At 44.9% G+C, this 144179-nt stretch overlaps 2 protein-coding genes and 1 long non-coding RNA gene across 6 annotated transcripts; 1 reads left to right on the top strand and 2 right to left on the bottom strand.

Annotated features, from left to right (window-relative positions):
• Window positions 1-31583: 31583 nt before the first annotated feature.
• On the bottom strand, window positions 31584-32772 carry LOC133759284 (zygote arrest protein 1-like). Its single transcript, XM_062190212.1, is given in 3 exon segments — window positions 31584-31795; window positions 31798-31938; window positions 31941-32772. Coding segments are annotated over 3 exon segments (1185 nt in total).
• Window positions 32773-33607: 835 nt separating this feature from the next.
• LOC133760426 (uncharacterized) lies at window positions 33608-48070 on the bottom strand. The gene is made up of 3 exons (XR_009865980.1): window positions 44093-48070; window positions 39462-39539; window positions 33608-34203 (listed from the first exon to the last, which is right to left on the bottom strand). It is a non-coding gene; the product is annotated as an uncharacterized LOC133760426 (long non-coding RNA).
• A 782-nt stretch (window positions 48071-48852) lies between these two features.
• PAXIP1 (PAX interacting protein 1) lies at window positions 48853-119767 on the top strand. 4 transcript variants are annotated; one of them, XM_062192907.1, is made up of 21 exons: window positions 48853-48968; window positions 53300-53434; window positions 58024-58067; window positions 60220-60283; window positions 67682-67795; window positions 76862-77497; window positions 87514-88210; window positions 88711-88805; window positions 92161-92256; window positions 93854-93991; window positions 94654-94775; window positions 95191-95375; window positions 96839-96882; window positions 100635-100705; window positions 103384-103486; window positions 106849-107017; window positions 114624-114724; window positions 116451-116585; window positions 116675-116750; window positions 116847-116911; window positions 119306-119767. In XM_062192907.1, exons 1-21 carry the CDS (start codon window positions 48888-48890, stop codon window positions 119315-119317), a joined length of 3183 nt encoding a protein of 1060 aa, XP_062048891.1. In that variant the 5' UTR covers window positions 48853-48887; the 3' UTR covers window positions 119318-119767. The 4 variants fall into 4 exon arrangements, with proteins under 4 accessions (XP_062048891.1, XP_062048890.1, XP_062048893.1 ...); XM_062192906.1 differs by having other exon boundaries at window positions 87514-88213; window positions 88702-88805; XM_062192908.1 differs by lacking the exons at window positions 48853-48968; window positions 53300-53434; window positions 58024-58067; window positions 60220-60283 and adding an exon at window positions 64878-64960 and having other exon boundaries at window positions 87514-88213; window positions 88702-88805.
• Window positions 119768-144179: the final 24412 nt, after the last annotated feature.

The following is a 144179-nucleotide window of genomic DNA, read 5'->3' as shown; positions in this document are numbered from 1 at the left end:
CTGAGCCTGACCATTCCACATGGAGCAGCTGGTGCCCCCTGGAGCATCAGGAGGTGCTCTCTGTTCCAGATGCAGATGGTGAGTCCCCCACTGTGAGGTGATACAACCCCCTCTGCTGGCCAAGGAGACCACACTGTCCTTGCCCTCATCACTCCCACCTGAATGAGAGGGCTCCTGGACATGGGAGGGTCTGAGACATTCTCATCATCTGTTCTTTTTCAACCAGTCTGTAGCACAGGTGTGGTGGGCCCATCCAGCCTTGCTGTCTTCCCATTCCTCGTGTGGCTTTGTCACTCAGGTTCCAGTGCTCAGTCATTGCCAGAAGAATGTGACAGATGCACACCAACCTAAGCAGCACATCTCATGCTTGTCTCTGCCATGCGTTCACAATGAAGCAGACCCCTCTGCCCCCTGCAGTGTTGATCACAGGAGTCATTCCCCGTCCCTGTCATGTGTCATTGTTTCCTGTCAGAGCCAGCAGCATGCTCGACTCCATTGCAGTCAAGATGCTCCCGCTGTTTCCTTGAACCCAACCCCGTTGTCTGTCCCTTCAAAGTTGGCATCATTTCACCTACCACACGTACAGAATGTTCTGCCATTCCTGTAGTAGTGTGTCCCCAGGCTGCAAGTCTGAGACCTGTGCTTAGAGATTCCATGAGTAGCCAAGTTTTCTCTTGTGCTGCACACATTCACTCTGATCCCCAGAACTGAAAATTCACCTGTTCCACCTTTTATCTTATCCTCAATGTACAAAATATGGTAAACCACAAACTACCAAGATAGCTTGATTGAGAACCATGGGGACTGCACCTCCTCTCATAGAAAGGAATCACACTAGAAACCAAGCGTCTCCAGAGAATATTACTTTACATTTGATTTTATCTTATGTAAGGCAGAATTACCCAGCGCTGTGGCTCAATAGGCTAATCCTCCACCTTGCAGTGCCAGCACACTGGGTTCTTCTCCCGGTCGGGGTGCCGGATTCTGTCCCAGTTGCCCCTCTTCCAGGCCAGCTCTCTGCTGTGACCCGGGAGTGCAGAGGAGAATGGCCCAAGTCCTTGGTCCCTGCACCCCATGGGAGACCAGGATAAGCACCTGGCTCCTGGTATCAGATCAGCGCAATGTGCCGGTCGCAGTGTGCCAGCCACGGCGGACATTGGAGGGTGAACCAACGGCACAAGGAAGACCTTTCTCCCTGTCTCTCTCTCTCTCTCTCTCACTGTCCACTCTGCCTGTCAAAAAAAGAAAGAAAGAAAAGAAAGGCAGAATTAGGGAGAAAAACAGGGAGAGAGAGAGAGGTAACTCTTGCATACTCTGGTCTGCTCCCCACATGGCCACGGTCATTGAGATGGTGATCCAACTGTGAACAGGGAGATTGGACCCCTTGCCCAGGATGGCTCACCAGAACATCTCCTGATGTCGACTTAGTCCTCCTGGAGGATTTATATCACAGTATCCTGTTCTCACACGAGAACAATCTGTCCCCTTGGTAGTAGTGGCCATTGGATACCCATATCTGACCCAAAACCTGCTTAACCTGGTCAATCTCTCTGAATTTGTTTGCAGAAAATCTATATCACGAAGTGCAGGTACAAGAGCAAGATGTCACCTACACTTCCAGGTAACTGGGAAGCCCAGTAGACAGTGTAGCATGGACTACTAGGGAATCAAAATGCTGGAGAAACTGGTGACTAGAGCCATTTGGAACATGCAGCCAATGATGAAATGGCTCTGTACATAACGTTCCCTTTTTATTGTTTCCCTCTATATTCCCCCTTTGAGAATCCCTGACATATTTTTTTTATTTATTAAACTTTTATTTAATGAATATAAATTTCCAAAGTATAGCTTATGGGTTACAATGGCTTCCCCCCTCCCATAACTTCCCTCCTGCCCGCAACCCTCCCCTTTCCCGCTCCCTTTCCCCTTCCATTCATGTAAAGATTCATTTTCAATTCTCTTTGTATACAGAAGATCAGTTTAGTATATATTAGGTAAAGATTTCAACATTTTGCCCATATAGCAACATCAAGTGAAAAAACTACCATTGGATTACTAATTATAGCATTAAATAGCAATGTACAGCACATTAAAGACAGAGATCCTACATAATTTTTTTTTCAAATTAATTAATTTTCTATGCCATTTCCATTTTAACACCAGGTTGTTTTTTTTTTCATTTCCAATTCTCTTTATATACAGAAGATCACTTCAGTATATAATTAGCAAAGACCTCATCAGTCTGCGCCCACACAGAAATGCAAAGTATAAAAATACTGTTTCAGTGCCAGTCATAGCATCACTTGGCTTTAGACGACACATTAGGGACAGATCCCACATGGGGTGTAAGTACACAGTGACTCCTGTTGCTGACTTAACAATTTGACACTCCTGTTCATGGCGTCAGTAATCTCCCTAGGCTCTAGTCATGAGTTGCCAGGGCTATGGAAGCCTTTAGAGTTCGCTGACTTTGATCTTATTCCGACTTTAGATGTACAATGTAATACTTTATCCTTTTTAGTATTTGTTGTTATTGTTGTTGTTCTAGTACTATTGGTTGAACTCAGTAATTAACACACAATTATTCTTAGGTGTTTAAATTTTAACTGAAAAGTGATCCCTGTTAAATCTAAGAGTGGAAAAAGAGAGGGAGGAGATGAACAATTTGGAACATGCTCAATCGGACTGGCCGCAAATGGTGGAGTTAGAAATGTGCCAGGGGATTCCAACACAATTCCATCAAGATGGCATGTACCAATGCCATCGCACTAGTCCAAGTGATCAATTTCAGCTCACAATTGATAGCTCTGATAGGTCTAAGAGTCAAAGAGATCACACAAACAAGACAAGTATCTGCTAATACTAACTGATAGAATCAAAAAGGGAGAGAAAGATCCAACATGGGAAGTGGGATACACAGCAGACTCATAGGATGGCAGATGTCCTAAACAACACTCTGGCCTCAGAATCAGACCTCAAGGCATTCAGATCTGGCTGAAGAGCCCATGAGAGTATAGCAGGCATGGAAAGCCAAGATATCATGGAAAAAAAAAAAAAAGACCTAAATGAATGATCTCTGTGAGTGAGATCCCAGTGGAAAGAACGGGGCCATCAAAGAAGGAGGTACCCTTCTCCGAAGGGAGGAGAGAACCTCCACTTTGACTATGACCCTATCGGAATAAGATCAAAGTCAGAGAATCCCTCACATATTTTAACCTGTAGTCTGATGACAAAGTCACTTCTGTACCTGTGTGTGTGTCTTCAGTGTCTCTGCCCTCCCATCTCAGCAGGGAGCTCCCAGAGGAGCAAGAGCAGGAAGACCCAGACAACCCGCTGGATGAGTGCTACCTCACTCCCTCGATTTCTCTGGTCGTTTCTGAGCCTGACCATTCCACGTGGAGCAGCTGGTGCCCCCTGGAGCATCAGGAGGTGCTCTCTGTTCCAGATGCAGATGGTGAGTCCCCCACTGTGAGGTGATACAACCCCCTCTGCTGGCCAAGGAGCCCGCACTGTCCTTGCCCTCATCACTCCCACCTGAATGAGAGGGCTCCTGGACATGGGAGGGTCTGAGACATTCTCATCATCTGTTCTTTTTCAACCAGTCTGTAGCACAGGTGTGGTGGGCCCATCCAGCCTTGCTGTCTTCCCATTCCTCGTGTGGCTTTGTCACTGAGGTTCCAGTGCTCAGTCATTGCCAGAAGAATGTGACAGATGCACACCAACCTAAGCAGCACATCTCATGCTTGTCTCTGCCATGCGTTCACAATGAAGCAGACCCCTCTGCCCCCTGCAGTGTTGATCACAGGAGTCATTCCCCGTCCCTGTCATGTGACATGGTTTCCTGTCAGAGCCAGCAGCATGCTCGACTCCATTGCAGTCAAGATGCTCCCCCTGTTTCCTTGAACCCAACCCCGTTGTCTGTCCCTTCAAAGTTGGCATCATTTCACCTACCACACGTACAGAATGTTCTGCCATTCCTGTAGTAGTGTGTCCCCAGGCTGCACGTCTGAGACCTGTGCTTAGAGATTCCATGAGTAGCCAAGTTTTCTCTTGTGCTGCACACATTCACTCTGATCCCCAGAACTGAAAACTCACCTGTTCCACCTTTTATCTTATCCTCAATGTACAAAATATGGTAAACCACAAACTACCAAGATAGCTTGATTGAGAACCATGGGGACTGCACCTCCTCTCATAGAAAGGAATCACACTAGAAACCAAGCGTCTCCAGAGAATATTACTTTACATTTGATTTTATCTTATGAAAGGCAGAATTAGAGAGAGAAACAGGAAGAGAGAGAGAGAGATAGAGAGAGAGAGGCAACTCTTGCATACTCTGGTCTGCTCCCCACATGGCCACAATGGCATCGGTGGACAGGCCCAGGGAGCTACAGGAGTTTCCTCCAGGTCTCCTAAGTGGGTGCAGGGCCCAAGTACTGGACCATCTTATACTGCATTCCCAGGTGCATTAGAGGGATCTGGATCAGAAGTAGAGCAGCCAGGACTTGAACCGGTGTTGATATGGGATCCTAGGGTTAAAGGCAGCAGCTTTACCTGCTACGCCGCAGCACCCACACTTGGGAAAATTGATGTTTCATTTGTGTAGGGAATCAGGTCAGCGATTATTGGTGTGATGACTGGAGGAATAGGGAGGTTTACCTCATGTGTCAAGAAAAAACTACCTTGTTCTCTCAGAAATGACCTCAGCCCTCTTGACAATTCCTATCTGAGGAGTCGACAGAGACACTGAGGATACTGGTGTGCAGTGCTAGCGCTGGACAACATTGTACAGGCTTTGAGGGGATCATCCTAGATGACTGTGCCTATTTGAATTCATTTGCAGAAAAGGAAAATGACAATGATGAAGTGCAAGAGGAAGCACAAGCCCTGCCGCACACCAGGTGAGTCTTAGGAACCCTGGACATCGAGCTTAGTGCTGACACGGGCAGACTCCAGGTCCAGAGAAGAAGGGCAGTGCCACTGTGCATCTCCCTTCCATTGAGCCAACCCTGCGGTACCCCATCAGCACTGCTCTCTGCCATCCTTAGGGTACTAGGCTGGGTTTCCACTTCTCCCTACCTTTTCCATGTAGTGACCTGCAGCAGGCTGACTCCACGAAGGAGCCTCTCCAGGGATTCCTTGCCATCATTGCCTCTCTTGCGTGCAGTGAAGGGCAAGGTGCTGCTCACAGGTCTCCTCTTCTCATGAGCTTCGCTGCACCCCATGAATCACGTGAAACCACCTGACAAAAACTAGTGCCTCAGCACTGAGATTAAGACTGAACGGCTAAAGCCGTGATAGTCTCCAGTATCCCAAAGGTGAATTCACTGACTCTGCATGTAATTTACATAAATCTGTTGAAGCCAGTTTTTGTTTTCCAAATACTCATGGGTACTAGTGGACCAGCTGAGAGTCATTTCTCCAGCCTGACTTCCTAATGACCTCATCACAGAGCAAATCCTCTGTTTCTCTCTGCTTCTGTCTCCATGCCTTTTCAATATCTCCGCTGCTCACCTATCACCTCAACCTAATAATATTTCTCCAAGAAGATGAGAGCTCTGTTTGCCTGTTTACTTTACATTGACTTCAAGTAGTACAAATAAGCATACAGAAGTCTACATCACACATAGATTTAATAACATTTAATATTTGGCTGTAGTTGATTCGTGTGTAAATATTATATATCTACACATACATACTATTCTCAGAGAAGGCAGTGGGGTTTCTCTTTTACCTTGCTTTCTGTTTGCCATGTGCTTCATATGAACACTTCATTTTTCCTCACATGAAATATACCCTGTGTTAACGTTCAGTTCATCTACACCTGCTGGTTCAGCAAGGAGCCTCCTCAAATGGAAGACATTGCATCTTGTCTGCACCATTATTAGCCAGTCTTCCCCAGATAGGGACAAAATTGTGGGTGGCCCCTTGCTTGGCTCAGCCTCTTCTGGAAGGCCTCCTCTTAGGAACAGCTTGGAAAGGGGCTTTCTGTTCCCTTTATGTTTCTCACCCACCTTTCCCTCCCTCCAGTCTCATCAGGGAGATTCCAGAGATTGAAGATCAAGATGTCTCACAAGACCCTCACGGTACCTGTTTGACTCCTGCACTTCTTCCAGAAGCTTCTGACTGGTCCCATTCTAGGCCCACCTGGTCCTCACTGGAGAAACAGCCTGTCTGCTCTGCTCTTGTTGTAGACAGTGAGTGCTCCATTGTGAACGGGAACACTCCACTGGATGTGGCTCTTGGGTGGAGTTTTTTCATAGTCATCCAACAGGGGAACCCCTTGGCTGTCACCAGGCCCACTTTCAAGGTGCAGCTATTGACGTCAAGACAGGGAAGGAGAGGATGGGAAGGCATGATGGCAAATGCCAAGCCACCACCATCTCTCTTGGAGAGGCTTCTTTAACAAGTCACTGTGATGTTCTTAATTTTAACAACAGTTGCAATTGTAAACAGCATCCTCCAAACTTCTCAGGCTTAAAGCTTTGGCAGTCTGTACAATGTTTCCTTAGTTATCTGACACTAGGTATCCTTGGTTGGTAGACTGTTTTCTCTCAAGCAGCTTGGTGCTAAGCACAGCAGTCCAGTCCCACACCCTGAGTCCATGGTGTGGTTTTCAACTTCTGCTCATATGTGGTCTGTAGTTTTAATCCAGTGTCTAAACTCGGCATTTTTTTCTCATGTAAAGCCTCCATAACATCTGCATCAGGACAGGAATCTATTCAGTATCTGAGTGAGGCTGAGGGGTCCCTCACGTCATCACAGGCAGAGTGCCTCTTGTCGAGTAGGAGCCTTGGAGTACGGCTTCATGGGGGGGAGGGTGCAGAGAAAAAGTCCAATTTCCTTGAATCTGAGCTTCGATGAGGTTTTACACTTTCTCTCAGGAGGAATCTATAGGGTTTGAGACACCTTCACTCATCAAATCATTCTGTAGGAAAATCATTGAGGTTCTCAGATAGAACGCCAGCTCAGGAGTGCCCCATGGCCTGAAAGTTCCTGGCCTCTCACCTCAGGCTATTTGCACTCAGGGTCCCAGTGAGGCATGCCCATCTCCATTTCTGTTGAAAATGGTTGCTGTTTCACAGAACAGAGTTCCCTGGTTGAACATTTCTAGGCTCAGTGGGGCCTGGGATGTCTGACTGCAAGCATACAGGAGCTGCTGATGCTCATAAAGCCAGAGTAGTGTGGTTGGCAGTTTGTGTACAGAATGATCACTTTTGAGAGTAGGGAAACCTTCATCTCTGTCCCTGGTGACTGCTCTGTCCTTGTACTCCTACCCCCACTGAGGATGAGTGAAGTCATTGTCATGTGTCAGACCTACAGACTTGTGGTTGTAGACTCAAAATCCTGAATTGAGCTGTAAGCAGGAGTTAGAATTCATTCATGTTTTTTGTTGTTGAACAGAGTTCTGACCATTTCACAGCAAGCTCAGCAGCATGTGCCCAGGTGGGGTTTGCTCCCTCCTGGTTGGAACATTGGAGGATCACTATTGCCACTTGCTTTCTTTTTATTCAATCCCAAACCTCAGCTCTGCCCTTTGACATCCATGCTTGTCCAGGCCACAGCATCCATATAGGCATCTCTGTCATTCATGTTCTCAATGGTGTTTCCATTTGAAGATGAATTGACTAGGGAAGAGTTCATCTAGAAATACATGCTCTTGAATTGCTTGTATTGTTCCCATAGACAAGAGGAAGATCATTCATGAGCCACTCTTAGAATAGCCAAGATTCTGTGTGGCATCAAACAGGTTTCAGTTCCAGGGCATGCAGACTCTATGCATAGCTCTCTCCCACTGTTCTACCTCCTCTCCACAGTCAGCAACCTGGGTCCTTTAATGAAAGCAGCCTGACAACTGCACTTTGCCTCCTAGGAAGTTCTTGGACTGTGAGCTTAGAATCCCTGAGGACCATTGCAGGCTGTTTCTAAGGGTTCTGGACAGAGGTTATTGAGATGGTGATCCAACTGTGAACAGGGAGATTGGACCCCTTGCCCAGGATGGCTCACCAAGCCCATCTCCTGATGTCGACTCAGTCCTCCTGGAGGAGTTCCCTCAGTCTCCTGTTCTCACAAGAGAACAATCTGTCCCCTTGGTAGCAATGGCCATTGGATACCCATATCTGACTCAAAACCTGCTTAACCTGGTCAATCTCTCTGATTATCTTTACAGAAAATCAATATAATGAAGTGGATTTGCAAGAGCAAAATGTCACGTACACTTTCAGGTAACTCGGAAACAGAGCATACAGGACTACTAGGGAAGTAGTAGCCAGTCTTCCACAGATAGGGACAAAGGTGTGGGTGGCCCATTACTTAGCCTAGCCATTCCTGGAAGCCTCCTCTTAGGAACAGGTTGCAAAGGGGCTTTCTGTTCCCTTTATATTTCTCACCCACCTTTCCCTCCCTCCAGTCTCATCAGGGAGATTCCAGAGATTGAAGATCAAGATGTCTCACAAGACTCTCATGGTACGTGTTTGACTCCTGCACTTCTGGAAGCTTCTGACTGGTCCCATTCTAGGAGCACCTGGTCCTCACTGGAGAAACAGCATGTCTGCTCTGCTCTTGTTGTAGACAGTGAGTGCTCCATGTGAACAGGAACACTCCACTGGTCTCCCAGGTGGCCTCTGTAGTCTTGGGTTGCTGCACCTGTGTTGGGTGAGACAGACCACTGTGCACTCAGGCCCTGGGGACTTATCTTGGTCTGCATGTGGCTCTTGGATGGAGTTTGTTCATAGTCATCCTTGGGATAACCCCTTGACTGTCACCAGGCCCACTTTCAAGGTGCAGCTATTGATGTCAAGACAGGGAAGGAGAGGATGGGAAGGCATGATGGCAAATGCCAAGCCACCACCATCTCTCTTGGAGAGGCTTCTTTAACAAGTCACTGTGATGTTAATTTTAACAACAGTTGCAATTGTAAACAGCATCCTCCAAACTTCTCAGGCTTAAAGCTCTGGCAGTCTGTACAATGTTTCCTTAGTTATCTGATACTAGGTATCCTTGGTCGGCAGCTTTTCTGTTTTCTCTGAAGCAGCTTGGTGCTAAGCACAGCAGCCCAGTCCCGCACCCTGTGTCCATGGTGTGGTTTTCATCTTCTGCTTAACAGCACTGATTTGTGCTCATATGTGGTCTGTAGTTTTAATCCAGTGTCTAATCTCGGCATTTTATTCTCATGTAAAGCCTCCATAACCTTGCACCAGGACAGGAATCTATTCAGTATTTGAGTGAGGCTGAGGGGTCCCTCACATCATCACAGGCAGAGTGCCTCTTGTTGAGTAGGAGCTCTGGAGTATGGCTTCACAGATGGGGAGAAAAAAGTCCAATTTCCTTGAATCTGAGCTTCAATGAGGTTTTACACTTTCTCTCAGGAGGAATCTTTAGGGTTTGAGGCACCTTCACTCATCAAATCATTCTGTAGGAAAATCAAGAAATCCTGATGCCCTTCCCTGTTTCTCAATGTTCTGCAGTAGAATTGGCAATGACAGTTGTCCCCCCAGTGCTATAGATCAGCAGGCACCTGTTCTTGGTGAGACCATGCGCTTTTCCTCAGTACAGAGGCACAGAGATGTGCAGAGTCATCCCAGGTCACAGCGATTCACACACAGCTATGAGGCCACTCTCACGGGCATCTGTGCTGTGCTAGACCCTGTGCCGTCCTGATCCATGCAAGCCTCACTGGACCTCTCCTGGTGGAGATTCTGTCCCCGCCTTGGGGAGAGGATCCTGAGGCTCAACAAGGTCACTCTCCCAGGTCACCCCACCTTGTGTGCATTGCAATCATAGACCACTCCTTTGCCTGCCCCTGTCTGTAGTCTCAGTCCACTTGTTTTCAGCAGACATGCCAGCAATGTGGCTGGTATTGGTATTCATACTTAAAACTTTTCTTCTGTAACAAATTGTGTTGAGAGAATTTCAGATATCAGTAGAAAAGTTCTGGCCTGCAAACAAGAACTTCTAAAGGCTCTGCACAACATCTCCCACTAGGAAGACGTTGGTGTGCTTCGTCCCTGAGCAGGGTCAGCACTTCATTGAGGTTCTCAGCTAGAACTCCAGCTCAGGAGTGCACCATGGCCTGAAAGTTCCTGGTCTCTCACTACAGGCTTTTTGCATTCAGGGTCCCAGTGAGGCCTTGAACTTGTCTTTGCCACAGACCTGTGGTTGTGTGGCTTTGTCTCAGAAACACCCAGTGCCAGGGCTGGGGGTTGAGGATGTTGGCAAGTGCACAGACACTGTCTCAGGAGGGAGATGTGTGTGCTAGTGAAAGCAATGCCTTGCCCCCCACCTGGGCTTTCTTCCTGACTTTTGTGTTTCACCTTAGCTTGTCTCTCCATTCTTCAGGTGCCTGGAATTGGTTCCCACTTCAACTGATCAGAAAAATGATGGTCACATAATATATATTATTATCTGTATGACATGCACTGAAGGCATATATCCTATGAATAGATGTGCTTGGTGTCTGTTCAGCAAAGCATGTGCATATATGAAATGCATGTGTTCTTGTGCTAGATTTGTCCATTCCAGCTGTTAGTGGTCCCCTGCCCTTGTCTCTCATTACAATGCCCTCCAGGTTTGATGATCCTGCTCCATCCTCCCCAAACCTTCAACTGATATCCAGTGTGGTTTCTGGCCTTAAAAGCTTAAGAGCTGTGTGTTTTATTAGTCCAACTTTGTTGAATATTGTCATCATCTGAGCCATGTTTATTACTTTTGCCTAGTGATAAGTTATTAGTGAATATGTATAAAATCAACCCAAATGAAAACATTTTAATGTCCATGCAGATTTCATCTTCCACCTCGGACATGACTGTCCGGGGAGCTTTCCTTACTTGTTGTCCCTCTGGTGCAGGCCTGACTGCCAGAGAGAGAGCATGAATACCAATCCTGATGGCCTTGGTTCTATTTCAGAACTGAGTTTGGTTGCTGCCCCTGAGAGGAAGACCTGTTCCCAGCTGGAGGGAGGTCCTCACAAAGATCCCATCACCAGCACCTGTGAGAGTCAGAGCATCAGCCCCAGCGATGTCCCAAGTTCCCCAAAAGAAAATGTTATCAAAGGAAAACGGAAGCCCAGGAAATGGGAACTGGCCTGCCAATTCCCTGGCCTGGAGAAGAAGGGCAAACCACAGCCCACAGAGAGGAAAATCGCATGCCAATTCCCTGGACTGGAGAAGAAGGGCAAACCACAGACCAACATGTGGGCACTGACATTCAGATTCCTGGGCCTTCCTGCCTAGGATGCAGAGGTAATCCTGTGTGTGTGTGTCTTAGATGTACTTACTCCTTCGTACACTGGGCACCAGATTATAGCTCATTTCTGTTTGTTCAGATAGGATAGAACTGTAACCTCTCTGTTTGGATCAATAATTTAAAATAGAAGATACTGTAAGAAATCCTTGTCATATAGAAACCTGACCCACAAAATAGGATACCTCCCCTCATAATCAAGTTAAAATGTTTAACGTTGAACTTCTCTCCCTAAAACATGCTGTTCACCATCCACTCACTTGATGGCAGGTCCTCTATTGGGTTGAGAAATATACATTGAACAATCACATTTTATCTGATGTTATTCCTAGGCCAATTTCCAATGCAGATTCTTAGGTCTCATTCTCCCATGTTTGTCCATCACTCTAACCTGTATACAAACTTGGTTTTCTCAAAAAGAAAACTTCTTAGCGAAAAGTGATAAAAGAATGCGGAAATCTAGGATGACTAACAAGGTGCCTTTTTTCAAAAATTCAGTTTCCCTTGAGTTGTGGGAGTCTGGCTATTGGGCACACTGCAGAATGGCCCTAGGTGTATCTGGATGTGGAATCATCTTCAGAGAAACCTGGTGTCTGTTCTATTGACTGGAGATGTGCTGTGGTTAGACTCCCAGCTCTCTTTGCTTACTGTAGAAAACGTATCCATTTGCTAAGGCAACAGAGAGCAGGAGGAAGTGGGGTGACATCACCCATTTCTGGTTAGGAAAGGTCAAGGGCCCTGGTTCCCCAGCACTGCAGAGCTGGGCTGGAGTTCAGGGCAGGACTCTGCTCATTTGGCGGCCACTTCCCTCTCACCAGCCCAGGGCTCCCCCTTCAGCCAGTCTCCCCACTGGAATTGAGTTTGCCTGGCCTCTGCCCCACTATGGCCCAGATGCAGGCTCAGCTCTCACCTGCACCTGACCCAGCTCTCCTTTGATTTTTCTTCTCTCCCTCTTTCAGATCCCAAATACAGTTGGAAGGACAGAACAGTATTGCTGATTGTAACATCCCCACCTCTTCAAAACATCTAACACAGGAGCTCCGCCTCAACAGCAACCAGAACACCAAGAACACAATTTCAACCCCATGAACTGCCCTTGGCTATTTGTATCCACTAGGCTGCTTCCCTGAGAGCGGGCACAGTCTTCCACCTGCAATCCGAGTAAACACCTAAGGAGACCCAGGCCTGACTCCACAGCTGCTCTAGAGAGAACACCACCTGGCTCCTCTCCAACTGCCTCCTGTAGAGATCTGAGGTCAGGAGGAGCTGGAAGCAAACAGCATAGGACCCTGGGCACACACTGCCTTTGGATGGGGCGAGCTCGGTGTGGGCAGTGTCAGAGACACAGCGCCCTGCGCACAAGGCTGCCTGTGAGCAGAGGAGAGGATCGGACTCTGCAGGACGTGGACCCTGACCCAGACACCTGGCCCTCTCCTTCACACAGCCAGCGTTCCGCATAGAGGACAGCAGGAGGAGGAGACTTTGGGGCTCAAAAGGACAGGAAGGGTCTCTTTCCTCCTTTTGAACCCCAACCATCTCCCCCTTCTGCTGTCTCCCATGATGGGAACGCTGACTGTGTGAAGGCGGCAGGCCAGGTGTCCGGCTCGGGGTCTGCATCCTGAGGATCTCTGATGCTTTCCTCAATTTTACACTCAGCCTCACTCTTTGGCCAAGCACCCGATGCAGGCAGTGCTGTGTGCTCCCTCCCACATCCCCGCAGGAGGCAGAGAACATCTTGTGTGCCCATCAGGTCCCCTGACCCAGGCATCGGTCAGTGGGTGAAAGCTGTCTGTTGATCTGTACATCCTAAAGATGCGCTCCTTCCTCTGTATTCCTAACACCTGTGGAGAGGGTGACCCCTCAGAGCCTGAGCAAAAAGGGAGTGAGCAGTGGCCCTGGCGGAGGTCTGGTCATCAACCCAGGAGGTGGCCGTGGACGGGCGTGATAACAGCAAGTTCATGGTGATGAATGCAGCAGTGTGGCCGGGAGGGGCCAGGTGGGCGAGGTGGACTGAGCCTGCATCAAGGAACCAGACACCTCTCTGAACACTCCTGATACAGGACCTTGGCCAAGGCATCCAGAGCCCCAGTAAACAGAAGGCCGTGTTCCTGCCAGCCCAAGGCAGCTGCAGGACGAGGAGGGGCCATATGCCTGCCCCCTGTCATGGAAAACCAAGTCCTCGCAGACTCTGGATGCCCACTGCTTAGTAGGTGCTCCTGGTCAAAGAACAAACCGAGCCAATGGCACCGCTGCCCTGTGGTGGACCTGTTTCTCACAGCTACCATTCTTACTTCCACTGTCTGTCATGCCTGTGATAAAGACAATTGTTTTCCTTTCATGAAAATTGGGATCCTTGGGAGGGAGTTATGTTTCCACCTGAGTGTGGCCTCCTCTCAGTGTAACAGGGATTTCAGAATTTTTGATTCAGATCCCAATATGTATTTCCTGTTTTAGTTAAGTTTTTAAAATGAAAAATTCCAAAAAAAAATTTAAAATTTAAAAAGTAAAAAAAAAAAATTAAGTAAAAATAGAAAAGAAAAATGGTACTGCATTGTTTTGTTGAAAAGGAAAAAGATGAAAAAATTAAAAATTTAAAAACTGTTAAAAATTTTTTAAAAATTAGAAAAAATGTCATATAAGTGTTTTTGAAAGTAAAATGCTGAAAAAATTAAAATGCAAATTTTAAAAACCTTAAAAACAATAAAAAACAAAAAATAAGAAAATACTAATAGGAAAATTAAAATGCCACTTCATTTTAGTTACTTTTTAAATAGGAAAATGTTAGAAATATATATATATATATACACAAATTAAAATTTTTTTAAAAATTTAAGCTCAGCAAATAAAAGTAAAATTCCATTTCAGTTCAGTGTTTTTGTACATACAAAAATGCTAAAAAATGTTAAATTTAAAAATGATTATACTTTACAAATGACAAAAGAGAAAAACAATTATTCAGAGCAAGTGTAAAATGTCATTCCTATTCACTGTTTCATTTAATGGAGAAAATGCCAAATAATTAAAATTTAACAACTTTGCAAAAATTTAAAACTTAAAACAAAAAAACAATACTAAGGAAACAACGTACAATGCCATTTCAGTTACTTATCTTTCTAAATAAGAAAATGCTAAAAAGAAATGAAAAAATTTCAAAACAAAAAGAAATTACTAAGAAGAAAAAAATAAATGCCGCTTTAGTAAAATGCCATAATGCAACCAAAAATATGTAAAAAGTTTTTTTTTGCTTTGTTTGACAACTCGAATTGGTTCTCAACAACTGACCAGTGATGATGACAAGTTATTCAGTACCTCCAGAACAAACCGCCTGGTAATTTATGCCAAGAGACAAATCAGCAGTCATCTAGGTTTTACCTTGGATACCACTTTCACCAGCCCTGACTTAGGTGAAACTCTCTGCAGAAATTCTACAAACTCTTTGCTGATTTTGATACCTGCTTTTACTTTTGTTCTGTATAAAAATCATACACTTTGGATAATAAAATCTCAGAGTTGAAATAAAAATCTTTGGAGAGTGCTGCTTGGAAGATGTATAAATATCCTGTTTGAAAATGGCCTTCCTTTAACAATTTTACCATGCATAAACCATTCCTGCCTGTGTCAGTTATTATATTCAAGTTTAACACTAGATTTCTAATAGAATTCTCCCTGAGGACTGTGGATCCGGGCATTCTGTAGTTCAAAAGCATTCTCACCCCAATGTGGAATGTTATTCCAAATATCCCGTTAGCCCAGACCATTGAATTTTTTTCTCTATCACTTGGATTTTTTTAAATTTCAGTGTAATAATACATTGTATCTAATATTGGGTGTGCTGATTTTTTACCCTTGTATCTATCTATCTATCTTTCTTTCTTTCTATCTATCTCTCTATTTATTTATTTATATATGAAGTTGACTGCTTTTCCAAGCTATAGCAGAGAGCAGTATCAGAAGAGGAACAGTCGGGTCTTTTTTTTTTTTTTTTTTTTTTTTTTTGACAGGCAGAGTGGACAGTGAAAGAGAGAGAGACAGAGAGAAAGGTCTTTGTTTGCCATTGGTTCACCCTCCAATGGCCACCGTGGCCGGCACAATGCGGCCAGCGCACTGCAGTTGGCGCGTTGCGATGATCCGAAGCCAGGAACCAGGTGCTTCTCCTGGTCTCCCATGTGGGTGCAGGGCCGCGGTGCCGGCTCAATAGCCGAGTCTTGAACCAGAGTCCAAATGGGATGCAGGCACTGCAGCCGGAGGATTAGCCCATATACCACAGTGCCAGAACCTGGTTTTCCAATTTTTAAAGAGATTTATTTATTTATCTGCAAGCAAATAGGAGAGAGGGGGAGAGCTAGATAGAATGAAATTCACACACAGAGATGTTCCATCTGATTCACCTCTCAAATGCCTGTGGCAGCCACAGCTAAACCAAGCTGAAGTAAGGAATCCAACAACTTGAGCCATCTGCTGCCTCCCATTACTACAGGAAATATGGCTTAGAAGCATCTGGGTCTTGAACCAGGCACTCTGACATGGATGCCGCTGTCATACTGATGGCTTTACCCACGGTCCCATGATGTCAGCACCTGCCTTCTTTAAAAAAAAAAAAAAGTTTATTGAAAAGCAGCATTGCAGTGAAGAGGCAGAGGATGAACAGTGGGAGAAAAGGGAGAGGGAGGTGGTGGTGCTGGGGGGGGGGAGAAAAATACCTTCCACCTACTGGTTCACTCCCCAAACACCTGCAAATTCAGGGAAAACCCCCTGGCTGCCTTGAATATTTCCATTCCTGCACTTTGGACTCAAGGCCAGAATCAAAGTGTCCCTCCTGGAAGGCCAGCCATCTGCCAGCAGGTCTTGGGACTTCCTAGCCTACATGACCACATGACACAGTGCCTTATCCCATGATGCCCTTGGGAGCCATGGGACCACAAGTGCAGATTCCATTCTCAGTGATTTTGAAAAATGAAAAAGAATGCATCTGTACTGTCCATGTGCCATCGTTTTCCTCTTGAAATACTCTACACGCAGAATACCATTTACATTGTGGTCTCTTAGGTATTATAAGATATCTAGGGACAACTGAAAACATATGGGAGAATATTTGGTCCAATGCAAATGCTACCATATTTATGCACAGGACTTTAGCAACGGTGACTTTAGTGCCTGCAAGTGATCCCAGACCCCATCTGACACAGAGCTCCATGGACAACTGTCCGTATTCCATAAGTCCTTGCAGGGTCTCACCTGACACAGATCATCGTCCTGAGACTTGAGGTGCAGGTCTAATGAATTCCTGCAAGGACGGAAGCAGCTTGGCCCTGGGGAACAGGTCCCCACTGGAGGCGTTTTCAGATGCACACTGAGGATGGATGGGAATGGGGATTCTGGTGAGGTCTGCAGTGGAGATGAGGAATAGATGTGATTGAAGACTAGAAAAAAGGTGAGGGGCTGGCGCCATGGATCAGTTGGGTCATCCTCCACCTGCAGTGCCGGCATCCCATAGGGGTGCCAGGTTCTAGTCCCAGTTGCTCCTCTTCCAGTCCAGCTCTCTGCTGTGGCCCAGGAAGGCAGTGGAAGGATGGCCCAAGTGCTTGGTCCCCTGTACCCACAAGGGAGACCAGGAGGAAGCACTTGGCCCTGGCTTTCTCCAGCTGTAGTGGCCATTTGGGGGGTGAACCAACAGAAGAAAGACCTTTCTCTCTGTCTCTCTCTGTCTCACTGTCTAACTCTATCTGTCAAATTAAAAAAAAAAAAGATAAGCCTTGTTTGTAAGAGGCTGGGAACTTGGTTTCTGTCACGTTTTCTAGAAGGTATAACTTGCCAGGAATGAAACTGGACATTAAATGGAGGTAAATTCTCAGCAATGCATTGAAGGTGAGTCTGGCTTTCTGGCATTTTTAAAAAAGAATTATTTATTTATTTGAATGGCATAGATACAAAATAGGAGAGACTTTCATTTTGTTACTCCCCAATGGCTAGGGCAGGGTCAGGCCAAAGCCAGGAGCCAGCAGCTTCTTCCAGGTGGGTGCAGGTGTCCAAGCATGTGGGCCAACTTCTGCTGATTTCCCAAGATGTTAGCAGGAAGATGGATCAGAAGTGGAGCAGCTGGGACCTGAACTGGTGCCCATATGGGATGCCGACACTGCAGGTGAGGACTTAGGCTTCTACGTCACAGCACCAGCCACTGGCTTTCTGACTATTTATACTAATGTCGAAAAAGAGAAATTAATTTCTGGGAATTCTTAACAAAAAGGAACTAGAATTTGAAGATTTGGAAAACTGGGTCTATCCACATTACAACAGATGAAATGCGCACCACATGAATGCAAGACACCAATACTGGCGGGAATTTGTTCTGGGGATACAGAGCATGGGGGAACTCTCTCTAATTCCTACTGCTCAGTTTATCCTCTAATAGATTGCTGTTCTATGAATAAGTGTTACATTTTACAAAGAATGTGACAGGCTCAAATAAATGGTGGCATTCTGTGATGGTGTGGTTAATACAAATTATTGAAGTGACCAACATGAGTCACAACCATTGGTGATTCTCTATGCCTGTGCATTCAGCCTGTATCTTGGAGATCATCTTAGAATCGAGACAGCAGAGCAGTTAGGTCAAGGTCAAGGTCTAGGTCTCTGTCCCTGATGGAAGCTGTGAAAATCATGTGGCTGTGGCCCTTTGGACCTAGCAGCTCTCCACACCTGCACATTTCAGCCGAGGTGATTCTTTATGCATGGCATGAGGAGAAATCAGCACTGAGAGGCAGAGACTCCACCAGATGACCTTAAACACAGGAGTTAGCAGTGTCCCTGGGATGGAGAACAAGAGCCTGAGGTGCTGAGGTTTTCCAAGCTTCCAGGAAGACAGGAAAGGGCCACTCCTCCTGGGCGCTTAGGTCCTGGTGCACCTGAGTCCGAAAGTGATGCTTCCTTGGTTTTCTTTGTTCCTGCTGCGGCCAGGTGGCCTGGGTGCCTGCATCCCCCTAGGTGGTATCCCTCCAGTCACCACAAGGAGGGGCTGTGATCCTTCCACATGGCACTGGCTGGCCAAGCCAAGTGTTCCCTTTGGTTTGGCTGTTGCCAGGCATTTTCACTTTCTGGAACTGGAGCTTGCCTATTTTGGTGAGCCCAGGTAAGGAGCTGTCTTGGATTACCCAATCCAGCCCAGGCCTGAGGTCTGTCTGAGGAACCTCAGCCACTCAGCCTGCAAGTCCAGCACTGTGGATTCTGTCATCTCCCTCAGGCTCCCCAGCAAAGACCCAAGGCACTCCTCTTCCTCTCAGAATGCAGCAGCCCCTTCCTGTCAAGGGGGTGGGGGGTAGGAGGAGACTGAGGGGAGGGAGGAGCTGCATCCAAGGAGACAGGAGGAGGTGGTGGAGGTGACGTGCTGGGGAGCTGAGCAGAGTGGAATGAGTGAGGTGATGGCTGTGTGGTGGCAGAGTGGTTCATGCAGCACCTGCGAGGCAGGCATCCCATATGGGGCCTCATAAGAGCAAGAGTTCAAGTTCAGTTGGGGACACTTCCATTCCAGCTGCCAGGGAAAGCAGTGGAGAGTGACCCAAGTGGTTGGACCCCTGTCACTGACATGGACCATCTGGGTGGAGTTCCAGGCTCCTGGCCATTTAGGGATTGAACCAGCAGAGGGAAGGTCAGTCTCTCTCCCTCTCTCTAACTCTGCCTCTCAAATAGATAAATGTTTTTTCTTTCATCTTTTTAGCGGCTGGAGGAAGAAATCCGGGAAGACCAGGAGCATTGAGGGGGGAGGCGGTGGAGGAGGGGAATTCCTGAATCACAAAAGTTTCGCATCTCTCAGAGCCCCCAGGGCAGAGGGAAGGGAGCCCTATGCAGGGTGGGGCAGGAACTTTATCTGTGGGTGGGAACCTGGCGACCCAGGCCAGAGGCCGAAAGCTCTTCTCTGTCCCTGAGCCCGAGCTCATTCTCCTGGGCGGAAGACTGAGGGGGCGGAGCAACAGGGACTCCGGGGTGCCTCCTCCGGATATGGATTAAGGGTCCTAGGCGACCTGCCTGTCACTGGAAGGGCCTGATAGGAGTCCCCAGGAAGAGCAGGGCCCACGGAGGCGCGGTGTCCTCTGCTGAGCCGACGTGCCCGAGCTGGTGTCCAGGGGTCCGGGGAGCACCTGCGGCGTGTACGCTCTCAGGAGCCCCAGTCCACGGAGTCTGAACTCAGCCATCTCCTCTTCGTGCTGCCTTGCAGAGCGGTTCCTCCCGCGGCTGAGCTCTGCGTATTTCCAAGGAGCCCACCGCAGACAGAGGGAACCTCTGAGGCGTCCCTCTCCCGGAGCACGTGGCGCAAGGGGCTCGGTGTCCCCTCTCCTGTCCCACGTCCCGGTTTAGGGACAGGAAGGCTCTGGGCCCAGAAGGAAGCTCTGTGGGCCACTCCAGTCACCTTGTCACTCCTGCCCCGCTGCAGCCGGGACCTCACAGCAGTGACCCCTGTCGATTTCCACCCCCACCCCACCCCCACCCCCCATCCAGGAGTCCGGATCCACAAAGCTGGTACTGAGAGCGGCAAAATCTCCCCTACATGTAACCTGCTGACAGAGCTGGGGTTCTCGATCCTCTGCGAGTCCTCCTGGCTGGCTCACTGGTGCCCCCAGGTGTCCTCTGAGATCCAGTCCCCAGTACCCGCGGGCCCTGAGACCAACAAGTCCGGGAATGGGCCCGCAGGATGACCCCCAGGGGGAAGGCCTTCTCTGCTAAAAGAGCCACCGCTTCCAGATCCCAGGTCCCAGCAGTCCTCTCCTGGAACCCTTGTCACCTGGGGATGCCAGGAGTCCACGGACAACTGCCCGCCCAGGGAGCACCGGGCTGCTCTGCGCCTCCGTTCCCTTCTGTTTCCTGCCCAGTCTCACTGGGGACTGCCCATTCCAGGAGTTCCAACGCCCTAAACACAATGGGTTTCGCCGAGGGCTGGCTTTGGACATCCCAAGGAAGACAGCTGAGAGCAGAAAGACAGGGGAACAGTGACACAGGGCAGAGTAGACCTAGACCGGAGTAGAGAGGCGGCTGGGAGGGAGGAGGAACCTGTATCCGTGGGGACAGTTCAGTGACTGCTCCTTGTGCACAGTGTCCAAGGAGACTGAAGTCCTGAGAGCTTAGTTCTACATGTATAATGATCTGTTCATTATAGAAGGCATTGGACCTTCTGGTAAATGTTTTCTTAAGTTGTTATCTAATGGTTGAAACGGTTTGCTAAGTATTCATGTAATATTGCTATTGTCAGCAAGCGATCTAGGACTTGCTCCCTCATTTCTCTATTCTAAGCCCAACTTATTCTTTCATTTCTCTATTCTCTTCAAGGTAGGAAACTAATTCTATTATGAAGGAATCTGTAGGATGCACAATTTAATCTTCAGACCTTATAAAAGAGATGGCTAACATTTTTCTGTAATAGCAAAGCCAAAATAAGAACTTAAACAATAATCTCATAGCTAGATTCACTTCGCCATCAGCGAAGTATACAGTAAATAGAAAAAAACCTCCCTTTCAGACCAAAGGGAAAGAAAGTTTTAAAGTGAGAATATAATTTTCCTCATGGGCATTGTCTACCTTAGAAAAACTACTACAGAACATGCCTGTGACTATAGACTTGTAGTTCAGGCCACCGAAGATTAGAGATGGTATACGGGCACTCCCTTGACTTGCATCCTCTGGTCTGCTTTAACACAAACCAGGAGGAAAAGAAAGCTAGGCATCAGAAGCAATGGGTGGCAGGCCTATAATGGCTGATCTGTACAGTGATCTGCCCTCAAGGAGACCCAACAGGCCAGTCCACTGCAGTGGCTTTCAATGTGGTAAGCCTGGGCTTCAGCAGAAGTCAGCTTGTGAAGAGCCCTGGCAGTACTGCCAAGAGTTGGATCACTGGAAATGGACCTGCCCTGGAGTCGAAGGATGCCCAGGTCAGAGCCACAGATCTTATTGGCTCTAAGCTGAAAAGCCCTTCACTCAGCCCAGTTTCCAAAGTGACCACTGCAGCTGAGGGGATGGTCAAGTAGGGTCAGCAACATTGCAGGCAGAACTGTAAATTTCTTGTTAGAGATGCCCCCTGCCTTTACCTGGCCAGCTCTCCTCCCAGCCCAGCCAAGTAATGAAAGTCAAGAGAGTGCCTTCCCCTAGGAGGTTCACACCTCCCTTAGGATATACCCCATGTGAAGAGATAGATAGGTCTGGGCCTCTTAACTTACAAGGCCTAAAGCCCACCAGATTATTATCAAGCCCCTTCTATCAGGTTCTATTTGCCTCTCAATCAGAAAACTTAATTGTAGCTTAGACAGCACCTTTCTTAGCTCCTCTAATAATGACTCTGTCCTTTGTTCTAGACCCTGTCTAGCACACTTGGGCCTCATTCCTTTGTAATCATAACCTCTACTCTACCACCAATGGCTCTACTCCCAACCTGTGTGTACTGATGGTCCTCTTCCCCACTTAATGCTGTATAATTGTTCAAACCTGGTAAATGCCACTCTTAGGATCATTGGTTACTATCCTCACTCTGTCTTTTATGACCTTGTCTAAATATGATCAGAGTCGGCAAACTTGGAAGGCTTCCATAGCCTTGGCAACTCATGACGACAGCCTAGGGTGGTTATTGGCGCCATAAACTAGAGTGTCAATTTGTTGGGTCAACAACAGGAGCCACTGTGCACTTGCTCCTCATGTGGGATCTCTGTCCTTAATGTGCTGTCCATTGTGATTTAATGCTATAACTAGTACTCAAACAGTATGTTTCACTTTGTGTTTCTATGTGGATGCAAACTGTTGAAATCTTTATGCTAAATTGATCTTCTGTATATAAAGAGAATTGAAAATGAATCTTGATGCAAATGGAAGGGGAGAGGGAGCGGGAGAGGGGAGGGTTGTGGGTGGGAGGGAAGTTATGGGAGGGGGAAGCCATTGTAATCCATAAGCTGTACACTGGAAATTTATATTCATTAAATAAAAGTTAAAAAAAATAAAAATAAAAAAAAAATGATCTGTCCAGATCATAACAATGGTTTCAGAGAAAAAGGCAAATGAGGAAGCTGCATGTGGTGATGAACCGATGAGAACCAATGTGTGTGAGCAGTAAGTGTGCCAGGGACAAGGCTCCCTGCATTCTACACGTCAGGCAACCCGTGTAGGAGGCCCTCCTGTTCGGCCTACTTTGTCATGAGGAATGGAGCCACAGACATTCAAGCCTCCTGGACAGGGTCACGTCGCTGCCCAGTCAGGTTCTGTACCAGAACTTGCAGACGCCTCTGCAGCTTTTGAGACCCGAGTTCTTTTCTCTTCTTGTTTTTTATTTGAAGGACTTCCTGTGAGGAAGAAAAAAACCCCACCCCAGATGTTCTAAACTGACTGAACGCTCACAGGCAACTTTTCCTTCTCGTGCTGGAAATAAACCATCTCAGATGCAGAGCACGAACTTCACACAAAAGGGCTCTGAGTCTGTGATAAGACGAGGTAAAACAAGCCCGACTCATCATGTTGTTTGAACGCCTACAAAAAAATTAAAACAAGCAGCTCATTGTACAACCTTGGAAGATGAATGACTGTCACTTCTTGATCCCAAATCATAGAACTGCCGGTGTTGTCAGAAAGTATCCAATAGGTAATAAACAACCCTTCTTTAAGCACTCTCTCTAATCCCCCCAAACAAAGCCCACATCCTCTAACAGATTCTTTGTATCACCCTCACTGAGCACAAGAGATGCTGTAGTTGTCTCTCCCCATGCTAGGAATTAAGAGCCCAATTGTTACTAAGTGTATTTCTCCTAGCTTTGGCTTAAGGGCATTAATACCAGCTCTCCAGGAAGAAGCAGCTGTGTAAACGCAGCCTCAGTGGTAAAGGTTTATGTTGTCCATGTGAGGCCTAGGCTCTAGATCTCCACAACTTGTTTTAACCCTTGAAAGAAAACAAGAGATTGTTTATGTCAAACCCTTTAATATTTCAGTAACATGAAATATATTCAGAAAGGATTTTTGCGCATGTGAGGTAGGGGGATTGAGGGTCAGGTTAGAGTAGATAGTTAAGACAGAAGGCACCTCACAAGCTCATCTTGGGAACATTCTCTCTTGCTCTCTGCTTTGCTTAAAACTGGTGGCATTTTAGTTACCTGGAATGTGAGTCAAAGAAGCCACTCGAATAGGACAAGCATGGTGGCACTTCCTTCAAGGTGGTACCCTTTCACTCTAGAGGGGATATCCTTATATCCCCTACCACTAGAAGCCCTTCCAGAAACCTCTATCAGTCTTCTGGCAGGCATATGTTTATTTTACTAAGATATCCTTGGCGATTGCCAATTTCTTCTAAGTACATGCAGTCAACATCATGTAATCAATATATGGCCAGGTGGTGTCCTTTGGGAAGGCAAGACCTTCAAGACTGCATAATGCAGAGAGCAGGACAATTGACAAACCCTGAAATAGAAAATGAGGGGCCGGCGCCGTGGCTTAACAGGCTAATCCTCCGCCTTGTGGCGCTGGCACACTGGGTTCTAGCCCGGTCGGGGGACCAGATTCTATCCCGGTTGCCCCTCTTCCAGGCCAGCTCTCTGCTATGGCCCGGGAAGGCAGTGGAGGATGGCCCAAGTCCTTGGGCCCTGCACCCGCATGGGAGACCGGGAGAAGCACCTGGCTCCTGGCTTCAGATCAGCGAGATGCGCCGGCCACAGTGGCCATTGGAGGGTGAACCAACGGCAAAAAGGAAGACCTTTCTCTCTGTCTCTCTCTCACTATCCACTGTGCCTGTCAAAAAAAAAAAAAAAAAAAGAAAGAAAAAGAAAGAAAGAAAGAAAGAAAGAAAGAAAGAAAGAAAGAAAGAAAGAAAGAAAGAAAATGAGGGTGAGTTGGTGACCATGCCAGGTCAAAGTGAATTATTTCTCATGTTGTTCAGCAACAACACAGCATTTACTAGATCAATTACTGCATACAGGCAACAGGGTCTATGCTAATTTACTCCACTAAAAATACAACACCTGGGTCCCCAGCAATAATAATATAATCTACATTCAGTATCCAAGACCCACTCATTCATCTTTTTGTATCAGCAAAATCAGTGATTTGAATAGTGAATTAACATTTTGCATTTTAATCTCTGCAGCCGCCTAGGATGTGGACAGAGATATGGGGCCAGAGTCACAGACTCTCTGGCCCTTCTTTCTCACACTTGTATTTATCATAGGGCTCAGGGAGCTAATGTGGTTATTCTGCAATGCACTAAAGCATACCTATTCTAACTAGGCATTCAGAAATTGGAGCAATAACCACAGTGTGTGCGCTCACTGGACCCCTGAATTAAGATTTTATCTTGACCTCCATAATCCTTTTCTGATTGGTGGATTGTGGTGGTGAAGATCTACATCAATGTGAATAGTTTCTTATTTGAGATGTCCTATCCCCAAACATGAAACAAGGCACTTGAGTACAAGTAATTCACTCAGAAAGCAGGAGCAGGGGAGCAGAGAGTGAGGTTGGAAGGGAAAAAGAGCCAATAAATAGTGCATTGTAGGGCTGGTGCTGTGAGCTGGCCCAAGTCCTTGGGCCTGTTGGTCTCCCCTTTGTGGGAGACCTGGAAGAACGTCCTAGCTCCTGGCTTCAGATCAGCTCAGCTCCAGCCATTGTGGTTATCTGGGGAGTGAACCAGCAGATGAAGACCTACCTCTCTCTCTCCCTCTCTGCCTCTGCCTCTCTGTAACTCTGCCTTCCAAATAAATAAATCTTTTTTAAAAAAAATAGTGCATCGTAGAGCTGGCTACCAGTATGAACAAACAGAGCCATATCCACCTAAAAACCCTAACAGAGCAAACTATAAAATTGTCACACTGAAGGCAGGAAACAAAAACATTTGCCCCATGACGCTTACATCCCATTGGGCGATGTTTACCCCCAAGGATGTCAATTTCATCCCAAGTCCCACTTCTGGGCTGGCGTCTGCATGCAGGCTATGACGTCCTGTGAATCTGAAGAAAGGCCTGAGGTAAGTGGAGAGTGTGTCATACTGTTGGATTCATGGAGCTGTCCAGCACAGTGGCAGCTGAAATGCTAACTGAATCCAAGTGTGGCAGTACAGGACAAGTGCTTCTAGAGAGCCAGTACATACAATTCCTGGTAAGGTCTGCATGATTTCCTTGCACTCTCATAAAGAACTCTCTGGGCACTGGCACTGTGATGTATCAGGTAAAGCCACCGCCTGCAGTGCTGGCATCCCATATGGGTGCCAGTTCGAGTCTCGGATGCTCCACATCCAATCCAGCTCTCTGTTATGGCCCGGGAAAAGCAGTAGAGGATGGCCTAAGTTTAGGGCCCCTGCACCCATGTGGGAGACCTGGAAGAAGCTCCTGGCTCCTGGCTTTGGATTGGCAAAGCTCTGGCTGTTGTGGCCAAATGGGGAGTGAACCAGTGGTTGGTTGGAGGAACTCTCTTTCTCTCTGCCTCTCCTTCTCTCTCTGTGTAACTCTGACTTTCAAATAAATAAATAAATCTTTAAAAAAAAAATCTTTCTGTTCTCACTTTGGCAGCACATACGCACACACACACACACACAAAAAACCTTTCTGATGGGGCTGGTGCTATGGCATAGTGGGTTAACACCCTGGCCTGAAGCACTGGCATCCCATATGGGCGCCGGTTCGAGACCTGGTTCCTCCACTTCCGATCCAGCTCTCTGCTGTAGCCTGGGAAAGCAGTAGAAGATGGCCCAACTCCTTGGGCCCCTGTACCTGCGTGGGAGACCCAGAAGAAGCTCCTGGCTCCTGGCTTTGGATCAGTGCAGCTCCAGCCATGGCAGCCAATTGGGGAGTGAACATTGGATGGAAGACCTCTCTCTCTCTCTCTCTCTCTCTCTCTCTCTCTCTCTCTCTCCCCCCACCTCTCCTCTCTCTGTGTAACTCTGACTTTTGACTAAATAAATAAATCTTAAAAAAAAAACTCTCTGGAACCAGTGCTCTGGCATAGCCAGTAAGGCCACCACTTGCAGTGCAGGCATCCCATATGGCCACCTGTTCAAGCTGGTTTGAGTCCTGTCTGCTCCACATCCAATCCAGTTCTCTGCTATGGGCTGGGAAAGCAGAAGAAGATGGCCCAAGTCCTTGGGCCTCTTGGTCTCCCCTTCTAGGAGACCTAGAAGAAGCTCCTGACTCCTGACTTTGGATCAGCACAGCTCCAGCCATTGTGGCCAACTGGGGAGTGAACCAGCAGACAGAGGACTCTCTCTCTCTCTCTCTCTCTCTCTCTGCCTCTCCTTCTCTCTCTGTGTAACTCTTTCAAATAAATAAATAAAGCTTAAAAAAAAAGAAAGAGGCTAAGATAGCTAAGACTATAGATAGAACTCTATTAGGGTATTGTCAACATGTAACTAATCCCTTTATCTGATTACAATTTACTGAAAGTCCCATGTCCATTTCCATTTCCAGCCCTCATCCTTAATATGAGCACCACTGCCCCTTCATTTTTAAATGCATGAGTTCTGACTCATGCCAAGGAAACGTGCTGGGTGATTGTCTTAATGAGATCCTCATTTTTCACCTAAAAATGCTCCCTTCTTTTCTAGTTCCATTTTTTGAAATGGCCACAGTGGCTGGGGCTGGGCCAGGATAAAGCCAGGAGTCTGGAATTCCATGCAGGTGTCCCATGTAAGTGGTAGGGCCATCTTCCACTGCTTTCCCAGGTGCATTAGCAGGGAGTGGGATCAGAAGTGAAAGAGCTGGGATTTGAACCAGTGCTCATATAGCATGAAGATATTAAATAAATAGGGGCTGGCATCGTGGCACAGAGAGGCCACTGCCTGCAATGCCAGCACTGAGCTCCCTGCTACTGTGCCAGCCATTGTAGCCATTTCAGGGGTGAACCAGTGGATGGAGGATCTCTCTCTATCTCTCTCTCTCTAACTCTTCCTTTCAAATAAATAAAATAAATGTTTTTTAAAAATATGCTGAATAAATAGGTACATTTTAAAAATAAAATATATAAAAGATATTTCATATATGACATATAGTTTATACATGCAAAGACCTCAATGTCATAAATTAAGGAAATGCATTAGAACTTCAAAACAATCACACTGTTTACCCCCCAGAATAACTGAAATGAAAAACACTGATGATATAATTCTGGTGGCACTGTAAAAATCAAATAATCACTTTGGAAAACTGTTTGGAAGCATCTATCAAACTGAATATATGCATACCTTACAACCCAGCAATTCCCTTGCCATATAAATTCATATTTCCCCTTGCTCAGTTCATTGGCTGCATAACTTCACAGGGCACACATATGGCCCAGTCATTAAGATGCCCAGATCCTGAATGCCTAAGTTTGAGTCCTGGCTTTGCTCCCAATTCTAGCATCCTGCTAACGTGTACCCTGAGAGGCGGTAATGACTCAAGTACTTGAGTCCCTGCCACCCATGTGGGAGATCTGGATTGAATTCAAGCTCCCAATTTCAGCCTGGCCCATCTCTAGTTGTTGAGGGCATCTGGAGAGTGAATTAGCAAATGGAAAGTCTCTCTGTGTCTCTATATCTCTGTCTCTCTGCCTTTCAAGTAAAAATAAATAAGCATTTAATTAAAAATATAAAATAGGAGCTAGTGCTGTGGTGCAGTGGGTTAACACCGTGGCCTGAAGCGCTGGCATCCCATATGGGCGCCTGTTTGAGACCTGGTTCCTCCACTTCCGATCCAGCTCTCTACTATGGCCTGGGAAAGCAGTAGAAGATGGCCCAAGTCCTTAGGCCCCTGCACCTGAATGGGAGACACGATAGAAGCTCCTGGCTCCTGACTTTGGATCGGTGCAGCTCCAGCCATTGCAACCAACTGGGGAGTGAACCAACAAATGGAAGACCCCCCCCCTTTCTCTCTGACTCTCCTCTCTCTGTGTAACTCTGACTTTCAAATAAATAAATTTAAAAAATATATATATAAAATAAAATAATGTTGTTAAATTGTAGTTTTGCTGTTTGACACATAGCAGATTTTTTTTCCCCAGTGTTGCTTGAGGTGGCAAGAAATATTCCTGTTTATGGGCATTCAGCTTATAGCTCAATTAACCATCACAGAGCAATGATATGAAATAAATAAAAGGATTGGCTTAAATTAGATACATCCTTCATGGCTGGCACTGTGGTGTAGTTGGTGAGGTTGCTGCCTGCAGTGCCGGCATCCCATGTGGGTGCAAATTCGAATCCCAGCTGCTCCTATTCTGGTCCAGCTCTCTGCTATGGCCAGGGAAAACAGTAGAAGGTGGCCCAAGTCCTTGGGCCCCTGCACCCTTGTGAGAGATCCAGAAGAAGCTCTTGGCTCCTGGCTTTGGATTGGCCCAGCTCCGGCCATTACAGCCATCTGAGGAGTGGACTGGAAGATGGAAGACCTCTCTCTCACTCACTCTCTGCCTCTCTGTAACTATGCCTTTTAAATAAATAAATAAACTTTTAAAAAATTTTAGATACATACATACTATCTTGGTGGTATGTCATAACATTGTAAAAGAGCAAAAACATTTTCTCCTCCACTCATTGTGGCTTCTTGGCTGGAACTCCCTGTAACCTAAGGCAAATTAATGAGAGAAAAGCCAAAGTTTTATAACATGTATCCCTTTTCTATAGATAGGAAAAACACACTGAAATAAGTAAATCTTTAGTGTCTATGTCCAAAAAATAACTTTGATTTTATGCTTGAAGTCAATCATTCTTGGAAACAAAGAAAGAAGGATATGGGAAAAGACCTAGTTAAAATAGGATGGCTAGGAAGTGCAACAGAAAAAGTGTGTTATGTAGATTTCATCTGGTACCTTCTCCATTGATAATAGTCTCTAGCAATTCTTTTTCTCAGATTTATTTATTCATTGGAAGGCAGAGTTGCAGAGAGAGAGATGCAAAGTTCTTCCATTTGCTGGTTCACGCTCCAAATGACCGCAATGGTGGGGGCTGGACCAGGCCAAAGCCAGAAGCCTGGAAGCCCATCCCACTGTGCCACACGCCACGGGTACCTCTAGTGATTCAGAATCATTCCTCTCTGCCTGCTGCAGAGAGGCAACAGCTTTATGAATGGAGACTTCTTTATAGATGTAAATTTCTCTTATAAAAGAGTAACTTCTATTTTCAAAGCTTTTCTTGTCAGGGCTGGCATCGTGGCATAGTGGGTAAAGCCACTGCCTTCAACACTGGCATTTCATATGGCCTGGGAAAAGCAGTGGAAGATGACCTGGGTGCTTGGGCCCCTGCCACCCACATGGGAGACCTGGATTAAGCTCCTGGTTCCTGGATTCAGCCTGGCCCAGGACTGGCTATTGTGGCCATCGGGGGAGTGAACCAGCAGATAGAAGACCTATGTCTCTCTGTGTCTCTCCATCTCTCTCTGTAACTCAAGTAAATAAATCTTAAAAAAAAAAAAAAAGCTCTTTTGTCTATAGTTTCCCAAAATAATCAACTCAAAATAATACTTACAACAGAAAGGCACTTGGGGGATGGCACATTCTAGTCTCTGAGAGTCATATTCTGGGAAGGAATGTCCTGAACCCCGTCATTATATTAAGTGGAAACCAGTTATATAATTACATTTTCAAATAAAGGAGGAGGTGGGCATTTGGCCTAGCAGTCCAGATGCCTGCATCCCATACCAGAGCCCTTGTTCTATAGCAGCTCTGCCTCCTGAGTCCAGCTTCCTGTAGCAGTGATGGCTCAAGTGATTGGGCCCCAGCCACCCACATGTTGAGACCTAGACTGAGTTCCAAGCTCTTGGCATTGGCCTTGGCTGGGGGCCATTATGGACATTTAAGCAGTGACTCAGCAGATGGGAGTTTTCTCTCTTTTCTAATAAATGAATAAAAATTTAAAAAAAAACAAATAAAGGGGGGGCAGAAATCTTGTATTTATGTCTTTCATGTCTATAAAAGCAGAGAGAATGGTATAAGAGACATAATATTTCTTGTTATTTTTTGCACAAAAATCCATTTCCTCCTCCTAAGAGAAAATCCCGATTACCTGGGGGTGATAGCCCCTCTCTACTTTAGGTTTTTGGAGGAGAAGCAAATGGGGATGCCTGTCTGCAGCAGAGATATGAAAGGCTCAGAGCCCTCTTTTACCCCTGTGGTGCAGTGGGAGGACAGGTAGGTGGTCTAGGTTTGACCAAATTAGATGTTCTCTCCAGTGACTTTGAATCTTGAGAGAATGGTGTGACCATGGAGGAAACGGTTGTCTTTTATTTAGTTCGGTTGCCTCTGGTACTGCTTGGATGCTAGCAGGAACTGTCCCAGGTTAATTTTCCTCACCACCGAGAGCTGGCATTTCCCCTATCCATGTTCAAACTTGCATCTACAGTCTTGCACTTTATGGTTAGATTATGCTGCAGCAACAGCTTGAAGTCTCCACGGCTTATCACTGTTTCTGACACCATCCATTCCAATATGAGCTGCTCCTTGCAGTCACCCAGGGATCCATTTCAACCTGCACTTGCATAGCCAATCCCAGCGGCAGGGAAAGAGAGAATGGCAGCCTATGCACCGGCTCTTAAAGGGGCTCCAACAAGGACAAAAATGTCAATTTCTCCTCTTTTCCATCTGCCAGAAAAGGTCAGGGAGCTGGATCTGCAGTGAATAGGGTGGGGATGTGTAGTCACTCTACAGGAGAGGACACTGGGTCCAGGAACTAGAAACACAGCCCATCACAGCAGGCACTCCATTGGGTCTTACGTGAGCTGTACAATTGTCACCAGCAGCGTCCAGCCTGCTTCCATTCTTTTTCGTGGTTGGAATAATGAATTATAGGGGCTGGCACTGTGGCGTAGTGGGTAAAGCAGCTGCCTGCAGCACTGGCATCGCCTAAGGGCGCTGGTTCAAGCCCCAGCTGCTCCATTTCCAATCCAGCTCTCTGCTGTGGCCTGGGAAAGCAGTAGAAGATGGCCCAAGTCCTTGGGTCCCTGACCCACATGGGAGACCTGGAAGAAGCTCCTGGCTCCTGGCTCTGGATCAGCTCAGCTCTGGCTGTTGTGGTCATTTGGTGAGTGAACCAGCAGATGGAAGACCTGTCTCTCTCTCTCTCTCTCTCTCTGTATCTTTTTCAAATAAATAAAATTTTAAAAAATTTAATGCGGAGAATGCACCTGAGCAGGCAGGCATCTCAGCAGAGAACTGAGCACCCAGTCTGCATTCAGACTGACATTTCTGCAGATTCGTTTCTCCTCTCCCCACCCTTCTAAAATACTGCTGGGTGGGGGGCTCTCTGGGCTGGGGTTTGTGGAATTCCTCCCAGGACTTTATCAGCACTGTGTTACTGGACCCAACAGTCCCCTGGGCCCAGGGCAGGGAGGATTCCCTTAAGCTGCGCTGAGGAGACGGCCAGGACCCATTTAACAAGGTCATGGACCAAGGGCAAGGCTTTGGTGTGCAATACCTTTATTTGGAGGCTCTGTCAAAACATACTGCCTCGGAGTCCCGTGAGGGAGGAGAGATCCTGGGAGGACGCCCAGGGCCTGCCCTGCACCACGCTGCAGTCGGGCCCTGCTCTGCACTGGCTGGATGCTGTACTTGAAGCTGAACGTGCTGTCACAGGATAGGCGTCTGCCCTTACGTCTTGACGCTGGGGCCATTTAGGGACCACAAGGCGAAGTTTCACCGGGCAGCAACATCTAGGACCTTTACAACTTTGGCAGGTGGTGTCCTCCACGCGGTAAGGGTTGGAAGACTTGTGACACGTTCTGCACAACTGAAGTCAACCTTGTGAGTGCCCTGCACACACCGCACGTAGGCGCTGTCCCAGCGGATGTTACAGTCCTTGCAGCGATAACAGCCGTATTTCTGCTCTAGGAACTGGAGGCGCGGGCGCTGCTTGCCGGGCTCCACGCTCCCCGGCGACGACCCCTCGGGAGCCGTCGTCGTCTGGCCTTGGTTGCCGCCGTCCGTCCGTCCGGGGCCCCCCCCCGGTCGCCATCGGCTGCTCGGGCCGTCGGGGGCCGCCTCGCCTCCCTGGGCCTCCCGCGGCCGCAGCCCGGGCGGGTCGGCGGGCTGCTCCCAGCTCGCCCGCACCGTGGTCTGGACCTCGTCCTCCTCCTGAGACCCAGGCGGCTGGGACGCCTCCGTGGCCGACGCTTCTCCGTCCTCGGGGCCTCGGGGCCCGGACCTCTGCTCGCCGCTGCCGCCGCCATCTCGGTCCCCTCCAGCGAGGCGGCGGGAGACCACGGCCGAGTACACGGCGACGGTGCGCGGGGCTGCGGGAGGCTCTGCGCGGGACAGCGTGCGCCGCCCCAGCGAGCGCTGCACCGGGGCGTCGCGGCGCGGGTTCACCTGCATGGCCACATCGCGGCTGCCGGGCTGGGCCTCGGGCCGAGGCCAGGCCTCCCTCGCGACTGCAGGGCCTGAGCTGCGCCCCTGGGAGCCGTCAGCTGCCCGTAGCCCGGGGGGACGAGGAGGCGGCGGCGGGAGGGTAGCCCCCGCCTCCGGGCTGCAGAGCCCTTGCCCATGGGGGTGGTGGGTAAGGGTACGGGCAGGAGTAGGGGCGCACAGCAGGTACGTGTAAGCGTCCAGCACCTCGTCCCCCAGCGCAGCCATGAGCGCAGCCTCCTTCCACACTAATTCATTCAACTGCTGACTTCCACTTGTGTTCTATAGCCCCTCTCGCACAATAGTGTCTACCTTGCTACCTGAGTTTCTCCCTTGGGGAAGAAGGTTTGTGGCCTTCTCCAGCCGCTCACTTCTAATTAACAACCACATTTTTTCCTAGTGAATGGACTTGATTGGAGCTATTTCCGGAGCCAAGGCCCCTCACCTAGGGCTCAAGCTACTGACCTTGCCAAGGAGCCCTTAAGCAAAGAACAATCAGGTACATTTGGAGAGAACTCTGGGACCCTTTCCCTTAACCTTCCCTGAAGGAAAAGGGAAGAACTGACCGCAGCTGGGGGTTGCTACCCGTGAGCTAATGGGATTCCTGGGGACCTAATGATTCACTATTTGGAGCTGAGCTACGATGGGGGATCCCGCAGGAAGTAGAGTTTCCTACAGGATCTACCTCAAATGAGGCTCCAGCGGGACCTCTGGAGTCATCATTGGTTATTCTTCCAATGACCATTGTTCGGGGGCAGTGCAGAATCCCCACAGGGAGAGAGAACTGATTACCTGGAGAAAGTATCTAACATCTAAGAGATAAAAACAAACAGCAAAATAAAGGGGTAAACAGAGATAATGGAGGGAAAGGAAAAGTTAACAAAACCCCTTTAGATGTTTTCAAGTAAGAGGAAATATTGTGTCAATGCAAATAAGAATAGAACGCTATTTATGAAAGAAAACACACAAGAAACCAGGAATTCTTTAATTTTTTTTTTTGACAGGCAGAGTGGACAGTGAGAGAGACAGAGAGAAAGGTCTTCCTTTACCTTTGGTTCACCCTCCAATGGCCGCTGCGGCTGGCACGCTGCGGCCGGCACACCACGCTGATCCGATGGCAGGAGCCAGGTGCTTCTCCTGGTCTCCCATGGGGTGCTGGGCCCAAGCACTTGGGCCATCCTCCACTGCACTCCCGGGCCACAGCAGAGAGCTGGCCTGGAAGAGGGGCAACCGGGAAAGAATCCGGCGCCCAGACCGGGACTAGAACCCGGTGTGCCGGCGCCGCAAAGCGGAGGATTAGCCTAGTGAGCCGCGGTGCCGGCCTTTTTTTTTTTTTTTTTTCTTAATAGTGAGAAGTTAAAGTGTGATAGAATAGCAATTATTGGGGCAGGTATTTGGTGCAGTGGTTAAGAGGCCAATTGGGGTAGCCTCATCCCATGTCAGAGCTCCTGGGTCCGAGTTCCCAGCTCCACGTCTGATGCCAGCCTCCTGCTGACAACAATCTGGGAGGCAGCCAGTGACGGCTCAGGTGCTTGTGTGCTGGCATGCTTGCATCCACCTGGATTGAGTTCCTGCTTCCCAGCTACAACTTGGCTCAACTTCAGCTGTTGCAGGCGTTTGGGGAGTAAATCAGTGATTAGGAGCTCCTTCTTTGTGTATCTGTCTCCCAAATAAATAAATAAATAAATAAAAAGATTAACCAGAAGTATGGAGGATATAAGGTGTATATATTTTTTAAGTCACAGGAAAGAAACAGAAGGTATGCTTTGATGGAGATATGCCCTTCTCAACCAATGACTTAAAATACCCACCCAGCAAGTAATATTCTTACTCAGTTTTGTGTTTCTGAATAAATTGTTTTTAACTGAAAAAAATGAACTGTTATATAACAGAAGAGAATTTCTTGTGAACCCTACTGTTGAAATGTAGTACAGTATTAGAACTTCCATGTAGTTGGGTTTTTAATATCTTTAAAAATGTGTCTTGAGTATTAACTGGGAATAAAATGTTCATAAATAAGGAATGACTCATCAACATCGTTTTAAATTCATAGTTCCTAAATTTGTGCTAAGCATAAAGCTCAAATACGTTTGTTCATGTCAAAAACTAAAAAATAATTCTATTTATTTTATAAATATGTAAATATATATGCATTTCATGAATCACATACCTAGCTTTTTACCCTCTTCTCTGTGTGAATGTTTTCATAAAAACTGTTATCACATATTGAAATGTCTTATTTTTGATAGTGAAAATGACCACAGAAAAGTCTATTTTTATCTTGATGATCACTGAATTAACTGTTTAGAGTGGTTTAGCTGTTGTTTTTCTCTATGAGCTTTACTAAACAATAGGCATGCATATTTGATACATTAGGAACAAATATCACTGTGCAAGACTTACTCATTTTCACCTGTGCTGTGCTAATAAATTTCAAATTAAACAGCTCCATCAAGTCTCAGCAGCTGGCATTGTACCCCACTGAGTATCACAAACTGGAAAATGATTATTTGGGGAACCTTCATAATTATACTAAGATGAAAATCTTGGCAGCCAGGAGATACATATTTTTCGAGATTTGAGAGAAAATTTAATGAAAGTGCCACAAATATATTACTTAGGATGATAGTTTGCACTTAATATGAGGCCCTTTTCTCTATGGATTTCAAAGTCTTGACTAATTAATTAGCCCTAATTCCCATGTTCTCTTGATGGTCAAGCATTCAGACAGACCTCCGGAGACGGCAAAGTTATCACAGTGAAGTAGAAAGCAAACTGTACTAGGGGTCAGGAGGCTAGTTCGTGAACACCTGTTGGCTGTTTCTCTTCATTTCTTCTGCTTGCTATAGTTCATAACCATGGAAGCTTCAACCCAGAGTTGGCGAACCAATGCCCACAGGCTCAGTCTGGCCCGCTGCATGTTTTTGTACATAAAGTTTTATTAGAATGCAGCCTTACTCATTTGTACACATAGTATCTATGGCGGTTTTCATATTGCAGTAGAAGATGGCCCCAGTACTTAGTCCCTTACCACCCGCATGAGAGACACAGATGGAGTTTCCTGGCTCTTGGCTTTGGCCTGGCCCAGCCCCTGTCATTGAAGCCATTTGGGGAGGCAAATCAGCAGATGGAAGATATCTCCTATTTCTCTCTCTCTCTCTCTTTCTGAAACTTTCAAATAAAAAACCTTTAAATAAATCTGTATAATGACTTAAAACTAAAGTGAAAAAAATCCCTAACAATGAAGTCAATTCATTCAAAATGCATCCATCCATCCCTTAAATATTTGTCCATCATCCTCTTCACAGCCAGCATCATCCTAAGCATGTAGGGAAATATGTAGGGGGAAATAAGGTCTACTTGTACTCCTGACTCTGAAAATGAAGCACCATTTATAGAAGCATCATACCAGCTGTCACACTGGTTGACATGAACTCATACTTGGTTGAGTGAATCATCTTTGGTCCATGCCAAAGAGCTTCTAGTTACAGAATTTATTTCTATTTATGAATAACCACAATTAGAAGGGATCAAAGAAATTCTCTGCCAAGATGTGAAAATGTTTCATGGAACGGGTTGTTTGAGTATCTCCACAGGGAGTAGATACGTGTGGCAGATGTGTGTGGAGGTCCACTTCCAGTGGAATGAAGCCAAGGCCGCAGAGGGAAGGTTTGGAGTGCGTTTGGAGAAAATCACATAGCCTAGACTGGTGGGAAGACAGCTTGAACAAGGAGAGCGGCAGGAGCTGAGTCTGGTATGCGAAGGTGATCCAGTAGGAAGGTGGCTGTATGGAGAACAGCAGGAGATGATGGAGGTCTCTGGCTCAGAACTAAAGCTAAGTGGATTGAACTTCACTCTATAAGCAGTGGGAAGCTGTGGGAAGTTAGGGAACCAGAGCAGTGAGTAAGCACAGCATTTGGGCAATACTTCTTTGGCTATCATGGAACTTGTAGTACCATTTGGCCTGACAAAAAACAGAACAGGGGAAGATATTTTCTAAATGGAACCAAACCAAAGACCAGTTCCTATGGTCTCAATTTCAGCTTGTAAGTTTTTTTTTGATAATAATTTAAAATAGATGCATTCTGATTAGAAATGGACCATTATTGTTTCTTTGGAGCATTTTTTCTGAAGGTCTTCCATCTACTTCTTTGTGTGTGTCTCTCCCACGACACCCCACATCTTCCTCTAGTCAGTTCACACCAAATTCATTTCCTGGTCCAAGCCTTGGCTCAGGCTGCTCCTCCATACAACATTGGCATCTCCCTCTTTTTCCCTCTTCTTCCTCCTTCGCCTCCTCTTCCTTCTCCTTTTTTCTTTGGAGCTCTCCTGAGACTTACTTCTTCAAAGACAACCTCTCTAAACCTTCCAATCCCTATGGCATCCTCTCACTTTAAATTCCATTACGCTAAGTCACTCATGTAGGCATTTAAAATTTTAATTTTTCATTTTACTTGAAAGGTAGACCCACACCCACACCCACAGGGAGGTTGAGAGACAGAATTTTCTACCTGAGTGCTCACTCCCCAAATATGGCAAGAACAAGGACTGGGCCAAGCCAAAGTCAGGAGCCCAGAACTCCATTCAAGCCTCCCACATGGGAGGCAAGGAACCAACTGGAGCCATCATCTGATGCCTCCCAGAGTACAAATTAGTAGGAAGCTGGATCAGAAGCAAAAGAGCCAGCACTCAAGCCCAGGCATCCAGTATTGGATGTGGGTGTCCCAAGCAGAATCTGAACTGCTTTGCCCAACTATACCCCTCACATTGGAATTCAGTACGCCCTTATTGGTTGGAACTGAGTCAGTTCTACAGTTGTATCTTGATTCCTAGGCAGACCCATTTGCAATGTACCTAAGCACTCCATAAATATTTGTTCAGCTGAAATGGATTTCCTTCAATTCACTAAATATGTTGGACTTGTTTAAAGTTGTACCACTGCCCCAGCTTTCCTCATGTAACCTCTTAGTAGACCTGCGTACCTCCTAGGTGGTACAGCTGTGGACAAGGGGCAACAAAGAGACACAGATAAGTGGGAAACTGCCTGCAGAGGACTGGCTATTCAAAACTATATTCCAAGGCACTTCAAAAGAGGGAAGAGAAAACAAATTTAGTGTTTTTTGTAGATGCAGCTTCATTTTTGTTCTGTAAGAACATATCACTACATTAAAACATAGTTGTACATAAATTATTTGTATTTTTACATTCATAAACTTGAAGTAACAAAGCCAGTTTGATTTCCACAAGCCAAATAGATATTAGGCTTATTATTTTATTACATCTTCCCCAAATGTCATCCATTCAATCTATTGACAAGTCTAAGAAAGAAACTAAATATTTTGTCATTTATACCAGATTGTAATTGCAGAAACATCCCTCTCTTTTAGTATTATTCAATGCTTTATTATTTGTCTGTAACTAAGATCATGGGTTATGGTTCTTTCTTATAATATGAAATTCTATGTTCTAGGGTATCTTATCCTTAAGTAAAGGATATATTCATTGAGTTCTAATTTGATAGAAATGATTGCATGCATTGTGTTTCAAAAAAGAGGGAACTAACCTTTGCATGTATTTGATATCTCACCTAAAGTCCCTTTTATCTGTCCTGCCACTGATCATAAAACAATAAATGTAAAACTTGGCAATATTCCCTCTTGTCATAAGCTTTCCAATTATTGAAAATTAAGTAACTCCCTATAGAGAAGAAATCATTAAATATATAGTAAATAATGAGGTTAATTAATTTAACCCCTTCTAACTAGGAAACTAATTAAATCAGAAAATTAAAATTGACATGACATTAAAGTTGAGAAGTTCTGAATTTAGACCTAACAATTGTGTCTTCTGCTTCAACCAATTCCAAAAGAGGAATTTATGAGGGTACTTTCAATAGTTCATGGAAAATGGAATTAAAACATTATTTTGGTGCAAAATTTTTGGAATTCATGTATATGAGGGATCTTTAAGAAAGTCATTGAGGGGCCAGTGTGGTGGCGCAGCGGGTTAAAGCCCTGGCCTGAAGCATCGGCATCCCGTATGGGCACCAGTTCTAGTCCTGACTGCTCCTCTTTCGATCCAGCTCTCTGCTATGGCCTGGGATAGCAGTGGAGGATGGCCCAAGTCCTTTGGCCCCTGCACCCATGTGGGAGACCTGGAGGAAGCTCCTGGCTCCGGATGGGCGCAGCTCTGGCCATTGCAGCCATCTGGGGAGTAAACCAGCAGATGGAAGACCCCTCTCTCTGTCTCTACCTCTCTCTGTAACTCTTTCAAATAAATAAAATAAATATTTAAAAGGAACATTAACAGAAAGCAGGACTGGAAGCAGAGGGAGTACTCCAATATGGGACATGGGTAGCCTAAGCAATAGGTTAATCCACTGTGCTACAACATCCTGGGCCTCACTTTTGTACTCTTAGGATAGTCTGTAAAGGAAATGAAATTGACTCTCTTTATCTTGAAGATGAAAATACTCTGAAATTAAATAGGAGTAATAGACTGTAAAGTTAGAGTTGGAGAAAACTGTAAAAATCTCAGTATGGCATTAGCACAGAGTCAGATCCTAACTTAGGATTGTCATTAACTGGTGAACCATCCAAGATCAAGATTTTATTTTGCGAACAAGCCCAACTCTCTCTATAACCCCAAAGTTTCATACCTGGGAGAAAGTTTCAGAGCAACAATTGAAGGATAAGATGTGCTGTTGTTGCCACTGAAAATGGTGTTTCTAAGCTTAAAAATATCTAAGCAGGTGCCCTAATAGAAATGCCAGGGCTCTCCATGCTTTTCCCCTTGTCACTCTGCATGCAACTGACAAGGGGATGAGGTATTAGGGCGAGGCTAGTTTGGATTCCCTGATCCACCACCCAAAATCATCTGACAACAGTGATGCCCGGTAGATACTTGGTCTTACTCACAGGAATGTGACAGCCTTAATTTGTTGGAAACTTCCCCATATTTCAGTACTTTCTTGCTTCCATATGTACTTCCTGCACCTGGTATTTAAGAATACCAACAGAAATTAAGTGTAGCCAATCTGATGTTCTGATGAAGGTGTGACAATTAAAAAGCAATAGTAGGGCCAGTGCCATGGCTCAATAGGCTAATCCTCCACCTGCGGCGCCAGCACACTGGGTTCTAGTCCCGGTTGCCCCTCTTCCAGGCCAGCTCTCTGCTCTGGCCCGGGAGTGCACTGGAGGATGGCCCAAGTCCTTGGGCCCTGTACCCATATGGGAGACCAGAAGCACCTGGCTCCTGGCTTCGGATCAGCATGGTGCGCCGGCTGCAGCACGCCAGCCGCAGAGGCCATTAGAGGGTGAACCAACGGTAAAGGAAGACCTTTCTCTCTGTCTCTCTCTCTCTCTCACTGTCCACTCTGCCTGTCCAAAAAAAAAAAAAAAAAAAAAAGCAATAGTAAAAACTAGTAAGGTCAATTTCTTCCCAGCAGAGTTTTAGAACAAACTCTGCTTATTTATTTGCATTTTATTTGAAAGACAGACAGAGATAGAGTTCTCATTTGCTGGGCCACTTCCCAAATGCCTGTAATGGCCAGATCTCCCACATGGGTTTCAGGGACTCAGCTATTTGAACCATCACCTGCTAATTTTGAAGGTGTGTAGGGAGCTGGAGTCGGGGGACCCAGTCAGACTCAAACCCAAGCACTCCAGTATGGAATGGAGGTGTTCCAAGGAACATCTTAACCACCAGGACTTTACCAAATGTCTGTCCCGTTCCTTCCTCCAAACTTGGGTGTTTAACTCATTCATTTGAATTAACAGATGAGTTCATTTGTCATGTTACAGCTTCTGGGCGCTTTTCATCAAAAAAATCAACATAATTCATGAAGACAATTTTATTTTTACACATTTCAAAGGTGTAAACAAAGCAACAGAAGTCTTCAGTCACCTATAGGTGGCCACTTCTGACCTGAAATACATTTGTGTTATTTCGTAGGTATGTATTTTGTTTGCAGTACCTGCACTTTTCAGTCTCCATGTTAGTCCTAAAAATGAAGAGGTCTGTTAGGTCTAAATAAATCTATTTTGCAAAAGAAACAGTTCCTCATTGGATAGACATTTGTTTTTAAAGATTTATTTATTTATTTGAAAGGTAGAGTTACAGAGAGGCAGAGGCAGAGAGAGAGAGGTCTCCCATCAGCTGGAGCAGGAGTGGAGCAGCTAAGACTTGAACCAGTGCTCATAAAGGTAGTGGCTTTACCCACTATAACACAGCGTGGGCCCCTGGATGGACATTTCTTTGTGAAAAGAAACATGTATGAGTCCCTATGTCTGACTCTCACATTGCTGGTTTCACAGAAGCTGAACAAGCACAAGGGGACATCAAACGTTTTGTGGAGCGAGCTGGCGTTGTGGCATAGAAGGTAAAGTTGTCTATGGCCTCATCTCATCCTGGCAACAGTTCGTGTCCCGGCTGTTCCACTTCTGATCCAGCTCCTTGCTAATGGCCTGGGAAAAGCAGTGTAAGGTGGTACAAGTGTTTGGACCCCTGCCATCCATGTAGGAGACCAGGGTAAAGCTTCTGGCCCCTGGCTTCAACCTGGGCCAGTTCTGACCAGGGGAATGAACCAGCAGATGCAAGATCTCTTGTCTTTCCCTCTTTCTCTCAAATTCTGCCTTTCAAATAAAAATAAATTTTAAAAAAAGTTAACGGGTAATGCATAATGGAATAGTTCCCAACATGCACCCAACAGGAAGTTCATACTGCTCTGGACTAGTGACCTGAGTGCCTCTCATTCTTCCCTTCCAAGTAGGAGTGTTTATCAGAGTGATCTGGTCTAGCTTCACTTTATGTTGTGGGAACAGACACATCAGTTGTCAGACTGAGACCCACACTTGGAGTTGCTGCAGTGGCTGTGGATTCCTGAACTTCCAGGATGATGCTAGGACCAGGTGGAATTTCCGGGATTTCTTCTCTGGGGACAGACCCTGCAGATGCCAAGTACGGAGGGGGCTAAGCCTCCATTTGTGAGCAAGGACGAGTATTAGCAGACTGTCCCGCTGTCCTCAATCATGTTCTAGCTTCCAAGAGGTGGATTTCTTCCCCCTGCCCACTGTATCGGGACTTGAAGTGCCTCCCTGCAGGAGGGACGGAATCACTTCCACACTGGCATCAGGCTTGGCAATCAGAATAACTTTGGTAAGTGGAATACGAGTGAATTCCGAAGAGAAGCTAAAGCCATTATTACTTTTCCTTCAGTCACTAGAATCGCTCATGCCTCTGCCTGGGTTCTAGAGAGAAGACATGAGCAGCAAAGCCATCCTTGTCTCAATCAAGATCTACAAAGGGTGAGAAATGAACACTGTGGTAAGCTGCTGGAATTTGGGAGTGAAAGCTAACCAACAGACTCCAATAACCATTAGATTTGTGTGATTTTAGTAGGAAGATAAATGGAAAACATGTCAAAAGAAATAAAGCAAAGAACGAAAATATTTGTTTATTCATTTGACAGGCAGAGTGGACAGTGAGAGAGACAGAGAGAATATTTATTTATTTTTAAATCTTTATTTGAAAGTCAGAGTTAGAGAGAGAGAGGGAGGGAGGTCTTCCATCTGCTGGTTCACTCCCCAATTGGCTGCACATGGGATGCTAGCACTGCAGGCAGCGGCTTTACCCGCTACGCCACAGTGCCGGCCCCTGAAGTATTTTTATATTAACACACTCATCATGCAGTTCTAAGGCAATAAAAGTTACTTACAAATCCTGGCATCCCCTTAGGCTCCACGTTTGTATTATGATTTTTAGCAGAGCACAGAGAGTATATACTGTTTGGCTTACAACAACTCCAAACATAATCCAACATTTTAATTTTTAGCTTTGTCTTGAGTACCACTCCACTCCCCATAGCAAAATGTTTCTTTTCAAGTGTTCCTCATTGTTCTCATCTGGTGTACTATAAAAGTTGCAGGCAAACTAAATACTTACAGATGCATTTTTTTTTTTAAGATTTACTCTTTAAGGATTGGCACTGTGGCATAGTGGGTAAAGCCACTGCCTGCAGTGCTGACCCAGCTGCTCCGCTTCTGATTCAGCTCTCTGCTATGGCCTGGGAAAGTGGAAGATGGCCCATGTGCTTGGGCCCCTGTACCTGCGTGGGAGTCCTGGAAAAAGCTCCTGGTTTAGGATCAGTGCAGCTTCAGCTGTTGCGGCCATATGCAAAGTGAACCAGCTGATGGAAGACTGCTCTCTCTGCCTCTGCCTCTTTGTAACTTTGCCTTTCAGATAAATAAATCTTTAAAAAAATATTTTTCTATTTATTTGAAAGGCAGAGTTACAGAAAAAGGAGAGACACAGAGAGATCAATTTCCCATCTCCTGGATCACTCCCTAAATGGCCACAATGGATGGGGTTGGGCCATGCTGACTGGGAGCCCAGAGCTTCTTCTGGGTCTCCCACCTCCCAAGCACTTGAGCCATTGGCTGCTGCTTTCCCAGACACATTAGCAGGGAGCCGGATCGGAAGTGGAGCAGCCAGGTCTCAATGAACTGGTGCCCAGGTAGGATACTGGCGTTGCAAGTGGAGACTTAACCTGCTATGCCACAACGCCAGCCAACCGATACACACTTTCAAAACACTAGTTTTCAATCCTGGCTGCTTATTGAGATTGTGAAAGTTTAATAAAATGGTTATTGTTCAGAAATGCTGAGTACTGTTAACTACCTCAGTCTGCTGTGACCAAGTACTACACACTAAACAACAAAAATGGAGGCCCTCTATCCTGAAGGCCAAAAATGCACAAGCAAGCTGTTGTCGGGGCCATGCTTTCTGCAAAGGCTCCAGAGAAGAATCCTTGCTTCGTCCGGCCTGTTGTTGCCAGCAATCCTTGGCGTTCCCTGGCTTGTAGACCCATCACTCCAACCCTTGCCTATGGCACTGTCTCTGTGTTTCCGTGTCTAAATTTCCCTCTTCTTGTAAGGACACCAGTAACTGGATTTAGGGCTGCCCACCCTCATTAAGTATGACCTTGTCTTGAATACATGTACAAAGACCTTATTTTCAAATTAGGTCACATTCACAGGTATTGGGCTTAAGAGTTTTAGTCAAGATTCAAATGCAACAACCTCCTCTGCTGGGACTCCAGGATCTTTATATGTGACATAACCCATTATTTTTTATAATTGCCCATTTTTTTTTAAAAAAACCTTGATTTACTTACTTGAAAGGCAGAGTTAGAGAGTGAACCACTTGCTGGTTCACTCCCCTACTCTGCAATTACCTTCTACCGAATCATTATTTAATATCTAAAATGTGCAACTTCTTATTCAGCAAAACTGATATTCTGACTAACCTCTCTTGCCTGGGATTTTCTCTCCTCCCTTCAAGAACCACTTCCTTCATATCCACACTCTTCATGAAGTTTCCCCCAGGCGTTGGCACTGTGGCATAGAAGGAAAAGCCTTCAGCTGCAGTGCCCACACCCAATATGGGCTCTGGTTCAAGTTCAGGCTGCTCCACTTCCAATCCAGCTCCCTGCTAATGCAACTGGGGAAGCAGTACAAGATGGCCCAAGTACTTGGGCACCTGCACTCACCTGGGGGAACCTGGAAGAAGCTCCTGGCTCTGGTCTGACTCCAGCCTTGGCCATTGTAGCCATTCAGGGAATGAACTAGCGGATGGAAGATCTATCTTTCTCCTTCCTTCTCTGTACTTCTGCCTTGCAAATAAATACGTAAATAATAATAAAAACAAAACAAAACAAACAAAAAAACCCCCAGAAGTTTCCCCAAGCTATCCTGGTACACGAAGACCTCTTCTCCAAATCTCTGTTTCAATTGTGACTAATTCCACTAGTGTTAGCTTTGCATATAAAGTGTTTGTTAGTGTTTTGAGGGTAGATACAGACGTAAACGAAATGCATTGTTGTGGTCAGCTTTTAATGTCCATTATATCAGAGTCACAGCTGGAAGCTTCCATTTGCTGGTTCACTCCAGAGAGTGCTGCAACATCTAGGACTGGGCCAGGTCAAAGGCAGGAGCCAGGAGATTCTTCTCCATCTCTCATGTTGGTAGCAAGGGCCCAAACATTTGGGCCATCTTCTACTGCTTTTTTTCTAGGCCATTAGCAGGGAGCTGGATTAGAAAGGGAACAGCTGGGACACAAACTGGCCCCCATATAGGATGCTGGTGTTGTAAGCAGTGGCTTTTCTTGCTTTGCCACAGTGCTAGCCCTAAGAGTTTGCTTCTTAAAAACACCATTCTTTTCACATGAAGTTAATAATCCAAAATTCAACAGGTATCTATTGAGTAAAGATTTTTCTGGAATTTTTGTTTTATATTATCCTGTAAAATTTGTAGAATTTAACAACAAATGGCAGAAATTGGCAAAATGCCATCAGTGCCATTTATTATTCCTGGACAGGCAGGAAGACTACATTACCCAGCCTCCCTTGCAGTTAAGGTTAGTCATGAGACAGGATTCTGGCCAATAGAAGTGGCTGGAAATGGAAACATGCTAGTCTCCAGAGGCCTACAGAGTGAGAATCCCTGACCTAAGTCCTCTTAACTCCTTGTGTGCTAATACAGTGTGCTAAATGAGATATGGGACAGGTTCTAACTTAAAGAATAGGACAGAACAATACATTATATGCAGTTTTAAAACTACCTCTCTTCATTGTAGATTTGTACACAACTGTTAAAATTAGAAACAAATGTGCAACAATACCAAACTAAATTTTGGTACAAAGAATGGAGTACTAAGCATAGAGCCTATTATTTACTGACCCTGAAGAACTAAAATATATGACAATGTCTGGAAGGATTTCAGTAGTGGTTGCTTATGGGTACAGGACTTGGTGTGTGTGGGGGGGTTAATTTACACTTTCCTTTCTTGTGCTTTCTAGATTTTTTTTACATGGAATAGCTAAATCACTACTGGCTAATCTTACTCACTGACAAACAATGTCCTTTGGGTTCTCAGTTGCTTTTGCCATAGCTCTTGGGCCTGCCTGTGCCTCTGACGTAAGTATTCTATCCTTTTCATGTGCATGAATTTCCTTGGGAGAAGTGTTATATCTGGGGGTGGCACATGCATGAGAAAAGAAATATAGAAAAGAAATGCAAAGCTTCTGTTTGATGAACTGGTATTATTACCCTGATGTAGGTCATCTTGAGTCATAAGAGTACGAATTACCTATTTATCTGTGCAGACATATGGACATTTTATCTCTGCTAAAAGCTATTTTCGCTGTTTACCTTTACAAGTTGGTCACCTTTAAGTCCTTTGGTACACTTTTTTCTCCCCATAACTTCAGAATGTCAACTTTTTAGACTTACTGGGAATATCCATTATCCAAGTGAAAATAACTTTGATTTTTCCATTATTGGCCAAGAAGCTGTAGTTGTTGAGACTCTGAGGAGTGTTCTGTGTGACTCTGCCTCCAAGTCTTCCTGACACTAGTGCTGTAAGACTCACTGTATATACCACACTGACATTGCCCCGCTTATGACATTTAATACATTCTGACAGGTTGATGGGATTTTTTAATATTTAATATTAATATTTATTTGACAGGTAGAGTTATAGATAGTGAGAGACAGAGAGAAAGGTCTTCCCTCGGTTGGTTCACTCACCAAATGGCTGCTACGGCCAGAGCTACGCTGATCCGAAGCCAGGAGCCAGGTGCTTCTTCCTTGTCTCCCATGTAGGCACAGGGGCCCAAGCACCCGGGCCATCCTCCACTGCCTTCCCAGGTCACAGCAGAGAGCTGGACTGTAAGAGGAACAACCGGGACTAGAACCCGGCGCCCATATGGGATGCCAGCACCGTGGGCAGAGGATTAACCAAGTGAGCCATAGCTCTGGCCCCAGGTTGATGGGATTTTAAATAGCAGTAAATCCACAATGTGCCTTTTTTCTTCTCTATTTTAACTGACAGGCTGACAGACCTGAGACAGGTGTCTTCCATCTCCTGGCACATTTCCCAAATGCCTGCAACAGCCATAGCTGGGCTGAGCTGCAGTCAGCTGGGAACTCGTTCTGGGCCTTTCATGTGGGTGGCAGGGACTTGAGCGGTGTTCAAGCCAGCATGTGCTGACTCCCAGGGTACACACTTTCAGGGAGCTGGATTAGAACTGGTGCCAGGAATGGAAGCAGACACGTCAGATTAGGATGCAGGCGTCCCGGGCAAGGTCTTAACCACTGTGCTAAATGCCTGCCCCTACAAACTGCTTTATTAAAAAAAAAATTTTTTTTTAAACAAATTGTTTTCTTAACTCACACAATACCTGGGTGAGGTCTGCTTCAAGTGTTTTAACATAAAATGTCATGCTCAGTTTTGTGTTTAACTTGGAAAACCAAAGGCTGAATGCGTTCTCTTACACGCGCCAATAAAAAAGGCATATGTTCTGTATCTGGAAGTAGTTTATTGCACTGATATTTTCTTAACATGGAACATAAAATGGTATAATGGTCAATATCAAGTATATTCTTGGGAATTCAAAGATTTTCTGACTACAGAGGGATGTCATAAAGATCTTAAAATGCATAGTAACTTCTTGGTTAATTCCTGTAGGCCAGCACTCCATGATTTTACTATTTGTAAAGGAAATTTCTTAGCCATAGAGTAGGGCTGTTTCCGATTGTACGTGAGACAAATGCAAAGGGTAAAGAAACAGAAAACACTGTGGCCAGCGCTGTGGCGTAGCGGGTAAAGCCGATGCCTGCAGTGCCGGCATCCCATATGGGCGCCTGTTCGAGTCCAGGCTGCTCCACTTACAATTCAGCTCTCTGCTATGGCCTGGGACAGCAGTAGAGGATGGCCTAAGTCTTTGGGCCCCTGCACCCGCATGGGAGACCTGGAAGAAGCTCTTGGCTCCTGGCTTCAGATAGGCACAGCTCCGGCCGTTGTGGCCAACTGGAGAGTAAACCAGTGGATGGAAGACACCCCCACCCCCACCCCGTGCCTCTGCCTCTCTGTAACTCTTTCAGATAAATAAATAAATCTTTAAAAAAAAATGATCAGAAAACATTTGGGATAAAATATTACGTGTATTTTAATGTGTGCTTTCTGTCTATCCCAAATCATTTATTATACGCAAATGTAAGGACAACGCCAACCGTAATCATCTGATTAATAAAGCCAGTATACGTTGCATGCTCATCTATGAACCATACCAACTTTTAGTGGGGGACCTTACTTTTGAAAGGCATTTAAAAAAAACCCATTTACTTAAAATGATCATTTTCTGGTTTGTTGGGACGGAGGAAAGCCTGCACCCACCATCATGGCTTTTTAGCATAAAGCTGTCTCGGGGAGATGAACACGAAGCCACTCGATACGGAACGGTTATGGCTGGGAAAGGAAGGGATTAGCTGTAACACACAGAGCACCACCACCATCATCACACCCAGTCTTCCCTGTCTCGCCCTGCGCTTTCGGCGGCTCGCGGCCGTCTCCCCTGGGGTGACTGGCGCCCCACACCCGGGGGTCTGAGTTCTAGAATTTCTCTCCAGCATCGACCGGCGCCATCAGCCCCGGAGCCCGCGTCGGGGCACCGCGGAGCTGACGGCCCGCCAGCGCGCTCTGACAGAGCCCGAGCCAGACTCCACCCGGCCACCCTCGCCCTGCAGGCCCAAGCCCTCTTTACCCGCAGCTGGGATGCGCCTCCCGGGAGCGCCCGGCCTCCGGAACCCCATGCCTGCGGGAACTCGGGCCAGCACGGCCTCGTCCTGGCCGCGAGCGGTGAGGCACTACCCTAGGTCCAGTCGCGCTCCCGGCACCACAGGCACCCGGGCAGGCCACAGACCGCCGCGCGACTCGGCTCCTGCCCCCGACCCAGCCACTAGCCCCGTGGCCCCGCCCCTCTGGGTGCACGCATGCGCCGCCCGGAGCGGCCGCGTGCGGTGACGGGAGGGGCCGCCCCATTGCCTTCTTTCCCCGGACTGGCTCACTCCAGCTCATCCCGGGGGGGAGGGAAGGCGGGCATCCCCACGTCCCCGGGACCCCCTTATTGGAGAGCGGCGGCCACGGACCACTCGTCTGTAGAACGGGCTCTAGGATGCCATCACCCCCAGATCTGCGAACTGCAGCGGAGGCCCTGGGCGGCGCGGCTGCCAGGCAGCTTCTCGCAGCTTCCCCTCGGCGGCCAGGGCTAGGTGGTGCGTCCCGCAGGGCGCGCGCGGCTCCCGCGCTTCGGGCGCTCGGCGCGGGCGGGGGCGCGGAGGGCGGGGGAGCGGGCCCCGATTCGCTGGACCGGGCCGGGGCCGCGCGGGCCAGGCCGTTGGTGGGGCGAGTGGGGGTACCGGCTGCTGCGGGCCGCGCGGGGGCCGGGGGTGGGTGGGTGGGCGGGGCCGGGCGCCGCTGCGGAGCCTTTCCCGGCTGCCGCGATCATGTCGGACCAGGCTCCCAAAGTTCCTGAGGAGATGTTCAGGGAGGTCAAGTATTACGCGGTGGGCGACATCGACCCGCAGGTACCGCGCCCGCGCCGCCGTGGCCTCCTTCCGCGTCCGCGTCCCCGTCCCGTCCCCGCTCCGCCGCGGGCGCGCGCGCCCGGGCGCTGAACGTCGGGCCCGCTGAGGTCCCGCCGAGGGCCGCCGGCCTTGGCCGCGCCGGGGGCAGGGGGTGGCGAGGCGCCGGCTTGGGCCCTGGGCGGCCGAGGGGGAGGGGACGGGGGCCAGCGGCGGGGGTGTGGGGGGAGGGGGCCCGGGGGGACGGAGGGGCTTTCGCCTCGGCCCCTCGTGCGGCCGCCGGCCCCGGCCGGGGGTTCCCCCCGCCCCGATCCCAGAGCCCCGAGCCCGGGCTTGGCGCCGCGGTGCCGATCGTCCCAGTCTCCCACCTGCCTGGAGCAGTGTCCTTTTGGGGCGGGGGGAGCCCCGTGCTCGGCCGCCGCCTCGTCCCTGGGTGTCCTATGCCTCTCTGGGGAGCGTAGTCCGCTTTGCAGTGCATCCTCACCCTGGTGCGGTCTGTGGTGTTAGCTTAAGGCGAGCTGGTTTGAGGGTGCACTGGGAGACAGGTGAGGACAGGGGCTGCTGGGCGGTGTAGCTTTCAGGGCACGCCGCCCTGTACCTTTTTGCCAGGCAGCTCCAGTCCTGTGCGGTGCTGAGCGCAGCCTGCGTCCTCACATGTGGGGGCCGGCGTTCCTAGTCCTTGATTTTCCTAATCGGGTGAATTACACCAGAAGTGTGGAAGATACCCTGGTAATGCGATCGCTTTGAGCATTTTCATGTTCTCACACGCCGGAGGGTAGTGTGGGTTCTCCTAAGTATGTTGCTCGTCCATGGTAGGAATGGCTCTTAGTTGAGCATTACCTCCAGGTCAGTCTTCAGACCACTTCCTTTCGGAAGTTTCAGTGGGCAATTATTATGTTGCTTTGGGTGTCCCATCAGCAGGGCTAACCCTGCAGGGACGCCGAATGATCAGAATTTAGGCATTGGGTGGGGGACACAACTATTGAGCGATAAACTTGGCTCCTACAGGAAGACTTGCGGAAGGCTGATTGGCCTTGGCCTGCTAAAGGTTTATACTGGGCTTCTTAGAAACTAAATTCCCTTGGATCCTTTTTCCTCTGTAACTAGGGTCAAGGCACTAATGGCTTGGAATTTGAAGAGTTAGACAAGTGCTGAACCCAGTGTGATCCAAATGAGTACTTGTAACATGGTAGCTTTTTCCTGTATTCACTACCCACTATTCTCTCCCTTCTCCTTCCTGTTTGATTTTAGGACTTTGGGTCTTTGGGGGGACTTGAGCCAAATGTTACTTAAAACCTGGAACAAACTGAACCAGAACTGTGGTTTCTCAGATCTAAGGGCTTAAAATTGTCCTTGGCAAACCCCTTTGGCCAGAAACAGTATATATTTTTTAGAGATTTATTTATTTGAAAGGCAGTTTCCAAGAGAGAGAGATCTTCCCATCCACTGTTTCACTCCTCAAATGGCTGCAACAGCCTTGGGATGGGTTTGGCTGAAGCTAAGAATCTGGAACTTCATCCGGGTCTCCCATGTGGATGGCAAGGGCACAAGTTCTGGGACTCAAACCTACTCTCATTTGGGTTGGCAGCATCACAGGTAGTGGCTTGGGCCGCTCTGCTACAATACTGGCTTCTGAAATAGTATCTATATTTTAAAGATTTATTTATTATTTGAAAGGTAGAGTTAGAGAGAGAGGTCTTCCATCCGATGGTTCGCTCCCCAGATGGCCGCAATGACTGGAGCTGCACCTATCCAAAGGCAGGAGCCAGGAACTTCTCCCATGTGGGTACAGGGGCTCAAGGACTTGGGCCATCTTCCACTGCTTTCCTAGGCCATAGCAGAGAGCTGGATTGGAAGAGGAACAGCCAGGACTCGAAGTGGCACCCATATGGGATGACAGCACTGCAAGTGGTGGCTTTACCGGCTACGCCACCGTGCTGGTCCCAAAATAATATATTTTAAAAAAATTTTAGAGCCAGAACTTCTGGTTTTCTGAATGTTGTAAACATGGATTTGAAAGTTCACATGTATTGGCCGGCGCCGTGGCTTAACAGGCTAATCCTCCGCCTTGCGGCACCGGCACACCGGGTTCTAGTCCCGGTTGGGGCACCGGATTCTATCCCGGTTGCCCCTCTTCCAGGCCAGCTCTCTGCTATGGCCTGGGAAGGCAGTGGAAGATGGCCCAAGTCCTTGGGCCCTGCACCCGCATGGGAGACCAGGAGAAGCACCTGGCTCCTGGCTTCGGATCAGCGAGATGTGCCGGCCGCAGCGGCCATTGGAGGGTGAACCAACGGCAAAAAGCAAGACCTTTCTCTCTGTCTCTCTCACTATCCACTCTGCCTGTCAAAAAGAAAAAAAAAAAGGAAAGTTCACATGTATTAAACATCTAGTATGTGTCAGGCTTTGGACTAGGTAACAGGTGTAATATAAAGATGAAGACATGGTAGCTGTTTTTGAGGACTCCTTATATTGCTGGTGGAGGGAGCACACCTGAACACATTGGTGGATGCTGCAAGACCAGGTTTCTCTGCTGGGATGTGGATAAGACACCACTGAAATGTGATTAGATAGATGCCATTTCGATTAGGTCTTAAGGTAAACAGAAGTTAAAAAGTTGAAAGACTTTTCTTTGTATGTGCTGAAGAATGAAAAAAGCAGTGTATTTTTAATACATTTTTAATACAATTTTAATACATCAGAGTGATCACATGAGCCACATGAGATCAATTGGTAATCCAGAGATTCAGTAGTATGGAGGTTGAAAAGAAGCTATTACTTTTGGCATCCTCAAAGTTCATGAAAATTGAGTCAGTTTCCAGTAGTTGGTGGTGCTGATGTTCAATGTTGCGGGAGGTGGCACAACTGCAGGGAGTTGAGGAGTAATTGGGAAATGAAGGCAAAAAGGTTAAGCCAGTTTTAGGGAATTTGTCATGAGAAGCAGAGAAGGGAGAAGAGGAAGATAAAGAGGCAGGGGAGGGATCTGAGTTGCATGCATCTGCAGTAAGGTTGTGGGGCAGCACAGCTGTGGAGGTGGAGAGGGTGGAATCTCAGGACTCATAAAAAGGCAATAGGGTCAGACTGGAAGGTAATAAAAGGGTAGGTGGGTCTGTCGCATGGACGTGTAAAGCTGACGAGGCTTGGGGGTCAAGGGAAGAAAGAAAAGTGAGGGGGCTAAAACAAAGATCTGGCCTCTCTTGTACGCATCTACTGATGATCAATAAGATACTAAAGGTCATTCATTTTAGCTCTCCGGGCACCCTGTTGCATTCATGTTTGTGTACTTTCAGTTGCATATTACTCTGCTGTTCCGCATCCCTCAGCTTCCTTGGCTCTGCTGGCAGGTTGAGTGAGTACTCTTCCTGTGCCTGAAGAATTGCTAGTGTGTAACCTTCAGTTCACCTGCACACTACACACTCGGGGGGATCTCATTCCCTCAGAGCCTTGGCTATGTTATGTTATGCTGAGGATGCCCAATCAGGAAAGGGCCAAATCCTTTGCTACATAAAAGGATGCTTCTTGCCAGATGTTCGGCCTGGTGGCAAAGAGCAGTGTAGCCCACACTAAAGCATGTGCTGGCTTTCCCCTCCTTGTGCTTTCCTTTGGCATCCCTCAATGTGTGGTACCTTAATTCCCAGCATTTCCATCTTGACCTATACCCCATCCAGTCACTGCGTCTTGCTAATTTTCTTCCTTCTGCCTAGTGACATTGTGCAGTGCAGTTAGTTGCCTCCTTATTGATCTCCTGCCACCCCAGTGCATTCTTTTGTGGTCATCCATCTATATCATTTTCTGTATAATCTGCCACTTCCCTGCTATCCCCTGGCTCATGTGGATAGCTGGGAATGAACTGCACTTTCTTTTTTGTTTTCATAACGCATAAGAAATATTGATGGTCTGATCGTATATATCAAGGACTTGTCCCAGACCTTGGATGTTGTTCCCTGCTCACATGCATGTATTTTGCTTGATTGACAGTTACTACATTTCTAAGGACTCTACTCAGATATGACTGTCTCCTCATCTGGAAAGTTTCCCCAGTTACGTTGAAACTACCCGCCCCCTACCTTTCAGTTGGAGATTCAGGAGTGTCTGTGCAGCTTGTCTCAAGGATGGGCTTACCTAGCTACTGGCCTGTAAGAGCCTGTACTTGTTGATGAATTAGGGTTTGCTGGTTTTGTAGTTGTTGTTGTCCCTAAATGTTTCTTCGGCATATTATTCAGAGTAAAATGCTGTTAATTCTATGCAGGGAGTATGGTGTATTTTCCAATAATTACGTTTATAAATTAAAGTAGCCTGATATTTTCCATTTTAACTTGGATATTTTTGCTTTTTAGGTTATTCAGCTTCTGAAAGCTGGAAAAGCCAAGGAAGTCTCCTACAATGCATTAGCCTCACACATAATTTCAGAAGATGGGGACAATCCAGAGGTTGGAGAAGCTCGGGAAGTCTTTGACTTACCTGTGGTTAAGGTCAGTAGTAAATTAATTAATTCTGCATTTCTTTACATGTACATATGTTGTTGTTTTTTTTTTTTTTTTTTTTTTTTTTAAGAAGATTTACTGGCCGGTGCCACTGCTCACTTGGCTAATCCTCCACCTACGTCGCTGGCACCCCGGGTTCTAGTCCCGGTTGGGGCACCAGATTCTGTCCCGGTTGCTCCTCTTCCAGTCCAGCTCTGCTGTGGCCCGGGAAGGCAGTGGAGGATGGCCCAAGTGCTTGGGCCCTGCACCCCATGGGAGACCAGGAGGAAGCACCTCGCTCCTGGTTTCGGATCAACGCAGCACGCCGGTCATGGAGGTCATTTAGGGGGTGAACCAACAGAAAAAAGAAGACCTTTCTCTCTGTCTCTCTCTCTCTCTCACTAACTCTGCTTGTCAAAAAAAAAAAAAAGATTTACTTATTTTTATTTGAGAAGCAGAGTTACAGACAGAAAGGGAGAGTCAGGGAGAGAGAGAGTCAGAGACTGAGAGAGATCTTCCATCCACTGGTTCACTCCCCAAATGGCCGCAACAGCCAGAGTTGTGCCAGTCTGAAACCAGGAACCAGGAGCTTCTTCCGGGTCTCCCACATGGGTGCAAGGACCCAAGCACTTGGGCCATCTTCTAGTGCTTTCCCAGGCCATTAACAGAGAGCTAGATTAGAAGTAGAGCAGCTGGGACTTGAACTGATGCCTTTATGGGATGCCAGTGACACGGGTGGAGGCTTAACCTGCTCTACTACAATGCCATGTACATATCTTGAAAGTCATATATTGGAGTTTCAGTGTAGCTCCTCTCAGGATCTTTGCAAAAGCCGTGCTTTAGGTGCAAAGTTGCCAGATAAATAAGGTCCCTTGACGTTTCAGTTCCTTCGTCTTCTACAAGCTTTCTTTCAGACCATAGCCTGGCACTGTTGTCTCATTAAAGTGACTTTGCATGTCCCATGCAGATTTCATAGTGATAGGGTAACTTAATGCATTTTCAGGCTTTGGACATTATTGCCAGACCACCACAGCAGTGGTCTTAAACCTTTCTGGCTCCAAACCCTCTTTGGTAATAAATATTTTGACCACACCATTTGTTTTCTTAAAAGTTATATGCAAGTTAATTTATATGATTTAAAATATATATGTGTGTGTATATGTGTATATATATATATATATTTGTGTGCATATATGTGTATATATGTATTTACACGCACTTAGTTATATATGTAAAAATATATAATATATAAAAATTGGCCAAACTGAAGTGTAAAGGAGTAATAAAAGGAAATACCAGTAAATATGTGGATACTTTAAAGCATAGAATGAAATTGTCAGATGTTGCTATATAGAATCACTGCATATGACTGCTACAAATGCAGATTGAGGCTCATATCCCACAAGAGGAGTCGCCAGCTGTGAGGTGACAATTCAGAATGGTGATCAATCCTTGGTAAAGTTCTGAGCTAAACAAAGCAGTCTGCTTTCATTTTACACATTAATTGTATTCCTGGCAAAGTCAGTATATAAAAGGTTGCATAAAAATACCCATAACTTCTACAGTTATCAGTTAGTCTCTATAGTTATCACTACTTTGTCACTCTACTAAATCCCCATCCCACTGTTCTTGCCTTTGGTTATAGTATTTCAAAATGAACGCCAGACATATTTCACCTGTACCTATTTCAGCATTCCAGCCTGCCTGTAACTTGTGGCAGCACCTGTATTGTCCAGGGACCATCCTGTGACAGTATAGGGTAATGGGATTTTTCAGAGCTGATCCAGCAGTTTGTATTTACTCTTGAGATATAGGTGACCTAATATCTTAGTCTGAACCTCACAGGCCTGTGTTATTTTGGATACTGCTGCTAGTAGTTGAGTCTGAGTCAAGCTGAAGCATGATTGCCTAGGGGCATATCCCTTGGCCTTTACATTGATATTAAACCAGACAGTGTATTTTAAAAAGAAGGCATCCTTGTGCACGGTGACAGTTTACCAATCATTTACATATTTGGATATTGTAGATATTTAAGATTTGCTTCTTTAGGCACTAAAACTTTCAAAATAAATTTTTTAATGGGAGTATTTTTCTCAGTGGCCTTAGGGCATCATTGGAAATGTTAATTATGCTGACTTGTGGGTTTATTTTTATATTTTATTCTTTGCCTGTGGGAAAAACAAATCCTTATTGCTTGGCTTTTATAGTTCTCTATTTCTACTTCATTAGTGTGTCCTACTTCTTAACTTTGCATTATGTTACCTAGACTTACTGAATGAGAGCTTTAGGGTGATTCTGCTATATTTGGACTGGACTTTATGATAGTTACCCTAGCAACCTTTAAACTGAAATCCGCCAAGCTCGAGGTGTACACCCAGGGTATATACTGCCTGGGTGTTTGTAAGGGGTTGCCTGTCCAGCTCGGTCCTTCCTGAAGCTGTGCCTGAGAACCCAGCTGTGGCAGTGAGAGTCCTCTCCCAGTTACAGCAGCAGAGTCGCGCCTTCACTCAGTCTGGTTTCTCTGCATTACCCCTGCTCTGGGGCCGTCTTCCTGGACATGGGACAAAAGCACAACTGGAAATGATGCTTCTAGGGAATCCTCCCTAAGTGCTCAGAGAACCTGGGGCTCTGAGGGGCTGCTGGGTATCACTGTAGAGAATAAAACCTGGCGCATGTGAAGAAGTTTGGAATTATTAGAGACAAAGCTAATGCAGATTACATCCTTTAAATTTAGCTGGAGACTAACCAAGACTATCAAAAAAATGTGATGAAGTACATGACAGAAACAGTAAGTGCTTTCTTGAAGGTTTGGTACACTTTATCCAGTAAGTTAGTTAAAACCTTTGGTAAAAATATAAAATCATCATGAAATAATTATCCCAGGTAAAGCCACTCTATTTTATAGTGTTCAATATTTCTATTCTTTTGTAGAAAATATGCTTATTTAAATATGCTGAGATAAACAAATGATAAGGGGGGAGCACTTGGTTGTCCAGTATGGTATACATGACAAAATAGTTTGAAACTCATTAGGTTGGACTATAAGTTGTATGAGAACAAAAACTTTTGCTCATTGTTATATCCCCAAACCCTCATACCATCTTGGTGCAAAATAGATGATTTTTCTTTTAAGGATTTATTTATTTGTTTGAAAGGCAGAGTTACAAGAGAGAGAGGCAGAGAGAGAGAGAGAATTTTCCATCCATTGGTTCACTCCCAAAATGGCTGCAATGGCCAGGGCTGGGCCAGGCTGAAACCAGGAGCCACGAGCTCTTCTGGGTCTCCCATGTGGGTGCAGGGGCCCAAGCACTTGAACCATCTTCCACTGCTTTCTCAAGAGCATTGGCAGGGGCTGGATGGGAAGTGGAGCAGCCGGGACTCAAACCTGCTCTCATATGGGATACTGGTGCTGCAGGCAGCAGCTTTACTTACTATGCCACTGTGCTGCCCCCCACAAAAAAGATTCTTGATAGATATTTGATGAATGAGTTGATGTTTGAATAATATTTCAGGTAACTAAAATTTCTGGAAGTCAGCAGGCTAAATGGGAGCATTACTGTATTTTTAGAGTCATTTTGTGAACTAGAACTATCAGGATAGAGATTAGTGTTGTGAAAATAAAGTATGGAAATATAAGATGAGATAATTTTTCAAAAATAAATGCTACCCAGATAGGTAGTAATTAATCAATCTGAGTTTTAGAATTCATAAAAAGACTACCAGTTAGAAGTAATTGTTAAGGTTCACAGACATTAAGTCTTTATTTTTATATATATATGTATATATATATATATATGTACATATATATATATATATATATATATATAGGTTTCACTAAAGAATAAACTCATGAATTTAGACTTGAAGTAGAGTTCAAGAAGAGAACAGGTGAGGGGCTGATTACACTCCGATGGGGTGGCAGTGGGCGGCAGAATGGATATCAGTCCTCTGCCCCTCTAGTTGGGAAGTAACCAGTTATTCAGTGTGTAAACCTGGATTTTAAATGTCTCTATATAATTTTAAAAACATACAGTAGTGGCCGGCGCCGCGGCTCAATAGACTAATCCTCAGCCTGTGGCGCCGGTACCCCGGGTTCTAGTCCCGGTCGGGGTGCTGGATTCTGTCCCAGTCGCTCCTCTTCCAGTCCCGCTCTCTGCTGTGGCCTGGGAGTGCAGTGGAGGATGGCCCAAGTGCTTGGGCCCTGCACCTGCATGGGAGACCAGGAGAAGCACCTGGCTCCTGGCTTCAGATCAGCATGGTGCACCGGCCGCAGCCGCAGCGTGCCCACCGCAGGAGCCATTGGGGGGTGAACCAATGGAAAAAGGAAGACTTTTCTCCCTGTCTCTCTTTCTCACTATCCACTCTGCCTGTCAAAAAAAAAAACATACAGTAGCATTTCATTTGGTTTTTCAGTTTGAACATTAATAACTAATGTTTGATTATGATATTTCTATTACTTGAATACTCATACTTGTAACCTGATGTTCTGTAATCATTTATAATAGTCTTCATTTATGGAAGCAACACTAGTAAAATAATTTCATTTTGATTATAAATGGATCATAGTTTTTAATTTGAGTTAATCTTTTCTTTTTCAGCCTTCTTGGGTGATTTTGTCCGTTCAGTGTGGAGCTCTTCTGCCGTATCCTTTTTTTGGGGTGGGGAGGTGGGGAAGGGTAACTGGGATTTGGATGAAAATAGTTTTGAGTGAGAAGTGGATTCATTTATTAAAGCAAATTGTTTTGTCTACACTGTCAATCCCTATTACTTTCCATCCTGTTTCAGGTGTTACACAGTGATCCTTGTCATTACCGTGTGAAAAGGGGGACGAGCTGGAGGCCTGAGTTCTGGTTGTTCACAGTTTACGTGGTGTGGAGCTAGATGAAGAATATTTCTAAAATTCTGGGTCTGTGTGAACCAGATTGCGAATTATTTGAAGAATAGAAGAGATTATGAGGAGAATGTTTTCATTTTCTAGCATGCATTGTGAATGTTTTTAAATTACACTGGATAGGAAGTTTATTCAGTGCACATTTCAGCACTGGCTATGGGTTGGGTACTGGAAGTTGAGCAGTGAGGAAGACATCATTCTGCCCTTAGGGAACTTCCTTGCATGCCTGCATTTGTCATGCAGCATTGCTTGTGTGTGGAGCACTCTGTCAAGTGTCAGAAAAGAGGTGTTGCCTCTGGTACAGGGAGGCTGTTTGCTCTTCCAGCCTTGATGGCGCTGCTTCGCCCTTACAGGATGAAACGTCACTGGAGATAGATTCCAAGCAATGACCTGCTTGTGTACTTTAACAGTACCTAATGTTATAATGAAGTTTGAGGCATCGGCAAGAGATTATGTCATTCACCCTATTTTATTTCATAGTGATGCCAGGCGGTTCCTTTGAATGTGCTTCCTATTAAGCCAATACAGATGGAAGGACTCTTGCTATAATGAAGTATTTATAGAGGACTTCACATAAACAGAGAAAGCATCCTTTTCTGCAGGATGTGCAGCACTTCAGCAACTCCCTTAGATGCACATTCACTGTCTAAAAAATGAAAGAAATATATTCCTACCTTTTTTTTCAATTTGTTTTTGGTTTTCTTTATTAACATATTACTGGAGGAGGGGGAGGAGATTGGGATTTTTGAAGCTAGGAAGCCCATTATCCCATCTGGGTTGATTTACTCATCGCAGACTTCCTTAAGCTCTCATCTCCTTTGAGCTCTTACTTGCCTATCCAAAGAAGCCTAAAGGACCAGAAAAGAAAACCCCAAAACTCTCTGGTAGACAGTACATGCTGAGCTTGGCCTTTGCTAATGTTTCCCCAAGTTTTTGGAAGCAGAAATTCTCTGAGCTAAGGTAGGAAGATGACAGCAGATCTTGAGGGCTTCATATTGGGGTCTATAGAGTTTATTACAGCCAAGGGAGGATCCAGTATTTCTGAGTTAAGTCTGTATAGATGTATAGAAGACTTCAGAATTATGATAGTTTCAATCTGGTATGTTTCTTAAAATTCTAAATAATTATACTGTTATCCTATAGGGAAAGAGAATTAATACTTGAACCCATTTTGAAGTCTGGACACTCAATTTTTTTTTAAAGTCCATTGTGGTTGCTTTGGATAGATTATAAAATAAGGACACATCAGAGTCATGTCTGCCTCATGGTTAGCCACATACTCAGTGCTGGGCACATAGGAAGTTCTCAGTATTACTTTGAATTTTAGAAGTCAGAGCTTTAGACCTAGGAAAGATGATCTTGGAAATCATGTATTCCAGCCCTTGTTTTAAAAAAGGAAACAGGCTCAGAATTATCTTGCCTGAGTTCACAAAGTTAATGGTGATAATAAAACTAGTGTTCCAGCTCTTCTATGAAGAATTTTTAGAAGTTAATTCCATTATTTTTATTCTAAAGCAGACAAGACATTTTAAATTTGATTTTAAAATAATTGCTGTATGCTATGTATATATGTGTATATGCATGTATGTGTTTATATAAGTGTATATAATTAACTGGCCATCAGAGGTCAAATATTTTCCCCCATGAGTAATTATTCCCATTTAATGATATAAATGGAGACATTGAATTTTAAATGTGCTTTACAAAAAATTACACAGTTCTTTCTGTATTTTCCATGTCTCTCCAGTCCAGTTGGCCCTGCCCTCTTCTTTGGTCGTCTTAAGTCTGTCTCTCTCCTAAAGGGGGTTGGGGTGCTATCTGAGCGGGCAAATAGAGTGTGTCTGTAGTGAAGTACAGGTTGCACTAATCTTATTTCATTGTAATCTTAATAACTATGAAACAGAGTAAATGGTTTTTCTCCAGAGTCATGTCAGATTTTTTTTGGAATCACTGCCTGCCTTTCTCAGGTAAGCATGGTTATAGTTAGTCTTGTATTGTTTACACTCAGATTGGATTTATAATGTATTAACCAGTTTTAGAGAAGCTAGTTACTAAAGTGACTATATTCAGTATGACTCATGACACACTTACAATAATTTAAATATCTATGCTTTTAAGATTTACAGTTTTTTAAGCATGCAAATGGTCTTTATAAAGAAATTATAGAGATTTAAAGGTTGAATATGAAAAAATATTAAAAATGAAATTAAAAGATGGCAAGGAAAACTCAGTCAAATTTATATTCAAATAATTTTCTTAATAAATAAAGGGTTCTTACAGAGTAATAAGAAAAAAAGGGAGCTTTAACAGTAAGGCAGAGAAATGAATTTATGACTTATAAAGAGGATTTATAAATAATAAACACTTGATAAATTTTATAATCAGAGATATGAATATTTTAATAGCAGTGAGATAGGAGTCTTTGGCTCAGCAGATTTATAACACTGTGTTTAATGCTGGAGGAGTTCCTGGAGACAAACTTTCATACTCATTTCTTGCAGGTGTGTAAGTCAGTTTAACAGTTTTCTAGAAAAGTTTTTCAGTATCAGGAACCTTAAAGTACTCATTCTGTTTTCACTTGCAGTTGTCTTATCTTTGGAAATTTATTCTAAGTTGATAAGGAATAAGGGCATATTTATGCATAAAGGTGTTCTCAACATTATTGTAAAAGGATAAAATTGGAAACCATGAGATCATCCACTGTTAGGAAATGTTTAAGAAACTTATATACATATACAATAGTCTAGCTACACAGCCATGTTTTAATTGCTTTATGAAAATATATAAAGACTGGGAAACATTTTCGTAGAAAAAAAGTAGGATATATTTACAGTATTACACAGCCATACATGTTAGGATATATCTAAAAGTTAGGACTACAATATTGACAGTGATTAATTTGGGAGAGTGAGATAAATGAATAGTATTTCTTTGTTGTATTTTAGTCTTGTATCCCCTAGCTAAGAAAAACCCAAAACCATAATAAAAATTCTTATAAAAAACTAAATTGTTATTACTTAAACGTGTTCTAAAATTACATGGAATAATTTGTTTAGAATGATTGGTCAGTAGACAGGAAAAGATATAACAGAGGTTGCACCTATTTCATTTGACCTGATCGGCTTAGTCCTATTTGGTCATTTTGGGGCTCTGAGGTAGTGGCACTTTGAGAAAATATTCAGTCTTCCATTGCTTTGCAAGTTTTAAGGAGGCATATCAAAGACACAGTGAGATGGTGAGATGGAAAAAGAGTTTGGTTACTGTCTCGTTTTCTCCTTACACCTTTGGGATAGAGGGTTAGGGAAGTGGTAATATTTGGTTTAACATTGTTAGACTGTTGGCCAGACTCAACTTTTAGTACACATGATATTGCCAGTCTGAATTTGATCCCTTCTTGTCCAACATTAAGTAAGTAGATTTTCTGTGGCTACTATGTTTTGTTTCTGTGTCTTGTAAATTTTGGAACTTCTTTAAAATTATAAAACCCTGTGTTTTTTTTTCTTTTTGTTTTTGCTGTCAGTTTGATGGAGACCTTTAATAAAGGAAAATTGGCTATTCTTTTATGTTTTAGTAGGAATTTTGTCAGTATTTATATTTTTCAGTGTTTTTAAAAATCTATTACAAATGTATATTTACGTTATAATCTTTGAAGTTGTCTTAAATGAAAACCTTTCAATGCTGGGTGCAATGATTACTGTAATTTTTGTTTTCCTTATACTTCTCTGTATGTTCCAAATTTACAGTCAGCATATCAGAAAAGTTTAAAACTGAAAACATTTTCTTCATATTACTACTTATGCAGAAATAGTACACTTTGGCTACAGTGTAAACTTTTCAATTAATTTTATTTGCATTGATTGGGTTTCTGGGTTTCAGAGACTCAGCCCACTGTTCATTCAGAAAGGTTCAAATGGAATGAGAAAAGGGAGTAGAAGGGTTGTGCTGGGTTGGGATAGGTCAGGGAAGCCCAGTGGCCATTTTCCCAAGATTAAGGTCACAGTGGCATGAGGTTTACTGGACTGGACTTGCAGAAATAAGTATGAAGATCAAACATATGTGAGAGTGTAAGATGATGACAGGGCTTTAAATTAGGTAATTAGGTTAAGTGTGAGTTTACACTAGAGAATAATTTTAGTCTTGGAAAGAAAAACTCTGTTCAATGAAGTTTATAATCCATGTACTAGATTGCTGTACATGTAATGAGGCTATCATATACATGACATGTTCCATATGATGTGCTGAATTGGGTGGCACAGGTATGAATGCATGAGTATAGAAAGGAGGGCATCAGTCTGGGCTGCATGCCGAGGTAGATCTTGAAGGGGGGTATGAGATCTGACCGTGTCTGTAGAAGAACAGGTGGAATTGTTATGAGTAAAAGGGAGGAAGGCAAGGAGGACAAATAAAGCAAGATTGAAGAAGAAGGTGAGAATGCCAAGAGGCCAGTTATGAGGAGATGGTTCTCAGGACTAAGGTTATGTATTTGGGTACAAAGGAAAAAATGATTGGGTTGGTAGATGGCTAGAGAAAATAGAAAACCTTAAACTCATTATTTAAGTTTGGACTTTGTAACGTAGGCAGTAGGATGCTTCTTTCCTTACATGTTTAATTTGGGATTATATAATTAGAAAATTTGGAAAACAAAAGAATTAGATATTTGTAATAGTTTGAAGTAAAGCAGTATCATATTAGGGTAGGGTAGAGATTGGAATTTTGGCAAGCTGCGTAGTTGTCATATTCTAGATTTGAGATGATTTGTACTCAGGTTAGCAGATATGACATGGAACTACTCAGCATGCCTTGGTGACTTGAAGCCAGCACTCTCTGTGCTCCCCTCTGTGACAGGTCCCAGGGTGCATGCCTGCCTCTGGAAATCAGGCCAGAGATCTGTCCTGGCTTCTGATTAGGAATGCCAGTAAAGTGGGAGCAACACTGATAGGAGTGGGTTCTGGAGGGGAACCCAATTTGTGAGGGAAGAAGTTATTGGTTTGAAACACTGTTTGGGGTGTTGATAAGGTATTCAAATGAGGAAACTTGAAGATAATATGGGTTGAAGAAAATTCCTTTAGAGCATAGTAGAGAGATAGAGATAACCAAGAATAGAGCCTTGGGTGGCATACGTAAGTAAGGAGATTTGCAAGCAGGAGGGGCTTGAAACTAGATGAAACTGGAAGAGTTGGATTTTAATTTCAGAAACCAAGAATGAAGTCAAACCTAATCATTTTTATTTTTAAAAATTTTATTCATTTGAAAGGTAGAGTTACAGAGAGAAGGAGATTGAGAGAGAGAGAGAGAGAGAAATCTTCCATCCACTGGTTCACTACTCCAGATGGCTGCAATGCCAGGGCTGGGCCAGGCCAGAGCTTGGAACCTGAAACAACATCTTGGTCTCCCACGTGGGCACAGGGACCCAAACACTTGGGCCATCTTCCACTGCTTTCCCAGGCACGTTAGCAGGGGGCTGGATCAGAATGGAGCAGCTGGTGTGCCGGCGCTGAAGGCAGGGATTTCGCCCACTGCAGGTGGTGACTTAACCTGCTATATCATGGCACTGGCCCATCATTTTTACTTTTATTGCTGGGAAATAACGTTGTCCCAGGTAAAAGTTTAAAACAGATTTGCAGATAGTTGTGCAGAGTTTCACGTTTCCTTAGTCCTATTCCGTGACCTCGGAGTGGAAGAGAAAAAGGCTGATAGAAAGTGAAATAAGAATATTGACTGAACATCATACAGGCATACGGGCCTAAATAGATCTTGGGTGTATGGTGGACAAAAGGTAAATTTATCAGGATATTTGGCAGTACTTTACATCCTTGTAGCAAATATGTTAGGTAAGAAAAATCAGAATATAGGTCGGTATCGTCTTTGTGGATTACTTTACTTAGTATCACAGTTCATCACTTACTATGATGAATTGATATTCCAGTGTGTCATGGGCTAAAATAAAAGGCCCTTCTTTAAGTTCAGAAAGATTACTCAAATATGAATGGGAAGACTATTTGAAAGTAGCTCTTATGAAAAAACCCTGGAAATTTTATTTTAAGAAAAGTACATTTTTGTTGCTGAAAAATGTTAATTTTGGTTTTACAATAAATTAAATATGTTGAATGTGCAGCCAAGGGGCTTTGGTTCAACAAATCCTTGATGAGTGCTTCCTTTGGGACAGGAACAATACAAGGGGGTACAAATTAATTAAGGTACAATTTCTTCCTCAGTAAACATGTAGGTTAGGAGACAGATGTGAATAAATATGGTATGTTGTAATGTGCAAAAAATGAAAGTGGGTTCCAGGTACAGAAACAGGAGGGAGCTGTCATGATGGTTAGTCTCCGCACTGATTGGAGACTTGGAGGTATCTGCATCTTTTCTGTACCCTGCAACACCCGTGCACACACACTTGCACACATCAGGCAGGACCCCACCTGACAAAAGGACTGTTTGCTTGGTGGTTCTCAGTGACCTTCTGTCTTTTCCCGTCAGGGTGTTCATACAAGCTGGAGCTCTTTGTTGGAGTCTTCCAGAGCTCTCCCAGGGAGAGGTAGGGAAGGGAGCTTGTGCCAGCAGAAGTTGGGAAGCACAGAGATCATCTGCCTTCTTCTGAGCCGGTATTGATGCAGGCTGAGGCCTCTGTTGTAATGTGCTGGGTAGGTTTCGGGGAATAGGTCAAGAGTCTAATGGAGAGCCTGGCCAGGTCATAATTTAAATCCGGAAGCCTAAAAATAAAAGTCCTTTCCATTCTGTATCTCAATCAACAAATATTTCTTGACTGCCTACCCATGTGCCTTGCACTGTTCTAGGTACTGTGAAAGATACCAAAGAAGTTTAGGATATAATTCTTATGTAAGACTCTAGTCTTTAATAAGTATTGGTATAATTTGTAACCAAGACTGGTCAAGGAGAAAATCCTGCAAGCTAGAATCAAGAAAATGTCTTATGGGGATGGTGAGACCTTAAGGAGCGGGAGGCTGTTCCTGATTGGTTTAAAGGGAAACATTTATTCCTGGGGGAACAGAAAACAAATTCTGGTCCTCTGGTCCTCGTTACCTGTAGCATGGGGGTTGGGAGGAAGCCCAGCTGGCATGTAGTTCTAGAGTGTGAGAGGTGTTTAGATTTCTGTAGTTTGTTGGAGGGTATAGTGCTAATGGTTCCTGAATTGAATCTTGAGGAGGAGTTGCCAAGTGGTGGGGAGGTCTGGGCGTGAGGAAAGCTTAGAGGGTTTAAGGAATGAATTTAAATACCGCTAGAATTCAAGGTGCACATGGGAGTCGCACTAATGAACGGAGATCAGGAGCCACACAGACCAGGAAGGGCCTTGGCACTGTGTTATGGTTTCTGGAGTTTAGCCTTAGAGCACTGAGGAGCTATCAAAGTTTTATTAGCCAACATGATAAGATTGGTACTTTAGAAAGGTGGCTTTAAAAAAAAAGAAAAGCATATTCCCCAATTATAAAACTAATGCTTTTGAAAATTTGGAAAATACAGAAAAGTATAAAAATGTCCCCATAATCCTATTACCATTAGGTAACTCTTGTTAACATTTTGGTGTGGAAAGAGCATTCTTAACTATTCTATTGATGCAGATTCATTAAATGAATGGGTATGGAGTTTTGAAGTCATCATATCCATCATATCCAGGCACATATTATGAAGAATCTGGGTCAGGGAAGTTTTGCAAGTTGAAATAAGCTAGTTATTGGAGACATCTTAGTAATTTCCGGTCTCCTCCGTTCCTCTCAATCTGATGTTCTTTCCACAACAATATATTGTGTACCCTGTTGAGGTACCTATGATGTGTGCCAAATAAGGCATAGGACTAGATGCACTGCAGTCAGCAAAATGAAATAATATTTAACTGATGTATAGCCAAATCTTGGCAATAAAGGCATAACTACGTTATGGTTTTTAATTTCATTTTTAATAAGGATTTATATGCTGATTCATTGGAGTAATACATATTATCATATAATTAAATCTCAACTTTCCAAATCCTACAGGGTATAAATGTTTTTGTGAAAGCCCTTAATAAAAATAACCTTGTCCAATTTTCTGAAATGTGACATTAGCTTACTAAAGATATAAAATAATGATCTTAAAAGTGATTTTAAAAAATTAATTTGTTCTTGTTAGTATTCATGGCATAATATAGAATACAAAATAATTTCTAGAAATATTTGTAAAACAGATGAGTGTAGATATAGAATGTTACATTATTGACAAGCTGCATGCTAGCAATTAAAAAGTAATTAACATGCCATTTATCAATATTTAAATTGTTTTGATATGAAGTTCAGGATTCTTCAGCAGTGATGATCTTCAACTACTAATAAATTTATCCAGCAAAAAAAAAATCACTTGGTTAAGTGATTATCTTAGAATTAATGCTTGTACCTTTATGTTTTTTCAAATGTTTATTTTGCCTTTCAGACTCCAAAATTTTATTTTTTTAGGAGTTATTTTTGACTTTCCCAATAGTAGCTGCCCTTAAAGAAGCAATATAGGACAGTAGAAAAACAGTTTGGAATTAAACCTGGGTTTTAAAAGCCAGCTTTTCCATTTATTAGGTATAAATTTAGTTTCTTTCTTTATCTTTAAAATGAAGTTAACAATTCCTGTTTCACATGGCAGTTGCAAGGATGAGGAATATGTATAAAGCACTTGGCACAGTTCCTGGCACATAGTAGGCAGGCAATAAATGGTAGCTGCTTGTGTTGGTACTGGGAAAGCCTGTTTTACCACATCAGCCATTGTATCTGGGGTCTTCATCACTATGCAAGCATAAGAACTACTCCTTTTATGCTTGCTGTATTTCTTTTTTTGTATGTTAAATAATATTTATTGTTTTTCCCCAAGTTTTTATTTTATCCATTGCCTAATTAGTATTTGTTATGCATTAGTGTTAAGGAATTCCTTTAATATGGTTCCTATATTGCTACTGTATGTAAATATTTTGGAAAATGACACAAATGGAAGCTGGAATGGCATATTAGGTCTTTCTGCTTTTTATTCTCCCCTCCCCATTATTTTTGTTATAGATTGAGATAACCCTTCAGTCTTTGGAATGTGGATATTAATTTTTTTCATTCATTTGGTGATAAGGCAAAAAAATGGTTTACTGCTATATTTTTATAGGAATAGTTTTTATTATCAAATTGCTAAAAGCTTCTTGGTGTATGTGTATGCGTGTGTGTGCGTGTGTGTGTGTGTGTGAGTGTATGTGCTGCTAATAACCTTAGGTTAATTTCATTTACTAAGAGAGAAAAGCAGAAAAGCAAAAGTGTTATTATGTCATAGCATAAATAAAGTTAAAATGTAGACTTGCACAGGAGGAAGTATATGGTAAAAGCCTTCTTCCTAACCTTCTGCAGGTGTCTTCTGAGGACAGAAGCGCCCTGTGGGCTTTGGTTACCTTCTATGGGGGAGACTGCCAGCTGAATCTCAATAAGAAATGCACACATTTGATTGTTCCAGAACCAAAGGGGGTAAGCATGTCACATACATTTTCCTTTTTATAGATAATTTAATTATTTCTAGTAATCAGATTTCTTTTTTGAGCTTCATTTACAAAAGCGTTAATAATGGTTTACATTATTTATGTCTAGCTTCATTCCATAAAAAATGTAAGATGATTGCAAATAATATTAATAGAAACTTTAAATACAAAGAAATTTGGCTTTATTTCATAGAAAAGTTTTTCTAATCTCTAGAATTTCCTTTTTTTAAAAGATTTTATTTATTTATTTGAGAGGTACAGTTACAGACAGTGAGAGGGAGAGACAGAGAGAAAGGTCTTCTATCTGTTGGTTCACTCCCCAAATGGCTGTAACAGCCGGAGCTGCGCCAATCCGAAGCCAGGAGCCAGGTGCTTCTTCCGGTTTCCCATGCGGGTGCAGGGGCCCAAGCACTTGGGCCATCTTCTACTGCTTTCCCAGGCCGCAGCAGAGAGCTGGATTGGAAGAGGGGCAGCCAGGACTAGAACTGGCACTGCAGGTGGAGGATTAACCTACTGCACCACGGCACTGGCCCCTAGAATTTCCTTTCAAACCAAGTAAAACTTGTATTTTTAAGAAGTTTATATTTGGGAACATTTTATTTTTTTTTTAATTTGAGAGGCAGAGACAGAGTGAGTGCCCTCCCAACCCCCCAGCTCCCCCCCCCCCCCAAATCTGTTCAATCTCCAGATGTACACAGTAACTCCTCTCTGGGGCTTAGGGAACTAAGAACTCAATCCTGGTCTCCCACAGAGGTGTCAGGAACCCAGTCACTTGAGCCATCACTGCTGCCTCCCAGGGTCTGCATTGACGGGAACCTGGAGTCAGGAGCTGGAGCCATTCTAATGTGGGACACAGGTATCTTGACTGCTAGGATTGCTAGGATAAATAAATGCCAGTATTCCAGATTCATTTTTATTTGTGAAAAAAAAATAGATTTTTAGTGTTGTTCACTACTTTATTTTTTGAAGATTTATTTATTCAAAAGGCAGTGAGACAGGGAGAGAGAGAGAGAGGTATCTTTCGTCTGCTAATTCACTCTCCAGATGGCAACAACAGCCAGAGTCAGGCTGAAGCCAAGAGCCAGGAACTCTTGTTTGGGTCTCCCATTTGAGATTCAGGGTCCCAAATGTTCCGGCCATTATCTGCTGCTTTCCCAACTTATTAGCAAGGAGTTGGATCAGAAGCAGAACAGCCCTCCAGTATGAGATTCCAGCATCACAAGCACCAGCTTAACCTGCTGCACCCCAACTTTGCCTCACTGTTCATCCTTGACTGTATTTCCAGACTGGGAAAGATGTTTATTTATTTATTTAAAGATTTATTTATTCATTTGAAAGGTAGAGTTAAACAAAAAGAGAGAGATGTTCTGTCCACTAGTTCTCTCCCCTAATGACCACAAAGAGTCCAGAGTTTCTTCCAGGTCTCCACGTGGGTACAAAGGCCCAAGGACTTGGGCCATCTTAGACTGCTTTCCCAGGCACATTAGCAAGGAGCTGGAATGGAAGTGGAGCAGCTAGGACTGGAACCAGTGTCAATAGGGGATGCTGGTGTCTCAGGCAATGGCCTTACCCGCTACACCACAACACTGTTCATAACTTTTTAAAAGATCTTGTAGGGGCTGGTGCTGTGTCATAATGGGTAAAGCTGCTACCTGCAGTACTGTCATCCCCTATGGGTGCCGGTTTGAGTCCTGGCTGCTCCACTTCCTACTATGGCCTGGGAAAGCAGTGGAAGATGGCCCAAGTCCCTGGGTCCTTGCACTCAAGTGGGAGACCTGAAAGAAGCTCCAGGCTCCTGGCTTCCTATCAGCCCAGCTCCCTGATGTTGCAGCCATTTGGGGAGTGAACCAGTGGATGGAAAACCTCTCTTTTTCTCTCTTTGCTTCTCTGTAACTCTGTCTTTCAAATAAATAAATTAATGAAAAAATAAAAAAGACCTTGTAAACATGCATTTGATAAAGTTTTTGATATGTTTCTGTCTTATTAATCTATAACATATGAAAACTACATTTGTCTTGAGAAAGCACGGGGTTCTGACCCCTAAGCACTAGTGTAGCCAGAGGAATTTGAGTTCCACAGATGAGATTCCCTAGGTCTTGCTGCAAATACAAATTGTCCAGTCTCTTCCCAGATTTACTAAATCAGAAGCTTGGTGGGGGAGGGGAGTCCTCTGGGTGACTGAGGCACAATTAAGTTTGAAAACTATTGTTCTATGGAAAGCAGATCTTTTTTCCTCTAATGAACAATTTTTCCAATAAATGATTTTTAATAACTTTAAGCATCAAGTTTAGTATATTTGTGGTAGAAAGGACTTTAGTTAATTTTTCCAGTAGTTCCTTCATATTTTAATTGTGTTCAGCCTGAGTCAATACTGTCATGTTATTTGAGAGCACTAACACACAATGTGGAAGACAGGAGTGTACAGTTGATGTCAGAAGTACTAGAGTAAGGTATAGAGCAGAAAGCTGATGCAAACCTTGCCCTGACAAGAGTATTCCATTTGTAGAATCTTTGAAACTAATCAAAAGTGATCCATAAATGCATGCTGTTCAGCATGCTATTTTCCAGGCAAAATAAATGTTGAGCTGATAAGTTTACTTATAACTTAGCATTAGCATGCTGCACTGTCCAAGAGGAAAACTTTTCTGTGGAAACTTACAATGTGATTCTTTTTTTTTTCCCCCGACAGAATTAGAGAGAGAGAGACAGAGAGAAAGGTCTTCTTTATGTTGATTCACCCCCCAAATGGCCGCTATGGCCCACACTAAGCCCATCTGGAGCCAGGAGCCAGGAGCTTCCTCTAGGTCTCCCACGTGGGTGCAGGCACCCAAGTACTTGGGCCATCCTCCACTGCCTTACCGGGCCACAGCAGAGAGCTGGACTGGAAGAGGAGCAACTGGGACTAGAACCCGGCGCTCATTAGGGTTGCCGGCACCACAGGCAGAGGATTAACAAAATGAGCCACGGCGCCAGCCCCTACAATGTGATTCTTAATTGAAAAATTTGTTTGGTGCATAGCAATTTAAGTGATAAATAATATACTTTGATTAAATAATATAAAGGTTCTATCTATATCAACATTGAGTTATAGTACAATTAAATAATTTAATTTTATATATACTGATTGAAGGGGAAATGAACTTTATGGCTTTTGTAATTGAGTAAGTATTTCTCCCAGAAGTCAAAATTATAATGTAAGAGGTGGTACATGAGTAGAGTAGGCTCGTCAAAGCTGTTGTACATTGTGATTAGACTCCTTAGTTCTGGAGCCTTAATCCAAGGGTTTTTTTTTTTTTTTTTTTTTCTCTTCTGAGAATATTTTGTTGGCAAATTCTTGATAACTCTTTGGATTTCAGTATCAAATATATGTTTAAAGTATACTGACTTGGGGCCGGTGCTGTGGCGCAGTGGGTTAATGCCGTGGCCTGAAGCACCGGCGCCCATACCGGTTTGAGACCCAGCTGCTCTAATTCCCATCCAGCTGTCTGCTGTGGCCTGGGAAAGCAATGGAGGATGGCCCAAGTCCTTGAGCCTTGCACCCGGGTAGGGAACCTGGTGGAGACTCCTGACTCCTGGCTTTGGATCGGCGCAGCTCCAGCCCTTGTGGCCGACTAGGGAGTGAATCATCAGATGGAAGATCTCTCTCTCTCTCTCTCTCTCTCTCTGCCTCTCCTCTCTCTGTGTAACTCTGACTTTCAAATAAATAAATAAATGTTAAAAAAAAAATAAAGTATACTGACTTAAGATTTTAAGTGTATAGCTAAAAATGAAATATTTTAAAAAGTGATTTAGCAGAACCCACGTTAAGTCAGTAAGTACTTTGATTTGGCTTTATCCTAACAAAAAGGCATTTAAGTAATTTTATTTGGCTAAAATATGCTTGTGAATAACACAACAAATATATTACATAATTATTTTTAGAAAAATACTTGATGTATTTTAAAAATGTAATGTTAAATAAGATGTTGTATATACACTATGTATGTGTATAGTAGTTATTTGATTTCTTTAATTAATTTATTTATTTGAAAGAGTTACACAAAGAGGAGAGGCAGAGAGAGAGAGAGAGTTCTTCCATCCACTGGCCAATCGGCCGCAATGGCCAGAGCTATGCTGATCTGGAGCCAGGAGCTTCTTCGGGTCTTCCACACAGGTGCAGGAGCCCAAGGAGTTGAGCCATCTTCTACTGCTTTCCCAAGCCAAAGCAGAGAACTGGATCAGAAGTGGAGCTGGGGCCGGTGCTGTGGCGCAGTGGGTTAACACCCTGGCCTGAAGTGCTGGCATCCCATATGGGCGCCAGTTCAAAAACCCAGCTGCTCCACTTCCTGTGCAGCTCTCTGCTATGGCCCGGGAAAACAGCAGAAGATGGCCCAAGTCCTTGGGCCCCTGCACCCACATGGGAGACCCAGAAGAAGCTCCAGGTTCCTGGCTTTGGATCAGCCCAGCTCCGGTCGTTGCAGCCATCTGGGGACTGAACCATTGGATGGAAGACCTCTCTCTCTCTCTCTCTCTCTCTCTCTCTCTCTCTCTCTCTCTCTCTGCCTCTCCTCTCTGCTTAACTCTATCAAATAAATAAATAAATCTTAAAAAAAAAAAAAAAAAAAAAAGAAGAAGAAGTGGAGCTGCCAGGACTCGAACTGGTGCCCATTTGGGATGCTGACATTGCAGGTTGCAGCACCACCCACTAACGCCATAGCATCAGCCCCTAGTAGTTATTCCATCTAACAATATAATTTTTTTTATGATGTTTTTAATTTATTTGTAGAGTTACAGAGAGAGGGAGAGACAGAAAGAGGTCTTGTATCCTCTGTTCCACTTCCCAAATGGTCACAATGGCCAGGGATGGGCCAGGCCAAAGCCAGGAGCCTGGAACTCCATCTGGCTTTCCCATGTGTGTGGCAGGGGCCCAGCTACTTGGGCCACCCTCTGCTGTGATTCCAGGGGTATAACAGAGATCCGAACTGGGGTAGCAGGGACTTCTACCAGTGCTCATATGGGATACTGGCTCATAAGTGAGACTCAACTCTGGCCGTTGTGGCCATTTGGGGAGTGAACCAATGATAGGAAGACCTTTCTCTCTGTCTCTCCCTCTCACTGTCTGTAACTCTACTTCTCAAATAAATAAGTAAAATCTTTAAAGAAAAAAAAGCATATTTTGTATATACTGATAATAAAACTAGCAGTAATAGGCATTATGATTGAGTACTTGCAAAGTGCCAGTGACTCAAGTCATAGCATGCTATGAAGTAAGTACTTCTGATGCTAGGAAGAAACAGAGATACCTATCACCCCTGTTGGTAATCTGTTGGATAATTTTTTTTAAAGATTTATTTGTTTTACATGACTGGTGGGGTTACCGAGAGTTAGAGGCAGAGGCAGAAAGAGAGAGATTTTCCATCCGCTGTTTCATTCCGCAAATGGTAGTGACGGCAGGAGGTGGGCCAGTCCAAAGCCAGGAGCCAGGAGCTTCTTCCTGGTCTCCCATGTAAGTTCAGGGGCCCAAGGACTTGGGCCATATTCCACTGCATTCCCAGGCCATAGCAGGCAGCTGGATTGAAAGCGGAGCAGCCAGGATTCAAACAGGTCCCCATATGGGATGCTGGCACTGCAGGTAGTGGCTTAACCCACTACACCATAGTGCTGGCCCCCTGTTGGATAATTTTTAAGAACTTGTAATGCCCATGTGTAAAATCAAGAAATAAAAAGAAAGTAATTTTAATGAAAAATACGTAGGGTTTTGAATGCTCAAGCACATCTACTTTAGAAGGCAATGAACTAGTGAGATATTTATGTATGTGCAATATATGTATCAGCATATATGTTTGTATGTTAGTGGAATCATCATGAATATAAGTTACTAATGTCTGTGTCTTCTTATTATGACATAAAAGCCATAAGTGATATTGCCCTTAGTGACATGATTTACCAATAAAATTCAGTTTAAAAAATGAGTGGCCAAATTATAGTAGGTTTTTTAGTAAGAAATAATTATCCTTTTTTTTTTTGGTAACTGCTTGCCTCAAAAATTACCACATATACCACCATTTCTACGTGAATATTTGGTAGTGCATCTTCGGGATTCCTTTCTTGAGTTTGATTCTGCTTTGTAGCATTGTCTTTCAAACACTCACATTCCCTGGCACTCCCTCCTACCAGCTTTGGTGACAAAGAAACCAAGGGAATGTATTTTCAAAACTCTAGGCAGTGGTAACAGCTCCTTTTTAGTATCACTGAGTAAAGGAATTTTAGCTAGATTACAGAAACAAAAAGTGATAGAGTTGGCATTTGTGCCTTGTCTGTCTACTGTGTCTAAGGCAACATTGTCATGTTTCTGTTGGATCATGATAGACTGTGCACCTCCTGTAGTTTTAGTTCATGGATTGGCCATTCCCACTTCAGCTCACCTCTTTCCTATTCTTCCCATTTTATGCCCTGGAGGTGGAGAAGCTGTAGTCTATTAGATGAACTGGATTATAAAACCAAAATGGTTGTAAGTTAACATGGATTGGGGCCAGTGCTGTGGCACAGAGGGTTAAACCCCCAGCCTGTAGCACCGGCATTCCATATGGGTGCCACTTCAAGTCCTGGCTGCTGCACTTCCGATCCAGCTCTCTGCTATGGCCTGGGAAAGCAGTAGAAGATGGCCTAAGTCCATGGGCCCCTGCACCCACATGGGAGACCCAGAGGACGCTCCTGGCTTCTGGCTTTGGATCAGCTCAGCTCTGGCCATTGCAGTCATCTGGGGAGTCAACCACCAGATGGAAGACCTTTCTCTGACTCTACCTCTTTTTGTAACTATGTCTTTTAAAATAAAATAAAATAAAATAAATCTTCAAAATAAAAAAGTTAACATAGATTATAATTACCAGTTATGTTCTTGATTCCTGCTTCTATCTGTGGTTTAAATAATTAAATAACTATAATATTTGAAATAATAGCCGAAAGACTGAAGATTTTGCATTCCTTCCTATTACTATATTCTATAATCTGTTCAGACATAAATTTTAAAATTTAAGGATGAATTTAAAAGTTCTTGGGCCTGGCATTGTGGTGCAGTGGTTTAAAACTGGCTCCTGTAAGGCTAACATACCTTGGGTGCACTGGTTCCAGTCATGGATTCTCCACTTCTGATCCAGCTCCCTGATAATGCAGTGGGAAAGCAGCAGAAGATGACCCAGGTACTTGAGCCCCTGCTACTCAGTGGGGAGACAGGATGAAGCTCTTGACTCCTGGCCTTGGTCTGGCCTAGCCCTGGCCATTGTGGCCATTTGAGGAGTGAACCAGCGAGTGGAAGATCTCTCCTCTCCCTTTCTTTCTCTGTAACTCTGCCTTTCATATAGAAAAAAAATTTTTTATTTTTAATTTATAGGTTGTGTGAGTATTACTAGAGATTGATTACTCACAGATGACATTTCTTTCTAAAGTAAAATAATACTTTTGCATTTTTTTAGTGAATGCATAGAGAAAACTTATAGAAATGACTTTTATATTCTTGAGCTTTAAATGGCTCCATTACAGCTGAAAGGATGGTGGGGTTTGTAACTGAAAATCACTATGAATAGGGATATTAGTTACTGTGAGGAAGCTGGTATATAGCATTTGCAGATTTCTGAGCCACTAACCTGCTGGTGCTAAAGACGAAGGTGGGAAGAGTTGCACACACTAAGGTTCCCGCAGCCTTCTGCTGCTCACACTGGACCCTCAGACTGCACCGTGACTCACATGTAGTAAGTTGGCATTTTAAGAAATAAAGATTTTGATTTTGAATAACTTAGCTGGTAGATGGAGACAAAGGCATTGATGCATTCTTTGTTCTTAATCTTTTGTTTAAATGTTGGCTCTTTCAGTGAGATTAGCTGTTTGTGAAAAGTGAGAGAAAACTTGAGTGAAATGTGATAAGGCAGTTTACTTAAGTGTTTTACTTAATTTGCAAAGGAATAGTTTAGTTATTCCTGAGATGTGAAGTACCAGCATCCTACACTATTAGGAACTCAGGAGACTACTGCTGCTTAAGACCTGGCCTCTTAAGTGTCAGACCTCTTTAATACCCGCAATTTTCAGTGACTCCTTGTGGCAGTTATTTTTGGTATTAACAAAATAAAAATTATTTATTGACTTCTTATTTCAACAAATATGTTCCTAAGAAAAATCTGTAAACTATATTAAATATATTGCTATCTGACCATATGGTATAATTGTATTATACATTTAGTTTCTATGTAGTGTGGTGCATATCTAGACTGTGCTGTATTAATCTTTTTTCATGTCATTTAGTATGAATATTAGATCTCACTACATAGTTAATTTCTCTGTAGAACTAGATTATAAACCTTGTTAGGTCAGAGACTTGTTGCGCCTTATGTGTTACTTACTGTTATTTGTGTAAAAGGAGCTCAGGAAATGCCAGATAGTTAAGTAAACTTTCCTGTGGGGTCAGCCACATTTCTGTCACTAGTCAGGACATATTAAAGGTATTCTTTCATGCAGATACCTTACTTAAAATAGATTATTGCAGACAACCAGCTTTGTAAAAATGATTAATAAATACAAACTCAGATTAGATAACAGTTATTCATTTTATATTTTCCCACAAAATTCCTAGCTCTACTTTATAGGGGTGGGCTTTTGGACTAGTGGTTAAGACACTGAGAAGGATGCTCGCATCTCATATAGTTCGATTCCAATCTTTGGCTCCTGATTCCAGCATTCCTGCTGATGCAGACCATAGGAGGCAGCCTTAGTTGGGTTCCTGCTACCCACTTGGGAGACCCAGATTGTTTCTGATGCCCATGTTGATGTAAACAAAATCTTTCAAGACTACTGTTGCAGGCATGAGGTCTTCCTAAGATCCTTTAAATTTGGTTCCTCTTTACTTTCTGGCCGATGTCCTCTATCTAAAGGAGGTTGGCTTTTCCTGTGTACCAAATGGCAGTAATAGTTGCTAAACATTTCAGCTGCATCCCCTTTCCAAAGTCTTTCTTTAAAAGCATAATTTTGGGAAGTGTATTAAACTGACATCTTGTTTTGTATGTATGTGTTTGTGCTTTACTTGTAGGAGAAATATGAATATGCTTTAAAGCGAGCAAGTATTAAGATTGTGACTCCTGATTGGGTCCTGGATTGCATATCTGAAAAAACCAAAAAAGATGAAGCATTTTATCATCCTCGTCTGATTATTTATGAAGAAGAGGAAGAGGAGGAAGAGGAAGAGGAAGAGGTTGAAAATGAGGAACAAGATTCACAAAACGAGGGGAGTACAGATGAGAAGTCAAGCCCTGCCAGTTCTCAGGAGGGGTCTCCTCCAGGTGACCAGCAGTTTTCACCCAAATCGAACACAGAGAAGTCTAAAGGAGAATTGATGTTTGATGACTCTTCAGATTCGTCGCCTGAAAAACAAGAGCGAAATTTAAACTGGACCCCAGCTGAAGTCCCACAGCTAGCTGCGGCCAAGCGCAGGCTGCCTCAGGGAAAGGAGCCTGGGCTGATTAACTTGTGTGCCAATGTCCCGCCTGTCCCAGGTAACATTTTGCCTCCTGATGTCCGGGGTAACTTAATGGCTTCTGGACAAAATCTCCAAAGTTCTGAAAGATCAGAAATGATAGCTACTTGGAGTCCAGCTGTGCGGACATTGAGAAATATTACTAATAATGCTGACATTCAGCAACTTAACCGACCTTCAAATGTAGCACATGTAAGTCACCGTTTAAAGAGTAAAAATTTAAATATTGGGTTGTAGAATTGAATCTCATAGTCTGTTTCAATATAGTTTGTTTCTGCTTCTTCAGGCCACATAACTCACAAGCAGTATTTATTTGTGAGTACTCATTTTATATACACACTCACACACACAACACACATTGAAGGTTTAATGTAGCTGAGTGGAACCAGTTTCTGTGTGATAGAGAGCTATTATCTTCTGAAGGATTTCCATGTTTACTTAGTCTAAAACTAGCAAATGATAGCAGAGAAGAATGAAGGTTCCTTGTTTGCTTAAAATGAATTTTATGATAAATAGCATAAGCTCATTCATTTATTGAAGAAGCCTTGATTTCAATTTATAGTTCCTGACATAGAATTCGTTGATGCATAAGAAATTTTTTTTTTAAAGATTTATTTTATTTATTTGAAAGAGTTACAGAGAGGTAGAGACAGAGAGAGAGGTCTTCCATCCACTGGTTCACTCACCAGATGACCTCAATGGCCAAAGCTGTGCCAATCCAAAGCGAGGAGCCAAGAATTTCCTCCAGGTCCCCCACACAGGTGCAGGGGCCCAAGGACTTGGGCCATTTTCTACTGCTATCTCAGGCCATAGCAGAGAGCTGGATTGGAAGAGGAGCAGCTGGGACTAGAACTGGCGCCCATATGGGATGCCAGCGCTTTCAAGCCAGGGCCCACTTCGCCACAGCGCCAGCCCTGATGCATGAGATTTGTAAGTTTTAAGTAGGGATAGGTGCTTGACCTAGTGGTTAAGCCACAGATTAGGACACCTGCATTCTTATTATTGTACCTGGGCTCAGTTCTTGGCTCCAGCAGCTGATTCCAGCTTCTTGCTAAGGCAGACTCTGGGAGGCGGTGATGATGGCCCAAATAGTTGAGTTTCTGCCAGCCATGAATGAATTGGATTGAATTCTTAGCTCCTAGTTTGGACCCCAGGCCTGCCTTGGCCATTGTTTACATTTGGTAATTGAACCAGTGGGGAGATCTCTTTATCTGTCTGTTTGCCTCAGATTAAAAAGAAAAAAGTTTCGTGTAGAAGTTTTTTGATTTAAGGTTGATAGCAGGTTGTTAAGATGGTATATTGGCGGCCGGCGCCATGGCTCACTAGGCTAATCCTCCTCCTGCGGCGCTGGCACCCCGGGTTCTAGTCCCAGGGTGCCGGGTACTAGTCCCGGTTGTTCCTCTTCCAGTCCAGCTCTCTGCTGTGACCCGGGAGGGCAGCATAGGATGGCCCAAGTACTTGGGTCCCTGCACCTGCATAGGTGACTGGGAAGAAGTACCCGGCTCCTGGCTTCAGATCGGTGCAGCGCCAGCTGTGGCAGCCCTTAGTGGAGTGAACCAACAGAAGGAAGACCTTTCTCTCTGTCTCTCTCACAGTCTATAACTCTCTCTCTGTCTCTCTCTCACTGTCTTACTCTGCCTGGCAAAAAAAAAAAAAAAAGGTATATTGGCTGCTGTTTCCATTTTTCTAGATATTGGAGATAAAATGGTAATGGTTCAGGAAAGACAAGCCCCTTGTGTTTGTTGTAGGTAAGGCAGACAATCCATAGACAGATATGTACTGATGGACTTCTGATGATTGTAGTTAGAGATAAATTGAAGAAAATACTAAGGCTTTTGGGCTGGTGTTGTGGCATAGCAGTGGATGTTGGTTTGAGAGCTGGCTGCTCCACTTCCAATCCATCTCCCTGATAATGCATCTGGGGAAATAGCAGAAAATGGCTAAGTCCTTGGGTCCCTGCAACCATGTGGTCTGAGACCCAGAAGAATCTCTGGTCTCCTGGCTTCAGCCTGGCCCAGTTCTGGCCATTGCAGTCACCTGGGAAGTGAACCAGTGGATGGATGATCTCTTTCTGTCTCTCTCTCACCCTCTCCCCCGCCCCTGTAACTGCATTTCAAATAAGTAAAAAATAAATCTTAAAGGAAATAACAAGGGTTCATAAAATAGCAGTTAGTGGGAGAAAGAGGCTCTTCTCCATCAGGTGATCAGGGAGGGCCTTGTGAAGGAGGTGGCTTAAATCAGGGTTGAATGGCAAAGAGACCATAGGAATGATGGAGTTCAGAGTGCTTCAGGTGGAAGGAACAGCAATTGAAAGATCCAAAAGTGAGTTCTGTGTTCTAAGAAAAGAAAGTTACTGAGATTTGAATGTGGTGAATTGAATGACTGCCAAGAAAGATTGAAAGGTGAACTTGTCACGTGGGGCCTTGTTGGAGAATGTGAACTTTGTTCAGAGTAAGCCACTGAGGAGCTTTGAATAGGGATGAGGTGAGATAACATAGGTATTGGGAAGCCAACGTATTGTAGAAGAGCAAGAGTGAAAGTAGAGACCCCTCAAGAGACTTTGAGAGGTAAAGATTGAGAGGAGTACAGGGTTGAACCTAGCCTTATTTCCTTTTTTTTGTAAAGATTGGTTTATTTATTTGCAAAGTGGAGTTACAGAGAGGGAAAGACAGAAGCAGAGGCAGAGAGAGACAGAAGTCTTCCATCTGTTTGTTTACTCTCCAAATGGCCATAACAACCAGGGCTGGGCCCAACTGAAGCCAGGAGCCAGGAGCTTCATCTGGGTGTCCCACATGTATGCAGGGGCCCAAATCTTGGGCCATCTTCTGCTGCTTTCCCATATGCATTAGCAGGAAGCTGGATGGGAAGTGGAGCAGCAGGGACTCAAACCAGCACCCACATGAGATGCCAGCACTGCAGGTGGTGGCTTAACCTGCTGCGCTACAGCGCTGACCCCTGGACCTAGTTTTCTGTCTTGAGCTAGTGAATGAAGACTATGCCATTTCAGAAATAAGCAACATACAAAGAGCTGCAAACTTAAGAATTTAATGTACCTTTTCAGATATGTTGTATTTGAGGTATCAGATGCATCCAAGGGAAGATGTCTGATAAGTAGTGGGAATGTGTTTGGCTCTCGTGTTAAAAGGTTTGGCTAGAGATAGAGCCCAGGGGAAATGCTGATTGAAGCCGTGGGAGTGGATGAGGATGTGTAGGGAGACAGGGTAGAGCAAGAGGAGGGTCTAGGGCCATACACTGAAGAAACCCTGCATTTGAGAGTCAGGTGGATTGATCTGTCTATTAATAAGGGTTGGTCTGGTGACTCACTTTGGCTTCACACACTTTCACTTCACATTTTTGTTTTTAGAATAGCCACTAAAATTCCAGAAAATGACTGTAGAGTATAGGAATGATCTGAGTGGGATCCAGTATTCCACACACCTACTTGGAGTGGAAGAAGTTGATGTTTATGAAGTGAGGAAATTCCAGTTTGGTCTGGGTATTAGGAAACATTGTTATCTTTCTTGGGTATGGAAATGGCAGTCATTTAAAAAAGTCTTTGTTACAGATGCTTAAAAAGTCTTCCCTATATATCCAAAAGCCATGAACTCATTCTATCAAAGAGTAGGTGCTCCACCATGTTTATAGCAGCATTGTTGACAGTTACCAAAATATGAAATCAACCGAGGTGTTCATCATCAGATGAATGGATTAAGAAAATGTGGTGTATATATACAGTGGAGCTATTCAGCTATAAAATAATGAAATTCTATCATTTGCAGCAAAATGGTTGGAACTGAAAAACATCATGTTGACAGTACTGCATGTTCTCCCTAGTATGTGGGAGCTAAAATTACAAAAGGAAGGAAGGAAAGGAACGAAGGAAGGAAGAAAGGAAAGGAAAAGAAAGAAAAAGAAGGAAGGAAAGTCAGAAAGGGGAGGAAGGAAAGTTAAGAAAGAAAGGAAGGAAATGAAAAAAATATGGAAAGGAAGGAAGAAAGAAAAGGAGGGAAAGGAGAGGGAGGGAGGAAAGAATGCAAGCAGGCCCTCCTCCCTCCTTTGATTAAGCAGTGACTATGGAAAGTAAATGATTCTTGAGATAATGGACGGATCCAGAGTCTCTCCCCTGGAGCTGTTATGAAGTGATAAGACACCAGCTTACTTGAAGAGTTGTGTGGAGTTTGGTATTCAGAGTAAGGTAGAAGAAATAATTCTTTACATATTGGAAGGGAGAGAGTTAGATGGTATGAGGCAAGCAGGGTAGGGAGGGAAGGTAGTGATCAGGGTTTCAGGGAGAATAGAAGATTTTGAAGTAGTTGATACAAGTTGGGAAGACAGTATTGTTGGGCATAGTTAGGATCCAGTTTAGGTTGTTGACCATAGTTCTAAAAAGAGGGAAGAAAATGGAGTCTACCATGGGGCTGAGAAGTTCCATGAAGATGAAGAGTCCAATTGTAATAACTGTGCCAACAGCAGATTTGGTCAGAGTTTGGCGTATTTGAATGATCAGTTTTGTTTTGTTTTTTTAAGGTTATTTATTTGAAAGTCAGAGTTACATACAGAGAGAAGGAGAGAAAGAGAGAGGTCTTCCATCTGCTGGTTTACTTCCCAGCTGGCCACAATGGCCAGAGCTGTGCCGATCTGAAGCCAGGAGCTTCTTCCGGGTCTCCCACGTGGGTACAGGGGCACAAGAAGCTGGGCCATCCTCCACTGCTTTCTCAGGCCATGGCAAAGAGCTGGATCAGAAGTGAACGAGCCGAGACTCAAACCAGCGCCCATGTGGGATGCCGGCACTGCAGATGGCGGCTTTACCTGCTACACCACAGCACCGGTCCCCATGATCAGTTTAGATATAGCAACTGTGGATGATGAAAGATGAAAGACATATTTTGCCCAGACACACTTAGTTTGGTCAAAATATTTTTTAAAATTTGATTTGCCCAAATCACGAGATTCTTCATACAAACTGGATTTCTGGCTTATCTTGTGATCCAATAAAACTCAAGCTGACATTCCTGATGAAGTCCTAAATGGCAGCATCCTCTGGGGCTAGGAGGTAGCTGCCACTTTAAAAACGAGGACTCTTGGTGGCCTTCACATTCCCACCATTCCCTATTTGATTCCCTTGCCCTGTGTTCCCTGCTTGCGTTCTGCAGGTAGGTGAGTGTGTATCTGGCTATGGCTCTTGAGGGTGATTAAGAATAAGTAGGGCTGAGGGAACAAGGACAGTGAACAGTGAGGTGAGGTGCTTGCACAACTGCAAGGCCAGGCTTGTCCAGGTAGGTGTCCATGTGCACACTGGTCCCTGAGTGAAGACAAGACAGTGCAGTGCAAACAAAGAGCAGTTCTAGTGTTTTCCAGGCCTGAGGATGCTGTCTACCTGCTATATGTTCATCAGTGTCCAGGAGAGGAGCAAATGACAAAATAACATGGCCATATGAACAGAACAGAGGCTTCGGAAGAGAGCAGCGGAGTGACAGGTGGACAGCCTCAGGACTTCATGGCAGATAGGAAAGGAAGCATGTGAAGAAGAATGGCAGGATACAAGCATAAGACTCTAAAATGGCATTAGAAAACTATGTATGATCCCATACATACAGATAGGGATGTTAGAAGGTAGAGGAGGAGGGGCCATAGTTGTGGCATAATGGGTTAAAGTGCCGCCTGGGGTGCTGTTCCACTTTTGATCCAGCTCCCTGCTAGTGTGACTGGGAAATCAGAACAGGATGGCAAGTGCTTGGGCCCCTGTCACCCTCATGGGAGACCCAATGGAGTTCCCAGTCTCCTAGCTTTGGTTTGGCCTGGCTGCTCCCAATTTGGGGAGTTAAACCGTTAAACCAGCAGATGCAAGATCAATCTCTCTCTCCCTTTCTCTGTAACCGCCTTTCAAAGAAATAAATAAATCTTAAAAAAAATATAAAAAGCAGTAGAGTAGTCCTGGCAAGGAGACCTGGGCCTTCAGGTAGACTTCCCCCATGGGCGACTGGAAGACGTGTGAGACATGGGCTGAAAAGGTCTTATAGGGTAGATGTGAGAATTACACAATGTCATGGATAGACTCTGGCAGCTCAAGAAATGTTATTTTCTTGAGACGGATGAAGTCATCCGTTTAAAGGAAACATTCTTGTTTTTCATTTACTTGCACTGTAGAAAATGGTGTTGATCAGTTGCTGCTTATTTCTACTGTGTTCTGTGATCTTCAAATATAAATGAATGAATGTGGGTTTAAATTCAGAGATCCCTTAGTTTTCTTTGGATACAAAGATAAAATTATCCCATTTAAATGGATATGAGTGACTACTCTAGGGAGTGTGGACACATCTCTACTTTTGAAATTGTCTCTGGGAGGCTGGCTCCATGGCTCACTAGACTAATCCTCTGCCTGTGGCACTGGCACCCTGGGTTCTAGTTCTGGTTGGGGCACTGGTTCTGTCCTGGTGGCTCCTCTTCCAAACCAGCTCTCTGCTGTGGCCTGGGAAGGCAGTGGAGGATGGCCCAAGTGCTTGGGCCCTGCACCCACATGGGAGACCAGGAGGAAGCACCTGGCGCCTGGCTTCGGATCCGCGCAGCACGCCGGCCGTGGCAGCCATTTGGGGGGCAGGGAGGTGAACCAATGGAAGGAAGACCTTTCTCTCTGTCTCTCTAACTCTGCCTGTCAAAACAAACAAACAAACAAACAAAACGAGCTGGAGACTCAACTTACCTGCTCCGTAGGTGGGAACTGGGAAGGCCCATCCAGTTCCAGTGAGTGAGTGGATCAGATCACACTGTGGACAATTGCAGAAACTTTTTGCAGGTTTTTCAGCAATGTGAGAAAGAATATAAAGGCATTTTACTGCTTAGAAGGGAAGTAAATGAATGTTTGAAATGTTAGAAATATGAAACATTTAGTTTAACATTTGGTGGGGAGAACATAGCTAACCATCAAAATCCTGCTTAAATTGCAAATTGATGGTGACTAGGAACTATGTGGTATGTAGCATAATGTTTTATAAATCTTGACACTCAGTAACTCAGTATTATGTAGGGTTACACAGTTGTGATGGAATAATTTATACCTGACACTCAAAGTTGTTGGTTGCTCTATGGTACAGCAGTTGTGGCTAAGCACTTAAGATTCTTAGATTACTCTATGGTACAAGTATTTAATTGTCCAAACAATTAAAATTCTAAGCTTTTTTTTTTTATATTTCTCAGAATTAATGTATGTGTTTGACAGGAGGCAGATAAGAGGGTTGGAAAAAAATGATCAGATGAGGGCAGCAAGTGTCTAATAGGCATATTTTCTTCCTTCCTTCCTTCCTTCCTTCCTCCCTCCCTCCCTCCCTCCCTCCCTTCCTTCCTTCCTTCCTGTTTATTTGAGAGGCAGAGTTACAGACAGAGAGAGGGAGAGACAGAGAGAGGGAGAGACAGAGAGAAAGGTCTACCATCTGCTGGTTCACTCCCCAAATGGCCTCAACGGCTGGAGCTGGGCCAATCCAAAGCCAGGAGTCAGGAGCTTCTTTCAGGTCTCCCATATGGGTGCAGGGGCCCAGGAGCTTCTTTCAGGTCTCCCATATGGGTGCAGGGGCCCAAGGACTTGGGCCATCTTCCACTGCTTTCCCAGGCCATAGCAGAGAGCTGGATCAGAAGAGGAGCAACAAGACATGACCCAGTGCTCTGCAGGCAGAGGCTTAGCCTACTATGCTGTGGCGCCAGCCTCTCTAATATGCATCTTGATGGCTGGCTTTCCAAGTGCCCTATCTCCCAGCTGTAGCTGTACCTCACACCCTGACCCATGGTCTAATAGGTACAGAGTATGCCAGGCCACTGACCATTTTAATTCCTGGCTGGGGCTGTTGACTTGAATCTCCATCTGTTCTGCTGTAATGGGCTCAGTCAGCTGTGGCAGGACTCTTTTTTTCTAGAGCTCATAGCTGGAAACACTGCCCAGTTGTCTTCAGTCATACGTCGGCATTCTCAGATGTGATATCCCCACACAGCAAACTAGCCGAGTCTTTGTGGCCACTTTGCAACACATGAAGAGTACTACTGATTGGGACAATTAGAGGCCTCCAGGTGTTCCTTTCCTGACATCTGCTTCCTTGTTTGTGTGGAGTTGTCCTTTCCCAAGCCCCTTTTGGTCTAGGGTTGGCAGTGCAGAGAGGGAACAGCACATAGCAAACGGTTGGCTCAGCCCTTGCTCATCGTAGCAGATGGACAGTTATTTCCTTAGGACTCATCAAATTTCTGTGATTTTTTTTTTTTTTTTCTGTTTATCTATTTGAGAGGCAGAGAGAGAAAAACCTAGAAAGACAGAGAGAGCATCTTATCTCTGATTCACTCCCCAAGTGCCACGCAGCCGGGGAGTCAATCCCGGACTCCCATTGGAGGCAGGGACCCAGTTACTAGGGCTGTTACCTGCTGCCTCCCAGCGTGCACGTTAGCAGAAAGCTGGAATCGGGACCAGAGTTGGGACTTTAATCCCATTTGGGCTTCTGCCATCTCAAGCAGGATCTTAACTGCTACACAAGATGGTTGCTCCTGTGGTGTTTACTTTTGAGGGTAAAAAATTAATATATGTACAACATAAAAATAATCAGATGATACCAAAGGATACAGAGTAAAAATTAAACTTCCTCCCACCCCTGGCTCCCATTTTCCTCTTTAAGAGGCAGCCCCTACTCAGTGTCTTGTGCAGCCAGGTGTCCCCCTGCGCCCCTCCCCCATACTTTTCTATAAATTTGGACATACTAAATGCTGCTTGGCACTCGGAGTGATATACAGCGGTGCTAATTTCTCCATTGCTTTATTGAGTTTTTTAAATACTTATAGGTATGGAAAAGAAATCGTTATTATATTATCAAGTTGTTTAAAACGCATTTTTCTGTTTAGAGCGCAACTGACACATTTCCAAAGTATCAGCTATTTTTATAGCAATGTATTATCCGCAAGGTGATTTCAAAGACAGATGTGTCCATGCTCTGGAGTTTGACTGATGTCATTTTTAAACTCGATTATTTCATTACTATATCCAAAGCCTGTTACTTTGTAGATTATATAACCTTTGCACTTCAGAGTGTATTTAGAGTTTTGTATAGCTCTGTATATGTTAAACTTGAATTTCTAGAGTGTTATTTAACTATGCTTTTAATAGGGTTAAGTTGTATTGATTGATTTTTAGTGAAATCTATTTGTGCCAGTTTCCATGGTCATAAGATTTCAAATTTTTGTCATTTGAACGTGTTGAACAAAATTGATTATGTAGCCTGAATAGTTTGTTTTATTCTGTGCTATGTAGGATATAATAAAAATAACTTGCAACTTGATACTCGGTTCGATGGGCATCTCCTGTTCTGTGGTTCTGTGGGTGGCCCCTTGTACCCGCAGAGCTGTCAGCCTGCTCCTTGTCTCGGTGAAGCCAAATGAACTGGAAGGGAAATAGTCTGGCTTGAATGATTTTCTTTGGTGTGAAATATTTTTGTCCCATCTGAAGAACTCAAAATCATTTTTGTAGAAAGATAATTTCCCAGCTGTAATAATGATTTCTTAGTTGCCTTTTAAGCAAACCTCTTGAAGTCTTGTCTGTCCATTTATGTAGCATGCCCACTACAGGGAGCAGGGTTACCTGGGGATTGCGGAGGCCGGGCAGGGAGGGGTGGCCTTACTGGTCTTAGCTGATATCTGAGCTGCTCATGGTATTACAGCGTGGGTCTGTCTCTTTTCATCTGGACTCTGGACCGTGAGGTAGGAGGAGATGGAAAATGGTAGATGTGGCTACCACTTGTCATTCCCCTCAGCATTCCTTGGTGCACAAAGTCTGTGGAGCTGGAGAAAGGGAGATGGTGATAGGAGATGCTGCATACTACGGCATATCACAGGGAGCACCAGGACTTAGGCTCCCAAGGCCCTAGAAGGAAATGTTTGTGACTGCTCTTTAAAACTCAGCAGGTGTGAGTTTTTATGTTTGTCATCTTTAATTCATTAGCTTGTTTGGTTTTACATACATGTTTTAAATTTTGGTGATTTCAAAATATGAATTTATTTACTTGTCTTACTAAAGTTGGTGATACAAGATATATAAGAAAATGTGGTCATTATGAAGTTTCTAATCATTTGGTGCTTCTGTTATGTTGACTATTAGCACCGGAGGGATGCACTGTTCTGCTGATTAAGAAACTGTTAGTACATTTACCTATTGATAATGACTTCACCTACCTTTTGTTTTCTAGATCTTACAGTCCCTCTCAGCGCCCACAAAACATTTAGAGCAGCAGGTGAATCACAGCCAGCAGGGCCATGCCAATGCCAGTGCCATGTTGTTCAGCCAGGTGAAAGGCACTCCAGAGACACATATGCTGCAGCAGCACCATCAGCCCCAGCAGCAGCAGCAGCAGCAGCCGATTTTACACCTGCAGCCCCAGCAAATGATGCAGCTGCAGCAGCAGCAGCAGCAGCAGCAGATTTCTCAGCAACCCTACCCCCAGCAGCAGTCCCATCAGTTCTCGCAGCAGCAGCCGCCGCAGCCACAGCAGCAGCAAGTCCATCCGCATCAGTTTCCACAGCAACAGCTACAGTTTCCACAGCAACAGTTGCATCCTCAACAGCAACTGCATCGCCCTCAGCAGCAGCTACAGACGTTTCAGCAGCCGCATGCCCTGCAGCTGCAGCAGCTGCAGCAGCACCAACTGCAGCAGCAGCAGCTGGTACAGCTGCAGCAGCAGCAGCATAGCCTGCTGCAGCAGCAGCAGCTACAGCGCCTGCACCAGCAGCAGCAGCAACAGCACATGCAGAATCAGACAGCACAACACTTGAGTCAGACATCCCAGGCGCTGCAGCATCAGCTTCCACCTCAGCAGCCCCAGCCCCAGCCCCAGCAGCAGCCACCACAGCATCATCAGCTGTTTGGACACGATCCAGCAGTGGAGAGTTAGTAGCCGGGGTTTTTTTTTTCTTTCTCCTTTAAGTCTTATGCTTATATAAATGCACTAAGAGTGTGTGAGGGTGTGGGGTAAGGATCCATATCAAATAGTTACGAAATGGAGACTGTGACTCTCATATCTAACAAAGAAGTCACTATAATGAGATAATTATACTTTCTTTTGAGGCACTATATACTGAAATGGATATTTTTGTTCCATAGAGCACCCAGGCTGCCACTCGGACGAATTCAATATTTAGTTGTCTGGCATAAATTAAGTTGGTTTTTCTTTTAAGTGATTCCTTAATATAGATAATCAAACTAGTATGTTTGTATGAATATTCCAAAATGTACTGAGATTACTGGCAGAAACATCATTGTCAAGACCAATTAAGTTGATAAATTCAAGTTTAATTCTGCCAAATGCCATTTAAAAATGGGACGTGCATGCATATTCATAGGATTTTAATTTTCTTTTTCTTGTGTGATTCTATTGGTTCTGTTGTAGTCCCGGAAGAAGGCTTCTTACTGGGATGTGTGTTTGCAATTGCGGATTATCCAGAGCAGATGTCTGACAAACAGCTGCTGGCCACTTGGAAAAGGGTGAGGCTTTGCCTACAAGAAGTACAACTTTTTAAGTGAAGATATTCCTTCATGATTGTAGACTTAGCCATGTTCATTTGACTGCATTCACTGACACATCTGCGTGTGTTCTCAGCGTGCTATGGGCATTTTTATTCCTAGCTTTTTCTTTGACCCTGGGCAAATCACTTTTCTAGACTTCAGTTTTCTCAGCTGAAATAGGTGAAAGATACACTATTAAGATTTTTTCAGCTTGGAAATTCTAAGGGGCATTGGTTGTCTGTATATGGTTGGGGGTGTGGGAATCAGATAAGGTTTTCACTGATGTAAGGAAAGGACTACAAACCTGTGTGTGTTTTAATCGTTTCTCTTTCTCCAAAGTGTTAGAAAACCTAGAATCTCTTAAGTTAAAAAGGACCTGAAAATCTTCTATTCCTGTTGTGCTGTAGTCCATTTATTTATTTGAAAAGCAGAGTTACAGAGAGGCAGAGGCAGAGACACAGACAGAGAGATCCTCCATCTGCTAGTTCACTCCCCAAGTGGCTGCAACAGCTGGGGCTGGGCCGATCCATAACCAGGAGCCATGAGCTTTTTCCAGGTCTTCCATGTGGGTGCAGGGGCCCAAGCATTTGGGCCATCTTCTACTGCATAGTCCATTTATTTATTATTTTACATGGTAGTTTCTAAAGATCAATAAAATTAACATTTTCTTGCTGTGTCACAAATCAAAGCTGAGTGTTTTTTTTTTTTTTTTAATTGAACAAAAACTGACTTTAAGTATGTTTTAAGTGCATCTCAAGTGCACTTTACCATGAGCATTTCTGGTGTGCACCAAGCCTGCTACAGGATGCAGGGAATGTATACTGAGTAAACAGACTAACTACACTGACAGTAGGAAAAGCAGAGGCATGCATAATAAGTAGAACCAGTCTGGTGGATGCTGGGCAGAGGTGACACAGGATGCTATGAGAGCCTGTTCGGTCTGGATGTGTTGAAAAAAAAAGTCTTTCAGAAGAGATGATTCTTGAACTGAGTCTTAAAGGATGAATAGGAGCAAGACTTAGGGAGATTTTTCAGACAGAGCAAACAGCACAGACAAAGGCCCACAGTGTGGCTTGCAGAGATGAGGGGGAGATCCCAGTAGGGCCCATGAAAGTCCACAGAACAGGGAGGACGAGATCTTCTCTAAACTATGTTACAAGATTTGGAAGTAGAATAGCTGGGACTTGAACTGGTACCCATGTGGGATATTGACATCACAGGCAGTGGCTTAACCCCTTATGCCACGACACCGGCCTGAGAGCAGTGTTAAAGCAACTTAACCACTCTACTAAATCCTGAAGTTCTCCGGCATCTCAAATGCAGGATATGGGAAACAAAAGACAATTTAAAGATAATTCTTTAAAACTTTCAATCTAGAATAATATATACAGCCTATTAATCAAATGAGACTATGGATAACAATATTTTCAGACTTTTCTGGTCAAAAGTTTGTCCTTTCTTAGGAAGCCACTGTAGCAGCAAAGAGGTTGACACAGTAGTCAGAAAGTAGGGATTCTGACACAGAGATGGAAAGAGAATTTCAAGGCTGAAAGTGAAGAGGAATCCCAAAGGGATGTGAAAATAGGACCAGATAATAACCAAGCTTGGAACTAGCAGACAGCATTCCAGAGGGGATAAGTAACAAAAATGATACAGATTAAGGAGAGATATGTGCATATACCATATTAGTTTTTGGTTTTGCTTTTAATTATTTATTTGAAAGAGACAATGTGCTGTCTGCCGGTTCACTTTCCACATGCCTGCAGTAGCTAGGGCTGCGTGCCAGGCTAAAGCCAGCAGCCAGGAACTCAGTCCAGATCTACCATGTGGGAAGCAGGGACCCAAGTACTTGAGGCATCATCTGCTGCCTCCCAGAGTGCTCGTTAGCTGGAAGCTGGAATCAAGAGCAAAACTAGGACTCGAACCCAGGCACTCAAATATGGGATGTGGGTGTCCCACGTGTCGTCAACGCTGTGCCAAATGCCTACCCTATTACGTTAAGTTTTCTATTGCTGAGAAACATTACCCCAAAGTTAGTGGCTCTAAACAACAGCATTTATTATTTCAGTTTCTTCTTAAGTCAGAAATACTGAAGTCATTTAGTGGAGGGGTGGTGTCTTAGGCTGGCATAGGTGATTGCAGTTAGGATTTGACTCGGGTTGCAAGAATCACTTCAGGGTGACCTTTCATCTGGCTGTGGCCTCGCCACACAGGGCTATCCCCAGGGCTGCCCAAGTGGGCTCAAAGACACAACAACTGGCTTCCTCTCCAGAATGAGTGACCCAAGAGAGACCCAATGAGAGCAGGGAGGAAGCCTTATCTTTCCCGAGTCATGGGAATCTCATGCTATCAGTTGCAGTATATTCTCTTGTTAGAAGTGAGTGCCAAATAATTTGTGGACCTAATTTGAAACTACCACATGCACATTTCTCATGGGAATGAGGTCCTGAAAGATGTGTAGGAAACTAAGGGAAAGGAAGATTGCAGGAGGGAAGCAAGAGGAGGTCTTCATTGACACTGGGGAAAACTGAAGTTTATAAAAGAAACCCTAATCTTAGGGTGCTACAATATACCATGTGACTGACCTAAGCAAGCATTGTGATATAACCAGTTAGGAAGGCCCACCTGTGAGGGTACTTCAAAAAGTTCTTGGTGAGGCCTTTTAGTCTAGTGACTAAGATGCTTGCCTTCCAAATTGGAGTTCCTGGCTTTGACTCCTGGCTTTAGCTGGAGCTGGGCTGGACCAGAGCCAGGAGCTGGGCACACACTGTAGATCTTCCATGTGGGAGGCAGGAACCCGATTACCTGTGCCATCACTGCTGCCTCCCAGGGTCTGCATTGGCGGGAAGCTGGGGTGAGAATGGGAGCCCCAGGGCTCTCAACTGAGACACACTGATTTGCATCAGCCGTGTCCCAAGCCATGTCTTAACTACCAGGCCAATTACCTGCTCGTGGAGAAGTTGTAATAGTCAACTAGGGATGAATACTGTTGGCATGTACTGTGCTGTGTGGAGGTCAGGGGTCCTGCTAGACACGGAACAGCCTCCCACAACATAGGATTTGCTGGCCCCAAATGTCAGTAGTGCTGAGGAAGAGAATCCCTATTTAATGAAGAGAATATTGAGTTTTTTTCTGGAGTTCATTTTCATTTTATAGTGCTGAGTAGAGAAGTTTGTAAATACCGTGGTTATATACCTGTCATACCGTGGGAAGAAAAAACTGTAAAGATGTATGATGGATTCTTATGATAGCTGTCTTATTTGAAATAATAATTCGGTTCTATTCTTCTGAGTCATACAAATTGATGACAACTTTGGTTGATTGTTTTGTGTAGATAATCCAGGCCCATGGTGGCGCTGTGGACCCCACCTTCACGAGCCGATGCACACACCTCCTCTGTGAAAGCCAAGTCAGTAGTATGTATGCACAGGTAAGGAGAATGGCTTCAACTATGGCTGAGCACAAAGCCTGTTGCTTTTTCAAAGAAAATTTGTTTATTTGAAAACGTTACAGAGAGAAGGGGACAGAGAGAGAGAGAGAACTTCATCTATTGGTTCACTCCCCAGATAGCTTTGTTGACTGGGAGCGGGGCCAGGTGGAATCCAGGAGCCGGGAGCTTCTGGGTTTCCCACGTGGGCGGTAGGGGCTCAAGTACTCGGGCTGTCTTTTGGTGCATCAGAAGTGGAGCAGCTAAGACGAACCAACACCGTATAGGATGCTGGCACCACAGTGGCAGCTTTACTCACTATGCCAACATGCCTGCCTCACAGCCCATCATTTTTAGTATGTAATCTTAAGATTTTGTTGATTTTTACTTTCAGAAAGGATTTTTTTCTACCTCCAAAAAATAAGAAAGTTGATTCCATTGATGCTTTGTCATGATAGATACCTTTATGGACACTTGCCTTTGAGCAATATAGAAAGAAGGAAATCCCTAATAGTGTTATGAAAAGGGTACACACCCCTTCCAGTCACTTATCAAAACAGTACTGAATGCATGGTGGGTTGAGGAAAGGTCTTGTTTTCTTGTGGAACTTTGCACAGAAGGGCCTAAAGGGGTGGCAAGTTTCATGCTGGGCTTCTCCAGAACTGTCAGGCTTTCTCCTAAACATTACCTTCCACTACTCCTTGGGGTTTCATTTCATCTCTTATAAAAATTTTCTTATGTATAGACAGATTGGTGTTAATATGTGTGTAACAAATGACCTTCAAGAAGCCTTCTTAGAGAGGATAACCATTTACTAGATCTACTTTTCAGCTAAAAATGGAGAAGTGCTTATGAGAGTGCTTAGCATGTGGTTCATTGTAGGTGAATGGTGATGTTTTTAATACCTGACTTTATGTGGAATCTTCTCTGTTTTTATGGTTAATTTTATGTTTTTGAAGATTTGTTTGTTTATGTATTTGAAAGGCAGTACAACAGAGAAGGGGGAAGACACAGGGAGCGACATTTTCCATTTGCTAGTTCACGCCATAAGTGGCTACAAAAGTCAGGTCTGGGCCAGACCAAAGCCAGGAGCCAGGATCTCCTTCCTGGTTTCCAACATGGCCGGCAGGGTCCAAGTATTTGAGCAGCAGGAGGGTAGATTGGAAGCATGGTAGCTTCCAGGCCATTAGCAGAGAGCAGCTGGTCTAGAACTGGTGCTCTGATTTGGGATGCTCGTATTGCAGGCACTTTCTTAACCCACTGCACCACAATGCTGGCCCTTTATAAGAAATTTTAATTCTGGTGGTGATTGGTGACTGAAGTTATTTTTAAAGTTGTTGTAAGTTGTTTTTATTCTCAATGCAGGCTCTTATTCATCGATAGATATGACATTTTCAGGTTATGTTAAAAATAACCAACTTCATGGATAATGTAGTTGGTTACTTTAATAAAACAAATACTAAATGTCATGAAATTCTTTCATTTTATGGGGCTTCCAAAATGGTGGCATTGTAGTTATACAACTTTATAATTTTGTATTAATACTGTAGCAAAATGGCAAGCAAAACAAAATGATAAACTGTAATTTTATGTTTGGTAGGCAATAAGAGAAAGAAAAAGATGTGTTACTGCACACTGGTTAAACACCGTCTTAAAGAAGAAGAAAATGGTGCCCCCGCATCGAGCCCTTCATTTCCCCGTGGCGTTCCCACCAGGAGGAAAACCGTGTTCGCAGCACGTAGGCAGAATCCCCTTGCTTTGTTCTATTTTGTTTTTAATGCTTCTTTGGCAAATGATTGTGGCCTCGCTTACCGTCTTCTGCCTTGCACCCACATTTCTGTGTGCTTTCACCCTGTGTGTAAGTGCATAGGCATGAGAATTTCCGACTTCCTTCCTCTTACTCCCTTCTCAAAGTCAGTTTTCTACACATAATTGGTAATGAATGGTGTCTCTAAAAGCTTTGAAACTGTTTGAAATCAAAAAACAAATCAGGTGTCTTGCAACAAAGGCAGCCACTATTGGGCAGAACTTATCAATAGTTGTGGGTTCTCCCATTCAGATGTCTCAAAATTGGAGATTAGTAAGGAGAAATAATAACTCATTCATATTTATTTGCTCAGTGAAATAACTGGAAGTTATCTGAGCAGTGTAATTTGAACACAGTAAAAATATTCCTTTATTTGGTATCTTATTCTTTTTCTTCCTGTATATGAGATCTGTGTATGTAACATTTTCACAATTTATTAAATTCTGATCTTGACCTTCTTAGGAATGGTATGTGTCCCATAATGTCCCAAGAAATAAAGGAAATGTGTATGTATAAAACAACTAAAAAGCAGAAAAAAATTATACTTGGGTTCAATTTTTTTTACCTTATTTGTTCTCTTTTTTTCCCCTTAGATTATTTCTGTGACTGGATTTGTTGATAATGACAGAGATGACCTAAAGCTAATGGCATACTTGGCAGGTGCCAAATATACAGGTTATCTGTGTCGCAGCAACACAGTCCTCATCTGTAAAGAGTAAGCCGATTTTTAATTTACATAGAACTTGGTGGCAATTCCAGTTCCGTGTTTCTTACTGTGTCATCGTTTTGTAGTAGAAGGTTTTAAGTAAATGCCAGTGATATTCATGGTAATGTTCAGAATACCTGGAATATGTGAATTAGATAAGTTAATGAAATTTGAATTAAGGGAATTAAGTAACAGAACAAGGTAAAAGTGGGACTAGTAGGTAGTCTCATGACCCAGACCGACCCTTGCTGTGTATATTTAATTACCGGTCTGAGATTACCAGCAACTTTAGTAAGATATGCCTGCCATTTTTATTATGAGAAAACATTTTCATTGGCTTTTGTTGAGAATTAATGTAAATTTGGACAGGAGGCAAATCTAACATTCAATAATTGTGTTTTCTCCTCAACATCGACAAAAACAGACCAACAGGTTTAAAGTATGAAAAAGCCAAAGAGTGGAGGATCCCTTGCGTAAATGCCCAGTGGCTTGGTGACATTCTCCTGGGAAACTTTGAGGCCCTGAGGCAGATTCAGTATAGTCGATACACAGCATTTAATCTACAGGATCCGTTTGCCCCAACTCCGCATTTAGTGTTAAATCTTCTAGGTAAGTGACACTTCTTAGAAATTTTCTACCACCTTTTTATTTCTACTCACTCAAGCTTGGCTTAGCTTCCTAATCAGTTTTCTATTCACTTCCTGTTTCCTTTCCACACTCTTTCTTCCTTATCCTGCCCTGGATTTTTATTGGTTTGATATTCTTATTTGCTTTTACTGTGAACCATAGCATAGGAAGAAGGAGCTCCTGAAAACCTCAGTTACCTCTTGTCCATGACGCTCCTACCCTGTGGAACATTCCCTGCTTTCCTAGAACCAGTGTCTAGTCCTTGTCACTCTTGTGCTTTAACTGACTTGCTGTTGCATTCTGGTTGTCATCTTGCCTAGGGATAGGCATCTTGTTAGGGATAGGCAGGAGATGTGTGCCTGCTGCTCTGTCCTTCAGTTATATACAGCTCCTTGTAGATATCCCCATGGTAGATACTGCAGCAGTGAAATTTAGTTCTGCGTTTATGGATTTGACATATTCCCAAAAAGGTCATTAAACTCTGCCTTACCACTTTCTCTTAGGGAAGCACATTCTGGTTTTAGATGGCCTTAATCACGAGAAAGCCTTTGTTTTGAGCCATAGTCTACATCCTTTTAATGTACCTGTTGGTATGACTTGTACTCTGAGCCATTCTAGAAACAACAGGTCCTTCTTACATGGACATCCATCTCCAAGTATTTAAGAATGGGCTTGCTTCCCCCTCTACTCCACTGGCTAAACATGCCAGTCTCTTTGGTCAGTCTTTTCCTAATTGGTGTGGTCCTTCCTGTTGGCTACTTGTCATCATAATTGATGTGTTAGGGGACAAACTATCTTCTAGCAAGAACTGGACAGAGACTTCTAGAAATGTCTAACCAAACAACGCACAGTGGGATAGTGAAGGTCATTGACGTGGAATAGTATGTGCTGTGTTGTTGCTGCAGATTTTCTGAGTGCTGCTTTGTACAAATGACGTGCTGTACACTAAGCGTTCACAGACCAGCATGCTGTTCCTCTCTCACCCTGTATTGGAAAACTTTCTTTTTAAATTTTTTAAAAGATTTATTTATTTATTTGAAAGGCAGAGTTACAGAGAAAGAAATGGCCACAATGGCCGGAGCTGGCCTGATCTGAAGCTAGGAGCCAGGAGCTTCTTCCAGGTCTCCCACATGGGTGCAGGGGCCCAAGTATTTGGGCCATCTTCCACTGCTTTCCTGGATACATTAGCCAGGGAGCTGGGTAGAAGTGGAGCAGCTGGGACTCAAACAAGCGCCCAAATAGGATGCCAGTTCTGCAGGTGCTGGCTTTACCCATTGTGCCACAGCGTCTGCCCTGAAAACTTTATTCTGAACACAAATATATCTGTATTAAATGTTTCCAGCTAAGCCACCTATGTGTCTAGGATTACCAGCTCTCAAAAAGGCAAAAGACTTTTCTATTTAAGCAGCATGATATTGTAAACAATAATGTATTTCTCTTTTTAGATGCTTGGAGAGTGCCATTGAAAGTGTCAGCAGACTTGTTGATGGTATGTCAAGTTAATAACCTTATTTTGTATATTACTATATTAATAGTGCAGTAGGGATATATTTCTGTTTGTAAATTACAAATTCACTCAGCAATTTTCCAACATATCAAAGTCTGTATGTTCTTACTCATCTTAAAGTGTTTAATATTTAATATATTGTGTGCCTGTTTTTTCTCTTTAATTGTTGGTTGTATGATTGTCATTCATACATGTAAGTGTGACGAGCATTACTTGCTTCAAAGAATTTTGTGATTACCTCATGAATTGGAGAACAGAATTAAATCCTAAGACTACTTCTTGTTTTTTATAGGGTTAAAAAACAAAGTTTGAGGTCACTAGAAACACTAGATCTATAACCCATTCCAGGCCACAGATTAGAACAAGACAAGTCCCAATTCTTGCATTGAGGGCAAATGGTTTCCTAGAGGTCGACATTGGTTTACTGTAAGCCATTCAGGAAGTTTGAATACTGTTGGTTCTTGTTTTGAGACGGCTATAGGTTGTCCTCTAAGCAAAGTGCCATCCACATTCTCATCTATGAAGTATAATGAGTAGGATATTGCTTTTTCTTTTCACATTAATATTTAGCTACAGACAGATCCATTTCTTTTTTTTTTTTTTTTTTTAATTTTTTAAATTTATTTGACAGATGGAGTTAGACAGTGAGAAAGACAGAGAGAAAGGTCTTCCTTCCATTGGTTCACTCCCCAAATGGCTGCTACGGCTGGAACTACGCCAATCTGAAGCCAGGAGCCAGGTGCTTCCTCCTGGTCTCCCATGCGGGTGCAGGAGCCCAAGCACTTGGGCCATCCTCCACTGCCCTCCTGGGCCACAGCAGAGAGCTGGACTGGAAGAGGAGCAACTGGGACTAGAACCAGCGCCCACATGGGATGCCGGCACCGCAGGTGGAGGATTAACTAAGTGAGCCACGGTGCCGGCCCCCAGACAGAACCATTTCAATAACTGTCCACTTGAAAATTTCTCATTGCATGTCAGCACTACAAGAATACAGTGTTTTTGGTTGGTTAGTAATAGCGTAATTTAAAGGTTTAGGATTATGTACATGTTACTAAATATGTATATTCTCCTATATATTTAAAAAAACAAATGTCTATGTCATGTGCCCATAATTTTCTTTAACAATGATTTTATCATGTACAGAGGTGATTGAGGGTCTGTGTAATTGAGCAACTAATTGAGCAGAATAATCTTCAGAAAATTACCAGCTAACACCTACTCACTGACTTGCTTTCCAAGTCTTTCAGGAAGTCTGTCTGTACAGGCTGCAGAGAGAGGGAGAGACAGAGAAAAAGGTCTTCCATCTGCTGGCTCACTCCCGAAATGGCCACAATGGCCAGAGCTGGGCTGATCTGATGCCAGAAGCTTCTTCTGGGTCTCCCATGTTGGTGCAGGGGCCCAAGCACCTTTGCCGTCTTCCACTGCTTTCCCAGGCCATCATCAGAGAGCTGGATTGGAAGTGAAGCAGCTGGGATATGAACAAGTGCCCATATGGGTTGCCGGCACCATAGGCGGAGGCTTAGCCTACTGTGCCACAGCGCTGGCCCCAGGCTGATGTCTTGTTTTCTTAATGCTAACCATGTGATCATGTATAAGCGTTCTTCAAAAAGTTCATGGGAATTTTGTATTACAAAAAATATTGCATGATTTTCTAAAAAATAATTCCACTTTTCCATGAATTTTTTTTTAAAGATCATTTTATTTAGTTGAAAGGCAGAGATAGAGAATGAGAGACAGAGTGAGAGAGAGATCTTCTCTCCACTGGTTCATTCCCAAATTGCTGCAATGGCTGAGGCTGGGGCTGCCTGAAGCCAGGAGCCTGAAATTCCATCTGGGTCTCCAGTGTGGGTGCAGGAGCCCAAGCACTTGGACCATCTTCCACTGCTTTCCCAGGTGCATTAGCCAGGGAGCTGGGTGGAAGTGGAGCAGCTGGGACTCGAACTGGTACTCATATGACATGTGGGTGTCTTAGTCGGTGGCTTAACCTGCTGTACTACAATACCATCTCTTCCATGAATGTTTTCAAGTACCCTCATATATTTCTTTTCCTAGCTTCAACTAGTAGTTAAGATTTTGATAGAACATGACCCACTGTGACACCTCTGCAGAAGCAAATATTCTCACAGGATTTAGATGGAGAAAATTGTATGGTGACTTTTAAGATCAAGCTGGGAAAGTGATTATCGGTTAGCCCTCTTCTTCCCCATAAAAGGCTTATATTGTACAATTGTTAAGCTCCAAATATTCATTTCCATTGTGGTTTTGTATTAAAAGCTAAAAATCAGAGACTTGGAGTACAATTTATCTTTTTTTACTTAAGAAACCAATTGTTTCTGTCCTTGCTACCAAGAGTAATTTGGAGACTTAAGGGTGATTTTTGGAAACAGAAGTGTGAAGGTTTGTTTTCCTGTGAAGGTGGTAATAAAAGGAACAATAAACCTTCCTGCAAATTATTGTATAGTTTTCCATGTGTGCAAAGGCTAGTAGATTTCACATGCTTATGTTTATTTCGGTTATCTAGATATGGGTTGTAGTTAATAAAATCAAGAGGTGATTATTTCAGATAATAAAATATGAACAAATAAAATGTCTTTTTGAAAGAACCTCTGAATTTAAAATGTGGAGGAGTGAGTTTAAAATGGGAACAGAATTGAGACTGTGGCATGGTACCCCACAGGGACTCCCATGCTTTTCTTGGCATGGCTTCTGCTCTTGGTACTGAAGCTGGCCTAGTGGATGTGGGCATGTTCCTGAGACAATGTGGGTTTTAGCACCTTGTCTTGCTTTTAATAGCCTGTTGATCTGATTGTCACATAATATCTTTTGTGAAACTTCATAGGTGACATAGTCTTTTTTGGCTAATCCTCTGCCTGCGGTGCCGGCACACCTGGTTCTAGTCCTGGTCGGGGCGCCGGATTCTGTCCCAGTTGCCCCTCTTCCAGGCCAGCTCTGTGCTATGGCCAGGGAGTGCAGTGGAGGATGGCCCAAGTGCTTGGGCCCTGCACCTGCATGGGAGACCAGGAGAAGCACCTGGCTCCTGGCTTCGGATCAGCATAGTGCGCCGGCTGTGGCGACCATTGGAGGGTGAACCAACGGCAAAAGGAAGACCTTTCTCTCTGTCTCTCTCTCATTGTCCACTCTGCCTATCAAAAAAAAAAAAATTATTTTATTTATTTGACAGGTAGAGTTGCAGAGAGAGGTAGAGACAGAGAGAGAGGTCTTCCATGTGATGATTCACTCCCCAGATGGCCGCAACGGCCGGAGTTACGCCGATCAGGAGCCAGGAGCTTCTTCCAGGTCTCTCACGTGGGTGCAGGGGCCCAAGGACTTGGGCCATCTTCTACTGCTTTCCCAGGTCATAGCAGCGAGACAAAATATGTGAAGTCAAAATGATTTTGAGAAATTCAAGATTGAGGTCTGCATATGTCACTTGAGATGAGGAAAGAAAAAGATGAAGTCATTTAAAACTAGGACCTGAGAGGATTTAGTAAATAAATAGGGAAAGTGAAAAAGAAAAAGAAAAAAAAGCAATGCAGAAGTGTTTTTCTCTGGACTAGTAATGTCTGTTCCCAGCTTGCATTATTGTAGTTATCCTTGGTGAATACTAGTTCTGATGTGCTGAAGTGCGTGATTCTTGTAAGTGGTTAGGTATTTTGATTGTGAAGTTTGATGTTGGAAGTTCCTGTATTTTTGGGAGATTGATTTGCTTAAATTAGAAAATATTCTGATTTCAGGGTTTACGATTACCTCCAAAACTGAAGCAGAATGAAGTGACTAATATCCAGCCTTCTTCCAAAAGAGCCAGGTATGCATATTAATCTTGCTTTTTTAAAATTTTTGGTTGTATTTTGTAGATCTGTTTTGGAAAATTGTTGCCAATTGAGGAAAGTTTATAAAAACTTAGGAAACAGGATTTAAAAGGATTTGCACTTTGTTTCACAGAGTTGCTGTGATACATCTCATTTTTTTGCTGGAGACAGTGAATAATGACATAGGCCAGTATATGTTTTCCTTTTTTTTAATTAAAATAAAATATTGAATATTTTTCTTTAAGTAAAACTTTTCCAAGACCCCTAACCCCAGTACCTAGTATGTAAAACAGAAGCTTCAGTGGGAGAAGTGGGAGAAGAGGTCTAGAAGTCAGCGCAGAGGTGCCTCATAGAGCCCAGGCTCCTGGCACTGCTGGGGAGCCCTGTGCTATGGGCACCTGGAGAGCTCTGAAGTGTGCTCCTTAGATCTGCCAGTTCTTGACGAGGACGACGTAGTATTTAGCCGTGCTGACAAAGGATATCAGAGAGCACTTTGGAGTGATGTATGCACTGTATATTGCATGTTGAATTTTAGGATGGAGTGTATAGATTTATATACATATCTTTTTTTAAAAAATTATTTCCATCTCTTTATCACGTCTCTCTTTTATTTTTTTTTTTTAAGATTTATTTTATTTATTTGAAAGAGAGTTACACAGAGAGGGAGAGACAGAGAAGTACTCCATCTGCTGGTTCACTCCTGAATTGGCCACAACAGCTGGAGCTGAGCCGATCCGAAGCCAGGAGCCAGGAGCTTCCTCCAGGTCTCCCACTCGGGTGCAGGGGCCCAAGGACTTGGGCCATCCTCCACTGCATTCCCAGGCCATAGCAGAGAGCTGGATCGGAAGTGGAGCAGCCGGGTTTGAAACCAGTGCCCATATGGGATGCCGGCACTTCAGGCCAGGGCCCTAACCCGCTGCACCACAGCGCCGGCCCCTATGTACATATCTTCTTAGTCTTATCTGATAAAGACATGGTTGACCAGTACTAGTCATTAATGAAGTCCTGCAAATCACTTAATTGCTAAGGCATAGCAAATGCAGACACAAACCCAGGAAGCTTTGTTCTCTATTCTTGATTCTAGAAAGCTCCTTTTATTTCAGTTTTTATTTACTTATTATTTATTTGAAAGGCAGAGAAAGAGAGAGAGGTAGATAGACAGATCTTTGCACTGGCTTATTCACCATATGCCCATGACTGAACCTGGTGGAAATCAATTTGAGTCTTCTAGATGGATGGCAGAGACCCAAATGCTTGAGCCATCATCTGCTGCCCACCTAGAGTGCACATTAGTGGGAATCTGAGTTAGAATAGGGTAGCGGGGACTGAAACCCAGGCACACTCCAATCTGGGATGTGGGCATTCCAAGGAGTGACTTAACCACTAAGCCAATGCCCACCACTAATTATTTCCAAACTGCTAGGTAAAGCGTAACTGCTTGAATTGTCTTTTGCAGTTACCATTTAAGGAAAATTTAAGCTGTGAGCATCAGTAAAACAGCTTGTTCTCTACGTTCTGGTAGAAGACACAGGGTTAGAATTAAAAAGACCCCAGAAGCTCTTGACTGTTGAAAAGGAGAGCAAGCAATGGCCTAAGTCAGACAAGGTTATTTTAAAAAGTTGATATTAAAAAAAATGAAGAATAGCCGTTTTAATGGTTCAGCTAGCAGAGTCAGTAAAATATAAAAATCAACTTTATTATTTGCTTTTCTTTTTGAAACCAATTTTTAAAAAATTGGGAAGGGATTGGTGAGGAGGAGAATACATACATATTAATCTTTACCAAAAGCTGATTGGATGGTTCTCTTGGAGACTTCAGATGTAGTAGTGTTTTGTGGGTGGTTGTTGGGGACTTCATATAAATTGTGGGAAAAAAGGGGCAGCACTTCAGTGCATTTTCCCTTTAAGAATGAAAACCACAATTGTTTGTATAGTACATATAAAGTACCTACAGTTTTTGTAATAACTGGTTACCAAATTGTGAATGAGGCAAGTGTTTGGTGTAGTGGTTAACAGACACTTCTTAGGATGCCCTTGTCCCATATTGGAGTTCCTGAGTTCAGCTTCTGGCTTTGCTTTCTAGTCCAGCTTCCAGCTAATGGGCACCCTGGGAGGCAGCAGGTGATAGCTCAAGTATTGGGTTCTTGACACCCATGTGGTAGAACTGGATTCAGTTCCTTGCTCCTCGGTTTGGCCTGGGGAAGTGAACCAGTAGATGGAACATCTCTGTCACTCTCTCTCTCTCTGTCTCTGACTTTCAAATAAATGAAAAAACAATTTTTTTTCAACAAGAATAAAAACCACTCATACTTAAAGCTATTGAACTTTGTCCAACCATTGAAATCCCTTTTACACCAAAGAACATTTTGTTTTAAGTTTTACTTATTTATTTGAAAGGCCAGGTAACAGAGAGAGAAGGAGAAACACATCTTGGCCAGGAGCCAGGAGCTCCATCCAGGTCTCCCATGTGGGTGGCAGGAACTCAAGCACTTGGGCCGTGACCTGCTGCCTTCCAGGGTGCACATTAACAGGAAATCGGATTGGAAGTGGAGGCGGGCCTTGACCCCAGGCATGCCAGACAGCAGCTTCAGCACTGCACACAGTGCCTCCCCCGTAGGAACATTTTGTTTGAGTAAATAATAAGGTCATCACTGTTTTGTTTATTTATTTTATAGAATTGAAGATATACCACCTCCCACTAAAAAGTTAACGCCAGAATTGACCCCTTTTGTGCTGTTCACGGGATTTGAGCCTGTCCAAGTTCAACAATATATTAAGGTGAAATTTCATTCTGCTTTGTATAAGGATTTTTAGCAGTATCCCCTTCTGTGTATATTACTTCAGGCTAGAAGTTTATTGAGTAACATTTACTCAGGAATATCATAACAGTTTGTATAGTACATATAAAGTACTTACAGTTTTTGTAATAACTAGTTACCAAATTGTTAATGATTTCCTGCCACGTTCTGTGTTATCACTTCATATTTAGATACTTGCTTTTTTATTAATACAGAAGTGTGGTTCAAATGCATAGGCCAAGGACCATTTTTAGTCAAGTGAACATTTGCAAGACTACTCTAATGTCATTTTCTTTTTTTTTGTTTTTTAATTTTTTTAATTTTTATTTTATTTTTTGACAGGCAGAGTTAGACAGTAAGAGAGAGAGACAGAGAGAGAGAGTTATAGACAGTGAGAGACAGACAGAGAGAAAGGTCTTCCCTCCGTTGGTTCACTCCCCTAATGGCCGCCGCGACCAGCGCTGCACTGATCTGAAGCCAGGAGCCAGGTGCTTCCTCCCAGTCTCCCATGAGGGTACAGGGCCCAAGCACTTGGGCCTTCCTCCACTGCCCTCCCAGGCCACAGCAGAGAGCTGGACTGGAAGAGGAGCAATCGGGACTAGAACCCAGGGTGCCGGCGCTTCAGGCGGAGGATTAGTCAAATGAGCCACGGCGCTGGCCTCTAATGTCATTTTCTTTTTTTTTTTTTTTTTGACAGGCAGAGTGGACAGTGAGAGAGAGACAAAGAGAAAGGTCTTCCTTTTGCCGTTGGTTCACCCTCCAATGGCCGCCGCGGTAGCGCGCTGCAGCCGGCGCACCGCGCTGATCCGATGGCAGGAGCCAGGGGCTTCTCCTGGTCTCCCATGGGGTGCAGGGCCCAAGGACTTGGGCCATCCTCCACTGCACTCCCTGGCCACAGCAGAGAGCTGGCCTGGAAGAGGGGCAACCGGGACAGGATCGCTGCCCCGACCGGGACTAGAACCCGGTGTGCCGGCGCCGCAAGGCGGAGGATTAGCCTAGTGAGTCGCGGCACCGGCCTCTAATGTCATTTTCATAAAGACAAGATTTTATTTATTTGAAAGGCAGAACGACAGAGAGAAAGAGATTTTTCCATTCACTGGTTCACTCCCCAAATCATTGCAATGGCTAGGGCTGAGCCAGGCTAAAGCCAGGAGTCTGGAACTCCATCCAGGTCTCCCACTTGGGTGGCAGGGGTCCAAGTACTTGGGCCATCTCTACCTGCTTTCCTAGGTGCATTTGCAGGTAGCTGGATTAGAAGTGGAGCAGTTAGGATCGAATTGACACTCATCTAGGATGCTGGTGCCACAGGTAGTGGCTTACCTCCCTGCACCATAATGTCAGCCCCCAGAATTTTACATTTACTTCTTGAAATAACATCCTAGGGCCAGCACTGTGGTGTAGTGGGTAAAGCTGCCACCTGCAGTGCCTGGCTGCCCCACTTCCGATCCAGCTCTCTGCTATGGCCTGGGAAAGCAGTAGAGAATGGCCCAAGTCCTTGGGCTCCTGCACCCATGTGGGAGACCTGGAAGAAGCTCCTGGCTCCTGCCTTCTCTGGTCTTTGGGGCCCTCTTGGGTGTGAACCAGGAGATGGAAGACCTCTCTCCTTCTCTCTCTGTATAACTCTGCCTTTCAAAATAATAAATAAATCTTTAGGAAAAAAAAAAAAGAAAATAGGCCAGCACCGCGGCTCAATAGGCTAATCCTCCGCCTACGGCACCAACACACTGGGTTCTAGTCCCGGTTGGGGCGCCGGATTCTATCCCGGTTGCCCCTCTTCCAGGCCAGCTCTCTGCTATGGCCCGGGAGTGCAGTGGAGGATGGCCCAAGTGATTGCGCTCCTGCACCCGCATGGGAGACCAGGAGAAGCACCTGGCTCCTGGCTTCGGATCAGCACGATGCACCAGCTGTGGCGGCCATTGGAGGGTGAACCAACGGCAAAAGGAAGACCTTTCTCTGTCTCTCTCTCACTGTCCACTCTGCCTGTCAAAAAAAAAAAAAAAAAGAAAAATATCCCAAGGGATGATGGGATTTTGTTTGCTTACTTTGAATGCTTTTTTTTGGCTCAGGAAAAATGGTTAAGAGTGTTAAGTTGACCTGTATTATACTGGATTTATGTATTTTACTCCAAACATTTCTTTTTTTGTTTTTAAGAGTTATTTATTTGAAAGGTTGAGTTGTAGGGGGAAGAGGGGAAGAGAGAGAGAGAGATTGATCTTCCATTTGCTGGCTCACTCCCCAAATGACTGTAATGGCTGGTCGTGGGCCAGGCTAAAGCCAAGAGCCTGGAACTCTATCCAGGTCTTCTACATGAGTACAGCAGCTCCAAGAAATTGCGCCATCTTCCACTGCTTTCCCAGGCACATTATCAGGGAGCTGGATTGGAAGCGGAGCAACCAGTACTCAAAACTGGCACCAGGATGCAGTGCTGACATTGCAGATGGTGACTGACCCACTGCTCTACAATGCTGGCCCCACTCCTAACTTTTTTTTTTTTTTAAAGGAAAAGAAACCATTATAAATATTACTGCTATAAATTTAGTACAATTTAATTTTTATATCTTTAAAATATAAGTATAATTATTAAGAGGTTATTTTTTATGCCATTATTCTTTAAAAACAGGAATAGTGTGGTAATGTGCCTGGTGAGAGCAGTATCAGCTTAGAAATTCTGGGTATATGTACTGTTGTGAAATGAGTGGTGTTATTCTAGGGTTATCTTATTTATTCATGGAGATGTGTTACCTATGTTGAATGTATAGTCAATTTTTTTAAAAGATTTATTTATTTATTTGAAAGTCAGAGGTGCAGAGAGAGAAGGAAAGGCAGAGAGTGAAAGAGAGAGAGAGAGAGAGAGAGATCATCCATCCGCTGGTTCATTCCCTAATTGTCCACAACGGCTGGAGCTGAGCCGATCTGCAGCCAGGAGCCAGGAGCTTCTTCCGGGTCTCCCACAGGGTTCAGGGGCCCAAGGACTTGGGCCATCTTCTACTACTATCCCGGGCCATAGCAGAGAGCTGGAGCAGAAGTGAAACCAGCGCCCATATGGGATACTGGCACTGCAGATGGCGGCTTTACCCACTTTGCCACAGTGCTGGCCCTGAGAAATCAGTATTTTAACCTTAATTTTCCTGGAGTTAATAACAGAAGCATAGATTGTAATTCTGCTGTTTCCTTTCCTCCTGCATTTTTATTTTTATTTTACACGTCATGCTGTTTTCTGTGCCTGAGAAGTGTGCTCATAAATCTTGTCTTCGGATGGGTCTTTGCCTGCATTTTACTCTGCCGATGGGACTCTGTAGATTTTTAGGCTTTTCATTAGCTGCTCTGTGTTTGTGACTTTAGAAGCTCTACATACTTGGTGGTGAAGTCGTCGAGTCTGCACAGACGTGCACACATCTTATTGCCAGCAAAGTGACACGCACCGTGAAGTTCCTGACGGCCATCTCTGTAGTGAAGCACATCGTGACACCGGAGTGGCTAGAAGAGTGCTTCAAGTGCCAGAAATTCATTGGTAAGGAGCAGCTCTAGCACCTGGGTTTTTCTTTTGTTTTGTTGCATTTGTTTAAAGATTTTATTTATTTGAGAGGCAAAGTTACAGCAAGAGGGAGAGAGAGAGATCAAGAAAGAGAGAGAGAAAGGTCTTGTATCCCCTGGTTCACTCCCCAAATGGCCACAACAGGCGGAGCTGGGCTGATCCAAAGCCAGGAGCTAGGAGCTTTCTCTGGGTCTCCCACGTGGGTGCAGGGGCTCAAGCACTTGGGCCATCTTCTACTGCTTTCCCAGGTGCATCGGCAGGGAGCTGGATCAGAAGTGGAGCAGCCGGGACTCAAACTGGAATGCTGGTGTTGCAAGTGGCATCTTAACCTACTGCACCACAAAGTGCCAGCCCCTGCCAGGAAGTGCATTTTCAATCCTCAAATAGGTAGACCCGGGAGCAGAGGCACCTGGCCTCAGGATGAGCATCCTGAGCTCCACTGTGTTCTCACTTTTATTTTGCATTTGGTCTTCATGCCTCAGCCATACTGGCCCTTGCTACCCCTGTCATGTAGCAGTGCTACGGTTCCCAGCACCTCACTCAGAGCACACACATGCTCAGGTTTTTCTGCCAGTGGTTGCCCTGGATTGCTGTGCTCTACACACCTTGCTCCCTGACCCGCAGCAGAATGATGCAGCTGCTTGAGAACAAGAGCAAGGCCAGCAGAGGCACTACTGGGCCCAGCCAGCCCTGCATGCTTCTCACTGGCGAAACTAACTGCATTGCTCACTAGGCAGGTTCAGGTCGCCGTTAAGTCAATCTTGTTAGTTAAATTAAAAGATTTCAGATCCATGTTGTTTTCTTGACCTCTGGTATTGAAGCATAATTCAGTTTTTAGTATAAATACCTAAGTACAAAGTATATTTTAAAGTTCTTATAGTATATAGTCTATTTTTATAGATGGGAAGTTAAGATCCAGAAGAATAAAGACAGTTAAGATTGCTGCTTACAGTGGCCTGCACTGTGGTATAGCGAGTAAAGCCACCACCTGCAGTGCCAGCATCCCATATGGGCACCTGTTCGAGTCCTGGCTGCTCCTCTTCCAATCCAGCTCTCCGCTATGGCCTGGGAAAGCAGTAGAAGATAGCCCAACTCCTAGAAGCTCCTGTCTTCTGGTATTGGATTGGCTCAGCTCCGGCCATTGTGACCATTTAGGGAGTGAACCAGCGGACGGAAGACCTCTCTCCCTCTCCATCTCTGCTTCTGCCTCTCTGTAACTCTGCCTTTCAAAAAAATAAATACATAAATATTGTTGCTTATAGCAAAATTAGACCCAAACTTAAAATTCAATGTTTCTTTATCCAAGGCAATAAAACAGAGGAAAGAATAAATCCTAAATGTAAAGAAAAGTAACTGAATCCTCAATTGCAGTATTTGGTTACTTCTTGCTATTCACAGTAGTTGTGTCCTGTAAGCCACTGCCAACGCTGAATTAGTGAATACCAGATAGACTGTGGTTCCAGGAGAAGGTACAGCTGGGGTTCTCAGCGCCTCGGATTATTTTCATCAGTCAGTCAATATGTAACCTTTTATGTGTTTTGCTTTTTAAAGATACCTTTTGAAATGTACGCTGTTAATTTATTGACACTGGACTCCAGGCTAACAGCACCATCCCTAGAAGATGCTAATCCCACATACATATTCTCTCCATAAGTCCCATCATGGCCTTCTTGCACTTGAGGGGTATTTTAATCAGCAAAATCACCTACAAAAAATAAACAAATTAAATACACCATGAAGAGGGCACTTATTTGCAGTGAGAGCTAAAAGAACAGGGTACAAAAAAAAAAAAAAAAAAAAGCCGGCGCCGTGGCTCAACAGGCTAATCCTCCGCCTTGCGGCGCCGGCACACCGGGTTCTAGTCCCGGTCAGGGCACCGATCCTGTCCCGGTTGCCCCTCTTCCAGGCCAGCTCTCTGCTGTGGCCAGGGAGTGCAGTGGAGGATGGCCCAAGTGCTTGGGCCCTGCACCCCATGGGAGACCAGGAGAAGCACCTGGCTCCTGCCATCGGAACAGCGCGGTGCGCCGGCCGCAGCGCGCTACCGCGGCGGCCATTGGAGGGTGAACCAACGGCAAAAGGAAGACCTTTCTCTCTGTCTCTCTCTCACTGTCCACTCTGCCTGTCAAAAAAAAAAAAGAACAGGGTACTGTCTTGGTTGACCTCAGCTGGGTGACTCAAGGTGTTTCTCCACTCTGTATGTCTGAATGACCACAGAAGTGCCACAAATACTGATTTTGGATTTACAAATAAATTTTAGAAGAGTAGGCAGGCTGGCGCCGCGGCTCAATAGGCTAATCCTCCATCTTGCGGTGCCGGCACATCGGGTTCTAGTCCCGGTCGGGCACCGGATTCCGTCCCGGTTGCCCCTCTTCCAGGCCAGCTCTCTGCTGTGGCCAGGGAGTGCAGTGGAGGATGGCCCAGGTGCTTGGGTCCTGCACCCTATGGGAGACCAGGATAAGCACCTGGCTCCTGCCATCGGATCAGCGCGGTACGCCGGCCGCAGCACGCCGGCAGCGGCGGCCATTGGAGGGTGAACCAACGGCAAAAGGAAGACCTTTCTCTCTGTCTCTCTCTCTCACTGTCCACTCTGCCTGTCTAAAAAATAAAAAGAGGAAAAAAAAGAAAAGTAGGCAAATTCACAAATACAGGATTGAAGAGTGAGGGTCAAGTAGTAACTTTTTGTTGGTTGAAATATTAACAATTTTTGTTTTTAAATAAAAGACATTAATGAAGTATAAGAGTTAACAATGAAGATGGAAGAAAAAAATTATAATTACTACAAATACATTTAGCTCCTGACTTTATATAATGCAAGATTTATAAAATTTAGAATGAGGTACTCTGTTCTTTAATTGAAAGTAGAGTGTAATAGTTTAGGTTCTGCGTGGGAGTAAAACATATCAGGGCGTGGGCACTGGGAGAGACGGGCCGGCAGTGTTCACTGCTGTTGGCTCTGTTGCCTTTGGGGGCACCAACTGCGGTTCTTTACGGTTTTTGACTATGCCTTTCTTTTTCCTTTGCTGACAAGAAGCATGCCAATTTATTGAAAACCAGTTTGCCTAAAGTCTAATTTAGTGAATGAGCAATTTACTTAATACTCCAGGGTTATAAGCTTGTGAAAAATCTGATTCTTTTATGTGTTCATAAAGTTTCTGGTACATATTTCATGGGAAATTTTGGTTGACTGGCTTTCATTTTTTATAGCATTGCTAATAAATGTTTGCTGTGTTGATCTCTGAGGGAATAAAGTGGTTTAGTTATAAATATTTAATATTCAGAAAGCACGTTTCATAGTTTATCCTACAAGTTTCAGGATTTTCTAAGAGAATTTTCTTTTATTGATTTATTTATTTAAGATTCATTGTATTACTTGAAAGGCAGAGAAACATAGAGAAAGAGTGATAGATCTTCTATCTGTTGGTTCACTCCCCAAATGGGCACGACAGTCAACAGCGGGCCAGGTGGAAGCCAGGAGTCAGGAACTCCATCTGGGTCTCCCACATGGGTCACAGGGGTCCACATACTTGGGCCATCTCCCATTGCTTTCTCAGGCGCTTTAGCAAGGAGCTGGATTGGAAGCAGAGCAACTGGGATTTGAACAGTGACCCTGCATCATAACACTGGCTCCATAATTCTTTTTTTTAATAGATTGTTTTCAGGATAGTTTGAGGTTCACAGCAAAATTGAGAGCAGAAAGTACAGGGAATGTTGAATATCTCCTTGTAACTCCCAACTTCCCATACCAGAGAAGTACATTTGTTATAATTAACAAACCTACAAAGACATTTGGGTTATAATCACTCAATGTCTGTAGTTTACATTTGAGTTCATTTTTGGTGTTCTGTGTTCACTGGATTTTGACAAATATATAATGACATATCCACCATTATTTCTTTATTTGAGAGGCAGAATGACAGAGAAAGAGAGAGAATTTCCATTGCTGGTTTACTCCATAAATGGCTACAATGGATAGGCTGGTCCTGGCTGAAGGGTAAGAGCCCAGAACTGTATCTGGGTCTCCCACATGTGTCACAGGGGCCCTAAGCACTTGGGCCATCTTCTGCTGCCTTCCCTGGCACATTAGCAGGGAGCTGGATTGGACATGAAGCAGCTGGGGCTTGAACTGTGGCTCTGGAATGGGATGCTGGTGTCACAGCATAACCCATTGTTCTACATCACCAGCACCGAAATCAGCTGTTCTTTTAATTCCATTTCCCATGAACTTTTAAAGTACTGTCATATAGTATGTATGCATTTAAGACTCAATGTCGGGGCCAGTGCTGTGGTGCAGTGAGTTAAAGCCCCGGCCTGCAGTGCCAGCATCTCATGTGGGCGCCAGTTTGAGTTCTGGCTATCCACTTTCGATCTAGCTCTCTGCTGTGGCCTAGGAAAGCAGTAGAAGATGGCCCAAGTCTTGGGCTCCTGCACGCCTGCACCTGCATGAAGAAGAAACCCGGAAGAAGCTCCTGGCTCCTGGCTTCGGATCAGCTGAGCTGATCTGAAGTAATGGGGGAGTGAACCAGTGGAGGGAACACCTCTCTCTCTCTCTCTGGCTCTACCTCTCTCTGTAACTCTGCCTTTCAAATAAATAAAATAATTAAAAAAAAAAAAAAAAAGGACTCCATATCTTCATGACTTGATAACTCAGTTCTTTATAGCAATGAGTAGTGTTCCATTTTCTGAACATATCATGGTTTATTTATCTGTTCACCTACTGAAGGGCATCTGAGTTGTTTTCCTCACAGAGGTATCATAAACATCACATATAGGTGTTTTGTGAACTTAAGTTTTCAACTTCAGGAGCATGGGTGCTGGATTGTATGGTAAGAGTATGTTTGGTTTTCTAAGGAACTGTCAAATTGTCTCCCGAAGTAGGTATACCATTTTACATTTCCTCCAGCAAACAAATGAGAGTTAGTTTGCTCTACATCCTCATGGGCATTTGGTGTTCTGGACTTTGGCCATTCTAATAGGTGTGCAGTGGTATCTCAGTTGTTTTTTTTCTTTCTTTCTTTCTTTCTTTCTTTTTTTTCCTTTAGATTTATTCATTTATTTGAGAGGTAGAGTTACAGGCAGTGAGAGGGAGAGACAAAGGTCCTCCATCCGCTGGTTCACTCCCCAAATGGCCAAAATGGTTGGAACTGCATGAATCTGAAACGAGGAGCCAGGAGTTTATTCTGGGTCTCCCATGTGGGTACAGAGGCCTAAGGACTTGAGCCGTCTTCTCCTGCTTTCCTAGGCGATAGCATAGAGCTGTATTGGAAGAAGAGCAGCCGGGACTAGAACCAGCACCCATATGGGATGCTGACATTGCAGACAGAGGCTTGGCCCACTATGCCACAGCTCCGGCCCCTCCTTGTTTTTATTTGCATTTCCCTGATGATATTTGATGTTTAGCATCTGTCTGTTGTTGAGGCATCCAGATCTTTTGCTATTTTCAAATAGTTTTCTTTCTTGTTTTAGAGTTCTTTGTGTATTTTTGATACAAGTACTTCATTAGATGTGTCTTTTGTAAATATTTTGTCTCATTCTGGCTTGTCTTCTCATTTTTATTATTTTAATTAGGTTTAAACAGCTTCAACGTAGTTTGTAGATACAATTTTCTTTTTTTAAAGATTTATTTATGTATTTGAGAGGCAGAATTACAGACAGAGATCTTTTGTCCACTGGTTCATTCCCCAGATGGCCGCAGCAGCTGGAGCTGGGCTGATCTGAAGCCAGGAACCAGGAACTTCTGGGTCTCCCATTCGAGTATAGGAGCCCAAGCACTTGGACCATATTCCGCTGGTTTCCCAGGCCATCAGTGGGGAGCTGGATAGGAAGTGGAGCAGCAGGGATTTGAACCGGCACTCATGGGATGCCAGCACTGCAGGCAGAGGCTTAACCTATTATGCCACAGTGCTGGCCCCCATAGATACAGTTCTAAGAATAGAATGATTTTCCCTTGTTCCCTCCCAGTCTCTTTCCTTCTCCCTTTCTTTCTTTTTTAAAAGTTTTTGAGATAGCACATTTTAAATTTACATTATACTAAAAGGGCTTAATGGTTCACCAAATAAGACGTTTTACAAGCAAAAAGACCCTAGTTTAGTGAGATTATAGACAATGTATTTAAACAATAATTGAATGGAAAAATGACCATTTCACCCATGTACAGTAAATTTTAAAATAATTACAGATCATGAAAACTACAGTAGTATGACATTCTTTTTAAAATTTTATTTATTTTTTAAGATTTATTTTATTTATTTGAAAGAGTTACAGAGGAGGGAGACAGAGAGATATCTTCCATCCAGTGGTTCACTCCCCAAGTGGCCACAATGGCTGGAACTGAGCTGATCTGAAACCGGGAGCCAGGAGCTTCTTCCAGGTCCCCCACATGGGTGCAGGGTTCCAAAGACTTGGGCTATCCTCTGCCACTTTCCCAGGCATATTAACAGAGAACTGAATTGGAAGTAGAGCAGCCAGGACTGCTGGGGTTTAACCTGCTGTGCCACTGCGCTGGGCCCCTAGTATAACTTTTTTTTTTTTTTTTAAGATTTATTTATTTATTTATTTGAAGCAGAGTTACAGAGAGTCAGAGGCAGTGAAGTCTTCCATCTGCTGGTTCACTCCCCAAATGGCCTCAACAGCTGGGGCTGCTGCAGCTGGAGCCAGGAGCTCCTTCCAGGTCTCCCATGTGGGTGCAGGGGCCCAAGGACTTGGGCCATCTTATACTGCTTTCCCAGGCCATAGCAGAGAGCTGGATTGGAAGTGGAGCTGCTGGAACTTGAACTGGTACCCATATGGGATGCTGGCTTTACCTACTACACCAAAGTGCTGGCCCCAAATCAGACATTTCTTAAAACATTGCTAAGAAAATTGAAGACCAGTCAGTTAAAAATTCTGAGAAACTGCTATACACTTTTTGTGTTATTTCAAAGAATGTACTTTTGACACATATAAATTTTGGTAGATTTACTTAATTGATTATCAGCTAATTGACTCTGATATCCCTCAAGTCACTGAGGAGTTGGTTGTTATATGGGGGCAGGTCTTCAAAAAGGTCATGGAAAATGCATGTTATGAAAAAACTATGCATAGGTTTAAATTTGCTTGTTTTCATTTCATTTTTGCTGCTTTTTTAAGTCCCTGCATGTGTGCACTTGGATGTGATGCTAATTCCAAGCTTGTCATTCCAGACCTAGCATTGATAACCTGGGTGCTGTGAGTGAGGAGAGTTTGTAAATTCCCTGAAACAGTGGGATTATAGTTGGTGGGTGGAGAAGGGTGGTGCAGCTCTGGAGAAGGACCCAGCTTTCAGTAAATTTTTTTCAAAAAAGTTTATGACTCCCACAAAGTTAAATACCTAACACTGTTTTAGGAGAAAGAATATTTTTCTGTTTTTTGTTTTGTTTTGGTCTGGCCATTTTCACAGAGAAGTAAATGAGGCATAGTGGTGAAGTGTAAATACCTCGAGGTTTTACAGGTAGATAGCCACAGATAATATGGACCACCTGGATAAGGGGGAGCATTCTGAGCGAACGTTGCACCTGCCGTACTGTGTGTGTCAGCATCTTTCAGAGGATGTGCTTCTGTTTTCCAGATGAGCAGAACTACATTCTTCGAGATGCTGAGGCTGAAGTACTTTTCTCTTTCAGTTTGGAAGAATCCTTAAAACGAGCACATGTTTCTCCACTCTTTAAGGTATATGTACAGTTTTATTTTTACTTATTCAGGAGATGGAGAGAGACAGAGATGTTCTAACCGCTAGTTTGCGCCACAGATGCCAGCAATAACCAGGTCTGAGCCAGGCTGCAGCCAGCCAGGATCTCATGGGTGGCAGAGACCCAACCACTTGAGCCCATCACTTGCTGCCTCCTAGGGTATGCATTAGAAGGAGAGCTGAACCCAGGCACTGTGGATATAGGACGTGAATGTCCTAGAGGCCACCTAAGTGCTGCAGCGGACACCTCTGAAGACTAAAGAAAAAGAGAAATCAGTTTAGGTAGATGTGACGGATGATGACTCGCAGGTGGCAGGTTACTGGGTGGAAAGGGCACCTCCAGAGGAGCTGGGCCCACCAGAGATTCCCATCTCACGGTTTGTCCTCCTTGCCCCCATAGGGGAGCACGGCATACCTCCAGAGAGCTTTTCTTTACCGTAATTTTAAAAATTGTCATGAAAATGAAATAAGTAGTTCTCTTAGAGGTAAGGCATTCGAAGAGTATCTTTGGTAAGAGATATTTAAGTTAGTTTTCTGCTTTTAACAACTCTTTGGAGTAATTGATTATTTAGTACAATTCTGAATACATTTGTATTCAGTTGGAAAGGTATTTGGAAACATATTAAGTGGATGTGTGCATAAATAATCCAGAACTAGGCCGGCGCCGCGGCTCACTAGGCTAATCCTCCGCCTTGCGGCGCCAGCACACCGGGTTCTAGTCCCGGTCGGGGCACCGATCCTGTCCCGGTTGCCCCTCTTCCAGGCCAGCTCTCTGCTGTGGCCAGGGAGTGCAGTGGAGGATGGCCCAAGAGCATGGGCTCTGCACCCCATGGGAGACCAGGATAAGCACCTGGCTCCTGCCATCGGATCAGCACGGTGCGCCGGCCGCAGCGCGCTACTGCGGCGGCCATTGGAGGGTGAACCAACGGCAAAAGGAAGACCTTTCTCTCTGTCTCTCTCTCACTGTCCACTCTGCCTGTCAAAAAAAAAAAAAAATCCAGAACTAAATATTTTTACAATATTTGTTAGGTGTTAGATAAGATACTTGGAACATCTGGGAATTTTTTTTTTTTTTTTACATCAAAAACTAAGTAAATCAATAAAGATAGTAAAGATTATCTGTTCCTTTAGCTTCTTAAAGAGCTGATTTAGAATAGAAGTGATTAGCAATACTGAGTTAAGGTACATTTTCTTTTTTCCTATCAATAGTTTAAAACAAAATAATGTTTTGTGGCTTACTCGAGAGCTAGCTTGTTAGATAAATCTTTAGCATCAGTATTACTTCCCAGTCTGTTTTGAATCCAAATAATATAGAGAAAATTGTAAAAAAGGAGCACAGGCCAGGAACCAGGCTGCATCAGTGTGCTCCCTGGCAGATGAGCATAGTGAAATGTAATGCCGAGTTAGGATTTTACAGACGTAGTGGGAAATGTGTGTTAATACAGTCTTGCTTATGCACAAAGCACTCCATTTCTTTTAGGTTATTTTTAATCATCGTAGGTCATACATAACATGTGAAAGTGCTTAAACCACTTCCAAATTTACATCCATTTGAGATTGAGTACTAGTGGGATGGAGGCAATATTATCTTGATAAATTTCATGAAATTAGACATTTTGTCAGAAATCTCAGGGTAGAATCTATGAACAATTTTGTGGTTTAAAAATTCATTTTAAAAATACGGTACATGTATTTTCAACTTATTAGGCAAAATATTTTTATATCACACCTGGAATCTGCCCAAGTCTTTCCACTATGAAAGCAATTGTGGAATGTGCAGGAGGAAAAGTGTTGTCTAAACAGCCATCTTTCCGGAAGCTCATGGAACATAAGCAGAATAAGGTGGGTAGAGTAAAATCAGCTCTGGGATCCAGCAGCGCCCTATATGTGTTTCATTGTTCATTGGCTGATAAATTCATTTTTTTCCTTAGAGCTTGTCAGAAATAATTTTGATATCCTGTGAAAATGACCTTCATTTATGTCGAGAATATTTTGCCAGAGGAATAGGTATGATTTGTTACTTTTGCTATATGTTAGAATATATGTATACCCTCACGGCAGTGCGTTGACTTATTTCAAATGTGTTGTCTCCATTCCATTCAGATGTTCATAATGCAGAGTTTGTTTTGACTGGAGTGCTCACACAAACGCTGGACTATGAATCATATCCTTTTTGAAAGGGAATAAAATATGGATGGGTTGAAAATGGATTTGCAATATTGATAGCAACATATTTACTGTGTTTTATAAGCCATTTTTCCTTTTTTTGCTATTATGATTTATGTGGTTAATACTTCTTTCTTTTCAATATATCTTATTTAATTTCAAGTAAGACATTCTCTTAACTGAGTTCACTTCTGGTAGGTGACATTAGAAATGATATGTTCTAACTAGTGTAGGTATTTTACGTATTCAACAGAAATAATTGCAATAATAAGTACATTTCTTATCAGCTCATTTTTTAAAACATTTAACTGAATTGTGAAGTGCTATAGCTGGGTCTTTATTTTTATTTTATTTTTTTTTTTAAGGTCTATTTATTTATTTGAAAGAGTCACAGAGAAAGAGGGAGAGACAGATTTTCCAACTGCTGGTTCACTCCCTAAATGACCACAATGGCTGGAGTTGGGCCTAGCCAAAGCCTGGAGCTTCTTCCAGGTCTCCACATGGGTGGCAGTGGCCCAACCACTTGATTCGCCATCTGCTCCTTTTCCTGAGCCATTAGCAGGGAGTTGGATCTGCAGTGGAACAGCCAGGACACAAACTGGCTCCCATGCGGAATGCCTCTATTGCAGGTGGTAGCTTAACCTGTAACGCCACAACACCATTCCCTCTCTCTTTTATTAATCTAGATTTTTTAGAAAAATATTTATTTTACTGACAGAATGAACTTTAATCCACTGGTTCATTTGCCAAATGCCTACAAGCTGGGAGAGAGCACAATCCAGGCTTCCCATGTAGGCGGCATGAACCCAAGTACTTGCGCTGTTACTGCTGCCTCCCAGGGTCTGCATTATCAGGAAGCTGGCAACAGGAGTGATGCCAGGCGTTGACCCCGCCTACTCTGATAGCGGACACAGGCACCTCAACTGTTAGTCTACCTGCTAGTCCCGCATCAGCTCATTTTTAATTTGCAGTTTTCAAACTAGAATTTTGATTGATACAGTCTCTGCATTCAGGTACTTTGATTGGTAAATGAAAGCACAGGATATTGGAAGCATCAAGATGAGTAATTTGTGTTGTTAGTAGGTAAAATGCCAAGGTAAATCTTCAGAGCAGTAAATTTTGACAAAATTGGGCTTTCTTTAAGAAATTCAGGAGAAAAATAAAGCTTGTAATCCCCCTTATTAGAATTCTCTGAAGTACTATTTTAATGTTTGAACAGCTCATCAGTGAAGGACAATGTGCCTTAAAAATCTTTGTGAAAAATTGAGTTTCACCCTATTTCTCACTAATAGGACCTGCTCCCAGGGGATGTTTCTTAGGCGTTCTCCCTTGGACTGGTGCCATGAGGCTGAAGCACGGGCCCTCCCACCAGCAGCAGTCTGTTCACCCCGAGTGCAGCGGCATCTGCACCCTCTGACATCCTTAGTGGGACCCTTCTGTACAGGAGGGAAGTTTGTGTCTTGGGTGAGAGTGCACACAAGTGAATAGTCAGGGTTCTTTCTTATCTGCCTAACCCATCCAGATAATTAGGTTTATCAGACATTTTCTCCTGACCACAAAAAGCCCATGATTATATTAGACAAAAGACCTAGAGAAAGTCACTCCTTAGAAGCAAATATCATGTTTAGCAATAAATAGCTTACTTAGTTGGAATGATGGATGGTGCAGAAATCCCTTTATCAGTGATACTAGAGCTTGGTGTATTCTCTGTCTCCATCTGTTAGGAAATTAGTGCAGAAATTACTGATAAAAATGATAAAAGACCTGCTAGCTGTTTCCAGATAAATTTGTTTTTTTTTTATACAATATGCACTCTTCACATCTTTTCCAGATTTTTTTTCTGTCATTCGTGTTTATATTTGTGAAAGTCTATTCTACATGTTATTTGCTCTCAGCAGGGAGAATTGGTTTAAATGTACATGGGTGATTTATGAGTCCAATCTCGGGCCTTTTGTCGCATATGTAGACTGAATTTTGCCCAAAGTGAATGGTTTAGAATTTCTGGAGTTGGCAGGTGTTCTTGAAGGTGCAGGTAGGAAGCAGTCATTTGTGATGGGGACCTTGGGGATGTCACTGTGTCGGGGTGCTACCTTCTGCATGTTAGTTGAATGCAGACTCCATCTACTGTAGGGCTTGTTAGCCTTGGCCACCATGACATTGCCTGGGTAACTTGAATGCCCAGTACCACCCGCACACTGACATGCTTAGCCTGAGTGAACCTTTGTGTCAGGATTGAGAGTCCTCTGAGATTTGGATGTGTAGCAAGACTGGTTTAAGAGGGGAGGGGAAAAAAAGCTATAGCATTCTTTTAAATAGTATGAGACTGGTTACCATTTATTTAACTTCACTTTTTTGCCTTGTGCTTACAAGTCATTTTCCTCAACAAGCCCACATATAAATTTAACTGATAGCTTCAGCTGCTGTGAGCGTGGAGTTTGGAGCACAGGGCCGGCTGCAGCCTGGGCCCAGCGCCAGGGCTTCCTTCAGACACTTGTTTTCCAGCTGCTTTCTTAGGGAACAAGATTTTAAAGCAGGAAAACAAATATAATAAATATACTGCATCTTATTAAGATGTGCAATTTTATTCTGAGGAAACATAAATTATGTTTTGTATTATATGACTTTGAGAGCCCACACTAGGTTTTACGATTCATTTGCCAGGTTTTTAAATGTTTTCACAAAACTGTGCGGAACTTCAACTACAAATAAAATGGTGTAAATAAAGACCTTGCTATCTCTAAATTATGGATGTTAAAGATCTGAAATGTTTTGTACTTTGATTATTTTTATTTCTTATACTCTTTTCTTTTATACTGATATCTTGCCCACCTTTTAAATAAATGTACTTTTGAACTTTACTTAGAATTGAGTGATCCTTTGTTATTCCATATTTTTTGCACAACTAATATTTGTATCAAATCGGATCACATTTTAAGTAACTTCAAGGCACAATATTTTCTAGCAAGTTTTCTCCTCAAGAAATAATTTGTTAGGAGGCAGCCATTTTTCAGCAATATGATAGTAAATACCCAGGCTGAGGTACATTCAAAATATTTAGCAGTCACCAAAGCACACCACCAATCAGAACTGGAGATGCCACAAAAATCCGTGTCCATTTGCTTCTGTTCCTCTGTTCCAGATGTTACTGCAGTATACTTCCTGTTGGCTTGTGGGTATAATGAAATCACTGGAGAGTCTACTGAGTACTATTGGAGCAGTAGTTACTATAGTCAAGATCCTGCTGCCGGATCCTGCCATTGCTACACAGTTCTCAGTTATGTTTCTGAAACACTCAAGTAGCTTCCACAATTCCAAAAATATCTTCCTAGAAATACTCTTTTGTTCAGTTGAGAGTCCTCTTTAGTTGCACAACCGTCTCTATGATTCAAGTTTGAACATAGTTTAGATGGAGCATTTGTATTAAAAAATGTTAACAGAATAAATTCCATTTATAAGAATTCTCAGTGTTTCTTCGGGACTTTAATCTTAGTTATCCATTCCAGACATCATTCCTTTAGATATTGCTCCCAACTCTGACAGGACAGGACCCTGTGGAGTTACTTCTACAAATGGAAAGGTAATTCGATTTCCTGTTACTGAAGTAATGATCAATATCATCAGCATTATCATTTCCTGTCTAAGCTTTGACCTTCTGAGGTGATTTCAGTGAACTGATTACCATGTGGGGTATCTTTAGGTCTTATCAAACACGACTGGTTTATGTGTTTATTGTTTCCCAGAAATAACCATCTGTTGGTCTGTGTGTCCTAACAGCAGTTGTTTCAAACGTACCACATGCTAGCACTTGCCGGTATTTTTTAACAAATTTTGTGCCTCAAAATATGTCTCCTAAGCAAGCTTACCGATACTCATCTACACACGTGAACATTTCCCTTGATGTATCTCTAGACTTACTGTTGCTGTGAGATATTGTAGATTCTGTAGAATCCTGGAAGTGCAGAAGAGTTTCGTAAATTGACATGCAGTTTTGATTTGCAAAGTATTCAAGATACTGTCCTACTCTTAGAACCTTGAAGAAAAGTGAAGATAATTACAGAATAAATGAGCCTTCTGGGTAGAGTGTAATGCATCTGTTTAATCTTTAGTGAAGACAGGGTGTTTATTTAACCAAAATACAACTATGACTGATTTGATTAACCTTTCAATTAGTGTTTTTTTCAAAAGCTGCCAAGAAATAATCTTTAAAAACTCCAGGAGCTGTCTAAAGCCAACTGGCTTGCACAGCTGTTAGGCATTGATTTGGTGGCTAAGAGGGAGTTACATATGAACATACAAGAACACAAAAATTTCAAGTGAATATAAGCAAGACAGCCTCATTAATTCCTACAGAATCCATATAGAGATATAATGCAGGCTACATACACAATTTAAAAAGTAACCACAATAAAAGTATTTTTAAAAGTTGTAACTTAGTTATTTTTATCTAACTAATATAGCCAATGTATTCTGTCTACTGAAGTAATGAATAAAGTTAATAAAGTTATTGAGAAACCATTAGTCTTTTTTTGGGTGACAAGTCTTCAATCCAGTGTATATTTTATACTTAAATCTCTATTCTGATTGACTAATTGCAGATATTTGATCTGTATTTAGATTTCATGCCATTTAGAGTTGAAAAAGTAAATTTACATACCCAAGTAATTCAAAACATAGCTAACTAAGTGTTTTACAGTAACTGAACTCGGGCCAGTTTTTAAATTAAAATTAGTGTTAGTTAAAATTAAAAACTCAGTTTCCTGCTTGTTCTAGGCATATTTGTAGCACTCCATGACCAGGTGTAGCTGATGATGTTTGAAGAAAATAAACAGCTATCTGTAACCATGCCATCTCGTTTATTTGCCCCAAATTGTGTAACACTTGGGCAAATAAGGATGGCAGGAAATGTGAATGCTAATGATGAAGATGTAAATATTCCAACCAGGTCATTCTAAGATTGTTTATTTGTGTGGCATAATTAAAATCTCTTCCAACTGATAGATCACAAAAGGTGTATTTTTAATGTGCATAAATGCTTGTTATCTAGAGGAAATTTGGGAGAACTAATGAGTATCCTAGCTCTAGGAATTTGCAGTCTCATTAGGAACAGTTAAACAACATATGTATTAATCCTGGAAATATTTAATGGTCATTGAAGAAAAAAATGTTTCAAAAGTAGTAGCTGCCCAAGCTCTTTATTTTGTTTAAATATTTTGTCATAGAAAAGAGCTAAGTTAAATGGGAGGTAATCATATCCTCAGCTTTTTAAACCTAGGGTGCTACTCAGTTCCCCATAAAGCTCTCCCAAATTATTTTTGTTGAACTGAACGATGAATGATTAAGTTCTAAATCTGTAGGAAGTCTGGCTGTCTCCTAAGATGGATCTCAGTTCAAACAGTGCCTTCCTCCTCCACCATTCACTCACTCAGTCTTCAGACTGTCCAGTCGCCAGCAGTGAGGCATCTGCTTAGGGGCTGTGGGAGACACAGCCGTCGGCTCCTCAGTTTCCTTTGTCCCTGCCCCCACTCATTTATCCTGCTGCAGACCTACCGATGGCTGTCCGCCCCCAGTGTCATGTTCATTTCCCCTCGCCAACTTCCGCAAGGGCTTTATTGTGTCTCCTTGCCGCTCATCTCCCTTTTCAGGTTGCCCTGGAGTAAGACTCTGCTTGTCACATTCCTGCCCAACGGAATAAGGGAACCCCAGTTGTGGTGTTCCGAATCTTCCCTAATTTCTCGTGACATCCGCATCCCACCGCCCTCATTCCTATTAGTCATGCAGAATTACTCGCTGCCGTCTGAACTTGCCAAACCCTTCGCAGCCCTCCAGCCCTCTCAGTCCATGTGCTAGTGCCTTGCATTGGCACAACCCCCGTTTCCTGCTTGGCCAGCTGTCCTGCCCATTTAGTCCTTGCACAGCGTGTCCTGTCTTCCCAAGCAATCTTGTGTCCTCTTCACGCCCCTAGCATTCTCAGATACACCGTCACGTGCCCCCTCCCCCTGCATTGGTGAAGCCTCAGACAGACCCTCTTCACCTTCATCTGTGGTGAGCCGACCCCACCCTCCAAGATTTCCAGCTCCTACTCCCTAGAACCTGTGACTCCTGTGTTACCTTAGTGGCAAAGGGGACTTTGTAGACCTGATTAAGATAAGGACCTTGAAGTGGGTAGATAAGCACAGGCCGATCATATGAGTCCTTGAAAGTGGAAGAGGAGGGCAGAAGAACTTGGCCTGCTGACTGTGAAGATGGGGAAGGAGGAAAGAAGCCAAGGAGTGCCTCAGCATTTCTGAGAACAGAGGGCAGCCCTCAGGTCCCGCCAGCAGGAAAATGGGGCACTTAGTCCAACAAATGAGGAATGGATTCCGCCAGCAGCAAGAGTGAGCAGGGAAAGGATTCTCTGCAGGGTCTGCGGGAGAGAAGGTGCGCCTGACACCTTGATGTCAGTCTGATGAGAACTTAGCAGACTTCTGACCTACAGAACTGTGAAACTGGATTTTACCTGTTTTAACTTAAGCTTCGAAATTGATGGCAATTTGTTACAGTGGCAATATAAAACTGGTAAAATACCCCCAAATTCTAGTAGGATTAGTGATGGGTAGACATTTGCTCAAAATATGTTGACTAAAATGATAGGCAAAAGAAGTCTGGAGAGGGAGTGTGATTAAAGCTATTCCTTAACGGTGTTAAGAAGACAGAGACGACAGATAATAAGTGAGATGTTAGAATCCCCTAAGAACTGGAGGCAGAACATCACTATGGTTTAACTGAGAAGGATACATTTGGGGAACAGAGAATAGTGATACTGATATGAACAAGGAGTTTTGTAAAAGTGCCCTGAGAGAAATTGAAGGTGAAATCAAGGCTGGAATTTGGGTAAGGCATGTAAGCTGACTGCAGCCATCACGGAGCTGGTGCAGCGGCATTCCACCCCGTAATCACGCAGTGTATGGCCAAGGACAGGCTCGAGGGCTGCTTTTCAGGGGACAGTGAAAGGTACCAAAGGAATGGCTGGAGATGAGAGACAAGAGACCTTGATGTTACAAGACTTCAAGGTCCCACGGTGACCCCTCCTGAGAATGGGAACTGCTGAACATGGGTAAGTGGATACAAAGTAACAAACCCATGAGCTAACAAGACAGGAACAGGCCAAGAATAGTGTGGGTAGGAACTCAGGGACCAGCTGAACACTGAGGCCAGTACCTTGAGAATATTTTTCTACACAGCTGAACTTGGGTTTGTTTTCACAGCCTTACCATGAAGAGGGGAAAAGCTCACGGCCTGTCCAAAGTGAAGAACTTGGTAGGAGACCCTCCTTCTCTTAACACTGGAACCCTAAAGGGCTATACCCTCAATACAAGTATGACAAAGAAACCTCAAACTGGGCATCGTACTCAGGCTCCAGCCTTAGTGCTGTGGCACCAGCTCACCATACCTGGATGGTCTGGAGAAACACACCAAAAGTGCCCTCAGGTGCCTGGCGGAGACGATTGCAAATCCTCTTCAAAGGACTCACTCTGTTCCCCAGAGAAGGTGGTGAGGAAGGCAGTCAGGCATTGTGATCAGGAAGGGCCTCACACATTGAATTAATGACAGATCATAAAAATGGCAATCTTTTCTGAAACTGGAAGATATGAACAAAAAGAAGAAGTTACTCAGATTGGAAAGTGTATCAAAAGGAACTTCTAGAAATGTAATGATTGAAATACAAAACAATGGATAGTTTGCAGGCTATATGATTTTATATGTAGAGAGCCTCCAAAGATGCCATAAACTAAACTGTTAGGACGAAAAAATGAATTCAGCAAAGGTGCAGGGAATAAAATCAACAGAAATCAGTTGTGTTTCTATACACGTTATTGTGTCCATACAACAAATGGACAGTCTGAAAAGGCAACTAAATTTCATTTACAATAGCATCAAAAGGAATAAAATATTTAGGAATAAACTTAAAGAAGTAAAAAACTTATACACTGAAAACTATAAACTATTGATGGATATTTTTAAAAGACCAAGAAGTAAAATGACTTTCATGTTCATGGTTCAGTGCACTATGAGAAGTCCCAATGACATGTTTTATGTTTTTTCAGAAATAGTAAAAAAAAAAAAAAAATCCATCTTGAACATCACATGAAATCTCCAGGGACACCAAATAGCCAAAATAATCTTGAAAAATAGCCGAGTTGGAGGACTCCTGCTTCCTAATTTCAGAGCTTACTACAAAGCTTCGGCAATCAAGAGTGTGATACTGGCATAAAGACATGCTTACTGGCTGGAGCCGCGGCTCAATAGGCTAATCCTCCGCCTTGTGGCGCCGGCACACTGGGTTCTAGTCCTGGTCGGGGCACCAGATTCTGTCCCAGTTACCCCTCTTCCAGGCCAGCTCTCTGCTGTGGCCCGGGAGTGCAGTGGAGGATGGCCCAAGTGCTTGGGCCCTGCATCCACATGGGAGACCAGGATAAGCACCTGGCTCCTGCCATTGGATCAGCGCGGCTGCGGCCGGGCGTGGCAGCCATTGGAGGGTGAACCAACGGCAAAGGAAGACCTTTCTCTCTGTCTCTCTCTCTCACTGTCCACTCTGCCTGTCAAAAAAAAAAAAAAAAAAAAAAAAAAAAAAAAAAAAAAAAAAAAAAAACCATGCTTATTGACCACTAGGATGGAATATAGAGCATGGACTTAAACCCTTGCACACAGAGCCCAGTGAATTTTGAAAAGGGTGCCAAGACCTTCAGTGGGGGAAAGGACAGTCTTTCCAACAAACAGTGCTGGGGAAATAGTATACACGTGATAATACGTGTGGCCAGACTATTTTCTCACACAGTATACAAAAATGAGCTCACAAGTGAAGCAAAGACCTAAAAATAAGAGGTAAAACTATAAAACTCTTAGGAGAAAGCATAAGAGGAAAATTTTATGACACTAGGTTTGGCAACACCAAAAAGCACAGGCAACAAAAAAATTTAGATAAACTACTGTAAAATGTTTGTACACACACAAAAAAAACACAACAAAATGAAAAGACCACCCATAGCATGGGAGAAAATATTACAAATCATTTGGATATCTGGAATCTATAAAGAACTATACAGCTCAACCACAAAGAATCAACCTATGTGATAAATGGGCACAGGGCAGGTGGTTAGCAGTCAGAAGCCTAGGCTGAGACAACTACATCCCATATTGTAGTGCCCGGGTTCAAGTCCTGGCTTAGCTTTGGGCTCCAGCTTCCTGCTCAGGCATTCCTCCAGAGGCAGCAGTGATTGCTCAAGCAGCTGGGTCCTTGCCACCCACATGCAATATTAGGGCTGCGTTCCTAGTTCTGATTTCAGCCTGCCCTAGATGGCCATTGTAGGCATTTGGGAGAATGAATCAGTGGATGGGTGCTCACTCTCTTTCGCCCACTCTCTATTTCTCTCTCCCTGTCTCTTTCTCTCCTCTCTGTCTCTTTGTCTGTATCCCTGCCTCTCAAATAAGTAATTTTAATGGGCAAAAGGCTTTTCAAGGACAATAAAGAAAATGCTAATCACTGGATAAATACAAGTCTATGTCACAAAGAATTATTCTTCCTCCCATTGGTTTGCCTACAGTGATCGGAAAACCACACCAAAACCAAACACAAACAAACCGGAAAACAAATATTGGCAAGGATGTGGAGAAATTGGGCTCCAGTGCCCCACTGACAGAAATATAAAATGGTTCAAAAAGAGTGGGAAACAGTATGATGGTTCCTCCAAAAATTGAAAATAGAATTACTATATAATTCAGCAAGTCCATTTCTGTAATGAAGATTCCCCCAAAGAATTGAAAGCAGAATCTCCACAAGATATTTTACACCGGCATTCATGGCAGCCGCATTCACAATAGCCAAAAACTGAGAGCAAACTGTCCATCAGTGGATGAACGAATAAATAAAATGAGGTGTACCAATATAAGGAAACGTTATTCGGTCTTACAAAGGAAGGGAATTTTGGCAAATGCCATAGCATGGATGAACCTCAAAAACATCATGCTAAGGGGAAGAAGCCAATCACAAGATAGATATCGAATGATTCCACTAATTTCATGTACCTAAAATAGAAAGCAGAGTGGTGGTTCCCCATGGCTAGGCAATGATGCAGCTGGGGAGCTACTTAGTGGGGGCAGCTTTAGTTTGAGTTCTGGAGACAGATGGTTGGTTGCACAACCATGTGAACTGAAATGCTCACTTAAAATTTTTTTAAAATATCTTTATTTATTTGAAAGGCAGAGTTACAGAGAAAGAAGAAGGCACAGGGGCTGGTGCTGTGCCGCAGCGGGTTCACACCCTGGCCTGCAGTGCCGGCATCCCATATGGGCACTGATTCAAGACTCTGCTGCTCCACTTCCAATCCAGCTCTCTTCTATGGCCTGGGAAAGCAGAAGATGGCTCAAGTCCTTGGGCCCCTGCACCCATGTGGGAGACCCGGAAGAAGCTCCTTGCTCCTGGCTTTGGATCAGAGCATCTCCGGCCGTTGCAGCCACCTGGGGAGTGAACCAGCAGATGGAAGACCTCTCTCTCTCTGCCTCTCCTCTCTTTGTGTAACTCTTTCAAATAAAAAAAATTTTTTTTTAAAATTTTTGACAGGCAGAGTGGATAGTGAGAGAGAGAGAGACAGAGAGAAAGGTCTTCCTTTGCCGTTGGTTCACCCTCCAATGGCTGCCGTGGCTGGCGCGCTGCGGCCGGCGCACCGCGCTGATCCGATGGCAGGAGCCAGGTGCTTATCCTGGTCTCCCATGAGGGTGCAGGGCCCAAGCACTTGGGCCATCCTCCACTGCACTCCCGGGCCACAGCAGAGAGCTGGCCTGGAAGAGGGGCAACCGAGACAGAATCCGGTGCCCCGACCCGGACTAGAACCCAGTGTGCCAGCGCCACAAGGCGGAGGATTAGCCTATTGAGCCATGGCGCCGGCCTCAAATAAATTTTTTTAAAAATCTGTTTTTTTTTTTTTTTTTTTTAAAGAAGGAGGCACAAATCTTTCATCTGCTTTTTCATTCTCCAGATGACTTCAATGATTAGGACAGGACCAGACCCAAGATCAGGAGCCAGGAGCTTCTTCTGGGTCTCCCTGTGGGTGGCAGGGGCCCAAGCACTTGGGCCATCCTCCACTGCTTTCCCAGGCCACAGCAGAGAGCTGGATCGGAAGTGAAACAGCCGGGACTTTTTTTTTTTTTTTTTTAAAGATTTATTTGAAAGTCAGAGTTACACAAAGAGAGAAAGAGAGGCAGAGAGGCAGAGAGAGAGAGAGAGAGAGAAAGAGAGAGGTCTTCTATCCATTGGTTCACTCCCCAATTGGCCACAAAGGCCAGAGCTGCACCAATCTGAAACCGGGAGCCAGGAGCTTCTTCCAGGTCTCCCATGTGGGTGCAGGGGCCAAGGACTTGGTCAATCTTCTACTGCTTTCCCAGGCCACAGCAGAGAGCTGGATCAGAAGTGGAGCAGCCGGGACTTGAACTGGTGCTCATATGGGATGCTGGCACTGCAGGTGGTGGCTTTACCCGCTACGCCACAGCACTGGCCCCCACAATTTTTTATTTTTTAAACATGAAATAAAGAGCACTAATTAAGCCAGTGAGGTTGGCTAAGAGATTCAGTGCTTCCATGTGACTTTCACTGTATTCCTCTTATTCAAACATCCACACATAGAATTAAATTGGAAGCAAGCATAGTGTAGGCATTGTGGTGCAGTGGGTTAAGCCGTGCGTGGGACACTTGCATCCTGTATTGCAGTGCCTGGTTCAAGTCCTGGTTCCTCCATGCTTCTGATCTAGATTCCTGCTAATGTGTCTGGGAGGCAACAGATGATGGCCCAAGTCTTTGGGTCCCTGCCACCCACCTGGGAGACCCAGAAGGAGTTCCTAGCTCTTGGCTTTGGCCTGGCCTAGCCCCTGCTGTTGTAGGTATTGGGGGAGTGAACTAACAGATGGAAGATCTCTCTGTGTCTCTCCTTCTCTCTCACTCTGCTTTTCAAACAAATAAATACATGTTTTAAAAATTTTAAGTAAATGTAACCATGTGTGTGCAATTTTCTGTGGATTTCATCATACCTGAAAATGTTTTTCACCCAGAAAATTTAAAATCCACAGTGATGTAAACACACAAAACCCACCACCACCCAACAACAACCCACTACCCGCAGTAGCTGGAGAAGTACTTGTGGGACAACGGGATGAGGACCCCTGGAGGGTGCAAGTTGTCAGAAATCGACTTGTTCTAAACTCTGGAAATTAATCAAAGCCTACAGAAATCTGCAGAGTACTTGCTTAAGAACAATGGCTGAAACTCCATAAAAAGCAAGCTTTGCGGGATTCTAAGTTTCCCTCCCTCTCCTCTCCCAGTCTGTCAGCTCTGCAGCAGCCTTGACCACCAGCAGCCTGATACGTGCTAGAGTGGATGGGACAGGTGGGAAAGCCCTGACAGCTGTCGCTCCCTGCCCTGGCCTGTGGTTCCCTGTTCCCCATCATTCACAGGGCTCATCTGACTTAGATCTTGCACCGGGGAACGTTCTGTCCCTGAAGTGTTTGTGGAAAACAATCTGTGGTAACTGCTTAGCCACACAGCTGCCCGAGGAGCTGATGCTATGTATGGCAAATAAGAAAATGGGCAAAAAACTTTAAGAGGAGGGGTCCGCATTGTGACACAGTGGGCTAAGCTGCCACCGCCAATGCCTGGCATCCCACCAATATGTGATTTGGGCCAGTGGCTGCTCCACTCCTGATCTAGCTTCCTGCAAAGGTACTTGGGAAGGCAGCAAGTACTCAAGCCCCTGCTGCCCACACGACAGACTCAGATGGACCTCTGGGCTCCTGGCTTCAGCCTGGACCAGCCCCAGCTGTTCCAGCCATTTGGGGAGTAGATGGAGCATCTCTCTTTCTGTCTCCTCTCTCTATCACTCTGCTTTCCAAGTAAATGAACCTTAAAGAAAGAAAAGAAGGGAAAACTGAACATTAATCAATTTGAAGATTTTCTATCAAGACTCTCAGTGAAAAGCAGTTTCAGAATTATTTCATGTGTTTGGTGAGAGAGAGAGAGGGAGAGAGAGAGAAGTAAATGTAGGTTTTTGTTTTTCCAAATTGGAAATATTCTGCCCTCTCCCTCTATGTATCCGCTGGAGCCTGGGAATGTGTTTTAATGCTGTCATGGCAGGAAAATCTAAATGGCCCATAAAACCAGGAACACCTTGGAGGTTTTGGCCATTCTGCTCACCAGGCCTTGTGGACTTCATGGGATTTTGGCTGTAGACTTCAGAGCTTCTGGAGTTTCTGTCTGTGTCACTTTTGCCTGAGTGACCCATTCGATGTTCATTGCTCACTAGGGACTGCTGGGCAAGAGGCGCACTGTTTCCTTCTCTGTTGTCTACCCCAATCCACTGGGTTTGGAAGTGAGGAGGAAGACTTACCTGGAAGAAGCAGGAGCAGGCGCCCAGAGGGAAGAGGGAGGTGCCCAAGGTGTGCTACTGAAACCTTGTCTTACCACGAGACGGAGGAGGAGGTGACCTGTGGGATGCAAAGCTCCATTGTGGGAACATGGGTTGCTCTCTGCTTTGCACTCTGCAGTGGTGAGCTCCAGGAGTTTGGAGCTGGTTGGTTGATACCTGGAAGGGAAGAAAGGACGACTTTCTTAGGAAATAGGTTCCAGAAATTGAAAGCTGGGCGGTGATATTTTCTCAGCAAAGTGAAACAGCACAAATATTTATCTGTTTTTCTTTCTTTCTTTCTTTCTTTTTTTTTTTTGACAGGCAGAGCGGACAGTGAGAGAGAGAGACAGAGAGAAAGGTCTTCCTTTGCCGTTGGTTCACCCTCCAATGGCCGCCGCGGTAGGCGCAGCGCGCTGATCCGATGGCAGGAGCCAGGTACTTCTCCTGGTCTCCCATGGGGTGCAGGGCCCAAGGAATTGGGCCATCCTCCACTGCACTCCCTGGCCACAGCAGAGAGCTGGCCTGGAAGAGGGGCAACCGGGACAGGATCGGTGCCCCGACCGGGACTAGAACCCGGTGTGCTGGCACCGCAAGGCAGAGGATTAGCCTAGTGAGCTGCGGCGCCGGCCTCTTTCTTTCTTTTTTTAAGATTTATTTATTTACAGGGCCAGTGCTGTGGTATAGCAGGTAAAGCCACTGCATGCAGTGCCAGCATCCCATATGGGCAGCAGGTTCGAATCCTGGTGGCTCCACTTCCAATCCAGCTCCCTGTTAATGCTCCTGGAAAGGCAGTGGAGGATGCCCAAGTGCTTGGGCCCCTGCACCCATGTGGGAGACACAGAAGAAGTTCCTGGCCCCTGGCTTTGGCCTGGCCCAGCCCAGCCATTGTAGCCATTTGTGGAGTGAACCAGCAGATGCAAGATCTCTCTAACTCTGCCTTTCAAATAAATAAATAAATCTTAAAAAAAAATTCATCTACTTGACAGGCAGAGAAATAGAGAAAGGGAGAGGCAGAGGCAGGAGAGGGAGAGAGAGAGAGAGAGAGAGAGAAAGAGAGAGAGAGAGACCCATTCATATGTTCACCAAATGGACTCTGAGTCAGGCCAAGACCAGGAGTCAGTATTTCCAGCCGGGTCTCCCACGTGGGTGGCGGGAGCCCAGGAACTTGGGCCATCATGTGCTGTTTTCTCAGGTGCATTAACAGGGAGCTGGATAGGAAGCAGAGCAGCTATGACTCAAATTGGTATTCTGATATTTGATACTAGCATTGCAAGTGGTAGCTTCACCTGCTGTGCCATAACACCAGCCCCCAGAATTTTATCTTTTAGACAGTTGTATCTTTAGACCATCTAGATAGATGAGGAAGCCTCAGGTGGAGAGGCACATGCAAGATCATGTTAACTTATTATAGCACACATTCTGAGCGCAGTACAAATAAGGGCCTTCTGGTGCCTGAAGGACCACATGAAACACACAAGTGTCAGTTACCAGCTTGTATTAGCCAGCTTTCTGTTACTATAGCAAAATATCTGAGGTTGATTACTTTATAACAAAAAGTGGTCCTGGAAGCTCACAGGCAGGTGAGCTAATACAGGAGCCTTCAGGCTCCTAGACCTCTCAGCCTGAGGGGTGGGGGAGAGGATGGAGCAAGATTTCCTGGGTCCTGGCCCTGCTCTGTGTTGCCAGTCAATTGCTCACTGTCACAGGCACTGACGAAGCTCACGGCTGTTCCCTCTGTGACTGGCGTCCCACTCTTAAACAGCCTGGCCACCGTACTTGGACTCTCATCTACTACAGAAAATGACTCCCCTTCTTGGTCCTGGACAAAGAGAGAGGAGACGGTCACATGGTCACCTGAGCATGTGAAGAACCTTCTGGGAAGCAGAAAACTGGCCGCAAAGAGGTTGTTATCTGCTTCTGGTGGTTGGAAGACCACATAGCACATCCCCTAGGAGGATATGTGTTGTACTCAGTAATTCTCTTTAATTAAAGGCATAGTACTCCTAATTATGTTACATGTCATGCAGTGTTAATATGATAAGCAGAATATTAATTTGGATGTAAATAAAACTGTAACTGGAAATGTGCTCATCGCTCACAACCAGCAGGGGTCCTCATTGCCACGAAGCAGAAGGGGCTTCCGCCCGTGTACTGCTCACTCAGCCTGCTGTGTCCCAAGCTGCAGGTGTTCGGGACCTCTGTCCCTGCTTCCTCCGTTTGAGGATCTGTTGCTGGTCTCGCTCCTCCTCCGTTGTCCTGCTAATCTGAGACATATCAGGCAGCAGCCTTGAGTGAGATTAAAATTGCAGCAGGTCCAGTCCTAAAAGGTGAGAGGAAGGGAGTTGGAGCCGACAGAAAAGAGGCAAGTTTGGAGCAAGAGTCTTGGAGAATTCTGAGCAGCTGTCTTGCTGCGTGGGACATTGGGAAATGATTTTGAGGGTGTGAACGCAGGTTCCCTCTGACAAATCCATCTTAACAACAACAACACCACATCTTTTGGCCACAGTACAACTCTGGAGAGGGCCGGTGAGCTCACTGGGTTACATCCTGCGTGTGGCCTGCCAGGAGTTTGGATCTAAGCTCCAAAGCTGAGCTTTGCCTCATTTTAGCCCATCCTCCTGTTCCTTTAAATCTGGGCCATAGTCCACCTTTCATTCTGCTCTGTGGTACAGAGCACACCCCCTGGTCTCAGCCACCAGAGGGGGCGGGGCAATGCACTGAGGAATTAGTTTCCGCGCCACTGTTGCCAGGTTCACAGGGGTGCTGTGAGATACGGAGGGGTGCATTTTTATATCAACAAAGATTTTTGAACTGCTACAATTTTATCGGAACACTATACCCTTCCTGGATTCTGTGAACTTCCTGAACGTAGATAGACACGTATGTGCGTGTGTGTGAGTGTGTATGGGATTTCACTGTGGCACCTGACACCAGGGACTCTCATGGCTACAGCATTGCACCTTCCCCTGAACTTTCTTTGTAATAATTTCAGTTGTTCTGAATATTTTCCAGTTGAGATGTGTCTGTTGTTGGTAACTTTATTTTGTATGTGCATGTAAAATATTTTTGCTTGTATTTCAATTTACTCCTATGTTTAGATATTTCCTAGTGCAGATATTATGCACGATTGTTGTCAGTGTCATCATGTCTGTTATGTGGCATTATCAGGTGGTGTAATAAAAACAATCTCAGCTTCGGAATCGTGTGTAGCAATACTTCTCTTCTTTAGCCCAATGCCTCTAGGTATGAAAAATATCTAGAGGGTGAATGATGATATATTAATTATACATGCACACAAACTTTTTCTCAGAAATGATAACAGGAAACAAAGTTACTTCTTGGGTTACAACATTATCAGATAGTAATTGGTTACAAATTGTTCAGTTCATAGAAAACCGCAAATGCTTTATATAGCTGCAAAATATCTCATATTTTTAAAAGACTTATTTATTTATTTGAAAGGCAGAGTTATAGAGAGAGAGAAAGAGAGGAAGAGACAGAGAGAGACACACAGAGAGAAACAGAAAGACAGAGAGAGAAAGAGAATCTTCCCTCCCCTAGTTCACTCTCCAACTGGCTGCAATAGCCAGGGCTTGGCCAAAGACAAAGCCAGGAGCTTCTTCCAGGTCTCCCACATGGGTGCAGGGGCCCAAGCACTTGGGCCACCTTCTGCTGCTTTCCCAGGTGCATTAGCAGGAATCCGGATCAGAAGTGGAGCAGCCAGTTTGGTGTCCTTATGGGATGCCAGCCAGCATCACAGTATGGGACTTCACCTGCTACTCCACAAAGCTGGCCCCAAACTTCCTCATTTTGATAGCCCAGGGAAACTATCAACACTGTTGTGTTTGGGACCAGTGAAAGAAAGGAGGTAATGGCAGCCACTCCAGGGTGATGCCTTCAGATGGTGGATGAGGAGGTGCCAGGTGGCGCACCTGCCAATCACCCAGACATCACGTCATGGCTTCCTGCAGGCTGAGGAGTTTATGGAGGCTGGGAAGTATGCTGTTAGCAGCCTGGAAGAACATCACTTGTTCTGGAAAGAAGCACAGGAACAGCGCAGGGAATGAGAGCATCAAAGGAGTCCAGGAAGTAAGTGCGAACCATTCAGGCCTCCTGGAAGCTGCAGCCACCGGGAGGGGCCGTAAGCTCTGTGTGAATGCCCTGAGATTTGGGCAATGCAGTGTTTTAGCCACAGAAAAACCTTGCAACGAAGGAAGTTCGCATGAAGCCCGCATTACCTGGAGTTTCCAAAATGGCCACCTCCGTCTGTGTGTGCCTCCAGCTGTCTGTGAGCAAAACAGCACTGCCAGGTAACAGCCTGCTTTCCTTTGGACGCACAACTGCTGCCACTGCTCCATCCCGGCTGCTGCTGCAACCCGGAGGGGCTCGGCTGCATGGCAGTGACCCTGACCGAGTTGGGGGTGACCTTGGCGCTCACCTTTTCAAAAGCTGCTGCTCACACAAGATGAGTGTGGAGCACCTGTAGTCCCAGAAAGTGAGGAAACAGGATGGGGGATGTCAAAGGGACACGGGAGCCACACTGGGCAAGTTTCAAGGCCAAAGCCAGGTAGTGCTGGGTTGTAGTCCACCACGTAAAATACATATCCTCAGTTCCACTGATGTACATAAGGCGTTGAGAAAGTGAGGGAGACAAGAGAAACCTCCCTGGCAGAGGATTCCAAATAATTCATACAATTCCCCGCCCCAGGAGGAGGAGTAAGTGCCTCCCCGCTCCAGGTGGACTGGGCTTAGTGGCCAGGTTCTGAGAGGAGAGACTGGATGGGAGGGAAGGACCTGCACTGCCCGAGCCAGGGATGAAGCCAGCGATAGCCATTCCTGGCTTCTGAAGCTCAACTCAAGATTTTTTTTATTTTATTTTTTTATTTTATAAAAGTGATAGACATGGAGCAGAAGTCATACTTTGAATTTTGAACTTGGATCTTATCCCGGGGAAGTGGTATGCACAGGTCCTCTCTGCAGCAGTACCTGTGACTCCGTCGGCCCTGTGATCCCCGGGGGGAGCCACCGGCTCGCAGCATGTGTGGCATCGCTAAGCCGTGAAGTCCAGCAGGTGAGGTGCCGTTAGCGCATTGCCGATTCACAGTCTTTTCCACTTACAGTGGGGTTTCGGCTGTAGATGCTGCCAACAGTCTCAGACCCCCTCAAAGCGTGCACAGGAGTCATGTGTGACACATGGGCCACGATGTGCAAATGCCCCCACCTGAGTTATTTTCACCATCGGTGAGGTGGGTTTGGCTCCCGGCTGTGCTGAGACAGAGGTCCCTGTTCCTCAGGGAGGCGCTGGAGCGGGTGGGAAGAGATCCTAAAGCAATGAGGGAAAGAGGAATCAGGTGGGGGGAGGTACACAGCAAAACCAGAGCTTGAGGATGGGCCTCTGGTACAACAATGGAGACACCGCTCGGGATGCATCTCATATCGGAGGGCCTGGTTTGTGTCTCAGCTCTGCTTCTGACCCCAGCGTCCTGCTACAGCAAAGCCTGGGAGGCAGCAGGTGCTGGCTCAAGTATTTGTGTCTCTGCCACCCATATGAGAGAGCTGAATTGAGTTGTGCGCTCTTGGCTGTGTCCCGACACCGTCCCAGCAAGGAGCAGAGCTTACGGGAAGGCTGAGCGTCTGTTCCAGGGTGTTGGCAACCAGGATCTCCATAACTACTTGTGAAGGCAGGGTCTAGAGGCCTGTCTTGTATGAATGGAAGGCATGAACTGAGGCACGGATGTCCCCAGAGCTTGCAAGCCCCAGCCTCCGTACGGAAGCGCTGGGAGAAAAGCTCTCTGTTGCGCACACAGCACATCTGCCCGGAGGGGCAGACAGTTTGGCATGTGTTGTCATCACTTGGATGATGAGGGGCGGGGCTTGTGGAGTGGCAGTGACTAGTGGCACCTGGAGATCCTCAACACAGACTCCCAGCCCCCTGCCTGCTGCCTGCTGCCTGAGAGGTTCCAGGGTCTACTTCCGAGGTCTCAGATGCTAGTCACGCCATGCACTACCCGTGGCTTAAATTCCTGCTGCGTTGTCTGCTAGGGCAGACGCTACTGACATTGCCATTACAATTAAACCAGATGAAGAATTTAGTCATGCCTCAGACCCACCAGCCGGGCTCTGAGTCTCCATGATGTCCAACCCTGGTGACCTGGGCCTCTTCCGGGGGTCAGAGGGGCTTTGGGCATGAGTTGGACACTGAGGTGACAAAGGCCAGCCCAACTCAACAAGAGGAGACTACCTGGGCATGGCACTGAAGGCATGTGCTTTGGGGGCCCATCTTGGAGAGCAGCTACTGGTCACCTGGACATCGGTTAATATACAGATGCTCCATCCAGGGCTGGAGTCCCAGAAGCACCCATGCACGATTAGACTCAGAGGCCAGAGCTAACATGCTACCCATTCGTTCATTCCTCCTCATTCCAGTTTCAACCTCATGGCCTGGTTCACCAGGGAGATAAACGAGCACTTAATTGTGCCTGCTTGTGCTGGGTCCCGGGTTATGCCCCTTGAGCATGCGCCCTCCCTTCTCTGCCAGAGACGGGTGCAGCCATTATTTCATCTTGTACAGATGAGGCAACTGGAGCACAGAGATTTAAGTAGCACGACCAGGGGCTGCACCAGGCACCAGGCTCCAGACTCAAGCCCTGAGCCGCCGTGCTCCACGGCAGGTAGGTAGGCCTGTGGAACGGGACCCAGTGGGGTCCACTCAGTCCTCTCTGCCCATGGCACACAAGGCTCCGGGCCAGGACCCTCCTGGGATGCCCAGACGTAACAGCCCCAACACCCTTGCTGGCCTGCCCTGCCAGGCCCATCTGCTGCAGGCCCTATGCCAGCCCCTAGCCCGTGCTGCCTGGCACACACAGAGGAGGGGGAGATAGCAGTGGCAAAGACAAAGCGCCTGCTATGGAGTTACCTACTGAGCCGAGAGCCCTGGGCACTCACCGCACTAAGTTCTTGGGAACAATGGGGGAAGTGTTGAACTGGGGAGGTTAATGACGAAGCGAAGGCAGAGAGAAGATTCTGTCTGCGGGGAATGCATGCTCTTCCTTGGTAAATAGGCAGTGTCCAGAGGACAAGGAGGCTGGGGTGCCACCTGTGACTTCGCATTCTTGCTGTGACCCCGGGCAAGCACCAGGCCTCTTGTCTACACTTTGTAATTAGGGGAAGGCAGAGCTCTGAGGCTCTTCTGTTACTGGTGTGTTACTGCACTGAGAATCTACAGGTTTCGCCTAAGCAACGCTGAGATTCAGGCGCTCGCACTGCTATGCCCTCGTTTGTTGTAAAAATGCTGAAATCCTTCCGCACACCTTGCGGTAGTTGCTGCTTCTCTGGCCCCTCAAACTGCTTGTCTCGGGGCATCCCCCTTCTGCCCTCCCCCTACAAAAGCTCTCTTCATAATCCAGAAACATAAGGGTTAGCTCTTGCTACATCTGAGGACCTGGCGGGCCTCTGGGTATTTTCTCTGTTCTGAGGTCATCAGGTGTCCTGTGCCAGTGTCGGCACCATGGGCTGCAGGGCTCTGTGTGGAGGTTTATGGGGCTTTAGGTGCTCCACGTGGAGGTTTGTGGTTAGCAGGTGTTCCGGGCTGAGCTGTGTGGCTGGGAAATCTGCTTTCAATCAGTGTCCTCTTGAGCATTTTCCTTAATTCTCTGGAGCTGTGTTTCCTTCCTCCCTAATGGGCCTCCTTAAGGACTTGATGAAATCACAAAGCCTGACCTCCAAGTCCTCCTCCAAGTCAAGAGGTGCTTGAGGGCTGGCCTGGTGAAATGAGTTGATAGACACCCCAAGATCTGCTAAGGCAGGCCCTTGGAGGCCTGCGGGTTCAGCCCGGTGAGCACCACATTTTCCCACCCCAGCACGTGTGTTGCCTCCAGGCCACCTGTCCCTGGAGCCCCGTGTTCTCCCTGCCTGGTAAGTACAGAGCTGGCTGATCACCTTGCACATCTCAGCCTCAGCCAGCTGTGTCCTGAGCAAATCCTTAGGGACCACTGCGTGACCGCACTGGGAGACAGGGCCCATACAGATGTGATGAGGCTAAAATGAAGACACGTGGGTCGCCAGCGTCCAACCTGGCACCTTAGGAGATTAGGACAGAGACACATGCAGAGTGACCACGTGGTGACACAGGGAGAAGACGTCATCTACCAGACTTATAGACTTGATCTTGGACTTCTGGCCTTTGGAAGAGCGAGGAATACATTTCTGTTGTGCGAGCCGCCCTGTCCACGGAGCAGACTCAGCTGGTGAGCGTGGCAGGGCCCACCCTGACCTTGCTGAGCTGCCTTCTGGGCCCCTTGTCCACCATGCTCTTCTTGTCCCTATGGCCAGGGGAGCCTCCGTGAGCCTCCGCTGTTGGGTTTCTTACCCTAGCCTCAGCTCCAGATGCTGCGATTGGCCAGGCAGGGTTCAGGGCTGGGCTTGAGTCTGTTGCCATGGGTAGGAGCCAACTCGCCTTTCACCCTAGCACACTGCGCAGATGCCACCCCTCAGGTGAGTCCCCGTGGGTCTGGAGCGCCGCTTCTGTGTCCGGGAACGGCTCAGTGACCAGAGAGACAGAAGTCGCTGCCCTCTTGGATTGCACTGGCATGAGATGGGAGAAATGGGATGCACAGGACTTCAGGCTGGCACCCCAATTCCCCAGCACTGCACTCACCTCTGACTCAGTGCCTCTGCCTTTGGGGGCCACTCTGGACTCCACTCACAGGCATCAGACTTCCTGTCCCCGGGAGCCTGGGACCCCTTCCATCTCCTGCTCCTGTGGGCTGGCTCCTGGCCCCTCTGCACCATGCATGGACACGTCTTCCCCTTCTGGGGGCTCCTCACAGTGCATCTGCATCACGCTGTCACACTGAGGCGCGCGCCCTTCCCCCCACAGCTTAGATCCAGCTCAGCAAGACCCACTCTGGTGAGCTGCATGCAGACCCTAGGCTGAAGCACGGTCTTTGCTGCCATCTGCTGGCAGCTCTTTTTCTTGCTTGCTTTCTAGCTTTTATTTAATGAACACAAATTTCATAGGTACAGCTTTAGGAATATAAGGGTTCTCCCACCCCCATACCCACCCTCCCGCCCCCACTGGTGTCCCACCTCCTACTCCCTCTCCCATCCCATTCTTCATTAAGATTCGTTTTTAATTAACTATCTACAGAAGACCAACGCTATACTAAGTAAAGATTTCAACAGTTTGCACCCACTGAGACACACAAAGTATAAAGTACTGTTTGAAAACAAGGTTTAGAGTTAATTTTCCTAGTGAAACTCACTAAGCACAGAGGTCCTACGTGGGGAGCAAGTGCACAGTGACTTCTGTTGTTAATTTAACAATTAACACTCTTATTTATGAGCTCAGTGATCACCCGAGGCTCCTGTCATGAGCTTTTAGGAAGGAGAGCTGGGGATGCCGAGAGCTGGTGGGTGGCGGCTGCAGAAGGGGGCAGCCTACCATCTGGGGTGGCTGAAACCATGGGGTATCAAACACCAGCCTGAGAGACGAGGACTTGGTGATGTCTCCATTCTTGGAGGTGCTTCTGGCCTGAGCTGGCCCCAGGAGTTCCAAGGCACCCTGGGGTGCTGGTCCACCAAGAGGCCGGGGTGGTAACAGCGCTAGCTGAACCTGAGGACTGATCCAGAGCAGTCATGCTGGGGCATCCACGTTCAGGGCAGAGGTGAGGGAGGCAGCAGGAGCCCAGGAGCACTGCAGGGTCTGTGAGGCGAGTGAGAAGAGGAGAGAGGCTCACCAGAAAGAGCGGTCTCGGTTTCCTGTTTTCCACCAGACTAGAAAGAAACCAATATTCCTGGACAGTGCTTGCTGCCTCCCCTGCTCAGCGCTGTACCTCAGTGCTTCTCCTGCAGGGATAGCCCCAAACAGGGACCAGCAGAGAGCAGGGCCCAGGTCTCACCACAGGCATGCTTGGGTACAACCAAGGGGAGGCAAAGATGCCTGAGAGGAGGCAGGGAGGAGGGCCAGGTGTAGACGGACAGATGGAGCCAGAGAGGCAAGCTTGCCTTCAAAGATACTAGAGACATTGGGGTGGCTGGCAGATGGTGTGGCTGGTGCTGGGGGGGGGGGGTGGGCTCTCTTGTTTATGAGGCTGTGGTGGGTTCAAAGGGAGGGTGTAGGGAAGTGGGGGTGGGACTTGCTGGTTAGACCCGCGTGCCGAGAGGTGCTCTGAATGACCGTGGATGAGAACGCAGGCGCCCACAGGCTGCAGACTTCAGCTCCAGGCTGAACGTGTGGGGTTGGCCTTAGTGCTTTGCTGTGTCCTTTTGAAGCCAATAGCAGTGTGCTGATGGCCCCTAGGCACCTCCGATGGGCTCCATCCAAGTGGACGTTTGTGTATCTGGGATGTCTGAGAAGAGAATAGAAAGAGCTGGCTTTGGTGGCTTGTGTGATGCTGTGAGCTGGGGGCAGGGTGCAGGGCGGCTGCCTCAGATGCCAGGGAGGAGCCGGGAATGGCACAGGGGGGCAGAGCCAGAGGGGTTTGGTGGCCATGGCTGGCTTGGCCCCAGCCTGGGGAAGCCAGGGGCACAGGAAGTGTCACAGTTATCCAAATTTCTTTTCCTTTGGGAGCTGTGAGCCTTTGGTCTTGAGAGCTGGTTAACTGTGAGTGGCTCGTGACACATTGGCTTTATCTGTTTCTGCTCTTCTATTCTGCCCTATGTTCTTGCAGGCTGTCGGGTAGCTAATGACCTGACAGGGATCACTTAGGAGCGCCGGGGAAGTTGTTGATAGGCTCTTCCACCTGTCTGGGTGAGTCCTTCCCACTGGAGCGTGTGTCTCTGTTGTCTGGGAAGCCTTCAGTCCTCAAAATATAGAAGATGGACGGGCAGGAGGCGCCGTTCTGCTCTGTAGCCATTTCTCACCCTCTGGGCCAGAGGTCACCCTCGTGTCTGGGAAATCTGCATGGACTCTCTGCTTTCTGCCCCACAGTCACTTCACTGTGGTGCCTGTGGTGGCCAGGTTACCCCTCCCACCAGTGGCCGGATGTGAGGGCACATGAGCTGTGTGGGGTTGAGTTGGCTGCCTCCAGCTCTCACGGGTACTCCTGGGCCATCTTGGATTTGCAGAACGCTGGTCCTCACCTGTAAAATGGTAATACAAAGGAAACCGTGAGGATTGAGGAGTGCAGGTGCGTGTAGAACAAGGGACACGTCACATATTCACCCTGGAATGTTCTAGAGTGTTCTAGAATGTTCCTTTCCATCAGCTCAGCAGCCGGGGCCTGTCTGGGTCAGGTAGCCATGATGGCCCATGTCTGACGCTCTGTGCTGTCTGGGAAGAGGAATAATTACAGTGAGCTTGATAACCTTGACACAAGAAACAGTCCATGCACCAAAGACCAACCTGACCCCAAGCAATTCCTGCCCTGATTTCTGAGGTAACTCGCCCTTCTCTCTTCTTGGGGCTGTGTTGAGAGGAGAGTGCCAGTGATACCTATAAAATTGGGAGGGTATGTACAATTAGCCCCTACCGACACACAGATCCTCTCACCTGAGGTCTCACTGCCCACAGATTGCTTGGGGTTCACCTCAAGAAAGAACAGCCAAAGATCAGCGTCTGGGCTTGAAATCACTTTTCTAGTGGAAATCTCTCCTTTTCCAGAGGAGGACTTGGACGCGGGGTTCTGAGGTACAGGGGGACTTCGGAATGAGCGTCTTTGTCTAGGCAGGAAGTGCGTCGGAACTCTGCTGAAGGAGGCAGCTCCCATGCAGCCATTGGCAGGACCGCTGGGCACATGGTGGGAGCAGGATGGAGGAGGATGGCTGAGGGCATGGGAAAAAGGCCTGCTCGTGGCAACAAGGGCACAGGAAGGACTAGGCAGAGCCGTCTTCAAGCAGGCTTGAAGTGGAATGACAGAGGCCTTCCCTGCTCTGCACCCCTCCCTCTCTGTTCCCTTCAGCAGCCATTTAACGTGATGCACATGGCAGATGCCCTGAGCATCAGGTGACGGTTTGCTCTGTGCAGGATTATCAAGAATGGATGGTGCTGCTGCCTCTTAGGACTGGGGAAAAGTTTAGGCTCTCAAACATGTGGGGTGGAAAACAGCATTGGACACTTTCATGAGCTGCCCGCCCTTGTGTTAGTAGAAGAGCAGGTGTTGGGAGGTCAAGGTCATAGCTGTAGGTTATGCAGTATCTCTGACTGACTTCTGTCTGCAGAGCAGGGTGTTAAGAGGCCCAGGATAGTCCAGGAGCTGTAGGTGGGGGCAATGAGTAGCAATTTGCGCATTATCAGAGGAATGGAAAATGGGGCTGTGGCTATGGAAATCACCATTGTGGTCCCTCAGATAGCTAGAAGTAGAGCCACTGTGGATTGCACAACATCACTCCTGGGTACTTATCCAAAAGTATTGAAATCAGTGTCTTGAAACACCATCTGGATGCCCATGTTCTTTATGGCGTCATTCACAATGGCCAAGAAGTAGAGGTAATGCAACTGTCCATCCACACGTGACTGGATTCCCAAAACGGGGCCTATCCCTTCCATGGAGTGTCACCCAGCCTTTAGGACAGAGGACTTCTTGTTTGTTTTTGACTGCATGGATGAACTGGAGGACATTATGCTGAGTGAAATAAGCCAGACACAGCATGACAAGCCTTTGGAGGGGTAGGACCCTTGCAGAGTCCGGGGGCTCTGGCTACGTCCTTTCTTAGGAGCTCGGAGGGCACGACCCAAGTTCATCCGTGGAATTGCCTATCACTTACCTGCCACAGCCTCTGATTGGCTACAAGTTGGGTCAGGACTGGCTTAAACCGCGGTCCCAGGGTAAGCATCTGGCCTCCTGCTTAGGACTTGACTCCTGGCTCAGGCTCTGACTCCAGCTTCTTTGTCAGGTAGACTAGCCGGCAGCTGTGATGACTCAAGGAGTTAGACCCCTGCCCACCACCTGGGAGACCTGGGTTGCATTCCCAGGTGCAGCCATTGGGAGCATTTGGGGAGTGAACCAGTGGGTAGTGGGTGGAGTCTCTCTCTCTCTCTGCCTTACAAAGCAATTAACTAATTAATTGTTAAAGATTGTTATGATCCCGCCACCTCATTTCCTTGTGAAGGCTCTTCATGGGAATCGCCCAGTGATTTCTCCCTCCTCTCACACACCCAGATTTAATTCCTGGTAGGAACTTCTGATGCTGTGGTTGAGCTGTGTCCCCTCAGGAAGATTTGTTGACGTTCCTAGCCCACAGGCAGCCCAAATGTGACCTTATTTGAAGGGGTAATCGGGTTGAAACAAGGCCACGTTGGCAGGCACTAATCCAATCTAGCGGTGTCCTTATAGAAAAGGGGGAAACGTGCTCCCAGAGACACAGACACAGCCGTACAGCACGGGGAGAGTGGAGAGCCGCAGCCACAGCTCGGGAACACCTGGAAGCTAGAGAGCAGCCTGGGACAGACCCTTCTCTAACATCTTTGGGGAGGGAGTAGGACCTGCAGCCTCCACCAGAGTCCGATACCACAATGCGCTGTCACCCAGTTCGTTAAGGCAGCCCCGGGAATCTGGATGCCTGTCCCACTCACTTTTACAGCACAGCGGAAGTTGGGAAAGTTGAAGTGACTTCGTAGGGCCACACAGATAGTATGAAGTGGAACCAGCCCCTACACCAGATCCGGAATGTTGGCCACAGAGCCCCCTGCACCTTCCAGACCCTGGAGGCCTCCCCCCTTGAGCCCTGCTCGCCCACTCCCGCATCCAAGTCTGTCTGGTCTCCTCCTGGTGCTATAACCCTACCACATGGCCACCCCTCTATTCTGGATGACCCAGCCTCCCCCAGAGCCCAACCAAAGGTCCCTTGTTGGAGTGGGGGTGGGGCTAGGAAGGGAGACAGACAAGAAGTGGGGGAGAGAAGA

Source organism: Lepus europaeus, chromosome 5 (genome assembly GCF_033115175.1).
Source record: "Lepus europaeus isolate LE1 chromosome 5, mLepTim1.pri, whole genome shotgun sequence".
In the NCBI taxonomy this organism is placed as follows: domain Eukaryota; kingdom Metazoa; phylum Chordata; class Mammalia; order Lagomorpha; family Leporidae; genus Lepus; species Lepus europaeus.
This window is presented reverse-complemented; position numbering and strand designations above follow the sequence as displayed.

Excerpts from the sequence above, each read along its gene's own strand:
- PAXIP1 (XM_062192906.1), top strand. The coding sequence starts at position 48,888 with ATGTCGGACCAGGCTCCCAAAGTTCCTGAGGAGATGTTCAGGGAGGTC. Across the intron at positions 58,068-60,219 it reads CAGTGTGGAGCTCTTCTGCC|AGTAAATGGTTTTTCTCCAG; the intron begins GTATCCTTTTTT and ends ACTATGAAACAG. Across the intron at positions 100,706-103,383 it reads CCTTCTTCCAAAAGAGCCAG|AATTGAAGATATACCACCTC; the intron begins GTATGCATATTA and ends TTTATTTTATAG.